Source organism: Pseudopipra pipra, chromosome 2, assembly GCF_036250125.1.
Source record: "Pseudopipra pipra isolate bDixPip1 chromosome 2, bDixPip1.hap1, whole genome shotgun sequence".
NCBI lineage: Eukaryota > Metazoa > Chordata > Aves > Passeriformes > Pipridae > Pseudopipra > Pseudopipra pipra.
In genome coordinates this window covers 74,205,891-74,350,069 of record NC_087550.1, presented here as the reverse complement: position 1 = coordinate 74,350,069, position 144,179 = coordinate 74,205,891, and positions in this window count along the sequence as shown.

Below are 144,179 nucleotides of genomic sequence, written 5' to 3'. Positions count from 1 at the left end.
AGCTTCGTGAACCAGGAATGAAACTCATTCCCATGATTAAATAGAAAAGGTTCTCCAAATCACCTTACAGGCTGAGAAGAGTTACTTCCTAGTGGGTATGGGACACATTATAAGACATGGGGGGAGTGCATTTTGGGATTGTATAGGACATGTAGGACATTTAGAAGAATCAAAGAAATGGAAAAGGAATCATCGAGGTTGTTTGGGAGGGATCAATCATGAGAAAATTGATGGAGAAAGAGTATGGTTGTATGTTAAGTAGGTCAATGGTCAGTACATGTTTGACCATGTTCTGCACCTGATGAACAGTTTTGTCATACTGAACTCCAGTTCTAATTATTTCCTCGGGTGAGATGTTCTTTCATATATTCTGTGTACCCATGTGTATGTGTCTGGAAATTTATATGCCAGGAAATGGACTGGGATCATGGGTCAGAGAGGACAATGTTTTCTCCGGTACCAACAACTGGAGCAAGGGGTACATTGGTGTGTGATCACTCACAAATAACAAGCCAGACTAGTCAACAAGCTGAATAAATGGCTTGGGAACCCTAACCCTAAATTTGGGACAGACCAGATAATGGAGAGAGGAGAGGGTCTGCAAATTGGCTACTGGAAGGACCAGTATATCCAAGTCAGCTGCTGGAGAGGCTGTTGGATCAACTGAGAAACACATTTGCATGTGTGTGTGCACGTGTGACGCAACTGGAGACACAAAGATCCAAAGGCAGATGTGTGTGTAGGTGTGTGTGTATGTGTACACTCAGGCACGTTGACCTGTAGGCCTCAGGGACTCCCATGCCAAAATGCCAGCAACTGAGGAGAAAGAGAATACAGGGATGGTCTGGGGATCCACTAGCAGACCTTCACCCTGAGCTGCCATAGATGAGAATGGAACAAGGCCACTGCTGCTGTTTGTGTTCGCATGAGTAGTATGTATCCTGACTGTGTTAATCTGTGTATGTGGCCGTACATGTGTATGTGGCTACACAAGTAGATGTGTATTGCACACATGTGATTTTGTATGTCTGGGGAGAACATATGCTTATCATCTCTGCTGGTGGGACTTGGGATTAGGGAGCTGAAAAAACCCTCCCTTTTCCCAGCTACCAGACTCAGCAACGCCTAACTAGTCTACTCCTTGTTTCTTCCCAAATGTCTGATTAATTATCTCATTATGATATTTTTAATTTCACCATAACTGCCTCATATTCTATGTCTCATGGAAGACAAAAATAGTTAGAAAAAACAACTTTAAAGTTGTATTAACTTAAAATACAAGAACTGATTTCTGATTTTTTATATATATATACACAGAAAAAAATCCCCACAACTTCTCCTTAAAAATTTTCCTTAAACTCAACTTTAAGTAGAATTCTATATAATAATTGTAGAAACAGTACAGAAACAGAAACATGTACAAAACTTCGAGGAAGACAAAGACATTGTGCCTTTTATAGTAGGATGTGTACTTTTAAGTATGCTTTAGCAAAGGAAAAATAAATAAATATCCAGGTGTTCAGTAAATAAATGGTCCCAAATTAAAATGAGGGCAGGAGTTTAAAAATACAGACAGCAAAAAATAATGAATAATTAACACAGATTAAACACAGGTACTTGAAATGGTTTGTTATGCAAATTACCTTGCCATTGCAAGCATTTCTCATTAGGAATGTGTTAAATGGATCCGTGAAGGTGTTGCTAATTTGAACAGTTAGAGCTATCTGAACCAAATCTGAAAAATTTCAAATGTTTCTTAAATGGAAAGGATTTCAGCACTTTTTAGAGTCTTGTCAGCAATGTGGACAGTAGGATTGAGTGCAGCCTTAGCAAGTTTGTTGACAAAATCAAGCTGTGTCGTGCAGTCAACATGCTAGAGGGAAGGGATGCCATCCAGAGGGACCTTGACAGGTTTAAGAGGTGAGCCTGTGTGATCCTCATGAAGTTCAACAAGGCCAATTGCAAGGTCCTGCACTTGGCACAGGGGAGTCCCAAGCACAAATACGGTCTGGGTGGAAGATGAATTGAGAAGAGCCCCGAGGAGAAGGACTTGGGAGTGTTTGTGGATGAAAAGCTCAGCATGAACCAGCAAGGCATGCCTGCAGCCCAGAGGGCTAACTGCATCCTGGTCTGCATCAAAGATGACCAGCAGGTCAAGAATTGAGGTGATTCTCCTCTTCTAGTCTGCTTTTGTGAGACCTCATGCAGAGTACTGTTTCCAGCTCTAGGGCCCCCAATACAAGAAAGATGTGAACCTCTTGGAACAAGTCCAGAGGAGAGCTGCTAAGCGGATCACAGTGCTGAGACACCACTGCTATGAAGACAGACTGAGAGATTTGGGGCTGTTCAGATTGGAAAAAAGATGACTGATGAGGATTTTATCCAGGGTATTGCTCAACACACTAAAACATTGAGATTGATCTACACAGAGCAGGAGCTGCGAGATTGATCTACACAGAGCAGGAGCTGCCTGCACGACAGTCCAAAACTCATATTGGAAGAGTTCTTACACGAATAACAGTATATGTACATTTTTGCCTGTCAATTAACATACATCTTCTCATTTTAGTGTGTTACTGGGATTAATGGGCTTGCTCTGATATTACTTAAATAATAGAACTATGAATAAAAAGTTTTTAGCAGAAGTTTACAATTATTTTCTGGGATCAATTTTCTGTTGCAACACAAATTATTTATTTATTGTATTTTACAAAGCAGTGGTAGGTAAAGTTTAAATATATTCATAGATTGCAATTTTACTTTAGTTCATTGTAGACAATAGGCTTAGTCCTTGGTGTTAATTTAGACAAAAGAAAAAAAAAAAAAAAAAGAAGCAAAAGAAGAAAAAAAGAAAAAGAGAAAATAATCTAAGTTGCAAATTTGCTACAAAACAAACTTACGAATATTTTCATGAAGAAAATCACTGATCAAAGCATGACAATTAACTACTTTGGTTACCAACCAGCACTTACACTGGCACAAACTAGAATAGAAGTGAGATTACTTTGTACACTGGCATAGAATCCATGCAAACTGAAGTTGTACAGAATATCATGGGCACACCTTCATGTTGAGGAAGACGTGTTTTTACTACTAAACACAGAAAAACCATTGCAGGGCAGAGTAAAAGTGGTTAAAATAGCTGAATTTTTTAAAAGAAATGCTATATTCATTAAATCATTGTTAATTTAATAATTAATTTTAGACTCAGACTTAGAAATTATGTTGCATTTTAAGTTCAGAGAGTATGCATGGAGTTTCTCACTTCTTTACTTTTTTAATACAAAAAGTCCATGCATAGCAAATTCTGAAAGGCTGTGAGACTCAGGTTTGGACACACTTTCTTTCTGTTTTCTTGATAACATTAGAAGTAAAAGAGTTGTTGGACGATTTGTTGTATGGTGAAAGAAATGGAGAAAACTAGAATGAAACCCCCATTTTTTCTACCCAGGACTATTCTCCAGACATCAGTTACTGTGGTTGTTATTAGTAACTATTTCCAATATCTTCAACAATATTATCTTAGATATCTCGTTAAATATCTGTGTTGTTTATTAATATAACTTAGAATACACAGTAAGTACAACCCATTATTATGATCATAAACACCATTTCATTCTGCTTTTATTAAATCTCTAGCTATCCAGCTCAATCTGCATTTCTTTATATCCTGCAGCTTTTAGCTGTCTGTTGATTTCAATTTTATTCTCTGAAATTATATTCCTTCACTGGAAACAAAATTGTATTTTATCCAAGGCATTTCTACAGTCTTGTTTGATGACCTCTATCATTTTATTCCACTTTTCCCATCTGTACTATAAGGATAATAATTTTAATATTTCCTTGTCTATTGACGTTATACATGAAGGATGACATGGGGGAGAAAGAGGGTTGGACAGCTGAACTAATTAAAGTGCTTCAAATTCTAGCTGAGTGAAGTACTACAAATACATGTATCACCATCTGCTTGCTTATTGATCTTACTAGTAACACTAATATAGTCTTTTCAAAATAATTTGTTTACAAAAGTAGTATTTATTTGACTTATTTGAACACATATTTGCCCCTACCATGATATATTTAACAAAGTGTTGCCTGTTATCTTAGATAGCATTTCACCAACTCTAGTGTACTGTCTTAGAAAAAACCTCTGTCATTCCTCCAAGCTTCACATTCAATATAACCAATATATTTGAAGCATCTATGGAGCTTCCTATTTTCCTTACCTTACAGTATGTTATTTTAGTCTACTGTATCTTCTTAGTTGGCCTTTTTTTAACTAGTGCTTGCTTGGTTGGTAGCTTTCCCCTCTGGCAAGGGTTTGATGAGCTTACAAATGGGCACAATGCCATCCAAACAGACGTGATAGAAAATAATCAGCCAACAGTCCCTCTGTATGTATTAAATGTGTTTGATTCTAATTGTTCCAGATTCTGATCTGGAAATGTTCAAATAACTGCTTACACTATGTAGTATTTGGATAAAGGATTTACTATTGTTGATGTAGTTCTGAATTTTACTTAAGCACTTTGCTTTGGAAAATAAGAAAACAGTTTTTGAAATCACACAGTGAACTATTTTATACTGTTAAAACCAAAAATCAACTTGCTAGTAGAGCAAAGAGATTCCTCTTCTCTTTTTCTGGGAAAGAAATTTTATGCAATGTGCCAAATCTGATTTCTAAACTTTATTTTCCAGTAGTATTGAGTTACATAACAGTTTAAGCATTAACATTGACTCTTATCTCACTTAAGTTCAGGCGTTCGAAAAGTGAATAATTTTTTACATCAGTTATATAAAATCCTTTTATATTTAAAAGGAAAAATATATTTCTTCAGGTTACCTCTCAACCTTACTATCATAGATATCTAATATGGAAGAGAATACCTTACCTTCTAGAACATCCTGTCATAAAGTTGAGCCTGGAAAGAAGGAATGGACATGGAAGATGTTTTAAGATTCAGTTTTCATTTTTCATTATCCTATTCTGATTTGATTGGTAATAAATTAAATTAATTTCCCCATCTTGAGTCTGTTTTGCCCATGTCAGTAATTTCTGAGTGATGTCTCCTTGTCCTTATCTCAACTCATAAGTCTTTCTTTGTCTTTTGTCTTCCCTGTCCAGTTGAGGAGATGGATGATAAAGTGTCTTTGGTTAGCACCTGACATTCAGCCAGTGTCAACCAACACAAGACTTTACAAGTGAGGTAAAGTTTAGACCACTAGAATGTTCATTTAATAAATAATTAAATAAATAACATGGATTAGTGTGGTGACTTGACTTTCCCTCATAGTGCTATCCTCTCAACACATCTGTATTTGTGTGCATAGACTCAGGATGGTCCTCCTTCAGTCCTGACTGTGGTTTCTTTTTATTATTTTCAAGATTATCTCTCATACTTCATCCTTTGCTTGCCAACCTGGAACACTGCTTTCTCATCTGACTGTGAGTCATCTTCTCCCTCTTTTGATATACCTTGTTTAAAACTCTCATCTCCAGGTTGACTAGGTTGATAATTTCCCCCCACACACACACACTTGTAGACACACAACTGAATTGAATAATAAGGGTGGACTCATCATATAGACCATAAGCATTTAAATTTAGACTCCTAGACTTTAAAATCCAATGTCTTAGTAAGTATTAACTTTAGAGTAGATTCTAGTGTTCCTGCTTCAGCTTAAGCTAACTATATTATCACTGTTAATTATAATGAGATTTGAGAGACTTGGATGTCATGTAGATTCCTATATTCAGTGCTCTCCTCAGGTGTTCCCTAAGCATGTAACACCATCTGGAGTGTCCTAAATTATCCATCTTGACCTCCAGCTACTAACACGAAAGCATGTTGATATATTCTGTATATTCTCTCAAATATTCTGTCAAATCCATTCTATTTTCTCAGATATCCTAAGAACCTTAGTAGATAGTAAAGTGCCTCAAGATCACTTGTTTGAACTGTCAGAGACCTAAATCTCATTCTAAATGTTTTCAAGGGCCTAAGAACTAAAGTGAGCTTGGAGCTATTATTATTCTTGCATTGAGGAAGAAATTAGGAGAAATAACTCCTCAATTTTGTTTTATACATGTGTTTGTCAGGCAGGCAGAAGCACAGTTCCAAAGCAGACAACAGATATGCAATTTCTTGCTCAACCAGCTTAGAATCCAGAAGCTACATGCATCTGTAACATAGACTGAGGCACATGGAAAAAAAACCATTTTAGGTATAAAAACTTATCGTAGGCATTCAGTCTCAGCAGAGTATGAAGAAATTAATGAATATAAAGTGAAGAGAAAATGGGCTTTTTAAGTCCTATGGCACAGAGAGCAACTTGTTTGCTTTTTTTTTTTTTTAATAGCGAATCTTATAGTTTTGCAAAATATTACTAAACAATATAATAATAGAAACACATAAATAAATTTTATTTTTGCTTTATCAATTAAAAAAATTATAATCTATTTTTTACTATATAGTTTAGCACCTATCTGGCATTTTAAAGCTTTAAATCTGTTTGCAGCCCTATTTCAGTATTTGACATTGTCATTAGCTAATAAATCAGTAAGAGAACAGCTGTGATTGTTCCTACTATTGATATAATCTTAGGACCAGCAGACATTTACTTTTCCCAGTTTGCATTTTGCATGAAAAACCAATAATGAAAAAATACACTTTCACTGACTCACAGATACTTCTGTCTGTTATTAGATGAGTAATGAAATTACAATGAAAATTAATGAAAAACAAACTGACTAATTTTTCTCACAAAGTAAATATTTTTCTATTTCTTGCTCACTAAGTGAATAGCAGTGTAGACGTTCTGTTGACATGTTGTCAGTAAAAGTTCTTTTCCGCTGCACAAATAAAATTTAGATAAACGTTTTAGATCAAAGCTTTTAAATCACGTTTTATTTTTTAAAACTTCTTATTTCATTAAACCAAATGATAGAATCTTTTTTTACTTCTCCCCTCAGTTCCCCTGCCTCAAAATAATTTGTCAAGAGTTGGACACTCAGATTGGATGTCACTAAAAAGAAGGAAGTGAGTAAACTCAATGAAAATATCCTAAACATGGTATTTCAAGGTAGTTCTCTCTTAAGAACAAAATCTCCAATATATGTAGATCAAATTTGAAATCTTGGATATTGCTATGAAGATAAAGTGTCATTCTTAAGCCAAATACAATAAGCAGTGATGCCTTCATCAAAAGCATTTCTTGTAAAACATATGTACAATAACATTTATGAAAAGTACCCGGTCAAAAGAAAACTGTTGTTCAGTCTCATACACATATTTTTCAGTCTATTTGGCCAAAGAATTAGGAATTTAGTGAAATTTTATTTAGAAAAGGAATTATATAATTTATGACAAATATAAATCATAATAATGTTTTAATAATCATAATGTTTCATTTGTTGTCATTTATTAGCCCCTCTCATACTTTTAATGTTCAAGCTTATCTCACAGTTGTTTTAATCTTTAACTGTTTAAGTACTTATTGCACTTAATTTCAAAGCTTTCCCATTTCAAAGGTTTCATCTTCTTGGCAGACCTTCTAGATACCTTCTGCATTGAACAAAAACACCCACCAAGACCATTCAGTTATTATATTTCTTATTATAGATTTTAATACCAGACAAGAAGGTAATCCTCTTTCAACAAGAGATTCCATGCCTTCTTAGACATAGAATCTTAGAGTTAGTATAGACAGTTATATCTGCTCTTCCTCTTGTGTTACAACATGAAATCTATATTACATCTCACAGAGAGCTGCTAAAATCGCTTTTTGTGAATTTTCAGCCTACAGGGTGATGTGTTGTAATAGTAAATCATTCTGGTCAGATTCACTGAAGGGTCCTTCCTTTGTAGCTCTGGTATGATTACAGTGGTTAAATGAAATATAGCTCTGGTCTGAACTGAATAGAGCTATCGAAAAAGGAAAGGTAGAGGGGAAAATATTGCAGTAATACCAGTCTCTCCTTTCTCTCCTCATTGGCACTGAGATTGAGTGAATCATTATAGTAGGCATGGGAGAAGCTACCCAGCATTTCACAAATTTTTCATTATTCCCTTCCCTCGTTACCACTCTGCCCAAGTAAGGGTTGTTTTCCAAGGATCCTTAGAAATGTGGCGTGGTGCACTACTGGCAGTTATATATGAGAACAGCAGACCCCAAGATGTCCCTTGCATCATCTTTCATCGACAATAGAGTGACAATTTGCAGGGACAGGAATCAAGGATCTTTTACTTTTTCATTATGTACATCAATCATAGGCTTTACCAGATTAAGTTGTACCTCAGCAGAAGAAACTGGGGGCTTAAAAAGGAAGAACAAGGTGTGGTGGACCAAAAGGTTCAAAGCAGAGAACCTTTTTTTATTATCTGCAAGGACTGACAGTATATCTTTTTTATGCACTGTTCCTTCCGGTTTCCACTAATACTGTAGACTTCTTTCTTACCTCAGTTTTAGTCTCTCTTTGCTCCATGTCACTCCAGAAACTCTAGTTACATTTCTTATTTACAAAAGATTCTGTCTGATCTAGACTGCACCAGCCAGCATCTTGGAAAAAGGAAACCTTTTTACCACCCACCCACATCCTTTTAGCAAACATCCAGTAAATATTTAATAAATAATTATAATTTCTTACTGCATTGGGTTTGTGTGGCAAGGCTTTACTAAGAGGGTGGAGGCTTAAGGCATGGCTTTTGTGAGAAGACACCAGGAGCTGCCCCTATGTCCAGCGGAGCCAGTTCCAAGATGAACACTTCACAGGTTAAGGCTGAGCCCACCAGTAGTGCTGGTGGAGCCTCTGTGATAACATATTTCAGAAAGGGTAAAATCTGCTGTGCAGTTCCTATGTGAGAAAAGAGTGAGAAAATGTGAGATAAGCAACTCTGCAGACACCAAGATCAGAAAAGAAGGAGAGGGAAGAGGTGCTCCAGGTGCCATAGCAGAGATTCCCCTTCAGTCCATGGTGCAGACCAGTCAGACTGTCCCCTTGCAGCCCATGGAGGTTCACAGTGGAGCACAGATCCACCTGCAGCCCGTGAACCAGGTGGACATGTCGTGAAGAGCAGGGCACACCAGAGCAGGTGGATGTGCCCTGAAGAAAGCTGCACACCTTGAAAAGCCTGTGCTGGAGCAGAGGCCTCTGAAGAGTACACACAGGATCAAGTTTTCTGGTAAAACCCATTGCCTGTGGGAAACCCAGAACTGGAGCAGTGCTTGAAGAATTGCAGCCTGTGGGAAGGACCAACATTGGAGAAGCTCATGAAAGACTGTGTCTTATGGTAGGGGCTCCACACTAGAGCAGGAGAAAAGAGTTAAAAGGAAGAAGCAGCAGAGACAAGATGTTATGAGCTGACTAGAACCCATATTCCCTATCCCTCCTGCACCACTTAAGGTGGAGGAGGTAGAAAACTTAACAGTATAACTGAGACAAGGAAGAAGGAGGGGGTTGAGGAAGTTGTTTGTTAGGGTTTTTTTTATCCTACACTGTTATTTATCGGCAACAAATTAAATTAATTTCCTTTAAGTCAGGTCTGTTTTGCCTACGATGGTAACTGATTTTGATGCACTAGTTTTTTTATCATATTTCCTTCCCTTGTCCTGCTGAGAAGGAAGTGACAGAGCAGCTTAGTGGGCACTTGAAGACAAGCCAAGGTCAATCCTCTATGATTAATGTAGATATTTCTTTAAAAAAAAAAAATATTTTTTCAACAAAAATAAAGGCGCAAGTTGTATTACAGCCATGACAGTATGAAAGGGCATGAATGTAGATGTACATCAAAACTGCAGAGTATGTTCTTAAAGATGGGATTAATATGAATGCTACAACAGTAAAAGTCAGTAACAGACCAAAGAGGCCCAGAGAAATAAAAAAATCTGACTCATTTTCAAGGATTCAGGATGTTTTTGGTTTTGGCCTTTTTAAAAAGCAATTGCATTTTTAGTGAAAGAAAAAGGTGAGGAAAGAAAAGGTAAAGTGTAAAATATCTTTTTCTAGTGATGTAAAACATGTTGTTCTGACATGAAATAGCCTGTTTTTTACATACACAGAGGGTTTATGATGGAGCCCTAGGTAGTGTTTGGAGATAGGGGCCATCTCAGAACTGTAGAGGAACCTTAACCTTCAGGTCTCACAATTATAACCTTTTGTCCAATGCTGGCAATCAGTACAGAGAGGAGACAATTGATGACTGACTTTGTAGAAATCATCTGATTCTGCTAAAATACTGCAAATATGATCATCATGGTTAGGCTTTGCAAACGAAGATTTAGGAAGGCTCTATCCACATTTGTTGCAAGCATGCTGGTGGCTAAAGAGGCCAATATGAGATAGACATATCTGATTGCATACAAATATGATACTAATTGGCCAAATGCCAATAGTAGCAGAGAAGTAAGAAAAATAAAAACAATTTTAATGTCTTCTTTTCCTTGTGAAGTCTTTTCAATACCACTATCTCTCCAGTCCTTTTTTGGATAGTTTCCAGAATAAATGGAGATTTACAAGGAAGCAATATTGAATATATAATAGGTTTACCAGAGGATTAATATATTAAATACATTAAATAATATATTATTATTAATAATATATTAAATGAATATATTAAATAACTTTTGCATCATAGGAAGTGTAAAAATTCTATTTCTTTTAACTCTGTAGAAGTTTGCATTGTGTTCTTGAGGGTTAAACTCTTTTTAAACCTGTTATTTCCTTTTCATCTTCATGGCACGACTTCCTTTGTCAAATTTTGTTGAGTTCATTAATTTAGAAGTGCTTAAAAGTATAATGAACGTGCATTCAAACAAGCTTGCACTAACCATACAGGAAGTTAAGATTTTTTTATCTAAACAATTTAAAATGTAAAAAGTTAAAGAAAACTTTGTCCTTGCAGTTTTGCTGTTGCTATGATTGAATGGAAAGTTTCTTTGTGTAGTAAATACTGAAAGCTTAAAGGAATTTTCTTCCTCTTTAGGAAACTTGTTCAATTCACACTTGTCTTGGTTTTATTGATGTTCAATTTCAAAGCAAAATGAAAGAGGGCCTCTTCTTCCTGGGTACTTCAACACATCTGGCTTTCAGGATTGGTTCAACTCTTTTTAATTAAGTTCTTAATCTCAAGTAGTTTCTTCAAGGCATCAATGAGTCTCTCTTGTCATTCTCTGCAAAGACTTGTTGAATAGGACCATGTTTCTATAGTCATTTGTACATCTAAGGTTTCCCCTTTGGTTGTCTCATTGACTTCTCACATACAATGAATTTTCCGATTTGGGTTTCCAGTACAAAAGCTTTTTCTACTTTTAATCACTAAAATGAACACATCTGGTAGCATCTTTGATTGTCTTGTCTGTTGGCCTGTAATGATCTGGTCAGTTTCTCATCGGCTCTTATTGTTGTCACCAATTCTCTGAAGACATTTTGTGTCAACAAGTTTACCCGCTTGAAAATACCACTCATTCTTGTTTGGCATTCTATATTCTATGATTTGAAATGTAACCTAAAGTCTTTTTGAGTCCTGTGGAGTTATTGTAGTGTGTTACATAACAGATGATATTTTCCAGAATCTGTATTATCACAAGAATCTATTATTCACTCTTCTGGAAAAGGCACTGACAGATACTTTGTCATTCACGTCTCTACCATCCTTTTAAATGCCAGTAGAACAAATAAGTTAATGCTCAATATATCTTCCACTTGTTCTTCTCACCCTTCTTGTAGATGGGTTTTCTCATTCCTCATGCTTGCTCTTTTCTGTAATTGATGTTAAATTTATCTTCTGGATGTTGTAATTCTTGTATTTCTCATATTTTCTTGCATGACTGTGGAAGTCTCACATTTTTTAGTCCGCATTATTTCCGCTTCCTGGATTCATACTTGTCAAGATTTGTACTGATATTTGTAATTTTTCTTGCAAGAATTCTGAGACTTGCTTTTCCTCACTTCCTTGAGGTATATCTCTCCTGAAAGAAAGTTCTCTAGGCTTTTTAAGCTCCTGCAATTGCATGCTGTACAGCTCTTCAAAATCTTTTCTCCATCACTTATTCATTTCATATCCTTAGTAATCTGTCAACACTTGTCTCTCACTGCCAACATCTTCAGTTCTGGTCTTCCAGTCGTCTCCCTTATCTCATCACACAAAGCCTGAGGCCCATTTCTGCTCCCATATTCTTTTGCTGTTTTGCATTCTTTACTTATTGTTTGTTCCTGTATTCAATTTCTGTTTTGTCAATTTACTATATTCTACTTTAAGTCTTAACTCTTAGATTTTATTCTTGTTCAGACTTAACTCCCAGATTTTATTCTTGTTCAATGTCTTTTAATTGTTCATCTTTTTATGCCTCATCTATTACCTTCTATTTAGCCTAGAATATTTTTCTCTGGCTGCTCCTCTAACATTTCAGCTGTCCAGTTGCCTCCTCTTCTTTCTCCATAAGTATTCATCTTTATAAGTGATTTCATGAAACAAATCAAGCTACTTTCTTTTTACTCAAATTGGACAGCTTGATCGGTGCCATTTTTTCTCTTCACAAAAATATTGATCCCTTTTTTCACCTGGGATAAGCCCATTTCCGTTATAATTTTCTGCAAATTACAGTTAACTTCCACTTAGCTTATGCATAGACATGTCAGTCTTGATATCTCTCACATTAGCAGTGAAATGGAGATTACACAGTGATACTTGAAAGCAGTTTTGCAGAAATGGAGATGAGAGTCCTGACGGAAACCAAATTGAATGAGACTCAGCAGCGCACCTTTTTGTTGGGGAAGACCGGCTCTACAGTGGGCTACATGAGTGAGAGCACAGCCCCCCCGTTAGAAGCAGCCAGTGGGTGCAAGGAAGTAATTATTCTTCACTATTCACCACCTGTAAGACTTCATTTGCAGAAATGCCCGGTACTGACACACTCTGAAGCACACAAATATGAGGAAAACAAATGGCCACAAAGATGGCTGAAGACTTGGATGGGGAGATCAAGAACTCTGTGTTTACTCATCCCGAAGAAGAGATCTAATTCCTATGCCCTGCCCACAGAATGGGCAAGTGCTTGTCTTTAGCTGCCTAATGAGCAGTAATAGAGAAAAAAAATATCAAACTCTTCTTAGAGATGGGTAATAGTCAACAGGCACAAGTGGCAGGAACAACAATTTCAAATAGATATAAAAACAAACAAGCAAATAAACAGAAATCATAATGACAGTTGGCAAAAAGTGAAACAGGCTGTCCAGAGAGGTTGTGTAGTCTCCATCGCTTGAAAGATGGACACAGTCCTAAGCAATCTAATGTAATCTGACATTACTCTGGCCAGGGAGTTGTACCTCCAGATGTCCCTCTCAATCTAAATTATTCCATATTTACGCAAATTACAGCTCTGGAATGCAATTATTAATTAAAATTTGTACAACTTTCTGTAATGTGTTTTTAAAGAGAGAATAATAAGCACTAATCAGAATACAATCAACACCAAACAGAGACAAGCAAGTTGAGCAACCAGTTCCAATCTGTTTTCCTTCAAGTTTTACAAGACTGTTGTATACTCTCTGACTGCTACACAGCACCACAGTTTTTCCTGTTAAGAGGAACCAAGTCAATAGCTAATCTGTATGGGAGCATAAATAGATGAAAAAAGTTAATGATATTGTACTGAAATGTATGAATTATCAAGTTTGGGGTGATGGGTGGAGGTTAGAAAATCGGGATGTGACTTATACAGTTTTGAATATATTTCTCTTATAAATCTACACTCTTTAAAGATCACTTCCAAAAATAAAGCCTATCAGCACAGAAGAAAGGCTTTTTGTAGGATCCCAAAATCAAATATCTGTAGAAAGGAGTCTGAGCAGTCTCAGCAAAAGTCCTTGGGCTACGAAAGCTGGGGAAAAAAACCTCGGCTTGAGGATCAGACAAGATATCAGCCTTTTGGAATGTCTTGCCCAGACCCAGAGAGACTGTACTCTGATTTTATCAAGCCTCTGTATAAAATCCATTGTTTTTTTCTCCCTCCCTGTGTATCCTGTGTATTCTGTAAACACTGGATATTTCTCCCCCACGTAAATCCCCAAAAATGTAATCCTAAAATAAGTGGGTTTTCCCCATGCTCTAAGTGCTAAACCCAAAAGGTGTAACTTGAGTTTTTCCCTTACCCCATCCTTGTAAAACCCCCTGTTTGTAATAGCTCAATCCCCCTATGAGTATGTAGACCTCAGACCCTTAAAATATCAGCCTGTATGTCCAATAAAGCATTCTAGATTCTGCCTCCAACTGGGATGATGTTAGTTTCTTAGACTCCCACATCTTTTTAAGTTAAATTATTCTTCTTAAAATGCGTACATAAACCATGCACAGGTATAATATACTGTGGCCTTGGAAACAATGAACAACCTCTGTTCTATACTTCTTTCTGTTCTACATTATGAAGGATACTGATAATCTCGAAGTTGTGAAATTAATTATTCACACATTTTTGACCTTCCTTAGAAAGTTATATAATTTTACATTCAAATTTTTACAGATTCCTCTTGGGAATCCTCTTGGGAACATAGGATAACTTTCAGTTTTTCTTTGAATTAGCAGCAAAACTTGCTATAAATGTCTAAAGAGTTGGGATTTCTCCCATTGATGCTAGCTAACCTTCATAGTCAATAACAGCATATGTTCTCTTGATAGATGCCATTTGTTCTGTGAGATCCCTAAGCATCCTATAAACTCAAATGTTTCTAAATGATGAAGGTTATCTCTTAATGCTCAGACTGCTCCCTCCTCATCATTGTCAGACATCATGACAACAGACCTGTGTATAGGAAAAGACTTTCATCAGGAAAAAATGTGGTGGAAAAGTATTTTTTTTAATTAAAAGTGGATGATGCTTCAAAGTCATTAGCTGGAAAACTTCTCAAAGTTTCACAGTTACTTAAAATTCCATTTTTTCAAATCATATGTTATACCATTTATTTATAAAAATCCCATCCTTTATTGAAATGTGGGGGTAAAAAGTGCTTATACAATACTATGTGCTAAAATATCAATATTCATTATTCAATACTGCTAAGAATTTGTAAGATGTACTTCACATTTCATTAAAAGTTCTTTAAGAGTCTCTCTAGAACCTAATGAGAAATACCGGAAAAATCTAATTTTGCTTCCACTACCATATCCAAAAAAATTCCAGATTCATAATAACTATAGGGTGTGATATGAAGTTTAAACAAGGCAAAACTTTCTTTGATGCAATCTTTAAGCCATAGAATCAGTGACAGATCCTTCAGCAGCCAGGGATGAAGCCCTTTGGGTCCTGTTGGTTTCTATAGGTCAAGATTGCTAAAGTAACACCTGACTTCATCCTCATCCATTACTGACCATTCTCCTAAAACCCTTCAATTAAGTGTAAAGGCCTGCAAGAATTTCTTGATGACTGAGGCAAAGAAAATGTGGAACACCTCAATCTTACATGTGCCTACTGTCACTAATCCACTCACCTCATTCAGCATTGAACATATTTTTTCAGTTTTAATCAGATACTCCTGTCTTTTGTTCATGTATAAAATGTACTTTCAGGGGCCCATTCTGTATTTTGTTAGCCACATCATATCATATTAAAGAACTTCTATATTAATTAAGAAATAAGCATGTAAAAGCAGTTACATTAAATTTTTCTGAGGTTCTTTTTTTTTTACCTTTAGTTTTTCAATGGTCTGTTTTTTTCCCAAGTGGTGTTTCTTGATGCTATAGACAATAGCATCATGTATTTGTTCTGGGTTTTGTTTTGGTATGTTTTTTATTTTTATTGTCTTCTTGTTTTTGTTGTTGCTATTATTGTTATTTTAGTTCAGTGATACAGTGCTTCTAATGTGAAAGACATCAAAAAAGTCAACAGAACATGTTAATTGGAAATCAGTCTTTAACAAATAAACACAGGCAATGGAATTTTTTCAGGTTGTTTAGAAAACTATATAATATTGTGGTGAAAATGTTATCTTTTGACCTAAATTAACATTTGCACATTTTACAGAGTGATCATTTTAGAAAGCATTTAAAAGAAAATAAGTTAATTTACTTGCAGTATGAGATGACTGAGTAGTTCCAGGTAGCATAGAAATAGGAAGAGAAAGACAGTAGCAGAGATGGCGGTTTTGAGGCGAGACATGGAAGTGAACACAAAGGAATCAAGAAAAGAGTCATAAGAAATGGCAGAGAAGTGTGAGCAAGAATTAGGCTGTACTTTTCAGAATATGAAGTGTTACTTGTGCAATAGTTATTGTTATGTATTTTTACATTAAACTTAAATTTGTATAAGCCATCTATATGGTCGATAAATAAGAAAAGACAAAAAACACTCAGAGATTTGACTGAAGTATCTGTTTGCCCCAAATAGTTAATTCCTTGCTGATTTGGGTAAATACCATCATTCCAAGAGCTTATCCAATCTTTTAAAGTAGTAATTCAGAGGAATGTACCAGTAGATCTTTGACTTAATCCTCCAGTGACAGGTATTACCAAAGTGGGTGCACGCACACCTACTTTTTCTACATGAGAACTATATTTTTATTGTGTGCACATTTAACAAGAAAGCATAACTATGATCAGTGCAATAATCGACTTTTAGTATCTCGGAAATATTTGCGTTATTGCATAACTAACATATTTAAAGGATGATTTTTATTATGCTTTACGTGCTTTAGAAACAGCAACCAAGTTATGCTATCTCAAGATTGCAAAAATTTTATTGGCCTCAGGTGGAAAAAGATTTTTTACAAAGCCTTGTATTTTTCCTTTACCTTCACATATATGTCTGTGATTACATTTAGGATATAGTGGCTTTATAGACAGATGAAATAACAAATTTTTTTCTGAGCTACAGGTATATTAATAGATAATCAATATATAGTTTATATATAATTGTATAGCATTATCTGATAAAATATTTTCACTTGGATTAAAAACATTAACAATCATTTTTAAAACCAAAAATTTTGTATGTTAAATGTAAAAGAATAACTGTAGAAGTAAGATGTAACTCAAAGCTCTTAAGCAGGGAGAACAAAAAGAGCACGCTTTTTGCATTGTGCAGCAACTGTACTTGGTTATCTTGATATTCTTACTGTCTGCAGGTCTGCTAGACACTGTGTTTAGTTAACATATGAAAAAAATATTTTTTTCATAGAGAGAGTAGACTCTCCCAAATTGTTATATCTCAGATTTGATAATGTTTTGTGCTTCCTAAAGCAGAAATTTTAATTGAATCCTTATGACCTTTCCTGTGGAAATGTGGCAATTAACTTAGACTGACCCATTACAGGACCCTCTGTGTGTTATATTACAGGCATTTCCCCATACGAACAGGGAACTAACAATAAGTCTTGCGGCAAGACAACCAAAGATTTTATTTCCTTTCTCCCCTCTTTGTCTATCTCACATGCAATCCCATTATTTTTTTTATTTAAACCTTAGCGAATCATTGATTTTGTCAAGTGTAAAGCATATTTAAAGGATATCACACATGCCTTATGTTAAGTAGATTTCAGGCTTCTGACAAATTTCTCTTGTATGCATCCAAAAATAAGTGCCTCGTAGGCATCATAATTCTCCTTGGCATATGTGGAAACTTACTTCACAATTATTATAGTCAAAGCTGAAAAGAATTAAGGATTTCCTTGCATATGAGATGTAAGTTCAAATGGCAAAGGGACAAATGTGATCGACCTCCATATATTTTTGAAATCATTGTGCAAAGAATGCTTAGCTCATTTGGTTTGTCAAAGAATTCCCTTTATTATATGCGTATTTTTCCCTCTTGTATAAATTCATTTTACAGTGTTCCCAAAGGGCATACAATTGTACATAACACATCACAGGTGTTGGAGCTCCATATTTGCATACTATTTACTTTCTGTATTGGGTTAAGGGTAGGGCAAGACTGCATTTTGCAATGCAGTGCTTGAAACATCTAATGATGTACTAAACATTTCCTCAGAGACTGACATTTTCCATATATTCAGTATTCAAGGCTACCTCCTCCAAGCTCAGGAGCAATGCATTCCAACAAGGAGGAAGTCAGGCCAAAACGGCAGGAGGCCTGCATGGATGAACAAGGAGTTCCTGGACAAACTCAAACACAGAAAGGAACCTACAGGAATGGAAGCATGGACAGGTAGTCTGTGAGGACTACAGAGACAGATCTTACCTGAGTAAGATCAGGTTAGGAAAACTAAAGCCCTGATAGAATTCGATCTGTTTAGGGACATCTAGGTCAACATAAAAAGTTTCTATGGGTCTGTCAGTGACAAAAGAAAGACGGAAAATGCAGGTCCTCTCCACCAGGACACTGGAGACCAAGTTATCTGCTATATGGAGAAGTCTGGGGTACTCAATTACTCTTTTTCCTTGGTCTTCACCGACATGTGCTCCAGCCACACCACCAAGTCATAGAAGGTAAAGATGGGGACTGGTAGAATGAAGAATGACCCACTGTAGAAGACCAGGTTTGAGAACATCTATGGAACCTGAAGGTCCACAAATCCATAGGAACTGATGAGACACATCCACAGGTCATGAGGGAACTGGTGGAGGAAGTGGTTAGGGCACCCGTCGTATTTGAGAAGTTGTGACAGTCCAGTGATGTTCTGACTGGAAAAATAGGAAGCACAACCCCCATTTTTAAAAAGGGAAATAAAGAAGGTCTGGGCAACTACATGCCAGTCAGTCTCACCTCTGTGCCTCCCAAGATCATGGAGCAGATCTTCCTGGAAACTCTGCTAAGGCGCATGGAAAATAAGGAGGTGATTGGTGACAACCAACATGGCTTCACTAAAGGCAAATCATGCCTGACAAATTTGGTGGTATTCTATGATGGGTTTACAGGACTGGTGGTTGAGGGAAGAGCAACTGTCATACCTGGATGCCTGCAAAGCATTTGATACTGGTCACATGACATCCTTGTGTCTAAACTGGAGAGACACAGATTTTGTGGATGAACCTTTCAAAGGAATTGGCACTCAAAGAGTTCTGGTCAATGGCTCAATGTGTAAGTGAAGAGCAGTGACAAGTGATGTTCCTCAGAGGTGAATATTGCATAACAGCTAGTTAAGGTACTTAATCTTTAAGCCTACATAGAGTCTGTTAAACTGGTGCTCTTATAAATGACAGAAATTAACTGTCAATGAGACTCAGCCACCTTATGTAAAGAGCAACTCCTTGCATATTTTGTCTCTCTCCATTTTACTATAGATTGTAATTAACTCCAAAGAAAAAAATTTTTATTGAGAAAATCTTTATATTGCATGCAGTTTTGGGGGATTTTTCTACAGAAATATCCTTATGGAAGTTTTCTCATATTTTTACTTTGATTTTTCCCATGCAGTGAATAGATAAACCTTTGCATTTCACTACTATGGCTCGTTGCATCTGCTTTAGAAATTCTGTTCCAACACGTATAGTATTTTGCTGCATTTAATTAATTTTGTTTCTGTATACATACTACTACTCCCAAGAACTACAATATCCAGGAACAGCTGGAAGGACATTAATCACTTATCTAAACATGCAAATAAGTACAAAGTGAAGCATGAAATTGCTTCCTGTACACTATATACTATATTTGTCATTGATATGCTGCTTTAAGTGTGACAATGCTATTTATTTGGATCTGTAATGATACAACTTTGACTCTTGTTTAATGTATTTTAGCAAACATTACTTGAAGGTAAAGCCATTAGTATATTGCACATATATTAATTAGGCTGTCTCGTTTATTGTGGTTGACAAAAACCTTTTTCCACCATCTCATTTTAGATGAGCGAAACTCAGCACAAAATGAGTAAACCTCCTTTTTTCTTTTTTACTTCCTTTCCAACCTAAGTCATAATAACAAAAAAACCTCCTTGTTTTCCTTAAAATGTTCCCTTAAAATATTATCTTTGTATTTCAAAGTGAATGTATCCATTTTTACTCTAACTAAAATATTCAGAGAACCACTGCATATTTAGCTGTGTAACTGTGAAAATCTCAGCATGCACTGGTGAGGTTACACGTGGAATCTTGCGTCCAATTTTGGGCCCCTCAGTCTAAGTATGACATTGAGATGCTGAAGCATGTCCAGAGGAAGGCAATGAAGCTGGTGAAAGGTCTAGAGAGTAAGTTCTATGAGGAGTGGTGTGTTCTGTGGGTGTTTAGTTTGGAGAAAAGGAGGCTCAGGGGAGCTCTTATCACTCTTTACAACTGCCTGGAAGGAGGTTGTAGCCAAGTGGAGGTCAGCCTCTTCTCTCAGGCAACCAGTGACAGGATGAGAGAACATAGACTCAAGTTGTGCCAGGGGAGGTTCAGGTTGGACATCAGGAAGAATTTCTTCAAGGAAAGGGTTTTTAAGCATTGGAGCAAACCTCCCAGGCAGGTGGTGGAGTCACCATCCCTGGAGGCGTTCAAGAAACTACTGGACATGGCACTTAGTGCTATGGTCTAATTGACAAAGTTGTGATCAGTCAAAAGTGTGAATTGATAATCTTGGAGGTCTTTTTCAACCTTAATGATTCTGTGATTCTGTATGAAACAAAACACTCAAATAAGTAGAAAAATATTGTATGTTTGTATATTTGCGTATACAATACATCACTATACATCTTGAACTAAAATGAGGTCTGAGACAGAAATAATTATAGTTATACCGTCTCAGCAGCTGGAAATATGACCCTCAGGGTGTGAGGAAGATGCTTAAAAATGGAAATCCAGAATTTTTTCAGAAGCTGTTGCTCTCATTCTTGAACTCTTGCTTCTGCTATGTGGGTCCAGTAAGTCCTATTCTCCTGTTCCAGAGTTGTATATACAACTATATGATTCATATAATGGATCTAGATACCTATATTTAGACAACAGAATTGTTCTCCTGTCTTCACAGAACCTCAAAGTGTCTTTCTAAGGAATTCCAATGCCTCTGCAAAATAATAGCCTTTATTTTCCTTTCTTTTGAATCTTCATCAAAAGAACAAGACGGGATAAAAAAAAACCAAACCAGTTTTTGTTATGTTTGTCTACCTACATTCTTATAATTAATATTATGTGTTTTCCCCTAAACACAGTAAAAAAAAATGATGAACTTAATTGAATCCTATGATCTATAGTAGATTTTTATTCTCAAGAGAATAAGTGGGAACCTACTTCTTATTTATTTTCAGTCTTTTTTTACTTTGATATCTTTTTCTATAGCATATGTTCACATATCAATTGATTTTCATAGTATTGATAAAATGTCAAAGAACTTTGGGATTAATCAATTTATTGTTTTTATTGAGAACATCTGGTATACATTGTGTATGCTGACAGTATTATGTCTCTGTTACTAAATTTCTTCTGGCAGTTTTAGAGTTTTGTCAAGATGACTTCATTTGTAAGAAAATGGATATTCAAAAAACTTTTATAAAGTCTTTCTGAAAATTCTGGATGGAGGGGAAGAAAAATAACATCTCATGACAGAAATCATATTCAAGCCTGCTTCTATTTTTCCTAGCCTTTTAACTTCTCAAGGAAAATATTCTGGAAATGCAACAGTGGAGATATCAGTAGAGTGACTAACAGTAGACAATAAAAGATAAGCTTTTGCACAGGGTTTAAACAAGTTCCAAAAGTTACAGTTGATTCATTGCTTTGATCATCAAACAGAATTAGTAACTGAAAATGCAATGAAAGACATTACTGGGCTTTGATCAATTTAACAGTTTTAAAATAAATTGTGTTAAATGTCTGCAGTCAATCAGTAGCAAAATGGAAGAGAACTGCATGAATGTATATGTGAGGCATTACAAGAGCTACTTTCACATCAGTACAACTTTCATTGTGTGATGAGCAGCCAGCAGTGCTTAGAGGGCTGAATAATCCTTTTTGAGGACAAGAAGTTCTGAGCAGTACAGTTCATGTCTGCTTCATCTCTCTCTTACAATATAGATAAATCAGTTCTGATGTGATCACAGTTGTAAAGAATCATGTGTTATTTTTAAAATGATGATTCTTGATTTATGTCAACTTGTCTTTATCAAAAATCATCCATGGAAAGCTGAGGTTTGGTTTGGTCTCTTCTTCAAGAAATCTTGCAAAATAATCTTTTCAACAAACTGAGGGAAAATCTCTTCATCAAAGAGCCAGGTTTGCTTCAGTGTTGTTGTTTTTTTTTTTTTTAATTTATTTTACTAAAATCCACGTGATAATGGCTGTTGCATGATACTCTTGAGACTTCATGTCGCGTTTACACATATACACTATTAGATGCAGCAATTCAGAAATCTGAAATTCTTCTGCAGTTACAGAAGGAATTTTATTCAAAGGATGTAGTCATGTCTGGTTTAGCCAGAACCAAGCAGGAAGATGAAATAGAGCACCGTGAACTTTGGGGGAAATAAGCAACCCTGATGATTTATCATCTTTCCTGTTTTTAATACATATCCATGCAAAGTCTGAGTCAAACATTACTCTGGACGGTTTTTTAAATTCACACTTTGTATAGAAATAGTAGATAGGACATGGTAAGACCTGCTTTAAAGCAGGTTTGATGTTCAATTACTTCATCTAGCCTTCAAGACGTGAGTAGTGTTTAAATACAAGAGTGAATGTATAGACAATTTTTGCATTGATACATTGCTTTCACTTAGACAAAATCACCCAAATAAAAGATGGGGTTTTGTTTGTCTCCTTCATTTTGTTGAGTAAGGGTCTAATTACTTCACACTTTAGCTTCCCTTAATTTAGTTTCACATAGTGAAATTTCCACTTTTCAAAGATTAATCATCTTCCATACTGTTGAATTTGGTTGCTAGTCATATGTATTCTCCCTCTGAAGTATGAGGTATCCTCATATTCTGAGACTTCTCCAATTAAAAAAAAAATCAGAAATTAGTAAGGTGAAATCCATTTGCCTTAAAATTGGACATCTGTGGGTAAAGTTGTCATGTCATATCGTTTTATAGTCAAGGAAGGAAATAGATACTTTTCTGGCTGTAATCCATAGATATTATTTTGATATGTGCATGAAGCTAGTCAAATTCCACTTATGAAAAAAGGAAGAAAAGCATGAGAACTATTACTAACAAATACTAAATAAAACTTGACCAACAAAATCAATTTGGTTAAAATAAAAATAATATTTGCTTTCAGTAAATGCTGAATGCTGCCTATGAAAAACATCAATGTATTTTAAAGTGTTTCAATGTTGTAACAAATATATTGCCGATAATTTATTGACGATTAAATACCATGTATACTTGAAAGTTGAAATATCACCTTAGCAAACACTTAATAAAATAAATTTTTAAATCTTATCTATAGGATGCTACTGTTTTGAAACTGTGTGGGGTTTGGTTAAGAAATTGATTAAAATTTAAATATAAAAGGAACATCACAAAGGTTTACTTTTTACAGGTTATGTACACTGAAAATTCATTGGCTTGTTGAATATTTTGAGAAAGTTATAGTTTTGACATTATCTTATATAACAATCTTTATTTTTCAATAATATTGTATACCCTTTTTTGTTGTTTATTCTGAGTTAAATACTTATGTATGTCTTTAAACTATAATGTATTGCTGAATTTAAAAACACACTTTAGGGATTTGCTGGAGATTCACCTAAATCTACAAACAGATTTGTGGAAAAGTATAGTTAAAAAATGGATAATTAAGAGTGTTAATTTTGTTATGTATTCCTGTTGAGCAATCCCTTTTTCATGCTACTCTTACTATTATATTTTCTTAATAAAAAGTATGCTTTCATTTAATAAAATTAAAAACCCTGTTTTGCAGAATTTTTCCATAGCACAGAAGTAGACAATTTTTTCTAGATGAAGATATGTATACATTTGTCATGGCTAGGCTTCGCGAATGAAGATTTGGGAAGGGCTCTACCCATGTTTGTTGCAAGCGCGTTGGTGGCTAAAAAGGCCAATACGAGATAGGCACGTCCGGTTGCAAAAGGTACAGCAGAAAGACTCCTTAGATGGTATATTCTGCAAGGCACAATTCTTTCTGTGTTGTCTTTTCTCCTCAAGGGTGATCCTGCATGCTTTCTCAAAAGCATCTGCAGCATTATAGATGGTGTGTCTCCAGGCCTCCCGATTGGAGATCAGAGTAGACCAGTTATGGTGATCAATATGGCCAAGGCTGAGATGTTGTTTCAGGGAGTCCTTGTATCTTTTCTTTGGGGCTCCTCTCTTGCGGCAGCCGGTGGCAAGTTCTCCATAAAGCAAGATCTTAGGGAGGCGGTGGTCCTTCATCCTGGAGACGTGCCCTGCCCATCGCAGCTGTGTTCTCAGTAACATGGCCTCAATACTTGTGACTGCTGCTTGTTCTAGAACAGATGTATTGGTCACATCATCTGACCAGTGGATGTTTAGGATTGAACGGAGGCAGCGTTGATGGAAACATTCTAGGAGATGCAGGTGGTGGTAGTAGATTACCCATGATTTGTAATAGCGTGAAAAACACATCAAACTGTTTTTCTTGACTATAAGTTTGCTTAAACTGAAAGTGTGTATCCAGACTTGAAGAAGAAGTCATCTTTTTACCTCTTATAGTCATCTCCCCATTTTCCCTTCCTTCTATAAGGAAGTAATTTTTAAATAAACATTTTTAGTGTTCAGACTTTATACATTTAATGATTTTGGCAGAGGGAGGTTAAACATGTTAGTGTTCTGACCTGGAAGATAAAGGATTACCTGGATGTTTTTATTCACAATAAAAATTTCTTACTTGAAAATTCTAAGGTTTAAAATGAAGGATGAAAATGTTTGTTTTAAATCTAATACATAAAATCTCAAAATCAACCTGCCATATTAAAATTAATGTTTTTGATAGTTTGTCTCTTGGTTAGGAGAGGTTTTTTCCTTTCTTCAGGTATCTGGCCATCTACTACATCACTAGCCATGCATGTCCTCTCATGAGTACTAAAGATAAATATTTCTGAGATTAATACATAGTAGAATGGGAATGTTACAGAGGAGAGTTGCCACCCAAAAGGCCCCTATTGTTCTTTAATCTGCATGTTTCTATATAACTAACAGCACAGTTCAAGTTTTCGTGGCAGGAGTAATAGTTCCCTGTTTACTTACTCTGCTCAAAAAGAAAAATAAATTGTCCAATTTATTATTATAGTCAAAGTCAGTCTTTCAGAAGAAATTGAGAGAATTGCTTGTAAAAGGGAGTAGAATGTGATTTTCTTGATTCAAAAACATATACAAACTGGATATCAATCCTAAAGTGGGTTTATGTGTCTTTTTTTCCTTTTTTTTTTTTGAGTAACAGTGCACTAGCGGCACTCTGTGCCACATGTCTGATGCTTGTAAAAAACCCAAAGCTTGATCTTAACTAACCCGTAAAAGGTTTATTTTGTGTATTTGCATGTATTGTGACATTTATGTATGACATTTAGATGTATTTATGGACATAATTTATTTTTTCTCTAGGGATCATTTCATGAATAGGAAAACAATCAGACTGCAAATCAAAAGCCTCAGAGTGAAGGAGGACAGAATTATACATCCTTTAAGTGAGATATCACAAAATTCAAAGTATATTTTATTTCCAACACTCTTGGTTAGATGATCAGATGATTCTTGATTGCAATCAAATGCAACCAGCCAGGATTTGGAGTGTACATGATTTTTAACTCTGATTGGTTTACCTCTGCTTAATAGCTTGCAGATTGAACATTCATTGAACACAATGTAAGTGAAGTTGGAATATCAACCTTTCGACACATTTAATGCTAGTGCAAAATTTTGACTTAATGAAAACACATTTAAACTGCAGAAGAATTAATGATCTAATATCAGTGTTCAGAACCAAATACGCTGATTAGTGGTTTCTTCAACTTGTATATCATACCTCCACAGTAATCCAAGTAAATATCTGAAAATGTAAGTCAAGTCTGAGTTATGTGCCAACTCCACATAAACTGAATGTATTACAGTATGCTCCAATTTTTTGTTTTCACACTATCCAACACATTACAGAATTGCAGAATTCTGTCTGAATTATTTGATACAATACTTTTGTTCATAATTTCTATTTACAGAGTAATAAACAAAATTAAATATTTAGTAGAAATTTAGACATTTTCCTGTCCCATTTCTTTTTTAGAGACAAGATTTTATTTCACTTATCACTGTTAAACCAAATCTTTTAAGATCTTATAAGATCTTATAAAAGAGTTTATTAGAAGAAAAAGAAAACAAAGGGATTAGGTTATTCATTTGAATATAGCCTGTGTTTGTTGCTTGTAAAAGTTATTGTTTTCAAATATCTTTTCCAGTCTTCTATGAAATGAACTCAAAATCCTTGAACAAGTCTTATTGGGCATTATAGTAAAACCGTTAGCTACCATTACCAAAATTAGTTTCTTTCTTGATTGTAAAGATTTGGGTCTCTAGTAAAAAATTCTGATGTTACATGCCCATAACTGAATCTCTGCCTTGATAGTTCAAATGGCAAATTTCATTGCTAGGATGCTTTTACTCCTACATATTTCTACAGAAACTAATATATGAGGCTACAATATAAACAGAGAATTTCAGTATTTCCACTGAAGTATAAACATCACATGCCAAGATGAATAATATGTTTTGAGGGGCTTTTGGAGAAGGGGCAGGAGGAGTCTCCAAATTACAGAAAGTCTTATAAATGTCTCAATTGTTTCTCTGATGTTCTAGTTTATAATTCAATATAAATGTTTTAGTGAGATTGAGAATCTAAAATTAATGCATAAAAAAGTCTTCAGGTTAAAGAGATAAAAAAATTCCAATTGCTGTGGAAACCAGGAAATCTATTTTGAAATAACACTGAAACTACCAGCTTAGGCAAAAAAATATCCATGTTGGCATTCAAAATTGAGTTTTTAACTTACCCTCTCATGAGATCCTATAAAACTTTTTTTATAAGCCTGCAGCTATTTCTTCTTTTTTTTCAGAAGGTAATAGAAAAGATGCTTCAGTTGCAAAAGAAAACCCCAACAAACAAACAAACAAACAAAAACACAAAACAAAACAAACAAAAAAACCCAAACCCAGAAATAGTATTTTAATTAATATTTAAATTGATAATTAATCTTAAATATTTGTAATTAATAACACTTAATAGTAATAAATTTGCAGATTCCCTAGTTTTTATTTTAAGTTTCATAAAATTTAAGCATCATGGCTTCAGACTGTAAAAGAAATAAATACTCTGAGTCCAAAAATTAAAGGTAGCAAGTAACACCTTCTGCCTTAACATGTTGTATCGACACCATATCATTAGAAATAGAGATTTTATTCAGCATGAAAGAACATAAAACAAAATTCAAAAACCTCAGCTTGCATTTGAAAGGGGTGTCCTCTGACTTTATGTTAGTAAAATTTTACTAGCCATGGTCACAGTAGCCAAAAACCCTCTTTAACAAAGATTCTTCAATGTATTTGTACAAAATTATGCCTCAAGAGATTTGATACTACATAAAATTGGGACTGGTATCAACCTGTCATTCTATGGGTGTCCCATAAATCCTTTGTTATATTTGCTTCTGTTGTGTGGATATATTTTGATTTCTAAATCTTATCAAATATTACTAGACACCTGTACACATGCAGATTTAGCTCAGATTTCAATTAAACTCAGTGTGAGCTTAGATAGTCTATTTCACATGTAAACATCTATAGTCAGACAAATAAACTGAGGTGTCTAAAAGCTGGAGCTATATCCCAGATGGAAATTCTGGCTTAATCTAGAAGAGATTAGAGACTGCGGAGAAATATCTTAAATGTGGTGAGAGAACGAGGCCAGAGGCATTAAACTAAAGCATTTATTATGCTAGTTGAGTGAAGACCTTAGCAACAACTTACTAAGAAAGTCTAATTTCATCTTTTTTAGTGATGAGAAACCAGTTTCTCACTTTTTCCTCACTTAGGATGTTGCAGTAGAAATGCAGTGACACTGAGCGAGACACAGCAAAGGTATATGTGCAAGGAATTTGATGGCACACTTACTTTTGGATATGCTGTTATTGAAAATGTGTTAACCCTAGACCCACTGAAAAATACTGAAATGCTTACAGTCAGAAAGCCAACTTCCATAGTTTTTATTATCAAATATAACTTGTCATATCATCTCTCTTTGTAGTATTATTTTTGATTCTTTTATTGGAGGAATTAGATTACTGCTTATAAATTTTATAGATTTCATAAAGGAATGTTAGAGTACACTTAAAACCCCATAAGTAGTAAATTATTTTCCTTTTGATTGAGAGAATATAATAAGCATAAGTATTAAAAATACTTTTTTTTTTCCTTAGTTTAATATCTAGACAAATAATAGGAGAAAACCCACATACTTTAAAAATTTCTGGTTCTGCTTTGTCATACATTTGTATTGGGTCTCTGTCAGCCATGACTCACTTCACTGATAATATGTGATTCTCCTGTGATTTCCGTCTTGCATAAAGTTACACATATTTACCGTGGGTGTTTCAAGAACACTAATGTCCTTTCCAGTTTTCTGCTGTTACCTACACGCTGTTCCTGAAGTTTTTACATGCCACAGCTTGTTTACTGAGGAGGGACTGCATTTTTCCACTTAAAAATGTTTTAAAGAACAGTGATAGATTATCTTAATTTTCAGTGCCCTTCAAAGGTGTGTCCTACTTAAGACCAGCAGTTTTAACAGCTCTTAAGCTTCATAAATGCTTTTGAGGACAAAATATTGACCACATATAGTTTTATATCTGATATAATAAAAACTATATTAACGTTCCTAGAGGAGATAAAGATATGAGATTAATATTATTCATTCAAAGTAAATTTGTTTATTGTAGTTTAATCTGTTTTGTACTCAGTTCCTTATGAGTTTCAAACCTATTGCTACACAGTCTACACATATCAGAAACTGTGTTATAATGAAACAATATTTCATTATCGGTGTTTTTTTCTTTATTAATATTACTTTACCTGCAGAATGCACATCAGTTTTTACAAATGTGTTTTCTCTGTCTCTCTTGTTGTTTTCTGGATCGTTTGTTTTGGGTTTTTCTGTTTCCTTGTTTGTTTGCTTGTTTAAACTTTGCTGGTTCTCTTCATGTTTGAAAATGTTTGGAAATCCCAAGAATGTCTTTGGATGCGTCTACACATCCATAATGCATGAATGTACCATTCTATCCATCCCTACACTGCAGCAAAGGTCTAGGTTATGTTGCAGGTCAGTGGCCTTTTCCATGTACATAGTCTCTTCTGTACAGTCTCTACAGTGCTCAGAATGCCTTTAACTTAACACATCTAAAACGAAAATGTGGAACATATTCCTTCAACTCAGGAAAAAAATCCCAAAAAGCCCAATACCAAAAATAAACAAACAAGAAAACCCTACAACAAAAAAACCCTACAAACCTTCCCCCTCAAGAACCTTTACAAAATCAGAGAATTTATTTTCTTTATCACTTTTTTTTTCATGTTTCGTATACATTTAAATCAGAATTGTAAGTGCAAAACTTCAAGGGAAACAAATAGAAATACTAAAACTATTTGTTTCTTTAGGTCTTTGTAAAAAGACATGATCACCCTTCAGTGATGCTCCAACAAAACAAAAAGATAGTTTGAGAACAGACAGACATGAAATTCAAATAAGTTCATCTCTGAAAAAAAAAAAATAAGCAAGGAGCAGCAGTTCCTTGAACACCATTTCTTTTTAAATAACTGGACACAAAAATTAATGTGGATGTAATTGTATGAAAGTTATTAGAAACTCATAGCATGCAGTAAAATAGGAAGGATTTGGTGTGAGCTGTAAGGCCTTTTAAGAGAAAAAAAAAAAAAGAAATGGCCGGGAATTGTGTATAATGTCTTTAACATAAAACAGCATAACATTCCTGGTTTCACATCTTAAATGTCTTGTCTCCTACATGCAAAATGACCACTCCATTTTGAAAAGACTTCAGATATAATTGTAAAATTAGAAACAGATGGCTGATATTAGTCCTCTGTGATGGGAATCCTAGCCACAGTAGTTGCAAGGAGTTTCCTTTTAAAAGTTAATTGAAAACACAGCTTGATGCTATTTGCAGTTTAAATACTGAAACTCAGTGCATTAAAATACAGAATTAATATGTTCACACACACTTTTTTTTTTTTAAATCATCAAAGAAAGGACAAGTGGAGTACATCTCTAAATAGATAACTACACAAACAAAACTTTTCATCCCTTTGAGGAAACAAAAGAATAATATATTGTCATTTCTTATTCAATTTAAATAGATGTAAGTAATCTTTTCCACCAGTATGTTGAAACCTGCTGATGTGTTTAAATATCTGTCATACAAAAAAGGGAGACAAGGCCCACAAGATTCCCTATTTTTACAAGATTTCAATGTCACCTTTGTGTACTTGGCTTGCTTGTAACTACAATTATTATCAGGGTCTCCTTGGGAGGGTTTATATTGTTCTGCAAACTATAAAGCCTTAAAGAAACTGGCACTATTGTAGCCCATTTCGTAGAGAGTGTTGTCTACACAGAAAAACAGCCTTAGATATTGAAATGTTAGTAAGTTCTTGCCTTTCAATTCTGTTAAACTAACCTGCAGAAATTCTATTTAACTGGAACTTCTGCTATGTGACTGCCTTCTTGTCAAGAAAGGAACTCTAGGGAGCCTACTAAACTAATGTTATATTTTGGATCTAGGACTGGTGTTCTTGGTGATGTGAAATTAGCCATAAACCATTATGGGTTTTTTTTCTGAAAATTATTCAGTTGCCATTTTTGGTAAGTAAGAGGGGATTATTTGTGGGTAAGAATATTTGTTCCTTTGCAAGTGAACTGCTAACAAAGCAAATAAATAAAAAATAACATTACCTTGATTCCTCTAGCTTTATGATTTGAAAGGTTGTCTCAGAAGCATAGACTTTGAACTTCTTTTAATAAAGCTCTAGCTGAAATATCTGTTAATATCACATATTATCAGCGGAATATTATGCTGATGAATCAATTAAAAATTTTCATAGTATTAAAATATGTCCATTTGTGCAGAGAAAATCCACAATGTGTGCACATATGTCCTGACCTAATAAACATATATGAAGTAAAGTTTAAGTATAAATTGGTCACAACAAGTGTTTTGTGGCTTTCATTATGTGCCTTGATTAAGGTAAGCAAAATGCTTTGCTGGATCAAGGGCTTCAGGAAACATTTCCTAAATATATAATCATATAATCAACTGAGCAGATTAAATTATTTGAATGCATGGAATGTGAGTAGAACTGGAGTACAGTTTTGGTCCACCTAATAAAAGTCACTTATACAATGATCCCAGCTACAACTTTTAGGAATATTGTTTTCTGGCTTGTTTGATCATTTTAATGACAATGCACTTTATTCTTTTATGAGCTGAACCCAGCTGTGATTAGCAATTTAACTTCCTAAGTAATGGAGAAGAAACAATAGAAGTCAGTAGATCCTGCACCAGGTGGCAAATAAATAAATTCAGTCTTAGCACCAGTTGACATGAGCATCAAAAACAATAGCACAAGAATTATAATTGTCACAGTGGAAAGAACACCTGGAAACATGTATTAAAGGAAAAAATCCATCCTGCTATTCTGTTTTGGTGATTTTCTGCAACTTTGTTGCAGAAAACCTCTGCCTTCTCACTCCAGTGAAACAATCTGGTATGCGGAATATTATGCTGATGAATCAACAGCAGAGATGCTATTGGTTGCCCATGATAACCCAGGGATTTGGCAACAACAACAGCAAATAATGCTCTCCACCCTCTAAGGGTCTTACTGACCCTCTAGAGCCTAAATGTTATTCCCAAATAATTTCTCTCTCTGCTCTTTAGTATGCTTCTGCTTTCTCTGGGTGGCTGTATTGCCATGTACACTTAACTCCATTTTCTCTTTTTTGTACTTCCTGATATGAAAGTAACAATATCATGATTAAATATGACCTATTTTGAATTCTCCTTACTATCACATTGTTGTAACAGGAAAACTATTATGTATTTATGACAGTTGAGAAAAAAAATCTAAAATACACAGATTTCTTACAAATACCATAGATTATGACATGATATAACATGACATGGCCCAATAACACCCTTGAAGAAAGAAGTTTAAAATAATAAATTTTTCTTCAGAGACGTTTCACAGAAAAATGAAATAAATTATTTTGCAAGTCTTATTGATGCCTAATTAATAATTAATTAATCTAGCTCATGTAGATATAAGCATCTTCCTGTAGACACAAAAGCTTTTGACCTTCAGCTGACTCCCAACCATGATGTCTTTATTTCCTTCAGACTAGGAGAATAAATCTTCAAATTCAAATGTGATAGATGGTTCATGGCTATGCATTACAGTTGCATATGACATCGCAAAAATCCATGGAGATTTTATTTAGGTATCCTTGACACCTAAATAACAGATGAGAAGTAGAACAAGCACTTGTTCTCTTTGTAAAAGAAATACATATTAGCAGGGATCTGTATGATAAGATAGAGCATGACAAGTTTTTAGAGAATTTCCATCCATATGGACAAAATAACTGGTTGCAAGAAGATAATTCTGATGGCTGAGGCACTTTAAGGGTTTACTTTTTTTAATAACTTTTCTGTGTAGCTTGCATATAGCTGTAATAGGATGCATGGTTTAAAAAAAAATGTGTATATATATATATGTATGTATATATATAGACACACAGAATGTCCTGATAATGAGCTTCATAATAATCCTCTGAGATCTGTGGCACCATGTAGGCAATAGGAAACATCTGGGGATTAAGCAAAATTTTGAAGACCTCCCTAGTTTCTCTCTCATACTATTCCCTGCCCTGTATCAGAGGTTACTGAAGAATGTTCCTTGGTTTTCCTTTATGGTTTCCTTGTGTTCCTGTTATTTCAGGATATTATAGCAATAATGCCTGGCTGTGGCTATTAGCAGTGAGTAGAATTTTCTGAGTTTCATTTATATAGAGCAGACTTTCCAATAATTATGTGTAGGATTATTTCTCCAATTCAGACCTTATTGTGGGGTACTTGGCCAGAAGTGATGACTGTAACTCCTTATAGTGGGCATTAAGGATGCAGTTCCCTCAAGATATGACCTTTGGAGAAAAAAGGAGGAAAATGGACAAAGTTGGTGAAGTTTTCCATTCTGGAAGCACAGAATAATTTTCAGGAAAAGGCTATTAATTCTGAAAAAAAATCAGTGATTAAAGTGATACTAATAAGCAAAAAAAGATATAGTATTTTAACAGTCTTTTTTCCAAAACTGTAGAAATGTAAGTCCTTTGAGTGAAAAAGAAACATGTTCCTCAGGTCAAAATGAAACACAGTAAAGAATGTTTAGTAAGTTTCATTCTGGGTAGGACATAACACATCGTGAAAACATGACAGTGTAGTCTAGATGCATTTTATTAAAAACTAAAGAAAGGAAAAGAGAAAAGGCCATGAGACTGATTCACACATTCACAAACAGATTGCAATTTTACCAGCAATGATTCTCATGACAGTTTTCAGTCTGAGACACAGACATCCCCATTCCAAGGGGGACACTTCCAAAGGTCCTGTTGCCATGGAGTTGTTGATTTTTTAATATTTATAGTCTTTAGAAGTAGTTATGTAGTGAATGTAGATTTTAAATGTAGCTGTAGAATCTTTCTCACAGTATTATATCTCTCATCAGTATTTCCAGTAGAAGTAACAGTAGTTTAAGAGTTGCACATACCAAAAATCCTTTCCCAAAACAATTCTGTTAAGTCCATTAGCTGTTTAGTCTTCTTTTAACATAGAATTGTAGGAAAGCACCTTAACGCCTGCACCAAAATATGTAAACATAAGCCTAACAGCCTTCAGGCCCAGAACCTTGGAAGGCCTCCAAGGTCTGCACGTGCTGAAGAATATGAAGATGAGGAAAAAGGGGTCCCAAAACACCCCCAGACTCAATTCCCGAGGGAGTGTGTCAAGGGGAGGAATGGGGCAGAGCCGGAGGGTGGACGAATGCGGATTGGATGGACATTATTATAAAATTGTAACACCTGAGCCAAAAGGTGCGTGCGACGTTTGTATTCCCCGGAACCTGATGGCTCATTAAAGCTTTCTGCTTTCTTATCTTATCTTATACCCTAATTTGGGCCAGAGTCTCTTTTTCAGCAGTCTCTTAGGGCAACAGTCCCCTAGAGTATAGCTTCTGTCTTAGTACTACAAATCATGAAAAAATGAAACCACCAATGTGGTTGAGTGTACCTTGAGTGCATAGCAAATACACAGCAAGGGAAATTAGCACCAAAAAGACTTCCTCCATGTTACAGCATTGCATAGATACACTCTGTGAGGAACTGGGGAGGGCCAGTTATGTAAGAAAAGCTGTGGTCCACATGCCAGAAAATGCCATGGACCGCATCTGGAAAAGAATACTGCCATTTAATGGATTAGTTGAGAAAGGGGAAATGACCAGCTATCAGCCGAAACTTCTCCCTGTTAGAAATTCTTCTATAATTCTGTCCATTTTTATTTGAAATGTGAACTTAAACAGCTTCTGTTAAATTTTTGCTATTCAGTATCCTTTTTTTCCTTTGCTTTATTTTGTTTAGATATGTGGAGGTTTTTCATACAACTGTCTCCTTTTCCCAGCTTTAAAACTACATCTTTTTAATAGGGCTTCTCATTTCAGCTATTTTATGTCTGCACTACAGAGATCTATTCACCAGTTCAGCTGGAGAAATGTTAAAATTATCATCAGAATCTATTTTCTTCAGGAGCCTCCTGGGAACACTAAGATTGACAAAAGGCCTCAGAAAAACAGCAATCTATTCTGGAGCTATTTATTCCCTTTGCTTCATTCTTGCTGGGAACTGTTCATCTGAGCTCTCCCCTGGGCAGAACATCTTGAAGGACCTCTTATGTCAACTAGAAAGCAAAAGAGTGTCAAAATAAGACACTTGTAGAAGTTTTGCTAATAGTATAATTCCAACAAAATTTGGTTATGTTTGATCCATTTTAATTCTGTATGGTTTTGTTTTCCAAAGTCTCTAGTCAAGAAGGTTTAAATACATTAGCACATATCATCACCTTGGTTTGTACTGGGATTTAGTCAGAGTTTCTATTTGAATTGATTGAATTTATAACTAAGACAAACCCTCTGATTTTACTGAGGCACATTATGTTCTCTGCTGCATGTATTATGATCTCATGCCATCCATTTATCATAATCAACTGCAACACTTCGATGAAAACTGATATCAAACTCCCAGCAATGGCATTAAGGCAGTTTGAGATAAAAGACAACACACTTTAACTTCTTTTCAGCGCTAAAATATAATAAATGCTAGTCTCTTCACTTAAAGTTGTTTCTCATTATAAGAATACATTATTTTTCATGTGCAGTCAACGTTCATCACCTCTTTTGTCCATAACAGACATTGTTTGCTCTGCTAGTGAAGCACTTAAATTTTCTGTCTGTTTCTAAAACAACAGACATATTGTTATGGCTTCTAGAACAAAACAAGGACATATCTGTATTGCCACTTTTCTTCTTTTTGCCTGTAGTGTAATAGTGCATTTGTAAAATGGTCCCTTTTCATTGTCCAAGAAATGTTTTCCAGTCTTCTAAATAACATTGTAAACCAATTTTCTATGAAAGCTTTTAAAGATGTTTATATTCAACATGATTATATATTCAACGCTATACTTCTACCTCTCCACAAGCTTCATAAATACAGGGCTGTCAGTATTTATTTATTACTTGAGATTATTTTTTCTAGGACTTTTCAGTATAAACTACAAACATTTAATTAAGTTTTGTTTTGGTATGAGCTTAACTCATTCCCTGCTGCACAGTTAAGTCATACCTTTGCATTATTGATAACAGAGCATGTATGAGACAGTATTTCACATCTATAATAATTAACTTATTAAAGGTGATGAAGCGGCTCATAACTTTGAAAAAAGTTGCCAAGTGCCCCCCAATTGTTTTTTAAGATTTTATTTTACTAAATCTCATCAGTAGTTGTATCTGTATATCATCTTAAGAAGTTATGTCTGTATTCTTTATAATGGATCTGGAGACAATTCTAACTGTGCAATATTTCTGTTTGGAGATTACTTCAATTAATAAATGCATAAGTGTTATATCCATGAGACATTGTAGTGGTTTAGGAATGGTACTCCCCAATTTAGTGCTCCCAGTGAAACCACACTGCTGCTCGCTCCCCCTCTCTCCCCTCCTCCTGTGGAGGTCTGGAGAGGAGAATTGGAGTCACAAAGGCAAAGATCACAGATTGAGATAAGAAGAGTTTACTGGAAACAGCAATGAGATACAAAAATGAACAGTAACAGCAACAATACTAATGACAGAGGGTACCATAAACAAACAATTAACACAGAACCTCCCCCAGAGGGGACAGCACCCTCCACTACGCTACACCGACTGGGAAGAGAGCCCATCTCCTCCAAAGAGACTCCCTTCCCCTGCTCCCCAGAAATGTCTGAAGGTGGTATAGAATAACTTCTAGGTCCTAGCCATTTCTCTTCCTAGCTACAGCAAAAATTAGCCCTGATGGGAACCAGGACAGATATATAAAACTGCTGGAACAGTCATGATCAATTTGCAAACTTTATTGATAAAATGGCCTCAAACATCATAAACTGCTTTCAAATTTTACACAGTTAGCAATTTGAAAATGCTTATCATGGACCTTTGTTTTAGGCCATTTACACAATCCGTAGTTAGGTTTTTTTGACTGAGAACATAGTTCAGGCTTAACTTTATTAAAAATAAATGTGCTTGACATCTTCAATTAATGTCTTCTGAGATCACAACATTTCATTTCACCTCTTTCAAAATATTATAAATGTATGCAAACACTGTACATTACAAACTAGTGTAATTTGTTTGCTTTAATGAGATATTCTGTATTTTAAAATTAACTACTACTATCACTATACGTGTTATTTCACCCGTTTTATTTCCTAATTTGTATCATATTTTGATGTGAGTAGCCTAAACAGCTTTCAGAGAGACATCTTCCCATGTATTGTACTTCTCCTCGTCTTGGGATAGGAGATGGGTAGGAATCAATCAAAAAATGTTACTCAAATTAAACAGATACGCTTTAAGAGAATCTATTAAGTGTGCAAAATATACGTCAAAAACCAAAACAGTTTATTTTGATTGGGTTACAAACTGTCTTTCACATACTGAGATGTTTTGTTATCTAATACTTAGCCATTTAGTAATGACTGTGGGGTCTGTCTTTTCACGCAACATTAAAAATTGAGTTGGAAGAGCAGAATCAATTCTTTTATATCTGTTGAAAAGAACTGATCTTATCTTTCATTTTTCAAAATGGAAGATAACTTTTTTGAAATGAGAATATGAAAATGAAAATAAGAATTTCACTGTAATTGTTTAAAGAAATGTATTTTTAATTATTAGTATAAGCCTTTTTAATGAAAAGTATGTATATATGTGTATATATATATATATACATATAAAATCATTATAAGTCTTTAAAGTCTCTTTTCATTATTTATTTCAGGTTATATCCTTATATCCCATTTAATTTAAGGCAGATTCTTTAAGAATGTCTTTAAATATTAGACTTGACTGTACAGACCCTTGACTACAAATTTCTTTTTTCACAACTTTAAGCATTTAAAAAAAAAATCACTCCTTTGCATTGTACATTGTTATTTTATAAGAGTTAATACAAGCACAAACTTCTTTGCCTTGAACATGATTGAGTGATTTTTTTTTCTTTCTCCTGTCTCTTATTTATTTCTAGTAAGAAATTTTGGGAACTCTTCTAAGGCCTATAAAATTCTCTCTAGTGTAGTCTACTTGAATAAAGAGGTTGGATCTTTCAGATATTTCAACTGTAAACTTCATGTTTAAAGAAGGAATCTGCAAGTTGCATTGATATGGATCCTTGTAGCAGCTGCTATTAGAAAATTATGTTCTAGTGATGTATTATTTAAAAAAAAAAGTATAATTAGAAATGAAAAATATGTTTTGTAGAAAGTTTAAGATTATTCTTGTAACAAATTCCAGAAAATATTTAGAAATATGGGAAGTAGACAGTCTTAGCCTTATTTCACCTAAGTTTATCATCTGTATCATTGTTGCTCGGAAAGTGCTGTGAACTGCAAGATATATTAGCTTTATGCCCGAAGATATATGACATAAAATACAGCTTTAATTTTTGGATCCTGAACTTTCACTAATGTAATGTTTTATATTTACTTTCCAGTCTTTCAAAGAATTGATTGATACATGAATCTTCATTAATTTCTTCCTTCTCCTAAACACACATATTGATCTTACTTGCCAGACAAGCATATTAAATGCCTCTGTCTTTTAGAACCATAAGACATTTGATCAGTAAATGAAAACACTGGCACGTAGTTGGCATTGTTCTTTCTGCTTTAGATGGCTTTTGTACAACATTCACATTAGCTCAGTGCCCACAACCTCAAACTGAATAACATTGGAAGTGCAATGTATGGAGGAAGCTTGAAGGCAAAGTGCCAAATGAATATTGGCCTTTCATGTACTTCTGTGGTAAGTACATGTGTAAGTTGGATTCATGATGGAGAACAGAAAGATGATTATTAGATATTCTCAATGCACACTGTAATGACTTTAAAATTAATTTCCTTAGGACAAATCCAACATGTTGATCCAACCCAATATTTTTTAAAAAAATCTTGGTCTGAATAAGATATCATTTACTGTAATAGGCAGCCATTTCCAAAAGTAATGAGAAATGTAAAGAATAATTTTTGGGCATAAATAGAAAACAAGTCAGAAATTAAATCCCCAGAAGCATGGACATGATTTATATACAATTCCATTTCTCACATCTCAAACATGGACCATTACACATTGTTTTACTCAGCCTTATAAACACAGAAATTTTTATTTGTTTTAAATGATCACAATCACATTAAGATCTAATCTTTGACCATTAATTTCTGATGGGGAGTTTAGATGCTGTGCAAGAGTTTTTGTACAGTTAGTAGCAGTTAATTTATTTCTTAAAGGCAATTGACTCCTACTCTTTTTTAAACTAATGTTTAAAAATTTATACTTTGGCTGATTCAGTCTCTGACCTGAGTCTCTGGCAGGTATATATCAATATATTACTTGAAACATGTACGTTTTCCTTTTCTTCTGGTGATGTAGATTGCCACCCTGCAGCCTGGGAGGAACCCTGTGAAGAAGGTAGCCACTACAGCCCATGGAAGGGATCACGTCAGGGCAGACAACCACACTGCAGCCCATGGAGGACCCCACATTGCAACAGGCAGACATGCCACCCCACTGCATTCCATGGAGAACCCACACTGGAGCAGTATTTCCTTGAAGGACTTTATCCCATTGCAGGAACCACATGTTGGAGCAAGGGAGTAGTACAAAGAGCAAGAAGAGGCAGACGCGAAGTGTTATGGACTGATCAGAAACCCCTTTCCCCATCCCACTCTGCACCACTTGGTGATGTAGAGCTACAGGAGCTGAGAATGACAAAAGTAAGCTGAGCCTAGGAGGAAGGCAGGGATGGGGGGAAGATGCTTTAGTTTTTGTCTTTGTTTCTCACCATCCTACTCTTTTTTTAAATTGGCAGTAATGCTGAAAAATCAGTTTAATAACAATGGAATATGTATCAGGACTAGCACTCTATAATCATATGAACAGTTCAACAACATTTAATCTCGACTTCTTTTTGTTTAGCAGGCAGATAATAATTTTATGGATGCAAGAACAATTAATTGATGTCCCAAGTTTCAGAAAAACATATGTAGACAAATATGATAGTAAAAATACCATTGATTAAATTCTCAATTACTATATGTATATGTTGTGGTTTAAGAACGGTATTCTTCAATATTCCCACTGAAACTACTCCAAACCATGTGCCACTTGGCCCCCTCTCCCCTCTAGTCCTCTTCCCTGCGGAAGGCTGGAGAGGTAAATTGGAGGCACAAAGGTAAAATTCGTGAGTTAAGAAAAATTTACTGGAAACAGCAATGAGATAAGAAAAAAACGCAGTAACAACAACAATATTAATGACAGAGGGTACAAGAAAAGAAACATTATTGCTCACCTTCCAGGGAAAACCCCTTATAATACCCTACCACTCCATCCACCACACTGCATGGACCTAGAAGCAAGACCTTCCCCTGCTCCTGGAAAATTATTTGAGGTGTTATAGAGTAACCTCCAGGTCCTAGCCATGCACCCTCCTGGTTAATACAAAAATTAACCCTATCCTGGCTGGAACCAGGAAAGTATAAAATGTTTTGCTGTGGCTGTTCACGTCCTAAAGAATATTAACAGGAGTGTAAACTTTCCACAAGGGCTTTAAAATATCTCAGAAAGATATATTAGCATAAATTACACATTTAAGAGACTGGAGATGTTTTGAATGGATGCAGGTCACAGGACAATTTTAACTTCTACCTTCTTGTACATTTTTTTCAGCTTCTTGGCAACTAAGATTAACCAATTCCTTTATAGGAATTGTAAGCAGCTCTAAGGAGCATTTCTCTCTCTCCCTCATTCCCTATCTCTATATTTCTTCCCCCCTCTCTTTGTCCCTCAGGTCACCATCTGAGTTAACGGCTCACATTTTTTTGAATTTATCCTGCTATATAGATACCTATTTTCATCTAACAACAGCAACATTTTCCTGAATTTTTAAAGTGTCATATATTTAAACGAGTTTTTAGCCACATGATTCTCCGTTTCAAAACTCATCTAAAAATACTTTTCTCTTGTCTTCTCAAATTTTGTCTCTTTTTTCAGTATTTCATTATCGCTATAAAGGAGATTTTTGTTATATTTTGAGTATGCAAAAAATTTTTTTTTTACTTTGTCCTACCTAATATTATTATTAGGGTTTGAATTTCTGATTTAACTTTCTCACTCCCACCCCCCACCTCCAGGTATTATTGTACAAATTGCTGTCAAATTTTCAGTACCCTCTGTTATCAATTGTTCTATATTGGGTTTTAGTTAATTTTTTAAAATTATTTCTGGTTCTACTCTTGTTATTCCTTACATATAAATAAGACAGAATTCTTCATATTCAGGAACTTACACAGGATCAAGACTTTCTCATGCATGCCCTTTTCTGTTTTATTTAATTTTAAAATTATTTACTAACAGAATCTAGTATTGCTTTTTTGGTCTTAATGTGTCAGAAGTCCTATTGACTGTCGTAAGCACTTTGCCAGAGTACCTATAGTTAGCTGTAGCTTTTAACAGACTGACATTGGAAGGGATATTCTGCCTTATGGATTTCTGTATTTTTAATACGTATTTAAAGTAGTTTTTGATGCAAGGATATTCATCTTCAGGTAAATAGTCAGAAAAATGTTGCCAATATCTTTATGACTGTAGACATGTATTTCTGAATTCCCCTACTGGAGGTTCAACTTTGATGGGCTCCACAGGGTTTATGAGATCTGCAGATGCTCCGGGATAGAACAGCTACACTGATGTCCAGAGGTAGTCATGTGCAGAGAGAAAACTCAAGATCTCTTGTACAGTCATTCAGATAATATAACCCTAGTCTTAGTCAGAATAAATGAGAAAATTATGATTCATCCAACAGAGTTTAATTCCCACAGGGATTAGATTCTAAATGAGGTTACGTACCAATGCCCAAAGGCCAGATTAGCAACTGCATGAGGCAAAACAGGTGTCCATTCAGGTAGGCAATATATATGAGCAGACTCTATGTATAGAGTCAACCCTGTAAATGATAATTCCTACATCTATTTTTGTCACGATTGTGGACTCAACTCCAGAATCGAATTTTGCATGAATTTTTCATATCCTTCATTGACTGCCTGGTATGTAGAAAGTTTAGGGGTGGACATGGCAGTGTTAGCTTAATGGTTGGACTCTATGATCTTCAAGGTCTTTTCCAACCCAAACAATTCTATAATGCTATAATTCATAGATTATCAGGCTGACATCTGAAGCTGATTAGTACTACTAACGTCCATGGCAGATTTGTCTTGGAAAGAGGCAACAGGGGTGGTACAAAGCAGAGCCAGGAAAAGAGCTAGTACTGCAGTGTTCCCTGGATACATAGTTCAAGCCTTTCCATTAATAAAATAGTTTAATAAATTAATATAATAAACCTGTTTCTAAAGGAACAATTACAGCTCAAGTTACATTACAACATGAATCATAGATAAGCTTTGACACTGCCATCCTTCTTCTGTAGGCCATCAATATCCTCATGCAACAGTTACAGATCTGTAAAATTGACGATAACTATATATTCACATGAATACTCAATTGTCATATGCAAATTTAGAATACAGGTTGTGGCACTATAAGAGCTTAATCCTTTAATCATAATCACCACAGGAGTAATTTGTTTGAGCAGTACCTACCTATTGGCACTGAGGGAATCGCTCAGTTAATTTATAAACTGGGAAATTTAAAACAGTGTGGCAGAATTAATCATATTCTTGGATTCTAAAGACAAAAGGATATCGAGAAGAAGTATTTAACTTAAAAAGTTGTAAATAAACTTCACTGATGTTTGGTGCTTTTATTTTCATACATTTACTGTATGATAAAGGAAAACTTGAAGTGGAATTCATTAGGTATCTATTTTGTGATGAAAATTGGTCCTAAAATGCCCTTACTAATAGCTACATAAGGAGAGGTACTTTAGAATAACAAACATTAAACAAATAAAAAAATAAATGTTTTTTCTAATCCCACCTCCCATCATTACATATCTAGGAAAAAATAACAGAACAAGAAGCTTTCAAAAATAGGCAATTCAAAAACTGAAAACCTGGATATCCATTAGTGTAACTAGACATAAATGAGAGAAAAAGGTACATCATAGGACTCAAATTATATCATCATAGTCAAAAAGAAAAATCTGAATACATTATTGTTACTATCATTATTGCTATTACTTTTAGCATTAGCACTGACATTAGTTGCACAAAATGAATTTTTAAAATACTTAAGTAATGCAAAAATTAGATCAGATATTTTAACATATAAGCATTTTCCGTTCTATATTTAGAACAAATCTTCAAAAAATTCATGTTTACCATAACTTCAAGTACTTTTTCCAAAACATACTTAAATGAGAACTAAGGTAAGGTAATAAAACTACCCTAATATGTTTTACAAAACTAATTCTGAATAATAATAATCCATTAACTCTTAATATTGTAATATAAAATTGATTAATCAAAATTAATCAAAAAAGTGTTATTTTTATTTTTTGTGTTTTACATGTACTTCTAAAATATATTGACTGAAATATTCTTTGACTTTTTTTTAAAATTATGTCAGAAGAGAAACTTTCTGGAAAATGAATGATTTTTTGAGATTTCCTGTAATAGATATGCTGCCCTTACTACAGTAAATACTGTATTAAAAAACAGTGTTTAAAATTTGGGCCTGTTTTTTATGAAGATTTTTTTTTTTCCAAATCAATCTTCTTGATACCAATTAACATTTTAAATGATGGTTTGGAACTCTCTCATTGATATATTAGAGTTTTTATTAAGGTTTACTTGTTTAAAATAGATCAGTACGTACAATCATACGCGTGTTTTCTCTAAATTAACTTTGAAGATACTGTTGTCAAAACATTTCTATTAGGGATATGTTATACATTAGAGCAGTAGATTAATCAAGCTCTATATTCATCTCACTCACAGATATGTTTCTTTACATTCAATAAGAGATTACAAATCTTAACTTTTCATGATTTCACACATGACCAAGGAGGCCAAAGTTTTGAGGTGAATCTGACTAAAGATTTTGTAGTCTGTCTAGTTCCCAGTTGTCATTCCTAAAGAGATATACAAATCTGAAAAAGTACCTTCAAGACAGTTAAAATACCTGAGGACATTAAAACTGACTTGTGGATATCCAATTGCCAGCAGCTGAATCAAGCTCCAGAAGGAAAGCAAAGGTCCCAAAAGTCCTCTCTTGTACCTGCCAGCCTCCTTTTGACTTTCGAATATCATAGACTTCTCAAGTGGAACTAGAGATGGAAATGGAAATGCACATTTCAAGTGGGCAATAGAAGAAGGTGCTTCTGAAGTTAAGCTTCTGAATCTCGAGTATCACCATTAATGACTGAACTCCTTCAAATAGCTTTCTTACATCCACTACAAAATACTAATCTAAAAATTAGTACTGATCTAAAAGGTCTATTTAATTGAAATCAACAGTGAATGTCATCAACAAAACCACATTAAAAGCAAATTATCTATAGTTAGCAGAAACTGAACTTACCAACAAGAAAAGATTGGTTTCAGGGGGTGGAAAACCAACTTCCATCAAACTGGTATATTTATAGAGCAATCATCTGACAAGATGTCAAAACATCAGAGGAATTCCTGGAAATGAACACAATTGCAGTGTAAAAGAGGTTTAAATGAACTTTCAAAATGTATAAAGAGCAATCTCTAGACTTTTCCTTTTTTTTAGGGTAAATATTGAAAATAAAGTTGTCCATATTGATCTTAGCCATACTATGTAACTGAACATTATACTTAAAATAAGTAAATATTGAAGTGGAAATGCTGAGTAAAATTTCAAATTGAAACATAAAAAGCAGCCTCTTAGTAATACATGTACATGGTATAAAAGAAACATTTTCACTTCAATGCCTACCTGAATAAAATCTGAGATTCATACATATGGTGGATTATCAAGCTATACTTCAAGAAACACAAATCTATCTGACTTCCCAGACCTCAAAAGACTGACTTCTATTTTAGATGAGGCACTTATGATGTCTGTGCTTGCACAGTAGTTCATGCATCTCTATTCACAAACCTACTACAAAAAATTATTGTTGAAACATACGAAACACTGTTTTCCTCAGTTATTGTGGTTCAAAACCCTGCTATGTAAACTTCTTCTCTACTTTCTTATTGTCTGATGTGTAATGTTTTGCCATAAGTCAACATATGAAACGGGGAGGATAAAAATTGGCTGATTTAGTAACTTTTATTGCCCTGGTTCTGTATAACTTCTTAAACTCAGTTTGGACATTTTCATATTTTTTCTTGAAGAATTTGCAATCTACATTCATTTTATGAGATATAAGAAGAGGGGTTTTTAACCTTCTATTGTAAACACTGAATCAAAAAAAGTATATTCTAAATACCACTATCCACACTGTAAGCAGAATTAGTAAACTTATAAGTACTTTAAAATCTTTTAAAGATGTTAAAGGCAGCAGAAAACAGCATGTGGTTATGTCTATAATGTCAATTTCTGTTGTTCAGGCTCTTACCTGGTCTGATATACATTAACATATTGATTTTAGACTCTTTAATGTAGTTAGTGAGAATCTAAGACTACTGGTCTGTATAGACCAAACAGACTACATTAAGTCTTCTTACTATATAATATATACTCGTAGCTATGATTCTAAAAATAAACATACAGCACACTAAATAAGATTGTTGATGCATATAAATAAAATCTAAATTATGTGGATAACAGAACATATACAATATAACACTATTAAATTAGTTAGATTTTCATGTAATAATAATAATGTTAAAATAATCTGTTGGAGCTTCTATAAGCTAGTGAAGGACATGAAACCCTTTCTTGCTGTGAAAAATAACTTTGTGGCTTCTGTAGTTCTTTTGTACTAAATTCAAAGATCTTTGGTTTAATTTCAAAAGGAATAAAAAGAAATTTTCAAAAGAAATAAAAATACCACAACAGTAGGGGGATGAGTTTTATTTCTCTGCTCGTCTACATCATACATTTAAAATTCAGTGTGGGGTCTTATCAAGGGATTACAAGCCCTGGTATCAATATAGGCTGGGGGAGGAAAGATTAAGAGCAGCTCTGTGGTGAAGGACTTGAAGGTACTGGTGGATGAGAAGCTGGACATCAGCAGGCAATGTGCACTTGCAGCCCAGAAATCCAATTATGTCACTGGTTGCATCAAATGCAGCTTGGTCAACAGGTCAAGGGAGTTGATTCTGCCCCACTATTCTGCCCTCGTAAGAACCCACCTGGAGTACTGTGCCTATCTCTGGGGTCCTCAGTAAAATAAAGACATGAACCTGTTGGAGCAGGTTCAAAGGAGAGCCAAGTAAGTGATTAGAGGGCTGGAGCACCTCTCCTATGAAGATAGGTTGAGAGAGAGTTGTGGTTGTTCAGCCTGCAGAAGAGAAGGCTCCAGGGAGACCTTATTGTGACCTTTCAATACTTAAAGGGGGCTTTTACAAAAGATAGGAATGAACATTTTAGTAAGGCCACTTGCAATAGGACAATGAGTAATGATTTTAAAGTAAAAGAAGGTAGGTTCAGAATAGATATAAGGAAGAATTATTTTTTTTTAATTGAGAGTTGTAAAACACTCAAACAGGTTACCCAGATTGGTGGCAGATGCCCCATGCCTGGAAACATTTCAGATCAGGCTGGATAGGCCTCTGAGAAACCTAATCTAGTTGAAGATGCCCCTACTTATTGCAGGGAAGTTGAACTAGATGATTTTTTTGAGTTTTCTTCCAACCTAAACTATTCAATGATTCTATGCCATTTAAAGGTATATGTTCCTATCTTTGATCAAAGTCAGGAATTTTTACCTGGTCTTGAGCAATGGTTCTCAAGAAAGTTAATGTTTAAGAATGATTTTGAGAGTTTACTGAGCCTATTTAAAGATCTAAAATACTTCCTCAAAATTCTGTATTCAGAATAGATCTTTTCACATGTAACCAGATTTTCCAGTTTGCAAAACTTTGTTGAATATTTCAGACTTGACAGGAAATATTCAAGTAAGAACAATGCAAGCTAATGTATTCAAGAAACATAAGATATAGATCTCCTTTTTTTTTAACAGATTTTTTTTTATATTATGAAGGGCTTTTTTTCTTTATATTCGGCAAATTAATATGTGATTATATACTTTTTTTTTTATTTGAGGATGCTTATGATTCCTTATGATAATGTAAAATTCACAATTACCTATCTTATAAAATGTAAATATTAATTCTATATTAATGCATAGTATCTCAAAATAATAATCTAAATATCAGACTATAATTAACAAGATGTTATGGTGAACATTCTAACAGTGACCTGAGCTCTGCATAAAAAACAACAGTATTATTTCATGCTTAACACACACTGGTCACTGTTATAAAAGAAATGTATGCCATCAACCAGGGTTTAAACCAATTTCTGCTTTAAAATAACTAAATTAGTATTTCAGAATAAAATCTCAAGTAATTTATCTACACAACTTTTACAATATCGTCACTTCAATTAGGCTATGAAACTGTTATGAGTCCTCTTGGTTGTAATGTGTTGCACCATCAAAAGATCCATTTCTTTATCTTCTTTTAGTAATTGCAAAAAAAAAAAAAAAATCAACCAAACTTGTTCAGAGGGTAAGAAAATTGTCATGAAACTTGATCTTTTTCTTGTTGTTGTTCCAAATTAGTTACAATAACTTCACAACTCTAGAACATGTATTATCTTTATCACCATCCTAATGCCTTCCAAGTGCTCATTTCTGCACCTTGATGACAGCAAACTTCTCTAGGATAATCAGCTCTGCCCACTTTTTCAGAAACTTTTCTCCCTTATAATAGATAGCTACTTGATTAATTTTTAGTAGTACCCACCCAGCAATTTTACTGAGATCCACTGCTTTTTATTTAAGCCTGTTATATATTTTTATGATAATAATTTCAAGAAAATGCCTAGGATTAGCTGTGCTGAGCTATTTGTCTGTGGAGCAGGAATCTGCAGATGGTGGAAATGCAACTGGATTTTGATTATACCAAAAAAATCAAGGAGTAGTCAGATACACAAGTATGAACATCTCTATAACTCCAGGGGAAAAAAATAAATATTCTTGTGATCTGAATGAAGAGCAAAAATCAAATTTTGTGTGGTTCCCCTCCATCAATCAGATGTGAAGGTAGAAGATCATTTTCTTCAGTCTCTGTAATACACTCTACAACAAATCCAGTGACTTGTTTAATATGTCTAGATTTGTTTCCCATGTATTCTGGAAGGACTGCTTTATGCCTATTTTTAGGACACAAAATAAATAGATAAATAAATAAATGTAGATAAAAGATGCATAGTTGAGCTGTCGATTCTGGCTCTGAAGAGGCAATATTCTTGTTTTACCTAAAAGACTCCTACTTTCTTCCTGCTCTATAAATCAAAGGCTTGTCATAATCTAATAAGGGTAATAATAGAAAGATTTTGGACCAGGTATCTATCCAGATGTCTTTGGAAGAACCTTTTAGGTTAATGATTGCTGACTCTGAAATTGCTAAATCTGTTACCAACCTAAGTCTTTGAATACAAGGCACGTTGGTGAATCAATCTCATCTTGTGAGGAGTGCAGCAGGACTATACAGTTCATGAAATATCCTTCAGACATCCTCGTATTTTTGCTTAGATTTATCTGACATGTAAAGAATCAATCATCTCCAACACAGTTAGGGTTAGGTTGTGGGTTGGTTTTGTTTTTTTTAGTGGATTTCCAAATGATTTCTGTGTGAACAGCTATTTAGTACTGGTTGTTTACAGCATGGATTCTGAGTTAGATTTTCATACCTGATAATATTCAGTTATTTAAGGAACTTATAAGTTATTCTTCCCTGTTGTGGCACTTTATTTGACTATTTTCTTTTGATCTCTCTGACTAAGTAGAAATTTAAATCTGTTTCTGAAGTGTGGTCAAAACAAACCTTTTTACTTAAAGTAATCTTAAATACAATTTATACAGGTGCAACTTCCTGATCTAGTATGACCCCCTGACTATTGTCTTCTCTTAGTTGTCCAGGTTGGTAGTGATGAAATTGAAGGAAGAAGTCCTATAGCAAACAAAAGGGACTTCAGGGCACTGGGATCTTTGGTCAAAGGAGTAGGTGCAGTCCTCAATGCCTTCAATACCGAGGTTAATACCGAAAGAAACAGGAAAGCTAGCCTGAATGATACATGACATAGAGGCTAGTGCTAGTAGGTAAATTTTGGGGCAGTTTAAATGGCCCTAGGCCTGCTCGTGACAGATGGGGTCTACATGTCTCAGAAGGGGAAAATGATTATGGCTCATGCATTGGTGGGACTGATTGAGAGGACTTAAACTACATTTGAAATGGGAAGGAGATGCAGCCACTCTTACTAGAGATGAGCCTGCGGATGGCATGCCAGTGCTGGAGGTGAAATCAATGCCCAGCTGAAGTGCAGCAATGCGTGCAGTACAGGTAACAGACAGGAGGAGCTGGAAGATGTGTAGCAGGAAAGCTATGAAGCTATGATGTAGTCACTATAATGGAAATGTGGTGGCATGACTCTCATAGCTGGAATGATGCAACGGATAGCTCTGAGCTCTTCAGAAGGCGTAGGCAAAGGAGGAGAGATGGTGGGGTAATACTCTATGTAAAAATTTTTTATTGTAGGGGTGATAATGGTGGCGTTAGGTTGACAGTTGGACTAGATGGTCTTGAAGGTCTCTTTCGGCCTTGATAATTCTGTGATTCTGTGAACTACCTGTAGAGGAACAGATATAAGCATGTTTTGTTTCAAGCATTCTGAGAATTGCTACAGGAAAAGCGATCAGAGGAGAGGGTTCTGTGGAGGTCAGGCAGTGCTGTTCTGAGTCAACATCCTGCTCCATCTTGAGACTCATACTCAGTCCCCCCGCTCCCTCAACTCACTTCCTGCAGAAGGGCTGGTTGTACAGGTGAACAAAATGCGCAAAAATTCTAATTTACACAAGAGGCGTCCACCAGAAAGGTTATAGATTAAAATTATAAAATTATAAAATGGATCAGATAAGGCCTCCTTGCTCTCTTTTCCCTCTTTTTTCTCTGCCTGTCTTTCTTCTCTCTCTTTCTTCTGTCTTTCTCTTTCATTTTCTTTGTTTGCTCCAGCTCCAGACCATCCCAGTGGCAGGACAAATGCGGGATCTCAGGATAGGTGCTATTTTTTGTTTTCTTCTTTTGCTTTGCCTGAGGAAAGCACGGCTATCATATTCTACTTCATACTCCATACTGAACTTTGTTGTGGGAGTAGAGAGCTTGTATAAGAGTGTATTGTGGCTTGTGAGACATCACCTTTGAGGAGTGTTGTGGGAATTGAGAACTTATTGAAGTGTACTGTACAAAATAAAGGGCCTGTTCGCCTCCACTTTTGTGGAAGTCCATTATATTAATTTAAAGGCTCATTAGCCAGCACCTTTTCAGACTAAATAGTGAGCTGGTTTCTGGAGTTATTGTGACTACATAAAAAAAACATAAGATTCCCTCACGCATGGTCCAGTGTCTTTGCTCAGCCTGACAAGAATTTGTAACAAACTTCACAGCCCCTACCACTGGGTTGTGGTAAGAAGTGCCACAGAAAAAAATTACCTGCAGAGTGGAGTTTTAAATCATATGCCTACATACTCAATTTTTCCCCTGAAATAAAAACGGTTTGTCTTGATTGATACAAGTACTACTTTCTTTTTTGTAAGCTATAAAGTGATTTTTTTTTCCCAATAACTAAAATTTTAAAACATTTATGAATATTCAGAGACTCACAGGGTATAGAGAAAGGAGTGAGTAACAGGATGCTTCTCAACATCTCTCAGAATGGATCTTACTTTTCAGATCTTATTCATGGTATTTTTGATTGTACGTGTAACTGGTAGTCTGAAAACACTGCATAAGCCATTCATTTAAGATTTAAATATTTTCTATTAGAGTTTATTTTTTTTTTCCTTTACTGGTAACTGGTTCCTCTCCTTTGATATCTACATTTCTTCTGTTAATTTAAAATTAAAGGGGGTATCAAGACTTACTGAGAGTGACAGTGTCATCTAAGAAGAAAGGAAGAGAAGAAATAGAAAGGTTCCCATCAAAGTAGGTACTTTGAGAAACGCTTCTGACAAGACCCAGACTGAAGCTGACAGCAGCTGGATTATGCAATCAATTTATGTAACTATGTAAAGAACTCTTCAAGAGTATGTAAAGGTGGATTTGAATTTTTTTGATTCTGTAACATCTGTGAATACGATTTCGCTGCTATGCACAGGAAAAGCTTTCACGTTGCAACACATGAAACTGAAGATGCGTCTGCAAAATACAAACCATTTTTCAGTAAAATTAATTCTTTTTTTTTGTTACTAAGTGTATATTAAAAAGTAAAAGCAATCAGTGAATATGCCAACTGATATTTTTCATGGATAACAGATCTGTGCTGCATGGACCCTTCAGGTCAAAATCAATAAGGGGAAAATACTTTCTCTCCAGGTTTTCTTTTGCTGTTGCTATCCTTCTGAAGTGATTATAGTAAACCTATTCAAACAGTGTCCTGGCATCAATTTGACATTTTAAAAGATCGAAAAGTACCATGTTAGATAGCTAGGGAGCCCCCAGACTGTAATAACACCAAAAAGGAAACTAATAAAGTAAGGAGCAAGCATATGGCATGCAGTTGCATTTCTTGCTATTGATTCTGAAACTGCTGAAGTGGAACTTCTTTATCAGCAGCTACATAATCAGCAAGTCAAAGCAATGCATCTCTGTCTGAAAATACAGTAAAACCACTCTGTCAATTTAATCAAAAGGTATCAGTTAGAGAAAACTGGAAAATTATATGATATTACATACTGATATGTGTAAGATTGTCAAGTCTGATGACTGACAAGCTGGTAAACTCAAACTGTGAAGAAATGCCTGGAAACACACTGATCTTTTAATTATTAGACCAACATGGCATCTGTTGAATCTTCCTAGTACGCAGAGGAAACACTTCTATTGCTATATTCTTTAAAAAAGAATGATTTCTACACTCAGAAGTGAACCAGTTCTATTGACTGCATTCCAGCTGGTGTGGCGATGTCTTTGACTCCAACTTCTTGCTTTTGAGTTGATCACCATAATCTATGGCACTTCATTATATTCACAAAAAAATTTGATACTATTAATAAACCTAAAAAGCCTTTCTATTATAAACGTTGCTTACTCCAAACCTGTAAGCAAGACCAGATGAAACGTGAGATGCCCTCTTTAATTTTTCAGATCCAAGGAGATTTGACTTCCAGGAAAAATATTTTAACAGATTATAACAGCAAAAAAATTAGTCCAAGGACTAAGAATAGGGGAAAAAAAAGATTGAACAGTATACTTAACTATGCCAATATACCTCATTATTCAGTGTCCATAACAACCCAAACTGTAATCCATCAACATTCCACTATAAAAGCCAGCTCCCTGATTAAGATTTGGAGAGGAGGAAGAATGATGTCCTTCTACATATGAAATAAAGTTCCTGTGGCTGTATTCTGCAGCACGTGGCTATGCAGTACACAGATGAGGTCCTGAGGCTGAAAAGTCATTTGACTTCATTGCCATTCCATACAGAATCACAGAGAGAAGACTAACACATCTATAATACCATAACTAATATTTTTTAAAAAGATGCATTAGTTTAGACCTTAAAAAACATTTCTGTGTAAGAAACACTTTGTATCTGCATTATGTGTAGAAGTAATAGAAATTAGTGTTCTGCACAAGAATGTTTTCATTTACTCATTTTTCAAGTAAATTCATTATAAGATTTTTTTTTTTAGTCTGCTGGCACTATTCATGTTGGCTTTTGATCTATCATTTTAACAGGATTCTTTTAAATGTCAGTAATTCCTTAGATGTATTGAGTATAAAACCATATCCCAAGATTTTTTTGGATATTTTTGGAATTTTTAGAACTAATTAGAATTCATATTTGAAGGATCAAATTTGCAGAAACAGGGAAAAAAATCATTCATTCATCTTCATAAAAATTCTAGCTTAAACTATTAGAAAAACAAGACAACTTTCAAAGTTAGTTTATGTTCTGGATTTGAGGAAAATGCTCCATCTTCTGTGTATAAAATCATATATAGGACCAGATCATTAGTTGGTGTTAGACATTATTGAACTTTACCTACTGCAATATATTAACTCATTTACTAGTTTTATGACTTTAAAATCCATCTATATATATAAACACGACTGATCTTCCATAAAAACTACTATGACTTTACAGAGGAACTTACTTGGTCTTTATAGACCACACCTGCAGTAGCAGGTAAAACAGATTGGTAGAAGTAGAGATAGAGCGTAATATGTTGCCTTGAGAAGTCTACACTAGATACCTTTCTTATATAACTTATACATGTGTGTATGTATTAATGTATTTATATCAGAAATAGCTTTGGATTATTCTACAGACTCAATGCTCACTTGTGTCGAGCTCCTAGATATCTTTCAACTCAATTACATCCAGAAGAAATCCAGCTCGTGAGCACAGCATTCATTTCATGAAGCAAGCACAGTAAGTGGTATGATAAAGAGATTTTTTTCAAAACCACACTGCTATGACTTACCAAAACACTATGATAGGCAGTTGTAGCTGCTCATCAATGGAGCTCTGACATGATGTGAAATTTGTCATTAGAGAATAATTGAAAAAATAAGAAGCTACTTTTTGCCGTAAAGGAAACAAAGCCAGATGAAATGGTGGTGTCCGTGCCTGTTTAAATCTCATTGCCCATATTTAATACTTGTTTGGGCTTCTTCTACTCCCAATAGTCCTTTAAGAATGGGTATTCCCGATGCGTTTTGTATTTAGAGTTCATTTGAACTTTGATTTTTTTGTTGAGATGTATTCTAGAGCTAACAAAAACAGCCTTGATGCTTTTCTCTTCAAACAGCATCTAGAGTGTTTGCATCTGACTTTGGATACAGATTTCTAGCACTTTAATAGCTCTTGCATATTCTCATGTTCTCTTTACTGCTTATGCTTATGGGGTTTGTTTGTTTACTTGTTTTTTTCTTCCTGAAAGTAGTTGTCAAAATAAGTTACCTTGTTGAACAGCTTAAGTCTAGCTTGCTATTAATTGGCATCTCTGTATAACGACCACATGTGCATATATTTTCTTATACATGCACACAGATACATTTAATAGTGACCATATAGACATAACATAATTTGTGCCTAATAGACATGTATATACTATATATATGATAATTCAGATTTTGTATATGGAAACATGAAAATGACTGTCTCACTCCAGTGTAAGACCTGTGAAGGAATCTCTATCTTCAGTGGCCTCTGTTCTTAATGTTGTTTGGTGTTATGTTTGGAATGCTGTGATTACTTTGAAGCTGTACATGTTGCTGTCTTTATAAGAAAAGTCCTATTGCTGTTCGAGACCATGAAGTTAGGCAAAAACCTCAGCTTTACTGGTTCCTTTCTTTTCAGCCACAAATACATATACATCAGCCTAACTGTCTTGTTACATCTTTTCATAATCATGAGTTCTATGAGGTAAGGAAAGTTCTGGATCAGTACTGTGACAGTATGAGGAGATTCTAACTTTCAATTATTCTAAGTATTCTAAGTATCATTTAAGTATCATAAGTATTCTTAGTATTCTAAGTATCAATAATAATAGGCCTTGGTATTATTTATTCCCTTTAGAATTTCAAGCTTGGAGACCAATAACTCAGTCACAAAACTCTCATAGATATAAGGGAGATCCAAGCTGTAGAGTGCATGCCCTTGAAAAAAAAATCTGTATTTTCTGAGTCACAGCACTATTGCAAAGAGTTTTGCACTGAGTATACTGACATAATGATTGCAGCAGCAGATTATAAATAGCTGTATTTATACATAGCTCTAAACTAAAAGAGCAGCAGCTATCTTGAGACATTTTTAGTAAGATTTTTTCCCTCACTCTTTAATTTATTCCTTTCTCCGTTATGCCTCAAAGAATCCTGGGCTTGAAGCTTTAAAACTTATGACTCCTCAACATGAAAACAGACAGTTCTTAATCACAGTTTAGGTGTTGTGGTTTTCAGAGAGAGGAGCAGCAGCTGTACACTCTTCCTGTTCCTTAGCAACAGAGCAAGGGGAGATCAGGAGACTCCACTGGAGGGAGCCTGAGGTGCTCACTTGTTGCTTTCAATATCTTTCTCCACCTGCCACAGACTATGAGTGGACCAAAACCAAAAACAGACTGCCAAGGAAAGGTACTGTATAAATGATTTAATACTGCTCCATACCAAGTGTATAATAACAAAACACTAAATTTGCTCAGTTAAGCATTCAATGATAAGGAGGGGGTAGAAAAAAAAAGTGAAATACATACATGCTAAGCTCTCAGCTATGCGAATTAAATTTCCTTATAAATTTTACTCCCAAATCTTCATTCGCGAAGTCTAGCCATGATGATGAAATTTTACAGTGTTTCTTTAAAATACTTGCTCACCGTAAAGAAACTGAATAAAATAGAAGGAACATAAAGCAGACTTATCTTTGCTTGCTTATCAGGCTAAGACAATAAAGTAGGGACAAGAATGGTACAGAACAGGCTATTATTTGCAAAATCTGGAGTTTATGAGTGTTTAGAAATAAATTCAAGACAATATGTAATTTAAACATTAAGGTATTCTTAAGTGGTTGAAATTATATTACTTAAACGTAAATATATCAATTTTTGAAAAAAATCCTATGCAAGACTAATTAATCTGTGGACTCACATGAGTCCAGGCTGCAGATTGTAATTTTCAAAGGTGATCTTCTGTCAAAATAAATCACTACATGCTACATTTCCATGGATACATTTTTTTAATTCTTTATTATATTTAGGCTTTTAAAGTAGTTTAGTTGTTTTGCACATTCATGGTGTTGTGTTCCATATGTTTCTTTATTTCACAAATTAGGATATGGAATGCTCTTATGATGTCTTGAAAATCTCTACTTTTACTACAGCTGTTGTAACTGATTCACTGTCTAAAATAAAGGAATGTTTGACTTCTCCCTAAGTGAACAGTTGTGTTGTTTTTTTTTCTTTATATCAGAGATTAATTTAAACATAAAATCATTCTGCAATATGATAGATAAAATAACTATAGATAGATAGCATTAATACAAAACTGAAGAAAGCCTTTTTATAATGGAATTAACTTTCCGTAGAATGTTTAAAAAATAAAGACTAGAAAGAATAATTTTTTCATTACTATTACCTTATAATAGTCAGATATGCTAATTATAATGTATCTTAATAAATATTATCAATAAGAAGTGTTAGAAATTCAGGTGGATTTCCTTCCACAGATTGGTTGTCTACCCAGAGGCAGGAGGAACAAATAAAAGAATAAATGCTTTACATAAAATTTTATAACCCCTTTTTAGTGCTTTGGTTAAATCGCAATATAAGTAAGCGGGTTTCATGTAAATACATTAATTCAGTAGTTTAAGTTAAATATTAATCACTTCTTGTCTTAATCTACTGCCTAATGATGCTATGAAGTCTTAAAGAGCTGGCACATATCCCCACAAAGGTGTTTGCATTTAAGTTGCATGTAAAATGACTCCTCTGTTCCATTCCTTCCACATGAGACCAATGTGGATTTAATTAATTTGAGTTTATAAAGCATTCTCATATTCTTGGATGAATTGCACAATAGAAATGCCAAGTGGTAGTGTTAAATAGCAGAATTCAAAAGAAAAATAATTGAAAGAAAAGAAAAATTACGTAAGTTATTTACTATGAATAGAATAGGAAAGGGTTATATCAATAATTTTAAAAGTTTGTATGTTTTAGAAGTTTGAATGTATGGCTTGGTTTGGAAGGCAACTGAAAGATCATACAGTTTCAACCCTACCATCATGAGCAGGGATGACATCCACTAGACTAAGTTACTCAAAGCCCCTTCCAACCTGGCCATGAATAGTTCCAGAGATGGGTAATCCACAACTTCTCCGGACAACCTGTTCCTGTGCCTCACTGCCCTCTAGGTAAAGAATTTCTTCCCAACACCTAATCTAAATCTCTCCTTGTCCTATCTGTCCATGTAAAAACCACTCTCTCTCTTTTTTTATAATCCCCCTGCAAGTACTGAAAGGCCACAAAAACATCTCCCTGGAGACCTCATCTCCAGGCTGACCAAACACCGCTTTCTTAACCTTTCTTTGCAAGAGAGGTGTTCAGCCCTATGATCATTATGACCCTCCTCTAAGACTCTCTCTAACAGGTCCACATCCTTCTTTTGTTGAGGAATCCAGACCTAGATGCAGTACTCCAGGTTACAAATAAAATGCACTTTAAAAATAAATGTATTTGTTATAGTTTCAGCGGAGATTTTAAAGTTTCAGAGTACTAAATTTCACTATACCAGACAGTCTGATACTGAATCATTCAGAAAAAAATTCTGCAGATACCAGGTACTGCTTCAAAACTGAAATTGTTCCAGGCTTAATCATGTAGTGAGCTGAATAATATAGAGATAATGCTAGCAGCTTCAGACAAATAGTTTTATTTAGAAGAGTGGAATTTTCTTATGGTTTTAATAGCATTTTAATTAGGAATGTTTTATGAGTCTTCATAAGTTTTTGCTTGTGAAATTCCAAGACTGTAGAATGTTCTTAATCCCATTAAAAATGAAAAAATATTAAAATAAATTAAAAAAATAAAAGAAGAATTAAAAAAATAATAAATACTCTACAGTAATTTAATGCTACAAAACTGAATAGCACTGAGACTCATTAACTGCCATAGACATTGGTGAGAAATGAAAATGCTTAGATCCTTACAGTAATTCTCAAAATTTTGATAGAATTTCAAGTATCTAAAGAGAAAAAAGCTGTGACAGTCTGTCTTTTACCACAAGAGGCTTGCTAAATGAGAAGTGTGATGATTTTTGCGGCCATTCAATATGCTTATGTATGTTGTATGTTGAAGATCATTTTGTGTGCCCATGAATCACTGACTAACTTTCCATTTTCTCAGGTGAGTTATTTTGCCATGCAAATACCATAACTCCAGTTCATTACAATGCCTTCTAAGCAGCTTTCCTGGGCAGCATACCCTATTTTGTACAGTTTGTTTATTACCTTCTCTCTGGTGATGTCCATGCTTCTCGACAAGGTATTTTTCAACACCTGAATTGTCTTCCTGACTCCAGGTCTAAAAGGGAACACACCATTTGTGTGATACTTTACATTGCTATTATAATTTTAGTTGCAGGGACTATCTGATGACTGGATGGTCATTACTCGACTTCTTACTACTTGCTTGAAAAGTATTATATTTTTGCTAAGATTTCCCAGTTTATAAATGAAATGTCATTGTCAGATCAGAACACTTCCCAGCTGTAGAAATATTTTCTATGCTACCTCTTATACACTGACTCTTCTGCATTTTCTTATGATTTTCTGATGTCTAAGAGGAAGAAATCCTACAATATATTACTTAATAAGCATGCAACAGGTCATCTGTCCTTTGTATAACTGACATAGTTATCTATTTTATCTTTTCTTTGATATGTTAAGACGATTGACTCAGTGAAATAGCTTAAACAGACACTTCATCTTTGAATTGTCTTGAACATACTTAATTTTACTATAACGTATTTCTACTAAGAGTATTCTTACTAATATTAAGAATGTGTGGGTGTTCTCAGGAATGTGAACTAACTCTCCCTCAATGCTTGGAGAGTAGGAGGAAAAAATATCTTCAGCCTACAGCTGTTTCAGATTAAATGTTGGAGTTCTCCTGCATTCCAAAACAAAACCATTTCTAAGTGTGTTTTTTGACAAATGATCCTACAGATTTCCCACCCACAGATGCTTAAACATACAGAGGCAGCTACTGTGCAACTTCCAAAATGAAAGCTTGGAAAAATACTGTGAAATAAAGGCAAAACAAAAAGCATTACCTGGATTTGAGTGAGAAAATTCTTCCATTTGATAAAGAGATCAAGACATTACTTGATTTAAAATCTGTACAGAGGCTATGCTTCATGCCTTCTGAAGTCTTACATTTGAACTAGTCTTTGTGAACAAGTCCAACAGGACTTTGGTATTATGTCCTCTTGGGAATCTCTACATTGGAAACTTCCTTGCCTTTTTTAATTTCTTCCTCTATTTCCATTTACAGGTTGGCTTAGAAAAGGTACAGAATCACAGAATCACAGAACATGTCAAGCTGGAAGGGATTCAAGGATCATGGAGCCCAACACCTGGCCCTACACAAGACCATTCCCAAAAGTCACACCATGGGCCTGAGACTATTGTCCAGATCCTTTTTGAACTCTATCAGGCTTGGCGCTGTGACCACTTCCCTGGGGAGCCTGTACCAGTCCCCAACCACCCTCTGGGTGAAGAACCTCTTTCTCATATCCAACCTAAACCTCCCCTGACACAACTTCAGGCCATTCCCTCGGGTTCTGTTGCTGGTCACTACAGAGACCAGTGCCTGCCCCTCCTCTTCCCCTCACAAGGAAGTTGTAGACTGCAATGAGGTCTCCCCTCAGTCTTCTTCTCTCTGGGCTGAACAGATCAAGGGACCTCAGACACTCCTCATACGGCTTCCCCTTAAGGCCCTTCACCATTTTTGTTGCCCTCTCTTGGACACTCTCTAAGATCTCTTTCTTATGAAACGAGAAAGGGTCGCCTTTCTAAGTGACTTAGGAAATCAGAAGTTTTAGCTTAGATAAAATTGTGTCCTAACAAACTAAATGATTTGCTTTCTTGGCATAGTAGTTGTCTTTTCTTTTAGGACTACAATTCGTTTCAGGATGTAGAATGCAGATGAAACAAAAGAACAAATAGAGAGTGTACTGTAGGCCCACCTGCAGGAAATTAGCTTACAGGCCTCAGAAAACTCAATCAGTAAGAGATTGTTCTGTTAAGAAGTAAATTCAGTTAAAGATTGTTTAAACTAATGGGAAATTCTAGTTATCTTTAGCCAATCATGACTATATATGTCTCTTAGTTGGTTCTAGAACAATTTGTTTAGGGGTTAAAGGTCAACTGAATCAATTATAGATGTTAGGAGGCCTGCCAAGCTAGTAAAACACTGAGAAAACAACTGCCCTCCACCAGAAGAAATGAATGCGAGATGGCAGTCTTGCTCCATGAATGAACTCCATGGTGATATTTATCCCCGAAATTATGACATAATTCAAGGCTGGACTTGTGGGAACGAGGTTTCAATGAATACTGTATTTATACCTGAAATTTGTACTGATTCTTTGATTCATGCATGGCAGAGTACCCCCATGAATCCCCAGCTGGCATATTGAAGAGATGCCCAATCCAATGATTTCTGGTTCTTGGGTTTAATTCCTTTTTTTCACTTATATTGCAGTGCTCAAAATTGTACACAATATTCAAAGTGAGGCCACACCAGTGCAGAGCAGAGCAATCACCTCCCTCCTGTGGCACTGCTTTCCAGCATCTCATTCCTCAGAGTGTACAAACATCTAGGGTTGCCCAATTCCAGGTACAGAATCCAATGCTTCCCCTTGTTGAACTTCATATGGTTGGTTATTGCCCAGTCTTCTAATTTGTCATGGTCTCTGTGCAGGGCCTCCCTGTCTTTGAGGGAGCCAAGATGTTGCTAATGAAAAATACTGTACAATTGATATAAAAAACTGAAATTATTTTATCACAGAAATATACAGAGAAGAAAAGCTAGAGATTTGACATTAAATGCAACTATTGTTCCAAAGTAGGCTTTTGAAAATAATGCATATCTGAAAATTTTGTTTTCTCTCTCTTCCTTTTTTCCATTATTTTTCTTACATCTTTTTTTTTTTCATTTTCCAGCATAAAAATGTCCAGGGGCAGTGTGAGGCTGGGAAGTTGATGGGTTATAGTCTGGACGAGCTTATGTTAGGATAGGAACAGCTTCAAGATGGCTTCTAGAAAAATAATGATATTAACAAACCTTTCTGGAACTGTATCTGATCCCTCTCAGCATAGTCCTCATTTTCTCTGCCAAAAGACATACGATGCAAAAACCAGTTTCTGCATCCCTCTTCTACTTCTCCAGTGAAAAGAAACAAAGGAAGCAGGAAAAGCTTAAAAAAATGAGATGCAGCAGAGTGAGTGTTGATGTAATCCTTCCAATGTAGTCCTAACTAGATATTGTCAATCAATCTGGATTATTTTTTTTTTATTTTGATATTGGGTCAAAAAGCTTTAGGAAAGTACAAAGTGCCATGAAAGAGTTCTGCTTTTCAGAATTAGTTTTGATTCTTACACAGAACCAATTAAAGCAAGATAGAACAAATGGAAAACTAAAAATGAAGATCTAGTTACCATGAGCACCTCAAATTACACAATTCAACAAAAGCTTGAAATAATCTATATATTTTCCAGAGAATCAAAACTGAGAGCAGATATCAAACAAATATGTTAAAGACTCTACTTTCATGCTAAGCATAGTAAAGAGAATCGTTTTCAAAATAATTTCCTCTAGACATAACCACTGTGTTCAAGAAAAGTAAAAATACTTACAGAAAAGTTTTTACCTGAAAGTCTTTTTAACATCTGATAGGGACAAATCACATCAGAAAATATCTGAAATATGTCATCACAGTTTCTCTATTCTCACTGTCCCCTGAAGCTCGAAGTCTGAACTGCATTTCTTGACTTCTATGGATAGATTTTGAGGGTTACATTTACATTGCAATTTTGTGAGGAAATACATCACAGAAATAAAGGCTGGGATCACGTGATGTTTCCATTTGTACTCTCTAATTTCATCTATAGTTCAGCTTGAGTAGATACATCTTTGTCGAAGCAAAATCTCAACAATTGTGTGCTCATCATCATCATCATGGCTAGGCTTTGTGAACGAAGATCTGGGGAGGGCTCTACCCACGTTTGTTACAAGCGCGCTGGTGGTTAAAAAGGCCAATATGAGATAGACACTTCCTGTTGCAATGCTGCATACAATAGCAATGACAATGTGACTACACCCTCCAGCCTTGAACTTATGAGCTACAAAAATCTAAACTACCCTGCACTACCCTAATAAATTGTACTTGCTTTCAGCTTTATCCAGTAGTTACGGTCTTTTATTTCCCTTCTTTTTCATGAGGAAAACAGTATAGAAACATGCTGTGATAGGAATATAATTGATGAGGATTTGATCTTCAGTTTTCAAAGCAGCATAGGCCTTCTTGAACTGCTAAACAAATTACTTTTGTTGCATTTAGTATACTGAAGGTGTGTTGCATCAAGCACAACATATAATGTTTTTGTTGGAGTCTAGGTAATTTCTAAATCTGTCTATCTAATGTCTGTTTTTATAGGTTATATCTGAGCAGTTTTATTAACTTTAATTGATTTGATTTACCAAAATTAATCTACTCATGCAATCCAGACAGTATACTGAAAATCATCCTGATTACAGATTGATAACAAGCAAGGGCCATCTATTCTGCACAATTTCCCCCTGCCATCTCCCCAACTGTAATCTCACAGTGGCACCATGTCTCATTATCTTCAATCACATCTGTTGACACTTGCATTCCAAAAATACAAAAATACTTCAACAGTAAAGGAAAAGAAGGTTTAGATTATGGATATTACAGCAGGTGCTGGGAAGCCCACTGAGAGAAAACAGTGTCAAACTTATACAACATGAACACACAGCTTGCTGTTGCTTTGACTAAAGGCAATTTTATGGCAAAGCAAGGACACAGGGGAACACATTCGAGAACAAATAAGTAGAAGGGAAATGGAACACAAAATAACACAGGCAATGCAAATGTAGAAAAATGGCCAAAAACGCATTTTTACCATCTGGCCAAGAGCAAGGTGCCTGATGCCTTTACACATGGGATATTGGCAAAATGAAAAATGCACGTGGTGTTTCTTGCAGTAAGTCGAAAACATAGTTCCATTGTTCAGGGCTCTAACGTCACAGTAAAACCAAAAAAGATAAAGTGATTCTTATTTCTGTCTGCAATCAGTTAGATAAAGGGCAACTGATTTAGTCAAGAAATTCTCTAAACTTCTTAAAATGCACAAATATGTTGCTGTTTTGTTTCTTTATAGACAGCATTAAAAGTACATTGCAAATATAGAAAAAGGGCTGCACAACTTATGGTGTAAGAGAGCTTGAATGATATTCGAAGCAACTGGGATCAAGGGATAAATTTGGTGCTTGTGTACAGAAAACTCAAAAAGGAAAATACGAAAAAGAACAGTCAGTCTCATTTCAGAGGCTGGAAGAGCAGCTATTACCACAGTAGCTATTACCAGGCACATGAAGGAGTATCGAAAAAGGCAACAAGTATTTACCAAGGGGAGTCTGGCTTGACTAACTTGATTGCTTTGTATAATGAAACAACTTAGTAAGCAGATGAAGGGAAGAATGAGGGACTTTTGACATGGTCTCCCAACAACAGCATTTTTGTAAAATGGACTGGATGGAAGGACCTTAAGTTGTATGAAAAACTGGTTAAACAGACAAGTTCAAAGGATGGTGGTTAATGGCAGTAACCAAGAGTGGAGTCCCTCCAGAGCTGATATTGGGCTCAATATTATTCAATATCCCCATAAATTACTTTCATGACAGAAATTAATTAAACTCTTACATCTAGGTCAGACTAATCACTAGTAGTTCATGGGAGGTCTAATCATAGTCTCCTGGGACCTGCACTCTTCATAACATGCACAGTGACAGGACAAGAAGCAATAGAAAAGCTTGAGGGCAAATCCCTGAAGTGACTGACTCTATATATATCAAAACAAACAAACAACAACAACAAAAAAACCCCCACCAAAAATTTGAGGACAATTAAATGTTGGAATAAAATGCCTGGAGGAGTGGTGGAATCTCCCTCACTGGAAATACTTAAGAATTCGCTTGATGGAGTCATGGATAACCTTACCATAGTCCCTCTTTTTTAACAGAAGGCTAGGTCAGTTGAACTGCAGAGACCCCTTTCAAACCTCCCTTTTGTGTAATTCTGTAATTTCTGTGCTTCTGTTGAGGCAACAACTTAAATGACAGGTACTGAGATAAGCCATACAACTCTTCCTTCTCACATCTCTAAATCTGGCACTAAGAACCCCCCACAAACCTTCTGTACCATGCACTATCAATCTAACACTGAGATGATTCCTTTTTCTCCTCATTCTATAAAACATCAACTCCTGAAATTGTGAAACTTTAAGTCATAGTCCTTTTTTAACCTAGAAAATCTCAAGTCGTTTGTCTTTGCAGAATTTTATCAAACATGTATTACCTACCATGTGGTAGATGTCTCTCATTGTGATTATCATTATACATCATGAGCAGGGAGGAAACTCAGGGCATTTAATGTTGAACATGTGATTTTTATTTATTTTTTTTACTTAAGATTTCTTTACTTAAATTTTAGCAGCATCTTCAAATTATTTTCTCAAGAAATTTGAATCCTATCTAGGGCAGTTTCTAGCTAAAGATGTTTTGTTACATTCACTGAGCAGCATATCATGTTCAAACTTTACAAAAAAATGTATTGCTTATTCTATTCTAAAATAGTTTTTCCAGTATGAAGTATATAGCGTTTACTGATTCTTTTTTTTAAGTTTTTTTTTTTTTTTTACATTTTTATTTTGTTTTTCAGAGATAGTTCACATTTCAAAGTACACATTTCAGATTTCAGGCAAACTGATTTTGTATAATGCTTCTGGGTACCAATATGTTTCATCCTTATATACAATTGCAGTTTCATAGCAACTAATATAACTCAGAGGAGAAATAGTGTAAGAATACTAAAACCAGATTAAAATGAAGAGGAAAACTAATGACATAAATGAAATAAACAGTACTATAAGGTACTCCAAAGGCTTTATTGTCTTTCCTGGATATGTCAATGTTACTATGGGAACTTCAGTTTTTGCATTTGACATGATTCAACTGTGGCAAGTGCTGACTGAAAGAAATGAAAAGAGCAACCACCAAAAAGATACTGTGATTCTTTTTTCTTTAAAATGTAAAAATTTTTTTCCATTTTACATGATCCAACGGATTGAAAAAGAATGTGAAGAAAGCAGAGAAAAAATGAGAAATTCTCTCTCATATCACATAGAATTCATTATCAAAGAAAACAAGTCATAGGGTTTATATAAACTTAATTTTAATGGTTAAAAGACTTTAAATTATCCAGTGAGTGTATTTTCAACAAGGGTCCATGAACCATATAAAATAAAGTCTGCAGAATCTGCACGCAAATCTTGAAAGTCTTTGTCTTTTTTTTTCAAAATTTTGAATGCTACCTTGCAGCAGCGGCACACAGGATATTATGCTTCCTAACCCAGCTCCTGGATACTTTATCTGTGTAAAGACACAGTTGTATTTACAGCATTATACACTATATCTGAGAATCCTTGAAGATAGGATCTAAGTTGTGTACCACCCAAGCTGCAATTACCGCTCCTCACAGTAACAGCTCTTTACACTCTTATTCCCCTTATGGATAGCCCTTTCTCTCCAGTCTGTGCAGTGACAGGAACCAAATATCTCTGCCTACTATGGATAGACTTTTCACTGATTCTGATAAGATTTGTCAGACTGTCTGCAATGGCTGCTAGAAGAAAAGGCTATTTCCTCAACAGTAAGTGACTACTGCATCTACACATCAACACAGCAGCAGAAAGCTTGTGTTCTGATCAGAGTAAGATGACTTAGTTTATTGCTTGTACAGCTTTTCTTAAGGAAAGATAAGGTGGAAAATTCAGAGGACCATCAGAAAGTCAGCACTATGTTGATATCTAAATGAGAGGAAGTTTTATTTGAGAAATGGTGGATTTGCCTGTGCAAATGTAGATACAAACCCACAAAAAATCTAGGACCTGCTTCTTTCAGCTGTGCCTGAGTTCTGATTTATGTCACCAAATCTAAAATTTTCACTACCCACAGATTTACTTCAGTAGTTACTATCCCTCATCCCATTCTTTCATTAAGAAAATGAACAGTGAAAGCACAGAAGTGTATATTTGAAGATAGACGATCAAAATCTCCATAATATTGTGGTGGAATTTATACAATGTTGACATCCAGGCGAATCTTCCTTTTTATTTAATTGAAAAGATTGATCTAATGTTTACTTCCTGTATGTTGTGTTAGACAGCAAAAATTATGAGGAAACTTAATTGAGGCAAACTGACAAAACACTTCACTGAATTAATAACTTAATTTCCTTTAGTACTGCCCCCAATATTTCTCAGCTTGATCTAGATCTGAAATGTACAAGAGATTCTGAATCTGTCCACAAGAGTGTCAAGCAATTAAACTGTACTTTATTACTTATAGAGTGGTTTCTCAGTATTTCTTAAGCAACTCCCTTGAAAATTACTTTTTATGAGTCTCATTTCTCTAAAACTACTGCCAATGCCATCTGCTGTGGCCAGATCAGAGGATGAAACACTAACGTCAGTGCCTGTTTTGTCATTTCTCAAGAGCCCAAGATTCTCTTCTCATTCAGATTTCACAGCCCATATCCCTCTAGATTTTATCTATTATCTGACCCTTTCATGTCAGTAGCATAGTTTTCCACATCACTGGACTGACATACACCCTGTAATGAATTGACTATGATTCTGAGCTTGGCTAAACAGTAGAAACCACACAAACCTTTAGTAAGCAATTACTGCTGCAGAGTAACATGCTGTACTTACTGCCAGAAACAGACCAACATTTTTCTGACTGGAAAAGCTATGAAAGAAAAATCTGAAGGCCTGTCACATCTGCACATTTTCTACCTTAATTGTTCGTGTACAGTTTAACATCCACATGTATCTTCTAGTGCCTCAATGAGCAGAGCCAAATTGTTTAACTCAGTTCCTTTTTAAGTAGAATGGCACACTAGAGATTTTTGCGAAAGGAAGTGGTGCAGTTTATGTGAGACTTCTTATCTTAGCAAACTAAATATATTCTCTAAATGCTTTCTTCTTTCATACAATAAAATTGCTGCCTGTGTGATTGTCCCTTTGTGCAAAATTGAATTTCACATTTGCTGCTGTAGGAATCTTGCTGATAAGGTGGTGGCTGTACTTAAAAACTTTCTGTGCTGTGTTTATGTTATACAACTACCTTTTCATGATATTTATAGAAATTTAGAATTCCAAACTCAAATCGTTAAAAAAGCACCTTTTCCTGTCAAAAAGTTTGGTCTAGGGCATATTTCACAGACTACAATTCCTTATCACTCTCTGAGCTCACAGAAAATGCTAAGGAGTTTCTCATGTATAGGCAATTGTGAAGTAAAAATGGAATATTTGCTCAGGGAGTGTCTAGAAAAAGGTCCTGGTAGCTAAAACATGGCTTTTGAAGAGGTTTCATATGGCAAAATGGAAGCTGTCAATCTTTTGTTGCAAATATTCTCTAAAAATGAATAATAAAATTTACAGGATGGCAACTACAGGATTCCATTAAATCCACTAATTCATTACAAAATCATGTTTTTAATTGATTTTTTTCCTTGAGGTTTATTCAGTACTGCATCTTCTTCTATTTCCTTTCTTTCAATAAACTTAGATGACATTTGTATTTTTCTTTCTCAAGTTTATTTCATCCCATTCATAAATCCTGCACAGCAGTGCTCTACAATAGGTATACAGCATCTACTGATACCAGTCCCCATTTGGGACTCCTACAGTGTGTCACTGGCATGTCCCTTATGGTGAGTTTCAAATGGATATGGCAGGATATAGTTGTATAAAGACACAGATTTTATATAGACATTATATCACCTGGACACTACCCTGCATTTAAAGAATCTCCATGGACTCAATTAAGTCAACTTTATGAGATGGAAAGGGAAAATCTAAGGAAGAATATATGATACATAGTCATCCTGAGTGTTGGTATGTCTTGACTGCAGAAGTAAAATTCCACAGATTTGTCATGTCTGTCCATGTAGAGGGCTGATGCTGTTAAGAAGCTACTAGGAAAGTATTCCTTATGTTTTGTCATAGTCAAAAAGAATAATCTTCTTGTCCAGGGTACTTGAGATAAATAATAACAAGAGCAACTGCAGTTTGAATGAAATTTTGGCATTCCAATTACAGATAATCATGAAACAGGGAGCCAGACAGCTAGCTATATAAATAACCTTCACTAGCTCTAGTGTTAGTCACATTTTTCTTTTTCTTTTTTTCCCCTCGTGCAAGAAGCTGCTTTAATTCCTACAAATACACAAGACTGGGGGCATTCTCAGTGAGGAGGATTGAAGTACATTTCCTTGCTTTTATAGATCATACTTAGACTATGTATTTGAAGTTCTTTAATGAAGGTAGTTAATAAGGTTAATAGAAAAAGAGGAAATTACAGCCTTTTCCTATGAATCATAAAGAGACAGAGGCTAATACAGGTGCTCTTAATTTCTCTTTGGAAAAAATTGTTTTTCTCCATTGAATAGGTAAGAAAGCAAGGAGTGCCCTCTAGAAGGCACCCTGTGCCACTACTACTGACTAGAGTTGGGCATTGTAATTGCGGACCAAAAGATTTTTTAAAAAGTCACACTCTTTGTCATGGGATAAAGATGATTTGAATGGAAAATATAATAATACATTTCATTAAGGTATTCTGATTGGAATAGGACTAAGTAGATCATGGTTATATACACAAAACACTTACTGCATTCTGACAAACCAAAGTAGAGGTTTTGGCAGTTTCAATATAAATATATCAAAAGGCAGAGAGAGAGGAAGAGGCAGTATTGTTCTTCTGCAGAGCACAAGGAAGGCTAGGAGTAAAAATATGTGAAAAACAAAGACAGTAGGCAATATAGACAGGGACCCACTGAAAGAATTGACTCTGGTACTGAAACATTAAAAAAAAAACTAAAAGAAAATTCAATTATAAAAATGCTGTATAATAAACTGTGTATTTTGTAAAGAAAATAATTTACATGGATGTGAGGCTAGCCTGTGTAGATTTGGTCCTGATCCTTCATTCGTGTTATGTGCATGACTGAAAATAAATGGTGCAAAAAACTGTAGTCTGCTGTTACAAAAAGGAAGCATCTTTTGATGTTGCTTTTGTTGAAGGTTTCAGTCAAAAGTTTTCTGTAGGAATAATGCATATGTAAGTCATCTAATAATTTTAGTGTTCATGACAGAAAGTTGTCATACAAGTAGCATTTTCAGCGTACACTTTCTTTGAAACTACTTAGCTATCATGATGTAAAAAATATTTAGTACTCAAAAAATAGGATGTGCATATAGCCGGAATTTTGTATTTGGGTCAACATTTTATTTTTATTGGCTTAGAAGATCCAAAATTAACTATAGATTCATTTCTCACTTTTCTCTTTTTGAAGTGAACTCTGATGTTAGCCTCAAGTGCTATTGTTAGGAAGCAGCGGTACAGTCTGAAGTCATTGTGTTAATATTCAGAAGGCAGTTATAAGTTCATGTCAAGGTATTTCACAATTATCTTATTGTTTGATGATATACTGAATGAATTTCAAGTATAAAATACCAAGGACCAATTGTCTAGTTTTGAAATTTCCGGCTTTTGATTAAAAAAAAAAAAAAAAAGACCTGTGCAACAAATATTTTTCTCCTTTATTTGCCTGAGGAAAAAAAATATAAAAGACAAACAATTTAGAATCAGTGAATTTTAACATCTGTAAGTTGTAGCTTGTCATTTAAGTCCTTCTCTCCAATATGCGAATGAAGCCCTCCTAATTTTAATGGGATTAAAATGGTGAAGGTGATGTCATGGAAGGGATGAAGAAGAACGGTGAAGCAGTGAAGGAATGGGAGTTCCACTCACCGACATCTACCATGATATGTGGTTATAAGCACTGTAAGGTACTGTTTAGAGTTACTGAATAATGTCATCCCTTCCAGGGATTTTACGAAAATCACATAATAAAAACATATTTTTGTCAAATTTCTGTAAATCCATTGATAATATTGAAAGTCTGGGCTAGTAAGTTCCAGAGACAGGAGTAATCTGAGCAGACATCTTAAATCTATGTGTATTTGTGTCATTCTACGTTCTCTGTGCTGCCAATGAAAAGATCATGTCTGCAATATTCTCAACTTAAAATAGATTTTTTTTTTTAACAAAAAATCCACAAAATTGAATACAAAATATATATATTTGTTTTTCTGTATGGACTACGAAGTCAAAGGAAGTTAGCTTAGACATAAAATCACTATAGAAGTTTAAAAGATGGAATCCTACTGCAACTACCTTCAATATGTGTGAATCCACTTCTGAGGTTGTATTATTCAGACTATGCATGTGTATATCTTAATTTTTTATGCCAAAATCACTGACAAAATTTTATAGTTCAAACTGCGTATCTGGTTTACATTAGAAATTTTGTTTCAAATTGTTTTTAAAAGTTTCTACTAATTAATTATAATCCCTCATGTCTTCCTCTCTTGCCTCTTTCAACCCAAATGATGAAACTCCTATTTTCTTAATTTTGGGGGCTTTTCTTTTTTAAGGAAAAGTGAGAATTTTAGACCGATTTTGTCTTTCAGTGATGTTGATGTATGGAGTTAAATATGATAGTAACTCTCGTTGCTTTGAGTTCAGAACTTAGAAGTTGCTGTAGGCACTTGCATTTCTGTAATAAAAAGTTATCCCCACTGAGACTGACAGACAAAAGCAGAGGGATAAAAGGGAAGTGGTATAAAATAATTTTTTTTTTTTGTTTGGTAGGGCATGGCTTAAAGTCTTTTAAACTTTCTTTTGCAACAAAACAGCAAAAAAAACCCTAAAACATGGCAACATATATATCTATATATCTATATATACAAATGTATAAAAAGGAATGTAATGGTGGTTTGCTTCTAGAAATAAAACACAGATGAGAACAGAGTTTACTGTCACCATTTGCACTTAACACAGTTTGTCTTCTGGAATTTTTTTTAAAGAAAACAAGTCATTAACTCCATTAATATTCTGTACTGCTCTATCACAGGGCAGATGTTTATCTGCATGCTTCATTGCATTGTGAACAATGTGACCAATGCAATTGCCTTTCATGGTGTGGAAATACTTGCTATGCAGAAATGTAAATACATAACATTTCCCAATATTGTGCAATAACAGTCTGCTTCATAATTAGTAACATTTTTTGACTTATTTTTCCTACATTCCCTCTCTGTTCCATTTTCAACACACGACTACATCTATGTCACTAAGTTCAGCCTAGGATCCTCTGTTTGGGCTTTAAATTATTCCTACATCTCTGCTTACTCAAAAATGAAAAAGTTCTGACTTGTTCTATATTTATCCTTCATTAGGACAGGTTAATTTTTTTTCTTAGTAATCATAGAGAACCATGATAATCTCACTGTAAAGTAGAGTTACAAAATATGTCAGATGAATACTTATAGCCTAAAAGTGTCTTTTTTTTTTATCCTTTACTTGGAAAGGATTCAACAATTATGCACAAAGTAGATGTGTAGATGCATGTTAATGTGAATATGCAATCTCCTCTATTACTAGACATGAAGAAGAAGCAAGCAAGATAAAAAAAAAAAAAGAAATACATAATGGGATATCTGGAAAGCCTGCAGTCCCTCCTCATTCATCTGAAATGAAGAATGAGCTCAAAAGCATGAACAGGATCATTATGTTCCGAGAACACACAAACGACAGAAGTAAGGTTTATTCCCTCACAGGTAAGATTTACCTTTACAACAAAATTTTCATCCTATAATACTCAATCAAAATGGAAACTCCCTTGCAAGGCAAGAGCTAGGTACTAATCTGCTAAATCAACACAGCATGAACTGTACTTCAAGTACAACAGTGCCACTTATTTTCCTGCAGAATATCAAAAACACTCACAACTCACAAAGCCATCTCTGCAGGGAACTGTTATTTCATTTTTCTGCAAGCTGACAAGGTGTATCCAGACAAGATACTCTTTTATAAGTAATGTGGGAATTTGGTAGATACAAAAGGAGTAACAGGATGATTTGCACATGCTCAACTAAGTTATAAAAATGAACTTAATACATGAACAATACATACTATGTGAATAATATTTGATTTGTATAGAAGACGATGCATTTCTGAATTAGGGTGGAGTACAGATAAGGATTTTGTAAAGGGTGATCTGTACATTTCTAAAGTACAAAGGCTGAATTCTTGCACAATATTTCCATCTTGTAAAAATGCAAGTACTAAAGATGTTAATTAGGACATGAGGCAGAACGCTGAATAAAGAATTGGATTTCAATTCCAGAGAGAAAATGAAGTTAAAATACATACACAGACTTCAGAAATAAGAAGTTATTTTTTATTTTTTTTTATAACATGGATGATAATAAGAAAATAGAAACACTTTCAAAAATTATCAACTTTCTGAGCTTGCTCTGATAAATCTAGGAGTTTCTAGCTGCTGACCCCTGTAGAAAATGTGATCTTTACTTATAATCAGTTTTCAATATTATTCAATCCAGTTACTCAATGCCTGTTACAAAAGAATATTTATAAAGGAGGGTTTAAAAGGTCTTTGTGTATATTTTTAATTTCCAGTGCAAAACAAATCAATGGATGGAGTAGGTTCTCAAAGGACATTTTGATCTTTTGTGTAGTATAGCCTCCTAACACTTTACATAGAACACTTGTACAGGTAGTAGAGTTAAAAAATGCTGAACCTGAATCCATTTGATAGAATTTTTAATTGATACAGTGAAAAAAGCAAATGAAATCAAATCAATGAAAAGACAGGTTCAAAGTCCTAGACACCTCATGCTGAAATGTTCTGAAAACAGCGTTGGAAAAGGACGGTGTAGATCCCTGAGGAAGGACATGAAATCAAGGCAGATGCTTTTATAAAAGTGTCAACACTCTTCCAGAGCACACAGTTAACAAGCTTGATTTTGCAGCGGAGAAGATCAATAAATAAATGGGGTTGGAAAAACAGTTCAGAGCACAGAACAATGAATTTTTAGTCTACAAAAGGGGTAGCAAAAATGAAAAAAGCAAGTCATTTCACTAGACATAGATTTTAAAGCTATCACTAATGATATAATATGAATGATCTGCAGTTTAATGTTATGAAGTGCTAGGCTTTAGTCATTTAGAAATCCTTTTCCCAGTATTCTGTATCAGTACTCAATCATTATTTCTTGGGGAACATACCGACCGTAAATAGAACAAGAATCCTTTAACAATTACCTCCTTATTCAGAATCCACACAGTGTGTTTTAACAGCGTCTAGTTATATATTTGGCCACCTTTTCCTACCATGACTGGCAATTTAGGTTAAGGATTACAAAAACACTTATGTGTCAGGAATGTCAGTCCCAAACCACTTGCAATTGCATGACCTGGATCCTTTTAAAAATTCAAACAATAGTGTTATAATGTGTATTCAATAACAGGACTTTTTTTACAGTGGGTAAGATTCTAATTCTCATCTGAATCTTTTCACACTTTTTTACTCCATGATTTCAATAGAAATATGAATCTAGCGTAATTTGGAGAAAAACTACATTTCCTGCATCAGAACATTATGTCATAATGAGTAAGTCTACTTACACAAGTAATATCAGAGAAAATGCAACGTCAAATCACATAGTAAAATTAGAGAAGACCTTAAATGAGTGGCACTTGATAATCTAAAAAGAAAAGAAAAATAATTACCTTTGAAAAATCCAGAGTCAGATATTCTGTTGGTTATTTGGCATGACATTAAGTGATGTGACTGGAATTGGTCGTAGATGGAATCCAATTACCAGGTGGCAAAGTTTTCATGTTACACTCCTAATACTGACCACTGTCTTCTGATATCGTGGCATAAAGAATAAAGTTGTGACCATGGCATAAGTGACCCTTTCAGTTGTGTCTGCTACTGTCATTTTATTGAGCCATTGCAGTTATATTATAGTACCTTCACAGTAACATTGTAGCAATGGTATAATAATTTCACACACAGTTCTAAATAAAATCAGTTCTTACACCAGACTGGCCTTAATCAAACAAGTAGAAGTGTTAAACCACTCTGAATTCTATCAGGCAGCAGAACTTTAAAGGAAGATTCAAAACTATGAATAGGGTTAGAATCTAAATCTTCAGTAATTTAAAATGGGTCCATTATAAATGAAAAAAAAGTCAGACCTTAAAATAGTGGCGTAATTTAAACTGTGGAATTGAACTGAGACATACCTAAATAAGGGATTAAATCATACTTATGAGTTATTTTAAAATGTTTTATAAAGCAACCACAGTACTGTGTGCTGACACATTTAGAAAGAAATCAAATAGAAAATTAATATGCAGATTTATGCAATTTTTTTTTACAGCAGGTTCTCATTAATTTTAGAAGGATGTAATACTTTGCATGTTGCAGTTGTCTGAACTTCAGGACTGTTGAATTTCCTTTGCTATCCTTCACTTTTCCCTTGTTTGTCATATTGTTATGAAATTTATAATATGATATGGATTTTTGGCTTTCAGTTTGTAACGAAAGATTAATTCTTGTCTAGTTAGATGTTGAGACCTGTGTGGTTTGGCAGTGGCATCTGGTTTGAATAGATTTAATCAAATTTAACCAATAGTTTTGTTTCGTTAACAAGAAAAAGACAGAGAATCAACCTGTGAAAACAAAGAAAGACATAAATTTTAAATAGAGTATACTAGAAGCAGTAACTTTAACATAATCACCATAAAAATTAAAATTGCTTGTATGAAAGTGCTCTTAGTTCTGCTCAAAACTACTGAAAAATCATGCAGAAACCTGTCTTGCAGACCTATTTTCTTACAGTACCTTGTGCTGCTTTCTAGCGTTTTGAAGGTTAATCTCATAGACGGATCTCAGTTTTCTAATGCAGATATCTTTCTGTCATGTAGAACGGTACCTGCTAATTAAAGGCCAGTTTCAGTAAAATAAGAAATGTTAGTCAAGCTTTTAAAGGTTTTCATTATGGATTGTGTCCTATTGTATGCACATTATATACACTGCTGGACAGTGGTGCATAGTAATACTGTAAGAAAGCATCATTGGTACGTATATATTTCTGGTGATGATAAGTGTTATCCTCATGACAATGAATTCTGTATGCAGATGTTCCTTCTTTGTTACTGTTATGAGAAAAAAAAGAGAAAAAGAAAAAGAAAAAAAAAAGAAAGCAGAAGCAGGTTAAGATGTCTGTTAAGAGTTAAACAAGCCGATGGTTAGAAATTCTTAGGAAAAGCATTCATCATCCTCTAAGTCAGTCTGGGGATTTGATTTGCATATCATGTGTTATTTGCACTTCAAGAAATACAGGTTCTATTCTGAAGAAACTTTTAGGAAAGACTGTAGTTCTGAGGAAGTTGTTAGATATTTTTTTCTCTTCCATGGAAAAATCAGTAATATACCACATGGTGACTTAATCATTACTAGTAGAATGATTGAGAAGTCTGAATTCCAAATGCAACCTTTCCTTAAGGTTACTTGCATCTCACATAAAAACTTATTTACACAATCAGATTTTTTAAAAAATGTTTGTATTAATATAAAGCTTCTCAAGGAACCTTTAGATGTGGATCCTGATTCATTCTTCTTGTTTGTAAAGTTGAAAGAACTTCTTCTCATGGGGAATCCTGGTCTTTAACATAGTAAATGACCTATTGCTGTATACAGCATGGGTCAGACTGATGAAAATAAATTTAAAATAAGAGTTTGAAAATTAGATCTTAAACACGTTACTCAAAGTACTAAAAATATTAAAAATTGTTTTCAAATGGAAATTATTTAGTAGAGCATATTATTCTGTATATTCACAATATTAACATGTACTTCACAGAGCTGCATAAATCAGTGTGTGGCTCAGAAATAAAGTCTTACTTGCAGTGACAGATACATAAAAAAGCTGGACTTGTGGGAGGTGGCAAGTTGAGTTGACTAGTTTTAGTTCTATTTAGATAAGTTTGACAGATTGAGACCATATTTTTTAAACTCCGGTTATAAAGGTCTCTTTTACCACAAGGCTTTTGACTCTGTCCTTACCAGCACAGGGAGTTCTGAAAACAAAGAAAACCAGAGCCAATATGTTCACAATCTCCATTATGGTATTTTAATGACTGAATTTTTTTTAGAATCAGTGAGGTCAATGGTGCATCAGACAGTATGTTGTTATGATGGAATTTACTGCAATGGAGAAACAACTGAGTAACCTCTGAAAAAAAGGAGTAATGGGTAACAAGAATAGTATAACCAAGTTAGTTATACTGCTCTTTCCTTATTTAACTTGATATCAGCAGTTGGTGCTCATGGTCCTCATATGCACTATGTGCAGTTCAGGGCATTTATTTCAGAGTCATTTTAGTCTGCTGCTCTGACCTGACTTTCCTTACCGTGAATGTTGGTCAAAGCTGTTCAGTTCCTTTTCCACTGGGCACTGGACTTGGTGAATACTTAGCGTGGACCTTCTGGCTTAGTTTTCTCTAAATGGAGTCTAATTCACACAGCTAAAATGTGCTCTGTGGACTAGACTGAAGTGATAACCAAGGATGGCAGGATTCATGTCAAAATCACAATACTGTTTCAAACAAAAAGATACAGACCCACAGATCATGGAATAAATTATACAACACTACAACATTCTTTTTTTATGCACATATGTGATCCCTCAAGAAAATTCCAAAAGTGTAAACCTAGATGCAAAAAGTATTGTCAATATTTATGAGCGCTCTATCAATAAAATTATTTCAGGTTTATGATTCTTTTTGTTTGTTTCTTCGTTTTTCCCCTAATGATTAACAAGATTCCATATTCTTAATTTTAGTCTTATTTGCAAAATGTTCCCTCAACAGAGGTAATGTATTAGATTTTTCTTACAAAGTTTTTTTCATAATTAGAGAAAAGAGTTTAATTTTAATTTAGGAAATTACCAGATACTAGTGAGTGAAAGAAACAGACAACTGCTTTCACCCAGAGAAATACAGTAATATCAGTTAAATACAGCAAGACATATAGCAATTTTGTGATTACATTTACTATCAAACATGGTACTGGCAAGCGTCTAGTGTTTCCTTTGTATTGCTATTATTGTCTTTATCTGGTGTTTGTTGACTTTTCAAAAACAAGTCCTATTAGATAATTTTTTGTGTTACGTATTAATTCATTAATTGGTTTATAGATGCCACTTAGTATGTATTAGTCTCCTGAACAGAGTAGGATTGTAAAATACGGTGGGCAAAATCCTGTGACATTAGTTCAATTCTGCAGTAATTGCATTTATTAAAAAGATATAAAATTAGATTATAATTGAAAGCTGCCAAAAATTGTTTTCCTCTTCCTGTATTAGAAACATGAAGAACCCTTGGTGAGTGCTTCCAGGGTTCTGACTGAGAATTCCTCTATGTCAATGTACAAGTGACCTAGCAGAGACTAAAGTCATGCTTCTTCTACAGTTTTTTAAGTCTTATGATCTAACAGGTTTGACTCTTTAATTAGAGGGTTGCAAAGGAGAATGTCAAAAGTGCTTCCTGCTGTAGTACCTTGCTTGTTCTGTAACCATACAATTCAAGCGTCCTTTGTAGAAATACACATGGATTAATGTGGTCCTCGGTTTAATATATCTCTGAGCAAATTCCAAGTCCTTAACTTAATGAAAACTTTGCATTTACATCACTGAAAGCCATTTCTGTTCTTCCAAAACAAAATAGGGCATTAGTTCTTCAAACTGATTACTGTTGTTGTTTTAAAAGTAATCTCAGCATAGTAAGGTTTACCTGAAATTAAGCCTGATAAAAAGCAAGCTAACCACATTCAATTCATTTTGGTTTGTTGCTTAGCACACAACATTTTTAGCAATTTTCTACCCACACTTTCTAATTTTTTATGGTAAAACTTTAAAAAATAAAAAATACATAAATAAATAAAATCTCATAGTCTTTAGAGAAAAATTGCACATTCAGGAAGAAAATCAAAAGTTGTTTTCCCATACTAAACAGTTTATACTTTTGTTCTCTGCAGGTTTGAATGTCTGAAGCCATTTAAAATTAGTCAAGAGTCATATATTTTTCTTAATTTTAATACCAAAAGCTGTTTTACACAACTACTACAACAAAGAGTAATCCGTTCTAAAATAATCTGTATAGAAATTGTTACACCAAAGTACTGATAGAACTTTTGTCCAATATCTTTTACAATTTTCTATTATTTATCATCAAGTCCTTTCCTTGTATTTAGTCAACTGTTTAGTACATCTGACTAAATCTAGTCTTCATTCTCTGATTCTCCCCTGTGAACTCCTTTCTTCTCCCACTTATTCTCCTATCTGTATATTTTTCTTAGGTATGGAAATTAACTGCAAAGTTGTTGATTCTATTTGTTCCTTTGTTGCCACTAGAATTCTGAAAAATTGTTGTAGCCTCCTTATTAACGGTTCAAAGAGTTTACCTTGAAGTATTTTTATTAACTCAATTAATTAGCATTTTAAAGGTACTTGAAATATCTGATTTGAAGGTTCTTTTAAAAGTGAAGTTAAAATGAGCAAAAGTTTCACAAATATATTTTCTGAGTAAATGAACAGCTATACCCAAATTTTCAATTATCTCTAGAAAAATGATAATTTTATGTTTTGTTAAGAGGTTTTCACAGAATCACAGATTATTATGAGTTGAAAGGGATCCACAAGGATCTTTGAGTCCAACTCCTGGCCCTGCACAGGACTATCCCCAAGAGTCTTGCTATGTGCCGAAAAGTATTGTCAAGATGCTTCTTGAATTCTGTCATGCTTGGTGCTGGGACCACTTCCCTGGGGAGTCTGTTCCAGTGCCCAACCACCCTCCGGGTGAAGAACCTCTTTCTCATATCCAACCTAAACCTTCTCTTACCCAACTTCAGGCCATTCCCTTGGGTCCTGCCACTGGTCACTGCAGACAAGAGATCAGTGCCTGCCTCCCCTCTTCCCCTCACAACGAAGTTGTAACTGCAATGAAGTCTCCCTTCAATCTCCTCTTCAGGCTGAACAGCCCAAGTGCCCTCAGCCGCTCCTCACATGGCTTCCCCTCAAGACTCTTTCCCATCTTTGTTGCCCTCCCTTGGACACTATCTAAGAGTTTAATATCTTTCTTATATTGTGGCGCCCAAAACTGCACACAATATTCAAAGAGAGGCTGCATCAACACAGGACAATCCCCTCCCTCGATCAGCTGGTGATGCTTTGCCTGATGCCCCCAGGACACAGTTGGCCCTCCTGGCTACCAGGGCACACTTAGTTTCTCCAGTTTCCCTCCATTATACTTTTTTATACTTCAGTGTTGACTGTGGAAAACATGAAAAAACCCACTAACACAACCCCCCCTCCCCCAAAAAATAAACCAACAACCAGAAAGAAGAATAGGAATATTAAACAATAATTTAGCAAAATAGTATTATACTTCTTTTTTTACTTTGAAGTTTCACTGTCAAATATAAATACTCATGGAACATAAAGTTGGTATTCTTTTAGCAGCTTTGTTCTGTATTTCATGTGGAACCACTTTTTACATGCCCTTTTCCATTTATAGCCAAAGTTATGAAATCATAAAAGGGAGCTATATAATTTTAAACAAGTCTTTTAGTAGAAGAGTTATGGTTTATTATTACTTTGCTGGGTATTATAAGAAAGATGCTTGAAGAAAAACAGTGGACATCACAGTAGGACCTGTAACACCATACAAGAACAATGCACAAGGAAAGAATGGAATAAGCAGAAGTTTTCAATCTTCTCAAGATGAGAATGGGAGTGTGACTGGCCATACTGCAGGAAGACAGGAAAAGCATCCAAATGAGAATGACAGCAATCTCTCAGATGGAACTGCTAACAAGATGTCTTAGAGTGATACAGCATGACTGCAGCACTTTAATTATCTAACTGTACTGCCTAAAATAAAACAGGAAGCTAAAGGGACTGTTTCTTCCCCATGAGTGACCCTCAAAACCTGCCTGTTGAGCAGCTCATTTTCAAAACAAGATTACTAGCTTGGCAGTTTCAGAAATCTGGTTTTGCAAGAGAGGCTTTGTAACAAGTCTATGTTATCCTAAAAGGCTCATTCTTAAAGAACAGGATTGAAGACCTATTTTGCTGTTCTGCCTTATTATTAACTGGAAACTTTAGTAACTGTGATTTCAGGATGCTTTTTCAAATCTTTTTCAAGGACTTTGGGTCTGCCTTCTCCTAGGAATCTAAAAATCTCCTGGACTTTTTCATCAAGCTTTCAGATGGGGAAATTTTCATTTTGGAAGAAATAAATTCTTTTGAACTTTTCAGTGTGGCAGGTTTTTTACCAAAAATCTTCCTTATCATAAGCTGTTATCAAACCCATTAACCTCTGGCAAACTTTTGAATGGCTTGCATGACTCAGTAACGATTTAGGAAATGTTGAAACAGGATAGTGAAGTAACTGCATATCATGATCAAAATAATAATACAGAAAAATTAGTAATATTTGAATCTTTATCTGTTTTAGATGTAAGTTAACACTTAAATAGTTTTCCTAAACTACAACTGAAGATAAGTAAGCAGCATGTAAAATAGTGTATGAAATTAAATATATTTAAATAGAAGCCAGGGAAATGTTTCAAATCTACTCTAAATTATTATAAACCTCATGATAGCGTTGCTGGATTAAAAAAATAATATTGATCCAACATTGTATTTCTAAAGAGAATTTTATTTAAAATATGACAGTTTATTTATTTTTAATTTTTTTCCCAACATATTCTGTTACTTTAAGATTGTTAGTTTTTTAGTGTCTCTGTTTATGTCTTAGTTTGGGTTGTGGGCGGTGGGGCGGGGGAGTGGGAAGTCAGAATAAATTAACTTTTTGAGAAAGGTGAAAAATTCTTGAAAGAAACAGTAGTTATTAGTAAGTAAGTAAGAATACAGGCTTGAAACTTTAGAAAATCCTGAAAATGTTCCATAGAGAAAAAAAATGAGTGCATGTAGTACAGCCATCTCCAGCTGCCTGAAAAGTTCCCTTTTATAACTTAGAATAATTATTTTTGTTCTGTTTAAAACAGACCTAATTTATGTAGATGCAAAAAGATAATGATAGTAGGAAATATTTTTATTTATATTTATCCATACTGTATTGGTTGTAACAAGCATCTAACACTTATCTGGCAGGTTTTACTTCAGACTGATAGTACTTTGATAACAGTATTATGTTGACCAAGAGAAATAAATTTTTAGTCATTTCATAGAGTTTCTTTTAATCATTATTATTTATTATTGCTATTGTTATTTCAACAAAACTCCAACTTGTTTGGATATGATAAAAAATACTGAAGACCACTTCAGAGGTAAACAGTTTTAGAACAGAAATTTATTAAAAGACATAAACTGTTACATAGAAAAAAAATCAGAATTTCTGTGTCAAACACATTATTCTGGAAATGTTTGAAAATATATTTCTACCATGTTTTCTTTCTGTGTTTTTTTCATAGTAGAACTCTAGTCATGTTTCTTAGTACAGTCGCTTGTATTCTCTGTATAATTTCTTCCAAGTCCCTAGTAAAACATTTTTTCTCTATTTTTTAAATTTGGTTATATATCTACTCACTGCTGCAAGTAGATTCCCTTAACGTCTCAGGACTGTCTCACTTTTTTTTCTACGTTGTAACAATCTTTTATTTTTGGTCATACATTTAAACAAGGAAATGTACAAAATAAAAATAACCCGTAGGATAAAATTTAGTATTACACGAAATAAAGGAGAAGAATGGATTTGGAAATTCTACTTTCTTTTCAGCAACACTCTCAAACACAAGACAAAATTTTCACAAGTGCAAAAAAAGTAGTGAACAGTACCAATAAGTATTTTTTCATAAAGTCGAAAATCTCAGTTGGTCCCACAATGTTGTTTTTCAAAATGTTTTTTCAACCTTTATTCTGTTTCAGAGGTAGAAGGAGAGAGGAAGTTCTCTTTCTTTTAACAAAGAGCAAGAAAGTAACCCCTGGCTCCAACATGTGATTTAGCATCATTTTTGACAGCTCGTTACCTCCATATTCTGAGTCAACTTCCTTGTGCCTTCCTATCATCAGCATGAGAAGTATTCACTGTGCTGAAAATGCCGCATGTAATTAGAGACAAAAAGTATTTACTTAAAAGAAAAGACAATGAAATAAGGTGAAATTGAGTTATACTATGTAAAGAGTTCACTTTGAAACAGAATGAGACAATGATCCCTTCCCTACCTACCTTTTTCCCGTTTTGCAAACTTTGAAAAAAATATGCAGATAGCTGGCTTTGCTTATAGGTAAATTTGTAAAACTGTGTTCAGTTCCACTGATTTCTTTTGTTAGCAAAAAATAGTTTTCTCTTGAGGTAAAAATTCTTTTTTTTTCTCCAGCATCTGTTGAGCTATGTCCAGGGGCTTCTTTTATAATTTTCTTGTATTATTCATGCATGAGTCCAAAGCTGAATATTAATGTTTATACACTATATGAAGAACTTGTGTCTCAGTCTGCTAAAGATGAAGTACAGAACACAATATGAAAAAAGGGTCAACAATAAAAGCAAAGAACATGATACTGCAGGAAACTAATTGCTATGGAATTAATTCCTTTGCTGTAAAAATTGCCTGGATACTTTATTATGTTACTCATACACAAACATTTCTACTGAAATCAGTAGAAAAAATTCTGAGGAGAGAGGTAAATTTTATTTGAGTCAGAATTTTGGTGTCTGAGTTTCTTTCCCCACTTTATCTAACCTTAACCTTAAAATTCCATCTTTCTGCTGAGGCTTAAGGTTCCTTAAACATATAATGCTAAGCTTATGACCATGTTCGGAAGTATCTAGTTTGGGAGGGCGGGAGAAATGTGGTAACATATATATCCCTCCTAAACTGCAAGACATACTTAGTTAAACAGATACACTGCTAAGTTCTCAGAGGGGCATAGTAATGCTCAGAGTGAGACCAACTAAATTCAGATAAAATTAGATCATTACTAATGCCTAATTGTGCTTTTCTTTAGCACATTGCTTTAACCATGAGGATATTCTGATTTTTCCATAAAAACACAAAATTTTTCAATGGTTCAGTACAAAACCAACATTAAACTATTGAAAAATTTTCCTTGCAAAGTAGATTTTTTTTTAATTATTTGCCCTAGCCAACCCTAAATCGGCATCTGATTGTAGAGGAACATCATAAATTTTTCCAGAAACAAAACAGATAAATACTCAGTAAGCTAACTGTGAAAATATAAATTTGGGAATAAAATGAGGAAATCGAGTTTTGAAAAACCACTGAATCTTCTCCATTTTGCATTATTGAACCAATAGAGATTAGATCCATTCACAGTTCTTTTTTTTTCTTTTACAAAAACATCTGAAATTATTTTTTAATGGCTTTGCAATTTGTCTTCAGGCTGAAATACAGACATAACATTTAGATTGAATGAGAACTCCAGCTTGCAAAATATTATGAAATTGTTCAAAAAATTCTATGCAAAACTATCAAGTTTCTGTGATGTATTATCAACACAATGGACTTTTAAAACCACAGGCAAATAATTTATGATTTTTGTAGATATTATGATGACAGCTCTGCACTAAGACATGATCAAAGTTTTGAAAACATAATGTAAGAAATGGAATAGTACTGATGCTTCTAGAGACAAATGTCTCATAATATTAGAGAATTAGATGTATCTTCCATAGCTGATAGACCAGACTAGCAAAAAATATTGTGCCTTTGATTTGTGGCTGAACATATTTATCTTGACATAAATTGCAATGGATTATTGGTAGATATTACAGTTTATACTGGTTTGATGTAGTTTGTCCTTTTTCCATTAACTCTAAGAATACATGGATGAAGAACATGCATACACCAAGAAAAATAGTTTTCATATTTTTATTGCCTTTTTTTTTACTTGCCCCCTTTTCACAATTTGATAAGATTTATAACTCTGAATTTAAATTTTATTTCCTGTACATCAACTGAAAAAAATTGTTAGGAAAATTGGAATTATTGAAAGGATATGAAAGAATGTTGTGGAAGCATTTGAGCTGCATATTCCAATAGTTGGTGAAATGCTACTGAGGGGGGGCAGGTTTTTTGTTGGTTGCTGGGGATTTGGTTTGTTTGTTTTGTTCTGCAAATATGAAAGATAGTAAGTAAGAGAATATTCTGTGGAAATGGAAAAAGTCTGTCTCTGGAATGCTACTTAAGGAGGGTTTGGAGAGCACTAAAAACAGTTTGGAGAATCTGCCTAAATGAAAACCTAAAGTCAGATAAAAATATTGCTACTCATTCAGTTCAGTCTCAGAAGTATTTTGCCAAGTGGTAATCGGCTCACTTCTCTAAATAGTCAACAGTCATGCACATTCAATGCCCAGAGCTGTAATAATCTATGTGTAGGCAAATCCCCATAACTTCACTGTAATGTTTTGAAGACCATGTAGTCTATAAGCTATGGGACAACACTTGTTTTCTGCTTTTGATTATCAAGAAATCCATAGGAAAGCAACATTAGATAATTTACATGATAGTATGGATATTTGCATTTTTTATTTATTATATGAGCAAGTGTACGGAACTTAATTATTTGTTCCCCAGGATCTGAAAATATCTTTATTTTATGCACTAATAGCTGATATGAAACAACATTCTCTGCCAGAAAATGTGAAAATAGGGTAATAACATAATGTCAATTGAGCAATTGTTCTTTGATGGTTGGACGAACAATTTAAAAACTACTAACAGAGTCTTGTTTATAAAGTCTGGTCTAATTCCTTTGGAACAATATTATATTGTTTTTAACATTCAGAATTTTGTCCAGGTTTAACAACATTCTCATCAGAAAACAATATTTTTGTAGTAGTGAATTTGGAACTTATTCTTCCTCCTCCCACACCTAGTATTAACAAGACACAAAGGGGAGTTGAAGGGACAATGTGATGAGCAGCAAGTTTACCACTGTCTTTAAATGTCATCATGTAGTGAAACTTTTCAATATTATTCCTGCTGTCTGATTTGCAATACTGGGAGTCACAAGTAATTCTTTCTGTCTTTCTGAAATGATACCCTTATGGTAGACAGTGCAAACAGCTTAGTGTATTTTGTCAAGGTCAGTGGAAAAAGTAACTGCCATAGTGTTAGTGTGGATTTCTTTCTGAGATGCCTTTTGGCACTGGTGGCTGCTGGGACGGCTTCGTGCCTGCCTGTACTTCATTTCATCTGCTAATACTGATCTGACAGTTCTTGACCTGTGGGTAATATGTGGTCCATCATCTCCCTACTTTTCTTAGTCAATTTCTACTCTATTTTCCTCCTTTTTTTTTTTTTTTGTCAGTGTAACCTTCTATCACATATCTTGTTTCAGTGGAAACAGAATATTACTGTAAGTGTGGCAGATATCTTTTCACATATTTTTTGTCTATTCTGTTTGAAATCCTTCTAGCTTGTCCACAAGATAAAACTGAATCTTTATTTAAATGAGATTTTGTTGAAACATCCTGATTAGAGAAAAACTTGATATTAGTTTTCAAACTAACTACACATAAAGGATTAAAACAAGGAATAAATGTAGGAATAGAATATTTAGTTTTTTTCATATCAAAAATTGGGGTTTATTTAGAACTCAATTTGGGAAAATTATAAGGAATCCAAAACACTGGAAATGCCATTTCTCTAATTAGGCATACAGATATTCAGCTCTTACAGAAGTGCATATTTCAAGGCAGCATGAATACCCTTCCAGCAGTACTAAACTCACACTGGGCAGAAGAAGCCTAAGGTTAGGGGAGCTGATAGATTCATCTCACCAACTTTGTATATTTGCATTTAAGCCATGCATACCTACATTTTTGTGACACACTCTCAGACAAGGTCAAATGAAAAATAGTCACTGTAGGAGCTCAAACTTCTAATTTCTTTTAATTATACTCTTTGATCATTATCAGATTTGGTCATTGACTTATTGACTAGGTCTCTATTTGCTACAGGGCTGAAAAGTTGTGTTTAAGCATCCAGGACGTATGTAGTCTCCTATTCTGTAATGCCTAGCCTTGATGTACAAATTATAGGATGATTAGGGTTGAAAATAACCTTTAAAATGTGAGAGAACACACAAATTATCAATCATGGAAAGAACACCTTTAGGAACAGAACCATCACTGCAGCAGCTCTCCAGAATTAGGCGAACTAAAAACACTTATAGTTACTTGTGGTTTTATTGTACGGTATCCCCTTAAAGCTCTGTTATTCCCTCACCCACAAGGTCTCCCTGTACAGTGCCATGATTGCCTTCTTTACTGAGCCAGCCCCCACCCCTGTCTTAACCCTATTGGTCTTCTCACCCTTCTCTTCCCACTCCCTGGGTTTCTATTGGAGTTCGATCCTCCTGTTTCCCCCGTTGGCTAGCCGACTCCCCAAACCACTCCCTTCCCCCTGAGCCTGTACCCAGTCACAGTCCCCTTCCTAAGCCCTCTCCCGAAATCCATAAAAACCCTTTGCTGCTTTGAATAAACTGCTTTTTCACCACTGGACCTCACAGTGTGCACAGCATGATCTCTGTCACCAGCCTGGGGCTTGCACAACTCTGACCCGATTCTGAGAGGATACGAGTGAGGGAGCGGTGATCCCCTCTCAACCTCTGTCATTAAAGATCATCTAGTCCAACCTCCCTGCCATGGGCAGGGTCATCTTTCACTAGATCAGATTGTTGGAGACCTGTCCAACTGACTTTGACCTGAGCCCTGACTTTGGATACTTCCAGTGATGGGGCATCCACAACTTCTCTGGGAAACCTGTTCAAGTGTCTCACTGTGGTGGGCACAAGAGAAGACTGGGAGAAGTTTCAGAGACGGTGAGAAGTGTACGAAAGATGACAGAGACACGTGGACATTTGCTGATGCCTTGAAACCTTGTTATTCCAGACAGGATAAACTAACTTTACTAAAGAACAGTAATAGAATTGTTAATTGTTAAAGTTCAAAAAGCTTTGTACCCCAGTTTTACTGAGTTTTAACATGTTTGTTCCCTCATGTTTCGTTCTCCTTTTCTGATTGGCTAGAATTTGCTGCATTGCAGTGTCCCCTTATTTGGTATTGTTCCTCCCCTAAATGCCCTTATTTGAGCATCTCTTCTCCCCTTTACCCTAATAAGGCTTGAGTTCCTCCTACCTTTTCCATATATGGTGTGTCTCCACCCCCAGTTCTGGAACCTTCCTCATCCTACCCTATATAAATGAGTCCCTGACAAGAATAAAGTGTGATAGCTTGGAGCAGCCTTCTACTTTGCTCGAATCCCTTTGTGCTGTCACGTGATCCTTTCCCCATTTCGGACCGTGGCATCTCACCACCTCTTTCAGTTTAAAACCATTCTTCCTACATGCCCCAGGAAAAGGTCTGTCCCCATATTTCCTATAAGCCCTCTTTAAGTACTGAAAGGCCACAATAAATTCTCCTTGGAACCTTATCTTCTTCCGACTGAACGATCCCAATTCTCTCAGCCCGCCCTCACAGGAAAAGTGTTCCAATCCTCTGATATTTTTTGTGGCTTTCCTCTGAACCCTCTTTGACAGATCTTTCTTGTGCTGGGGACCCTAGAGCTAAATGCAGAGCTCTTGGTGGGGTCTCCCAAGGGTAGAGAGGGTAGAGTAGCCTGGATGAATCCTGTCCTTTGACCTGGTGGCCACTCTGCTTTTGATGCAAAATGGAACATAATTGGTTTTCTGGGCTGCAAGGACACTTTATCAGCATATGATCAATTTTCATCCACCAGTATACTCAGGTCCTGGCAAAACTGCTTTCAGTTCACTCATCCTCTCAGGCTGTTTTGATACTAGGGATTTCTCCAACCCAGATGCAGAGCCTTGCACTTGGCCTGGTTGAACCTCATCGATGTTCACACAGGCATATTTCTCAAACTTGTCAAGGTTCTTCTGGGTGCCTCCCCTCCCCTCAAGCAAATAAGCAGCACCAGTCAGTTTGGTGTCATCTGCAAACTTGCAGTTCATCCCACTAAGTTATTGATAAAGATACCAGGGTACAAATCCCTAAGGGACACCACTTGTTACTGATCTTCATTTGAACATTGAGTAACTTTGATGCAGTAAACCAGTCATTTTCTTACCCACCAAACACTGCATGCATCAAATCCTTATTTCTCCAATTTAGCAGAAAGAATACTATGTATCAAAGGCCTTACAGAAGTCCAGGTAGATGACATCCACAGTCCTTCCCTTGTCCACTGATGCAGTCACTCCCTCACAGAAGCCCGCGAGATTAGCTATGCAAATCTAGAACCATCTTTCATTTTTTGTTTTGTTTTGGTTTCTTTAAGAAGCATACACCCCATGAGAAAAATATTTAACATAAAATTATTGGATTTATTATTCTGATGAAAATATGGAAAAATATATTACTTTCCCAGAAACACAGATAGAACTTTGTTTCCAAAATAAAGCTGTTACTATTTTTTTATGTGCATAAAGGTTTTTGATTTTAAAACATTTAAGACACAATCTTTGTATAAATGTGAAAGAGAATGTAGGGGTTATAAACCCATACTACTTACAGGCAGTATAAATAGACAAGAAGAAAACTTGCTTGATTTCCTTTTCCTCTGAAAATGTATTGCATAAACCAAGAAGTAATTGAATTATAATTAATGAAAACTCATTTCTTACAAGCAATACAATTTTATATCCATCATGTTGTGAGATATATATAATAAAAAACCACAGAACTTAGCATTGAGAAACTTCATTCCCAGCATACTTATCATTTACACTTACATACTTATTTAACAGTTCTATGAACCACTTACTGGTCAATTAATGGACAGTTATAAGTTAAATGAGTCAAATGTTATTTTGTTTGCATGAAGAAGTCTCTAATAATGATTAATAAAGTTTTAATCAAGTACAAGCTGAGACTCAAATATGCCATGATAGAATCTGATTGATTTAAATGTTCCTCCAAAAATGCAAAACAGGAGTTTTCTCTTTCTAAAATAATAATAATAAAAAAGTCATGTTTTATATTATAAGTAAACACTGTGAAAGAGTAACTTACAATTTTGAATATATTTTGTGCTTGATATCTGGCAGCTAGCATTTCTATTAAATGAACAGAGTGAAAATTGGGGGTTTTGTTATATGTGGATTGGTGGAAGAATAGGACTTCATGACCTAGTCTTTGGTCTAGTGTACCCTTTATAAAAAGTCAATTATAAAAGTGTTACTAAATGTAATTTACATCTCGAAAATGTAGCAGAAAATTATGAGAATTTTTAAAATTATAATAAAAGATAATAATTAAAGATCATAAAAATTATCATTTTTGGGTCATTGATAAGACTAAGTACAGTCAGATGAGAATATTGAAGACTGTCTTTTTATCACTTGTCCATTTAACAATTTGGTGTAACTGTAGGTTGTAGATGTGAGGGTAAGTAAGATGATTTAGATTGCTAAAAAACTTTCATATTTCTTGAGAAACTACAGTTGAGATTTATGTCACCTTATTTAAATGCTGAAAAATTAAACATCTATGTCTTAATTAGCCATCCTACATTTCTTTTATATTCAGCGGAGAGAAACAGGAATCCCCACAGAATAACTTCTGTGTCCCAATTTAAACACACTTCTCAGAATAAGAGGAAACACAAGAAGCCACACAAGAAGTCACCCTCTATCCAACTCCTTACTCTTTTTCATAGTTTACAGCACTGATCAGCCCTTGCAAAAGGATGAACAGGTTAATAAAGGTGGTATCTATTTTTTTGTGTGTCAAAAGAGGTAAACAATAAGAGTATAGATCAAATTATGAAAAATAGTTCTTATATGCTAGACATAGCATGATATTTGTCCTTTTGAAAAAAAATAGTTTAGAAGTAATTTCTTAGGTGTCCTGATTTCTCTTACTTTTAAAAACTATCAGCCAATCTCCTACATAAACATGATGAAAAATGTATGAGGATAATAAGGGATAATCAACTAAGGTAATAAGATGAAAATATTTTTCACTTCAAAAATTCATCAAAAACATAAAAGGCTACAGCTCATACTGTAGTATTTGTTACATGTACAAGAGTTTCTTAGTTTACATAAATGCATGCAAATATGTGTTCCCCCACATGCATCCATGAGCACACTCAAATTTGTCTACTCACTCAAATTTGGTCTAATACTGGTATATAAGAAGGTTTCTTATGATTTCCATTTTTTCCCGAAAAAGGAAAGGAAGAAAGAACTACCAGATTATATATTTTTTTTAAAAATGGAAATATAAGGATATCCCCTCAAGAACAGGCAACAATTAACAGTCAATGATACAAAAAGCTTAAGTTTCTCTGTTTAACAAGGCACATCCATACTATTAAACATAGTGAGTGAGCTCACAAAAAGACTGCTGTGTGCCTCTACTACTGAATTGCTTTCTCCATTCCTCACTTTGTTTTGGATAACACTACCTAGCTCTCTTCAGGACAAAGGAATAGGGTATTTAGGAAGCCCTGTAAAACAATTATCCCATCCATTTAGTGACAGCTGGTCTTGGGGCATGAATCAATCCTTGAATTCCCTATTTAATAGTTTAACTGTAGTCCAGGAGACAGTAGATTACATTTTTGTTCTGCCTGATACTGAGAGGTTTTAAATATTATATCATAACTGAAAGGCTTGACCTTCAAACTACTGTCTTTATAGAGATCTTATAGAGACTCTGATGCTCTTCCTCTTAAATAAAATATTAACTGGATCTCAGTGGTTAGGGTAGATGCAAGATATCTTCTACATCTCTGTTGAAAGTAGTCATCCATTTGTTTATTGGAGTCAGTCAGTCCCTGTCTCTTGCCAAAGAATTTATTTGATGGAAAAATAATATTGATAAAATTTTGTGTAATATATGTATTTCCATTAATAGTTTCTGCTTCAGAACATCAGTGTAATAGTATGACAGAAACGGGCATTGAGAAATTCCCAAGAGACTCTAATGTTCAAAAAAGTTCTGACTGGCCACTATATTCCTAAAATCCATTATGTATTCATAATTTGTCAGACTTAGTACCATATATTCACTTTTTTCATGATGGACATTAATCTTTAAAAAGAAAAATAAACTACTGTCTTTTTCAATTATATTAATTTATCTCCATGAGAATAAAGAGATCTTTCTTTATAGTTCATTCTGATAGTTAGTTATTCAGCTTTCTTTTCTAAAGAGGAAATGTGAGTAAACAACAAAACTAATTATGGCCCATAGGCAATTTCCTATGGTCATTTTTCTATTCATCAACAAGAAGAATGCTGCTTTGTTTCTACTAGAAAGTGGTTAGGAAGATACCAGTGCCATTAGACCTGGAGCAGGCATGGAGATGATTATATGGTATCAGAATGCTCAACTGATCCATCTGTCAGTGTTCTACTCTTAGCCAGAGAAAGCACTTTTGCATCTTTCCCACCTCAGTCCTCCTGACTGATGAAGCAGATCATCTGATCTGTGGCATTGACAGAAAATAAAGGAGAGTTTATTGACCTAATTTAAGGTGATATTGTCACGTTCAAGGCTACTTAACAAACATCCCTGATAGGACTGACCACAACTTGTATTTTTGGTTTTCTCTTTCCTCATTTCTTGATTCTATTTTCCCTATCCTCACAAGTCTTATCCCAGATAAACAACTGACCTGTAATTACTGTTTGTTTTTTGGGTCTAGTTTTCCTACATGCATAATGAGAAATTCTGATACCATTATTGCTATCATCTTAGTTTTATACGGTATCACTGGTGGGATTAATGAGTTGGCTTTGGGAGATTCCACTCCCCAGCAGGCCCACGGTGCTCCCCTTAAAGCTCGCTGTCTCTCATATACCTTCTCCTGGACCATCTGTACAATCCACTCATCTGTCATAGGGTTATCTGTAATTTCTTTTGGCTTCTTATTCTGCTATTTATCATTTCATTTGCCATGTCTGGCAGCTGTACACACACTGGTCAGTTAGCTTAAACTCAGGTCAGAGCTTCAGCAGCAGCCTAATTTTCCGCTTGCAGGACAAATAATGCCATTACATTGATCATACCTGTAGAAATAAAATGCCAAAGGGAAGTTGGTCAGTCTAATGGTCAGAATGTAAGTTTTTTAAACTATTTTGGTTTGGAAGAAACATCTTCAGTGGTAGGTGTATCTGCAGCTCTTCTTTTAAGATCTCTGCCTCCTAATTTAAGACCTTCAATGAGACCAATATAAAACCACTCCTACCCAAAACATAAACACATATTACTACTCAAAACTAATCTCCTAGTTGAAGAAGAATTGTTTAAAGGGTTCATTTTAACAGAGGCAGAGGAATACAAAACTGTATCTTTAGTGAGTTTAAATGTAAAGGAGTCAGTAGCAAATCATAGAAAAAAAATCTCATGGAAGCATATAAAATTTTTCTGAACAAAATAAAATTATCAGATCAAGAGCATTTTTGACTGAAATATTGAGTGAGAAGGCTTGAGTCTCTGAGAAACAAAGATCTTTCTTGTTTGATTCTTCCTGTATTCAGGATTAGTACATTATTTGGAAGTATCGGAGGATTCTGAAGTCTTCATCAACTTTGTGGAAACAGCTATAGTACCACAATTATTGTCAATGGCTTTGATGCCTCAGATATTACCAGTAAAATATGTGCAGTTCACAACAGATGCTGAAATTCTCATATAGCTTAGCTGTGTTGAAATGCGCATTTTAATAAAAGGTTAGCTGAATATTATGTTAACTGCACCTAGAATGCTTTTAGATCTATCTGAATAGACTTAAAATATTGTCCTTCATTCAACCCACAGCAGAGGAGTGTAGCAAAAAAACTACATGGAAATGAATTGATGTTTCCAGTACCGACAGAGTGACTAGTAGTACCTGATCTACATGAAAAAGGCTAAAATTTGAAGGCCCTCCAAGTGACTGCTCATAATAACTCAGTAGCATTTGAAGAACTACTGTGGCAGGTCACAGGTAAAAGTGAAAGAATTTGCTGATACGAAAATAATCCTACTAGGCTTTAGCCTATTTCAAGTCTATCTAGCAAATCTATTTTAAATGGTAAGCAATCAAATTACAGCAGGAAATATAACTGCATTACTTTTTCTGAGTAGTTTTCTATCCCATGAATTGGCAGGAGGCATAGATATGGGTGCCTTCAGTATATTGTCACCTATGGATATTCCTTGCCAGTATTCGCATAGGAAACTCAATATAAACTGAAGACCCCTTTCAGTTTGAACTTGATTTGAACTAGCGTTATATTATTAATTCTTTTCATTACATTTTCATTACATTAATGGAAATATGTATGAACACTGAAGTAGCTCAATAATGTCTATGTTCTTGTGGCTGTCATTATCTAAAGATCATGTAACCTGTCGGACACAATGCTTACGTTGTAATTCAAAAGATATCAAATTGCAGTCTTAATAAAGTTATACTTCTATTAAAATTTCTATTAACTTTTCTCACATCAGTATAATTGTGACTGTATTAGTTCTTAGTAATGAAAACAACTCAAAAGTAGACAACTTGAATAAGATATTTCAGCTGCAGACCAGACTAATGAAAAAAATATCATTGCAATAGCTAACTCCTTTTTTGGTTCATGTGGCACATGATTAGGTAAAAAATACATAGATGATTAGGGCTAAAGCCCTAAAAGAAAACCTCCAAACCTTTTAGTTTACAGTGAACTCACCAGTAATACCCCAGAAAAAGAACTAAAAAAAAAAAAAATAAATTACTGTATTGTGAACTTTACATTTTTATACTCTAAGAAACATAATAAGTTTTGACTGATTGGTTGATCAAGTAAATAAGACACTGATAACTTAGCGATTTGACTACTTGCAATCATCAGCATTAGCCTTAGCAAGTGAGAGAAACAACACAAATTTTACATAACCTATTCACATGTAGTTGCTTTATTATAAGCAACAATTCTTTCTTCCTAAACAGACTATGCTAATTTTGGACATGCATAAAGTTCATCAGTGAGCTGAAATGTCAACATCTATCCTGAAAGATTCATAAATTATTTGATTGGTAAGGATTCAGTTATTTTGTATAATCAAACACATTCATAAAGCTTCAATACTATGTTCACTGATACAAGAAATCAGTTGCCATTAGGTGAAAATATTTGTCACTGGTTGAATCACGATTTAAACTGTGAGTTGGATTCCACTATGGATTACAGTGCATTAAATTTATTTAGAGGAACATCCTTGTCCTGATACAACAGAGGCAAGGCTGCCATAGCTTCAGGCTCCTACGTCCAACCTGTAACTAGGCTGATCACATACTCTTAGCAGGCACACACGTGCAGAGCACAGCTGTAAAACACATACATACACCTGTACGTATCTGGACACACAGGTCACTAAAAAACACACAGGGCAGTCACACAAATGCAGGCAGCACCAAGGGTCTCATCCTGCTCCCCTCTTTATGAAGTAGAGCAGCTGGGCTCAGACCTTCAGTCTACCCAGTGTCTGCCCCAGGATCTCAGTCCCTTCAGTTGCTGGGACCTGAACATACAAGCCTATGAGGCCACAACTATACTCTGGTTGCTCATACGCTACATATCACTCCCACCATGACACAGACACAGACACACACACACACACAGAGTTCCACACAGAATCACGAAACCAAAGAATCACAGAATATGCTGAGCTGGAAGGGACCCACAAGGATCATCGAGTCCAACTCCTGGCCCTGCAGAGAACCATCCTCAAGAATCACACCATGTGCCCAACCACCCTCTGAGTGAAGAACCTCTTCCTAATATCCAACCTAAACTTCCCCTGACACAAATTCAGGACATTCCCTTTGATCCTGTCACTGGTCACCACAGAGAAGAGATCAGTATCTGCCCTTCCTCTTCCCCTCATGATGAAGTTGTAGACTGAAATGAGGTCTCCCCTCAGTCTCCTCTTCTCCAGGCTGAACAGACCAAATGCCCTCAGCAGCTCCTCATACAGCTTCCCCTCAAGGCCCTTAACCATCTTCTCTGAGCTCCCCTTGTTTGTTCCTTATGCTGTGTGCATTGGTGTAGAAACATTTTGGGTGTGGTACATTAGGTCATAGTTACACTTTTAAACATTCCTTGAATACAAACTACTTATTTTTTGTATCTGATCTTTGATAAAAAAAAATCACCTGCCTTGCTGTTAAAGATGAGTGTATCAGATTATTAATACAGATAAGCAGATATTTATTATAATGTAAGAATTTCTAGGGAAGTTTTTTGCATTCTTTACCTATAGCATGCTAAATTCTACAACTACAGAAGTGTCAACAATACATAGATTGTCAGAATGGACTCTTTTCCAGCTATTGCATTATTTCTTATTACTTTCTTATTTTATTTTGGAAATTGAAGAATATGATCTTGCATCTTCAGGTTCACTCCTTAGTGAAAACTTGTTGTTAATGCAAAAAATGTAGCAGAAACTTTATATATGTTTAAGGAAATGATAAACTGGGAAAAAAAAGAGACATCATCTTACCTGATTTGATTTTTTTTCATTGCCATATGATAGAAAGTGTGAAAAATTTAAATAATATTCTGCTTCCAGTCTGGAGTGTGATTGTTACATTGGAGTTTCACACCGATAAAAATAGTAAAATAGTAATTCTCCTTTAAAATAGTAATTTTCCTCTAAAATAGTAATTTTTCTTTAAAATCAAGATATCACATTTATATTACATAGTCTCAATGAAATATTAATAGACAAATTATATAATATCTATTTAAGCGTACATGTGTCTTATTCAACTATTGCAACTTTCATAAATATGGTTCTACTTACATTTGTAGTGCAGTGAGATGTGCTAAATTGTTAGAAAAAAAAAAGCTTTCCATTCAAGCAGGTGGAACAAAACAGTTCCAAATGTCTCATTGAAACTAACGAACCAAAAAAAGTAATTTACTAGGTCCAAACAGAGACTAGCCTTTGAAGAAGGAAAAAAAGTAAAGCCTTATGTACAGTGTTGGCTTTAATATATACTGCAGTCCATTGTTTCCCAAAGCAAAAAGACATAAGGGCAGACTGAACATACACAGCATATGGGCTACTGGCAATCTTATGCCTCTGATAATAAAAGGGGTTAAACATCATGATATTCTTCAAAATACTGTGCATACGTGCTTCATTTCTATCTCAACAAAACAAGTTCGTTTTACTGGAATGACATCATTAAAGCTGAAAACCATTGCCTTCACTACAGATACATAAAGGCAGAAAAATATCACACACTAGAGTTGATTGCCCCTCTTATGCCCTGGCGGAAGATGAGCATGACTGCACCTATAAACATGTAAACATTATTCCTATACCTCCACATATACACCATGAAAAGAGTAGTAGTACTTGGATTAAAAGTATTGGAACCTGGTCTTCTTTGAGGGGAGCAAGAAGGTGATTGTGACAGAGTAGGTTTTACAGATCACTGGAATAATCTTAAATATCAACTCCACAGGAAAGATATGTTATTCATACTTGTGTGATGAATGCAAAACCCTTTGTATAAACTAAAGATATGTGCAAAATAGGTGATTCTGGAATAAATTCTGGTGATCTGAGATATGAGAATAGGGTTAGCAACAAAGTTTAAGAAAAGTCTTGTAACCTGACATTGAGGAGGACAATATTGATGGACAGCAGGAAAACTAAGAATAAAATAAAACATTAGGAAACAGTAGAAAAAGAAAGAAGAAAAATTAAAGGTGAGAATACCAGATACCTTCAGGGCTCAAACAAAGCAAAACAAAAGTCCTGACAGCAGAGAAAATAACATCCCATCTTGGTAGCTTTTTGTTGACCTAATGTTAGTATCAAGCTTTATATACAGAGTGGAAAATAAATGTTATCTAGCTGGCATCACAGGAATGTAGAGTACTTTAAATAGAAACTGTGAACTGCAGTTATTGCACTAGAAATATGGGATGCTGAAAATAAATGCGAGATTATTTATTCCTGCGGGAAAATAAACTCTTCAGATCACATTTATAAGGGTGATTCTGAAGAGAGCAAACATCTGGAAGCAGAAGTCATGCCAAGGTATTGGTAGATATTCCAGGTCACAAAGCATTTCTTGAAAATCACTTTGAATGAAAGGTTGTGCTTAGTGGCTTCTTTATCACCAATAACACTTTAATGTCAAGAGTCAGAAGAAGCAACAGTCAGAGTTCTGAAAGGGCAGGAGCAAAGTAACATTTCATCCAATTATCCTCTTTGTCAAGCAACCAAAGTCTTATCAACTGAGTTGTCTCAGACTCTCTCAATTATTAAATTAATTATAAATTTATTAAATTACTGAGTATATTTCTACATATGTTCCAAAAGTGATGATAACCATGTGGATTAAAGGCTGCAAGAGACATACAGACCTTAATAACTGTAGCAAGCCAGTTCTGAACTTACATTAATTACTCAAGGCATTTTCCTACAGAAGAAAGGATGATGGAAACATTATAACTGGTAGTAATTAAGCTGTGTGTTTGTGTTTAATAAAACCTTGTGAATTGTTTTCTGTTTCACATCTTCCTTCACTACTTGCAGTTACTGAAAGAAATTCTAACTAAACAGCATGAGTTCATCTGGAATCCATATTAATTTGATGGCAAATTCCAAAATGAAAAGATTTTTCAAATGTATAGCTAGTACCAGCATAAATTATCAATTCTATCAGTTTTATTAGTAATGCAGTTAGAAAATAATTCCTGGACTGATTATTCTTAGGATGATTTTTTTCCCTTGAAGAATGCATAGCTCCATAATTCTTTTCTGGAAGTTTCATTAGATACTACTGAATTAAGTTTTCTATCACTTTTCATCTGTGATAGAAAATACAAATGAGATTGTTAAAAGGTAGTACAAACTGCTTGATTCCAAACACTGGGAGTGGAATATGAAGGAGAACTGTCTAACTGAAGTGTATTTTTCAATGACATGTAGAATTTTCCTGTTATGGTTTATTCACACTTAACCAGTTGGTTAAATCTATTGGAGCAAATGATATATTATTATAATAACTTGAAATGTAAAAATTTTATTTTTTCCATTAAACTCAGTAAGTCTTAGTCAACACATTGCACAAGAATACGTAATTAAAAAATGTTCTTAATTGTGTTATACAATTATACAATTATACAACAAGACCAAGGACAAATCTCTCAGTTCAGTTTTGTTTCCTTGTTTTTCTTTTGACCTTTAACAGTCTTTGGTAATTATGGCAATAAAATTCACTGAAAATAATTTTCAAGACATTTTCTGAAAGCATATGTGTAATATCATCATATTGTGACTGCCAGCACTGAACTTTTTGCTATAGTCCTGTAAGTTCAGTGAATAACATCTTTTGGTTCATAACCCTAAACTAATTCATCTAATGCTACCTATAAAATAATTATGCTTTTTTTTGGAGCATTTTCAGTCAGATTCCAGTTGTTTCCATCTCTATGCTTTTATTCCTCCTATGCGTCACTGATAACCCCTCAATATTATGTAAGTACCATTCAAGCCAAAAGAATGTCAGAGCTAAACAAAAAAGGCCATGTCCTCATCCAAATCCTGATTTTTTTTCATACATTCCAAAATGTCAGGATCAAGTTAAATTACTATAATGAAATCTGCAAGGGACCAACCTTTCTAACCTTTAGGAGTTCAGGTCCTGTTTATTAATGTTATTACAAATTTCAAGGTCTTTGCAATGCTTGGTCGTAAAATTGCATATATTTTTTTTTGTTTTGAAAAAAATCCTTTCACATTATTTCTTCTAATACTTGGTTTAAAGACCAACTTACATTAGATTACTCAGTGCATTGTGCAGTCAAATTCTCCACACACAGTTTCATAACTGTCAAGAAACATTACTACATCCCTTTATCTACTGTATACATTCCTGTTGACCTAGCTCACTAAGCATATAACTTTTGTTTCCAGGAAAAATGCTGACTGATAGTAAAGTTGTATACTGGGACCCCTTGATTTTATTTTTTCATAGCAGCTATATAGACCATAATTCCTCAGATATTTTTATACATGAATTTTAAATGCACACACAGAACTCTGTTGAACTTCAGCAGGTTCCTGCAGGTCCATCATTCCAGTTTACTGTGATTCCTCTGAATGTCATCCCTATCCTCCAGAATATCAGCAACATTCCCCGTCTCAATGTAGTGTCAGTCACAAACTTGCTAAAGATGCAGTTCATCTCATTGTTAAGCTTATCAATGAGGATGTTACACGTTTCTGAGAACAATTCTGACAAATCATATCCTAACCTTTTCAGAACAACAGTGTAGTAGGTCATCCATTCAGACTACATCCCCTTAGTCTCCTACAGATGACTGCATCTACAGCAGTCTTGAACTCAAAATAAATGACATTTAATGCTCTCCCATCATCATTGAACAAGTGATGCTAGAGGTGTCAGAGTAGACACCTGGTGAGACACTGGTAAGGCAAACAAAAACATAGCCTCTTTTGTCAAAAGACTGGCTTTTTTGTTCCCTTACATCACCTGCTCCATCCAACAAGGAGTTAACAACTTTGTTTTCTTTCTGCTGTCAGTCTACATAGAAGTCATTCTTATTGCTTATCACACCCCTTCTGAGTTTCATCTGCTTACCTAATTCCATCTTTGCATTTCTAGAGATGCTAATTTACTGTTTGATATTTTCCAACTCCTATTCACTTCCATTTCACATTCAAGCTTGGTCCTTATTTGGTTAGACTGCCTCCTGCAATCTTTGCCTTTTTCATTGTACATCAGCATTAACAGCTTTTGTTCAGTATGGATGCTGATGATCTTGAAGACCAAATAGCTATACTGAGCAACCGTGGCCTTCAAAATAGCCTTTTAAAGGACTCTGCCTAACATGTCCCTGAACGAGCTGAAATCTGACTTACTGAATGTCAGAGTTTATTCTGCTACTTGTTTTCCTCACTTTCCTAAAGATTCTACTCTCTTGAGATGACTACAGATGCAGTAAAAAAAAATACATTGACCAATTTTCCTACACTGATGAGTAGCAGGCCCAGAGGACGACTACTTCTTGCTAAGATATGCCAGCACTTCCTGACAGAAAATTGTCATCAGAGATCTCCTGGACTGTTTGCATCCTAACATGTTGCCCTTTTAGCAGGTGTCAAAGTGGTTCGAGTCTCCCACGAGAACAACCATTTTCAGTTGGGGGACTTCCCCCAGTTGTTTCAACAAGACTTGTCGACCTCCTTTTTTAAATTGGGCTGCCTGTATCTGTATCCCAGCTCAAAAGCTCTCAAGACAGTTCCATTTCATAAAAAAAATCCTTGCATGCGAGATGCTCCTTTGAGTAGAGCACAACTTGCCTTGTCTTCCATAAAGAGTTTAGAAGGACTTCATGGCTGTTTACCTCATTCCAGAAGTGCAAGTATTTGTCCCACTATGTTGCTGTAGTTCCTATGACATCACAATTCCATAACTGAACACAGACTTATGGTTGCCAAAAGTTCTACTCCTTTTATTTGTCCACTTTGTCTTTTTCAGTTCTCCCTCCAGTCTTCAGGTTTCCAACACTAGTTTCCTTTAAGTCCTATTTGTTGTTTGTCTCCCTACTTGACTATTCCCTGATGAGAGCTGGTTTGTCATCTCAGGTTCCTGTTTATTTTATAGATTCTGCATCTTTATGTGTGGACACTTCAAATTGACCCTCAATTATCCTATTTTCTCAAAAGGAGTGAGACAGCTTCCCCACTATACCCTGGGTGCATCCCATTATGTGCAAGTTTTGTTCCCTTCTCTCTGTCAAAATTAGCTTCTAGAGCCTAGCACAGGAGACAATTGATTTAAAGATACAATGAGAAGACCATACAAGGCAGCTGTTCTTTCCATTATTAGAACAGAAGGAAAAGTACTCATGGCAAGCAAACGGAGTATATGAGATTTCTTGAGGACATTTTTTTTTGTGCACTCCTAGCCTGCAATGATAAAATGCTTTAAACCTTTACTGGTACCTTTCCCAGATTCTAAAACATATAGGACTTCTGAGTAGGTTAAGAAAATATATCTGATTATTATTGACTTGTTAACAGAAGTAATATAAAAATCTTGACCTGCACTTAGATATTTACTTTTTTCCTTAGAATTGTTAATGCTGAGTTTTTTTCCCCACGCTTCCTTCCTTGCATCTTTCAGATGTACAGAGGTATCTTCTTCAGAGATGACAGTTCCAAAGTTTAATTAGAAGCACCCATTGGATTTTTTATTCCATCCTTTATTGAAGATCAACTAATTGCCATCCACCTCTTTATGAAAGCAGAGTATGAAACCTGCTACTTCTAACTGTAATAAATAAGCAATCCTTCCTTCTAACTACATGAACTATCCTTTAAATTTAGACACCAAAGAATTAGTTTTAGAGTACAGCAATCCTAAGCTGCCTAAACAGTAAATAAGGAAAGACACATTCATGGAAACAATTACTACAGTCCCAAATTTTGAATGTCCAGGGAGATAACACTCTTAAGGTGCTTAAAGTTAAGTGTAATGAAGCTAGAACTCAATATTAAATGATTAGCAAATCACAATTTTGTGTTTATTATAACAGAGTTTAAGAAAAAATAAATTAGACAGTTGAAATTATATAATGAAAAAATCTTAAATAGTTAAAAAGCAAACTCACTATATGAAAAATAGTTTAGAAATGCAAATTCTCACATAATAGAATAAAAGCTATTTGGCTAATTTTTCTATGCACAATGAAGATAATTTCTACTGTTGTGATGTAATGGAGTGTTACAGAGAAAGTAAATTGCATTTTACTCTTATTTTAAGACATCTTAAGGTGTACACATTAAGGCTAAATGATTCCACTAAACTGCTAATATTTACAGAAGAGTATGAAGAAATCAGAATCTCAAAGAAAGGCAAAATGTTAGAGTTATTTTCAGTGAGTAATGCTCTATCATTAGTTGGATAGTTCTTCAGTTTAAGTGTTATATTATTCCAGCTTTTTGCCAGTAAGCTCAAACTAAATTGCTAGTATAACTGCAGTAAGTTCTGAATAAAGGTTAGGTTTCATATATTTTTATAGGTTTTCTCATTTCCATACAAGTGTTACTGATCTGTTTCAAGTTTATTAGTGTACAAAAACACAAACTGTACTCTCTTATGAGTTTTATCTGATAGATTATGTTTTCCAATCATACGTTGCATTAAAAAACACATATGTATAAACTTTATGCACTATTCATTTTATTTCAACATGTAATATTAATTGTATTCATTATATTTGTTATATTCAGTTATAAATTTATCTTAATATTAAAAAATTCTGAGTAAGTCACAGCATTCAAGTGAATTTAACTTCGTTATATTTTATGTTGCTGAAAAAAAATATTAGTTTAAATTTTTGATGGTTTGATAGTAAGACCAGCTCATTGACCTACCAAATGTCTCCAATAAAATTATCACTTTATCATTGAATCATTGGGATTTTGGTAGTAAGAAGCAAAAATTTCAGAGGAAGAGATATCATAGTACTTGTCTATGCTGCTTTCAGGGAATAGACCACATCTTTCACAGTATTTTTAACGTTCATTATTTTCATATAGAAAATCACAAACTTTCTGAAGGAAAGCATTTTAATCATTCAGTGAAAACATTGTCCAGGAGTTTTTTTCTCTGCTAGTCAGCACTTATCAAATAAGCAAACCGATTGAAAAATTACTAATAATAAGACTTAAAATTACATAACCTTTCTGAACCTTAGAGCATTTTAAAATCAAACAATTCTCACTACAACACCATTGCTTGGTTTATTTAGGTATCACTTTTACAGTTAAAGCCAGAAGCAGAGTCTAACTTTAAATCATATAAGCAGTCAACAACAAATCCTATCTTAAAAAAAATACTTTTAATTATATGCTTTTCTACAACAGAATGTCCGAAATCTAGACTTTATTTGTTACATTTTCATTATCATTGAGGTAGTCCAGAAAACAACTATTTTCAAGGTGAAAATAAAAAAAAAATTAACTTATAATTTTTTTTATTTTCCTTATTTGTAGACTGCAACTTTAACCTTCTTGCAATTTCACAAAGGCCAGAAGAAATACTATAATCCTAAAGCAGTCTATTCAGTAGATTTGTTTGACAATAAAAATGCTTGACTGATCAGGGTCTTTCTAGGTCACAGTAGCTGCTTATAGCAAGGTTTCCCTTGTCTTATCCCATCTCTCTCTAATAGTGCCTCTCCTTCTGAAATCCATATCAAGAAGAACAGCAACAAATGGTAGATCCATTCAAAACATCTGTCTGTCAAAAAGTGGAAGTTTTTTGGTCATGGTGATTTTTATTTTTTTGTTTGTTTGGTTTTTTTGCTATCTTCAGTATTTATTACATAGAATTCTGTGTAGTGTATGGGTATGTGGAAGGCAAGAGAAGCTCCCTTGCATTAATCTGATCAAGGACCTTGTCAAATGGGATGGTATGAAAGAGGAAACAAAGCACAGAGAGGCCCAAACCTGACCAGCAAGCAGGAAAAAAACTGGTCAGTTACAGCAATTGATAAAGATGGAGTGTGAGAATGTTTAGCTTGGTAAGATCACCTGACAAAGGACCTTGACCAAAATGGGATGACAGAGAAGGGGAAGGCAGTAAGAAAAATGTACAGAGACATAGACCTTCGCGACCTGTCTGGTAACTAGGAAGATACTGAGAAGAAATACACCTCATCAGTCATAATAATTAATTGGCCATCAAGAAACTGCAGGAATCACTTAAAAGCAAACCAACTTGGATTTTGCGACTGATAAGGATGCAAAGCTGAAGGTTTAGGATGTTGGAAAGAGTGTCTAGGAATGTATCAAATCATGAGGAAATCTGCAGAGAAAGGGGGGCCGGGTTGAAACAGAGAAGGGGTTAGACAGAAAGGGGTATAAAAGGGGTCAATTGTGTGTAAAAAAATCCCATACTTGTCTGGCTGAGCACAGCACTTGGTCACTTCAGTCTTTCCTGTCTTCTCATACCATTTTAGTAATCTTTTCTTATCTCTCTGTGTAATCTCACTCTCCTGTGTATATTCTTGCTGTAAGAATTGAAACTGTGAGTGTGGGTGGCCATAGCCTGAGGTGTCAGTAACTGAAGTCAGTGGGGTTTCATCGTCAGCTACTGAAGCCAGTGGGGTTCTTTAACCTCCAGCCACTGAGATGGGAACAGTGTGTGTCCTCAAAACCAGCTACTGGAGATACTGGGTGAATGAGAAAAGTGAGGGGCTCAGGGCTGGCAGATGGAGCTGGACCACAGGTTACAGCCCATGTGCTTGGTATCAGTTGCTGGGGGTGAGTATTTGTAGCTTTACCAAATTGAATGCACTTGGGGGGGGGGGGGGTGTCTGCTAGCAAATGTTGAGCTGGATCACCTGACAAATACAGTTTCTCAGATCTGGGATGAGGTATCAGGCCAGCAGAGTGTCTGCACTTGTGTCTGGGGAGAGCCATGAGTGTGGGGTGCCTGTGGGATGAGTATGCATGCATTGCTTTGTGTGTGTGTGTGCGTGTGTGTGTGTGTGTGTCCCTGTGTGCTTGTCTCTGGGATATATGTTCAGCAAACGGGAAAGCAGAAGCCAAGTATCTCAGTCTGGGCAGACACCCTTGGTTCTCAGACACTGAACTGAGCTCCAGGTCCTGGACTAAAGCTGCTCAAGGACATCCCTCAACACTACATGTCTGAATTACGATGAAAGAAGGAGAGCAAACTCTGCAGGTCATGACTGTAAACACGAGATGGAGCTTTAAAAAACAGAAACGTGATGCAGACTAGTACTGGAGATTTACAGTTTCCCCACAGTACTCATACTATAAATTTTACCCTTAATAAAACCTTTTTCAAACATACTATCTAAGCTAAAATTGTGTATGAGAAGACATATCAAGAGTTTTCAAGGATCCGTAAGTAGTGATTACCCCTGCACTGCTTCTTTAAATGCAATAATGGTCTTTTCCAAAGAAAAGAAATGTTTCTATCATGGCTAAAGCACTACAGCTGTCTTATTCATTGTAATGAACTCTTTTAAATGAAGAGACTCATTTGTAGAACAGAGAAGTGTGTTTCAAGTGGCTCAGTAATTTGTAGGTTTTCACTCTGGAATTAAATATTTCCTTCCTGCTATACATAATTTTTGTCCCTTGAGAACTCTTGTTTTCTCACAGTAGATTATACTCCTGAGAATATTAAATCCCTTGAGATACACTAACGATAGTCTTGTCATTAAATGTGTTAAAGAAATACCAAAGAGTAATGTGATAGAACAGGAAAGAATAGTAATAATTACTGTACTGTAACCAAAGGTAAAAGCTGACATATCAGTAATGACCATTCTAAATTTGAGAGCTTGTGTGTTTTTGTTGCAGTTACTAAATAAAGGCTTAAGTAAACTTTTATAAGTCTGAGAGAAAAAATATTTTAAATGTAAGAACAAGGGTATAACAAGGATGTGCATTTTACTCTTCTTCTGCTCTTTTTTTTTAAATATTATTTTAATTTTGCTAATGTTGTATGCTGCTTTTGATCAAAGGGTGGAATCAGATTTCTTCCAGTATCTTTTCTGTGTAGTTTCTATACCATGTTAAAACTAAACCAATAAATAAACAAACCACTTAACCCCTCAAAGCCCTCATATTCTGCTAAAGACAAATGCCCCATTCTTTTTTCCCAGTGAAAAGGACAGTTTATGGTGGTATTGAAAACTGAAGTAATGATTAATGTAGCAAATCCACCTCTCATCTGCAGTGCTTCAAGAACAAACAAACCAACAGATGTATGTCTAAAATGCCACAAAAGTGCAAAGCTGTAGCTGTAATTTTCAGTTTAGTATGGCAAGAATTAATTGTGTGTTATCTTAAAATCTACTTCACCCTTGCCAGATACGGGTGGATCTCTGGCTGAAAACAGAGCCCAAGGCTCTCAGTGCACAGACAGCACTGCACTCAGTGATTATGCAAACTGTAGGGATCATGCTGGTAAAAATGTATATTGTTGAATTGAATAGTATCAGAAGCAGTCTGTGGAAATGTAAAAACAAACAAGCAATCAAAAAACCCACAACATAACATCAAACCCCAGAAAAAATGTATTCACTGATTTTCATTGACAGACTAAGGAATAGTATCTGGACTTTCACTTGTTTATTGTTCTCTTGTTTATTGACTATTTTCATTTATCTGTTCAAATTTAATCATAGTCCAATTATAGTATTATGTCTCTGTAAAGAAGATTGGAAAGTAAGAAAAAGATGGAATCTGAGGGGGAAAGGAACCAGAGAGGATGTGACATTGCTACTTGAAGGCAGATGAAGTTGATTTTCTTCCTTATTTTTAATGAGCAGATGTTTGACCCCCTAAAAACACCAATGCAGCTGGCACTGTTTTGTACGCCTGTTGGAAAGCTCAGGAAAGAGACCAGGGCACACTGAGCATGGAGAGTGAACTACCTTTTACATCCTGGCTGTAATCAGTCTGATTAAGATGGGAATGAAAACTGGAGAAATCTACTACTTTTCAGCGATTTATGCCATGTGAATAAAAGACTTCAGTCCTAAGCTTCACAAAAATGTCAGAGATGAAGTAAAATAAACCCTAACTGGCTTTCATTTTGTGTATAAAATATGTAATCCTAACATAACTAATGGGTAGCAGTGAACTTTACTTTTTTTCTTTTTTTCCTTTTTTTCTTGCAGTGGAAAGAAATAGCTTCTACCTAAGGTAAAATATATGTATTTGTTATATTTCTATGTCTTTATATACTCACAAAATAAATGGATATGGCTGACGCAATTTTTATAGACCTTATGGGAAATAGCTATTCTGTCAGCAAATCATGTACCTTCCATTAAGAGCATCCTATTTGCAATTATTTTCAGTGTTATAGGAATAAAATTAACTTTGTTCTTGTTGGTAAACTACCTACTATGATCTTTTTCAGGAAATTAGTCTGAAGGTACCTTTATAACTTGGATAAATTTGATGACTTGATCAGTTAATATGTTTCCAAAGCTGTAATGAGTTTTCTAAGTAATTCTATAGCAATAATATATTTTATGTTCTTTTCAGTGCATTTGTCAACATTTTATATTGTCTTTACATGCTAAACATCTTTAGGGACCCAATCCATTCATGAAACATCTAGCTCTAAAGAGTAGTGTGAAAAGTGTTAAGATGGAACACAGCTATTACATAATTAAATTCTGCTGCTGTATTGGATGAGATTTTGTTTTCTGCAATTTATAAAATTGTTCTGAAGTTGATAACACTGGGTAAAGAAAGAAACAAGGAAAAGTTTGGTAATTATGACTAAAATACTAAAAAGTGTCTAATACCTGTATGGAAACATAAGAAAGGCTTTTTAAAAAAATATAATATGATGTAGATTTAAATTTACAAAGAGGTATGCTTCTTTCTGAGGATGAAATCTGTAAACTCATTTTTGTCACGCGCATATGAATTATGATTGCAGTTGCAGTACTCCTTAATTTAATTATAAAATTTGTCAAAGTGTTTTTCTATGTCTCAGAAAATATACATAAGTAACAAAGGCTTATGAACTCTGAACTGTATTACCCCTAGTATCAGGAAAACCAGTTATGTTTTACCATCAGAATGTAACTTCAATTACTTTCTCACTTCATTCTTATTCTTTGTCACATACTACACATAAGCTTTTGTGGTCTGCATAAAAATTGTTGCAAAAAGATTAAAACAAAAGTTTAAAATATAAATTAAGATGGTGCATTAAAAATATTTTTACATTTATTACAAAAATTTTAAAGCCCAGGTTAACCTTTTTTGTCTTTCCTGAAACACCTCTTAGGTTATAGAATAGAGAAAGTTCCATTATTGCACACTAGCATTTTGTTTTATTTACTGTTAAATTTGTACACCCTTGTCTGCACAGATAGAACCACTGTTTGGAGGTAGAAATAGGAATTAGCTCCTGAGCTTTTGTATCACATTCTGCTATATTAATTAAGCAAGACAAGGAATTTACATCCAAAGTGGCAATGATGATAAATATAACAGACAAATAATAAAAATATTAAGAAAGAGTGTGAGAGAGACAGAAATAAATCTGTGCTATTTGTTTCCTAGCCTAATTTGTCTTGAGTCTCTACTTGAAACTAGAATGTTTTCAAGTTTCAGAAACTTAAACTTTTTTGCAAAGAAAAAAAGAATTAGACATAAATACATAAAAACACAGAATAAGAGAATCACAGAATGGTTGAGATTCAAAGTGAGCTGTGGAGGTAACCTGGTCCAACCTCTCTGTTTGAGCACAGCCACCTAGAGCAGGTTGCCAAGGGCCATGTCCAGACAGCTTTTGAATATCTCAGAAGAGAAAGATTCCACAGACCCCTTGAGCAATCTTTACCTGTACTCAGACAAAAGTATTTTCTGATGATCAGAGGGAGCCTCCTGTTTTTCCTTTTGTGCCCCATTGCCTCTGATCCTGTCACCGGGCACCACTGAGAAGAGCCTAGCTCTGTCCTCCTTAGACCCTCCCTTTCGGTATCTAAAAACAATGATGAGAGCCCCCTGAACCTTCTCTTCTTCAGGCTTAACAGTTCTAGATCTCTCAGTCTTTCCTTATGTGTGACATTCTCCTTAATCTTAATCTCGTAACCTTTCACAGGGGTATCTGTGTATCCCTTGTACTGGAGAGCCCTAAACTGGACATAGGACTCCAGGTGTGGCCTCAGTAGTTCTGAGTAGGGGGCAGGAAGCAAGTCCCTCAGTGTATTGGCAACACACTTTTCTTCAAAGCTGCTTTCTAGCAGATCATCCCCAACATATAGTAGTGCCTGGTATTATTCTTCTCCAAGCTCAGAACTTTACACTGCCCCTGGTTGAACTGCTCGGGGCTCCTTTCAACCTTTTTCTCCAGATTATCAGAAGTTCCTGGTGGCAGCACCAGTCTCTGGCTTAGTAGTCACTCCTCTAGGTTTGTTGTCATCTACAAACTCTGACCTACCACCAAAATAATTAACAATGACGTTAAACAGGACTGGACTCACTATTGACCCCTGGGGTACACTGCTACCCTCAACTAGACTTCTACACCAAATAGACCAAATATTTTCAATATTTAATATTATTGTTGCATCTCTTTCACATATACCCACTGTAATAAAGGCTTTCAATCATGATATTAAATTGTTGGCTACCTGTTTTCAAAATGGCTTTTTTTCTTCCAACCATTTTCTGTAACTCAAGATATTACATTGAGATATGTACTTGTGTGCAGCTCAGAAGTAGCAATGTGTCCCCCTGTGTAGAATAAAGATTCCATCCAGTTGATACATCTGCATGTTTGAGTTATTCCAATCAATATTTGTTCTTTAATGCTATTGCTTTACAGAGTAATGCTGAAATCTTTTTCTTTTTTCTTTTTTTTTTTTTTTAACCTGTGAAGACTTTTTTTGAGTAGACTCCCCTTTTCGGCTGTTTTTCGCAAACTAGCTCTGTTTCCTCTAAATACAGATATCCATAGGTAAGATATTGATAATATATAGAATTGCTTCTGTTATTTGGCATTTGCAAGCTTCTCTTCAAAATTTTCAGGTTTATTTTTTATTCAAATTCTTCCTATTAATCTAATGATGCTAACCCAATTCACTAGGACATCAACTACTTTTGCCTTTACTTATTTTACCTTGAAACATGCTTTTGTCTTTCAGTCTGGCAAATCCAATTTTCTCTTTTTTATTTTCAAAACCTTTAGAAGTCTTAGTGCTTATTTTAATTGGATTTTTTCTATAGCCTTGTTTTGGTACACCCTCTACAGAATTTTATGTTTGACTTACTTTCCTCAGATTCTGCTAAAAAATTTTCTTCCTTTCAAATTCTTGATTTTTAAAGTGACAGTTTTCAGATTTTGCATCATTCTTACTATCAACTTTAAAATTCTTCAGGACAGGGTTGTAAATGGTTAGTCCTTTTTCACTTTGGTTTGAGTTGTTAAATCTTTGATCTATAAGTACAGATTTTTTTTAAAAACTGCTCTTTTGGTCATTGCTCTTTTTAGCATCTCTGCTTGAAAGACAAAAACTTATCCTGGAAATTGCAGTGACATTTCCAGAAGTCTATGTGCATGGTTTTATCTCCTGGTTTTCACTTACTACCATTTCTTATCTATTCTTGTGTTTCTAGATGTTGTCTTCAGTTTCTTTCTGCCCTCCTAATGGCATCTGACATATACAAGACAATTTTTGAGAATCTGAACTAGAAGACTACCACTGAACTAAAAAGATAAGTGACAAACAAATAGTATTTCTGTAAGAGAAGTGGCAATTACTAATTACTACTTCTGTGTAAAAAGACTCTGGGCCCTATTTCAAGAATATGACATTGTTAACATCAATTTAGTAATAAAAATTGTTGCGCAAGATAAGAAGTTTCATATTTCAGAGAATATTAAGATATCACAACAAAATCCACTGACTTAGTATATATGATGGCTTGTTCTTCTTTGCCAAGATTTTCCCCTCCACCTGGATCAGAATCAACACCTGTGTGCAGAAAAAAAGCAGCCACTTCTCACAGTTTTTGTTCCTTCTTTCTCTCTCTGTCCAGCATTTTATGTTCTTTATTAAATATCTTTTCCCTATGGCTATCTCACTTCTATTTCTTACTCTCTACCCCACTCTCAAATGAAAATACGAAAATGTGAAAATATTCTTCAGAAGTGCAGATTTTTACATATATTTTTCCAAGTAATATAATGAGTTAAATATCAAGACTTGTCACATCTGATTTTTTTACAAAGGAACATATATTTTAAATACCTTTTTAATTATTTTCCCATGGTAAATACTACGAAAAAGAGGTTATCTGACAACAGCCAGTAAAATGGAATTTTTAATTCACACACTACTAATGGAACTGCAACAGTTCCTGAGAGAGCAAGGAAACCAAGAGGTATGCATATTGCTAGTCAAAGTAAACAATGCTTAGCTTTTTCCTTTCTATGTCACAGTTTGAGAAGCACAGAAAATAGCAGTGTTATTTTCCTCTGAATTTGTTATAAACTATCAGCTGCAACTATCAGTCTTTATAAATCACATAAGAATGGCACATCAATGTTGTAGAACAACTCTATTTTCAAAATAAAGAATACCGGGGAGGAAAAAAATTTTGAGTGACTGCCCCCTTAAAAGTTAATCAACAGCTGAAAACTCAAGTTCTCGTTTGTTCACCTTTGCATGACAGTTGTGTATATTAGAAATGTATGACAGGCCTTGTCATTTTCAAATTAAAACAAGGCTGGAAAATATGATGCCTGGAGTTTGACTAGCCAGAGCAGAACGCTGGGAGAAATAACCTGCATCTTGGTTGAAATGGAAGAAGAAAGTAGAATGGCTCTTTAAAGAGAAGACAAACAAGGGTATATTCTAGTGAAGTACATGGGAAAATAAGAGTCTGATGAGAGGGCTATGGGTTTGAAAGTCCTATGAACAGAGAAGAAAGAAGTAGTATATAATAAAAGTAAAATAACAGATTTAGGAAAAGAGTTATATTTTTATGGAGATGGACAGTATGTGGCTTGCTATTCCTAGATTACAATCTTTAACAACACTTGCAATTGTTTGTGATTGTCATAATCAGAAGCATATGCCATCTTGAAATACAATACCACACAAAAAAGCTTGAAAAAAACAAATATTTTAAAACCCAAGAGTACCATATAGGAGCATCAACTAACTTGTCATGCATGTAGGTGTTTCCTAAATTCTTTGGGAATCAAGTACGTGTAATTTGCCTTAAGATTAAAATAAATCATGTGGTTGAATTCTGTAACTGTGCATCTTGAGGTAAGAATAAAACAGATTATTTTAGTATCTTTTTTTTTCCCCCAAGGGCTTAGAAAGAAAGGCAAACATCTGTTGTTACTGCTTTGGAGGCTAGAACACTTACTGTTACAAGGGACTGCAGTATAGGAAAGGGAATTCCATCAAGCAGTTTTGCTTTTTTATTATGAAATCTATCCATTTCTAATCACTAGTTTTTCTGTTAGGATATGCTATACCAAATGTTCTCTGTATATAAACATATTTTTTCTTGTCAGAAAAAATGAACTTTTTTCTACAGAGGTTTCTAAGAAAAATTGTGGATCAGGAAAAGTTTCATCTTCCTTCCAACTTCAAAGTTCAGTTAACAAATAATCCTCTTTTTCACTGAGAGTTACTCATTATTCAACAGTTTTCAATGTCAAACTCTTCTTTTCAGAAGCCAAATTGCAGACTTAGAGTCCCAGGAGTTTTTTGGTAAATTTTTTATCATAATTGGTGTACTTGCATATATTTTCACAAGTAAAGTGATGACTTTATGTACTGTTTTGTACTGAACATATTAAGAAGGTTTGCACTGTAAAATGTTTCATAATGACTAGTTTTATCACTTTTTTTTTAAACTTTGGAAAAGAAAGATTTTGTGACCAAAACTCAAGACATACGGAATACAAATATGATACACTACTTAACACTGCAGATTGCTGTAGTATGCTTATCAATTGAAGCATCATCTCAAAATAGTATTACTATTCATTTAGAAATTCTTCGGTTCTTGGAAAGGAAGATGTTTTCCAAGTGTACTTGTAACAACTTCTCTGCTTCACACAGAGATAATATAAATTGTAATTGTATCCTTTGTAGATATTATCAGGTCATTGTTTGCTCTTAATTAACTGAACATCTGATAATATCTTTGCTAAGAGAAAATTAAAATATGGGTAAAGTTCTTGATATTATCTTTGATTTTAATACATAAAAGAGCAAATAGATTACAAAAAGAAAAAAAAAAGAAGATGAAATGTTATATTTACAGAAGAAGTGTATCTAAAAATCAATACATTTCTTCATCTTGCTACAGTCAAAACTGCATTTCACAGCATCTACTTGACCTTAGAAATTGAAATAATCTTAGATTATAGCTAATTCATTTGTTTTGTCCAGTATATTGACAAACTTAACAAATGAGATAGCCTGATAATTACTGCTGGAGCTGGGATTTGTATTTGACTTCTTAGTCATTGATCACGACTTCAAAGAATGATTCATGGGCTCTGCCTCTAGAATGTAATTTCTCAAGGGAAAGTTCTAGACTGGACCAGAGTTTGCTGAACAATCTAAAGTAGCTTCAATTGTTTCTTAAGCAAAAGGAACTTTAGCTTTCCAGGCCCTTGGTCTTCAGAACCTTGACACTGTCAAAGCTAGTAACATATTCCTGTTAGAGTTAATGTTGTTAATAGGAAGGTTTTCTTTAGCTTTCTTTTTCTGTTTTGGTGTGAGGAGAAAAGGAGGAAATTTCTAATTCCATTTTCCCTGTTTGTTATCACACTTTCGAAATTTATGAATTGTTGAATAACTTTTAAGTATTCACTCTTTTTATTCAGGAAGTATATCTGGCATTAAAAGATCATCCTAGCACCAAAGAAACCCCAAAAAAGAGACACAAGCAGATGTCCCTTGACTGAAGTGATATTGAGAAAGTAGCTCATTTTGGCATAAACAATGTCCTCATCATTATCAAGACACTGATAGCATGATTGAGTTACTTTCCATACTAGTACTGCATAGGAATATTATTTGTAGGTAAAGATAATACTTTACTTCAGTTATCAGATGTATGATAAATGAGAATGCTGGCATGATTATATTGTGAACGTATGATAAGGACAAGCATAGAGCCAATAAATGATAGATTTTATGACACAACCAAAAGTTAACAAGTTGTGTTGCAGCATAGGTAAAACTAATACTTCCAAAAGTAACTAAGATTCAGAATCTGCATGCTGATGAATACTGAAGTATTCTGTCTTTAGAAAATAAATAGTCCAACGATAAGAAAAAACAGCATAATGAGAAGGTAATTAGCACTGGTAACATTTCAAGTAAAAGAGGGATAAGTGCTGATCCCTTCTCTGTGGTGACCAGTGACGGAACTTGAGGGAATGGCCCAAAGTTGTGTCGGGAGATTTAGGTTGGATATTAGAAAGAGGTTCTCCACCCAGAGGGTGGTTGGGCACTGGAACAGGCTCCCCAGAGAAGTAGTCACAGCACCAAGCCTAACAGAGTTCAAGAAGCATTTGGATAATATTCTCAGGTCCATGGTGTGACTCTTGGGGATGGTCCTGTGCAGGGCCAAGAAGCGGATTTCTATGATCCTTGTGGATCCCCACAACTCAAGATATTCTGTGATTCTATATTTGTGTCTAGTGAAGGGCAACAAGGTTTATGAAGATTCTGGAAAACACGTCTTATGAGGAATGGGTTTTTATGGTCTAGAGAGCAGGAGGATTGGGGGGACCTCACTGCTCACTAAAACTACCTGAAAGGAGTTTGTAGTGAGGTGGGAGCTGGTCTTTTCAGTCATGCCTATAGTAAGAAGACCAGAGGAAATGACCTTAAGCTAAGACAGGGAAGATTATATATTAGAAAAAAAATTTCACTGTTAGGGTGGTCAGGCATTGGAATTGCCCAGGGAGATGGCACCATCATCCCTCGAGGTGTTCAAGAGACATCTCGACCTGGTGCTGGGTGATGTGGTTTAGTGGTTTAAGAGTGATAACAGTGATAATGCTTGGTGAACAGTCAGATTAGAGGACCTTGAATGTCTCTTCCAATCTTGATGATTCTATGATTCTATGCTTCTATGATTCCATGATTCTATGATTCCAGATATGAGGAGACTTGACCACTAGCTTAGACTAGTCAACTAGGTTTTGAGCAGTAGAAATTAGTAAAGGATATTCTCACCATTAATTTAGAATATTATTTTGGCTCAGTAAGTGATATAAATTGTAAATCTACAAATTACCTGAATACCAGTTACTTTATTGTATTAACAAGCTACTTAGTGAAATAATGGATTTTTTAAAAAATTAATAGCTTAGATATTCTGCTTGCTGTTCAGAATGTGTATTACAATCCCTTGATGACAGCTAAGTAAGATATTCAAAATATAAGACTGATCACATGTTAATACATATGCCCTTGTTATACAAAATTAGTACAAAATGAAAACCGAAGAAAAAAATCACATTACTTCAAAACACATGAAATAGTGCACCTTATAGCTGAATTGCAAGTCTTACATTAACTGAAAGGTGTTGGCTACTTCCCTGACCTTGTACATTTGGTACTTTTGGCTATCTAGATGTTCAATATTAATCAAAGTGTAGAGAACATAAGTTGAGGTCATAGCTATTTTTGGAGCACTCATTTTGAAATCAGAAAAGGATGATCAAAAAGGACAATCAAAATCTCTGAAGATTAATAGGATTTCAAGGGGTTTTTTCTTCAAAATAAGCTGCAAAATGACAATCTCCATCACCTGGAGTGAAAATAATGATGCTAAATTTCAGGGATTCTGAAAAGAAAATATTTCTTCTGATCAGAACAATGAAAATTTTGTTAATAGTTTCTGAAAAGATGAGATTTCATTTTTTTTAAGAATTGTAGTGATGACTTACCACATTGCTGGGAATCCTATAAGTTGTAGTAAATCATATGAAGTTGTAAAACCTGAAATCGTACCTTCAACTCTCTTATAGGTCTTTCTTTTGAACTCAGTCTGGTAAATCTGTGGTGAAATGCAATAGTGTTCTTGAGACTACCATACTGATTTACTTGGAAGGTTGTTTAATTGCAAATTCCACTGGGTAAGAAACAATAATTTTTAGTACTACTTGTCTTTCAAGAAGATACAATTTTATTTTAACCTATATCTTTTTCAAGTTTTCTTATTTCATTACCAATAGTTTGCATTTCAGTCATAAAAGTAAAGCTGAAATGTTAGCTAGTCTTCAAGTAACCACATGCAACTATTTGTTTCTATTTTCTTGTCCTGTAAAAATATGTAAAAAGTGACTAAAGAAAATGAGACATTTCACGTGCAGATCCTTCATATATTATAATCCTCACCAGCGGAAGAAATATCACAAAAAATTATAGAGCGATTAGCATAAGCACATGAATTATTTTAATGATCCACAGTATTGGTGGAGCTATATCTAGAATGTAGCCAAGACATTTTCTGTGGTAAATATAACTAAGTGAAACCTGTTGCTTCCTTTGTGATCAGTGGATCACCTGAAAATACCGTTTTCATCGCCAGAAATATTAATGTGCATTTATCAGTGCCAGTACTGTAACATGCATCTCTATTTATGAATCTATCTATCTCTCTGTCTATCTATTTATCTCTAACCATTGTTGGTTATCTGATAAAGACAAAGAGGGGAGGGAAATTCTAAGAGGTAGACTTTGGTAAGTTGTTATTTTTCGGTCTGTCTGTCTGAATTTTAGGTACAATAGCTAGGGATTCAATAAAAGTAAAACAAGAATACTGGTATTTCATTAGACCTTAACTACTACAGTCACTAGGAAGATGTGTCAGAGTAAGAGGAGAAATTTGTATTGTATGTATTTATGATAATAGAATAAAGAGGAAGAAAAAAACCACAACAACTCAAACCAAACTGCCAACCTTGAGATATTTTACAAACATAGAACAAAAATATTATTTGCTCAGAGCAGCTAAAATTTTCAAACCTAGATAAAGTCCACGGTAATGGATTTTGGAATGGAACCAAATTCTTAGATTCTGGGTTAAAGGTCTGAGGGCTTGTCAGTGACTTCTTTATGGAAATATGAGGGATTAAAATTCAAACAATTTCTTTGATCTGCAAAGTTTTTGCTCAAAGTAACACTATTTGAATTATAATTTCCAGACCCCGAGTTGCTATAATTTACAGCAGGAGGCTGAGTATTTGCAATCATAGGTATATAAAAATTATTAAAATACACACAGAAACTAGAAGAAATATTCTAAGAAATTGGCAGCATTTACATTAACGGAGAAATGTTGAGTTCTTACACCTTTTTTAAGCAAAATTCAAATTCATTCGCCAGTGTTTTTAATATTTTTTTTTCTGAAAGCATCAATTGCATTGCATATTTTTGTCCTTTGATAGTGATAATAAATTGTTTGATAACTGTCCTCAAAGGACAGTATGGCCAGGTTTTTTACACAGAAAATTTAGCAATGATCTAATGTCCCATATATTATTTCCATTATTGTAAATGCAGATAAAAACTGTATTTTACCTCTAAGTCGTACTATTTGCCTTCTAGCTTACAGTAGGAAACAGACTGTGCAGTAATGCTTTCAGATTGAGTTCTGTTATAATGACTTTTAGATCCATTAAGTTAGGATAAGAAGGATTCCCTTTGAGCTAAGTGTTTAAGTCACTACAAAATGCTCTATAGAGAACAGACCTACAGAGATATGAACAGGTCAAGCTATTAACTTGTCTTTCCATTATGTTCACTGAAACTATACAGCATTTATTTAACTGTTTATTACAGTATTACTTGTCCTTACACTGATACTGCTGGAGTACAATTTGCATGTCCATGAACACATATGCACACAAATGTATATACATATATATATATATATATATATATTTTCATATAACACATATATTTGGAAACACACAACTCCTTGAATTCTAGGGAAAAAAATTACTATCAAATTCACACAGGTTGCATTATTATAGCACACTGGCCACATTCAATAGCTAATCATAATTTTCATGTTCTTTTCTTCCTATAGTAGCCTAATCTTCAAGTTTTTAGAGAAAATCAGTTTACATTCCAAGCCTTCAAAACAACAAATTCTAAAATTCCATTAAAAAAAATTGTGATGATATTAACTTAATTTTTTTATTGAAATCATTTTCCTAGCTTTTGAATGGCACAATAATTCTGCTATTTATATATATATATAGTTATTGCTACTGATTTTCATACTTGTAAAGAAAAAACAACAAACAAAAGCAATCAACAAAAAAAATGAAGTTTATATTTTCTTTAACTGAGAAACCACTGGAAACATTTCAGTTTAATAATTAGAAATTCTTTTTATGCTTATCAACTCAGCTTTTCCTTTGAAATCTTCATTAAGATGATAAAACTAGTGATATTGGTTTGTAGTTTTCTTTTAACACCCTCTCAGAGCCACTGAAATCAATGGTAAAGCTCTCAGTAACGTTAATGGTGCTTTAATGGGTTTTTCAGTTTTAAGCTTTTGCCCTGTCTTTTCCCTTAACACAAAGACTTTTGCAACGATACAAAAATTCTGTCTTTATTCCTTTTGTTTAATCTGATCACACAAAAACATCCGTAGTCTGGACCTGTGTATGTCTAGAGGTGAAGTATAATCTTGACTGGAGTTCCAGAATATTATACCTAATTAATAAAGAGTGGGGAAAAAACAGTAGCAATAAATCTTTGAACTTTCTGAAGTTTTTTTAATTTTCTCATATATCAACAAGATATCATTGTATTAGTGTATTTTTATGTTAGCTCTAGCCCAACACTTTCTAAACGTTTCACTTATTCTGCAGATTACAGAATGTAATATATGCAGAATATATTTTCAGTTAGACAGTTAGTATCGGTCTTCTTTAAGTTTTCAGATCAAAAGTGCACTTGCTTCCAGATTTATTATTTTTTCTTTCCTTTCTGACAAAATTACCAAAAAAATACTGTCCTAAAATGTAAAACCTGTAGACAGATCACGGTAAGAGAGATGTCCTATAGGAAGGTAGGACTTCTGTCATATGTGAAGACCAGAGTTTGATCAGTTCTGCCTGACGCTTAACTTCAATTTGCACCTACAGTTTTTGCTTACTATATTGGCCTTCCTAACTTTTCCTAGTGGAAAGAGATTAGTTGAATGTGGTTAGAGCTTTTGAGGATCCCTTGAGGTACTGACTATCTAGTCTCAAGCAGAGACTAGAAGGCAGAGAAGATAATAGAATCACAGAATCATTTTTGTTGGAAAATGCTTCTAAGATCATCAAGTCCAACCCCTAACCTAGCACCGCTGCGATCACCACTAAACCATACCCCTAAGGGCCACATTCCACCATCCTGGTCAGCCTTGTCCAATGCCTGACCACAATTTCAGTGAAGAAACTTTTCCTAATACAACTTAAATCTCCCCCTGGAACAATCTGAGGCCATTTCCTCTTGTCCTATCACTTGTTACCCGGAAGAGGAGACCAACCCAACCCCATTAAAATCTCCTTTCAGGTAGTTGTAGAGAGCAATAATGTCCCTCCTGAACCTCCTTTTCTGCAATCTAAACAACCACAGCTCCTTCAGCTGCCCCTTATAAGACTCCAGAACATTCTCCAGCTTTGTTACCCTTCTGAGGACACACTCCAACACCTCAATGTCTTTTGTACTGAGGGGCCCAAAACTGATCACATTACTGAAGATGTCATCTCACCGGTGCCAAGTACAGGAGGGAAATCACTGCCCTGGTCCTGCTGACCATACTATTTCTGGTACAGGCCAGGATGTTATTGACCTTTGTGGCAGTTTGAGCCACATTAGAAATCCAAAATCCAATTTGCAGGCTTCCCCACCCCTTCCCACACTTTATCCCAACACCAGAGAGAAACTTTCAGACCAGAGGCTTCTATAGGGGAAGGGGGAAGTATATACATTTATTTACACAAATAAATACTATACAAACTGAAGACAATTATATGTATATTACATTACACTTCTATCAGTCCTTTAAGCCCCTCCCTTTAACTTTAGTCCAGGAGAAGCCTTTTCAGGCTGGGAAGTAACCAGTCTCTTGAACCAGTGTTCGGGGCCCAAACGCTCCCCCCTCACCAAGCTCCAGCTGTTTGTTGTAGTTTTTTCCTCCTCATGGAGTCCAAAAAGATAGCTTTGAGTCCTTTCTCCTTGGTCTGTGTCATTTCTACTGTATGATCTCTGCCTCTCAGTCTCATACTGCTGCTGCAGTGTAGCTTATCAATGTACGCATCCTGGAATGTTGATTCCTCCTCCGGGTTTTCGGCTGTCCTGCGTTTAGATCATGCTAGAGACACCCTCTGGGCCTCTCTCCAGTCCATCTCCAATTTCGCCTGGGATTCTTCTCCTGAGCACCGAGCTGTTTTATTATCAACCTGTCCACTTGGTTCTGCTTAAATGTTGAGCCTTGCATACAATCCCGCTAAACAGCGAGAGGGAAAAAGAGCCCCCTTCTGCAGCCTGGCTGCAAAGGGGGGAGGGGGAGAAGAGGGCCTAGCTGCAAGGCCTTCCTCTCTCTCTCTCTCCCACTTACCAGTTGTCTGTGAGTCACGTCCCTCACAAACACTCACTTCAATGCTGCCTCCAACTCTGGCCTAGGTAGAGTTGGTGGGGCCGCAGGGCTCCACTCTTTCCCCCGGAGGGGGGATGAAGGAGCCCAGCCACCCCCTGGCCTCCTACACCTACACGCAGCAGACACCAACAGCAAAACTGCCAACAGCTTCAGGTGTTGTGACATATGATTTTTCAGCAGAAGCGAACAACATGAGTGGTGATTGGCTCTCCAGGGAACACTGCCTTGGCACCCAATCACCTCTGAGCCCCCAAACTCTCAAGGGGCGGCCAATTTCAAACTATGACACTTTCTTGATCACATGCTAAAACTCTGTGTTACAGGTTGCAGCTATTATTTAATCCTGATGATATGAACAGTTAACAGAGAACACTCACAAATGGCTATTTTTAAAGTGGCTAGAACTTGAGAAGATTAAGTGGTTCCTTCATAAGTGTACAGTGGTCATTTCCTTTGAAGGATTAAAGACAGAGAGCTTGAAGAGATTTCATCTCACTTTAGAAGTCCCTGATGCAGGCATCTGCTTCTTAGCTGGTTGCCCTACCTATCAAATATAATAGAAGAAAAAAAGTAGTCAATCACACTTAAAATATGATTCACTTTATGTCTCCTTCTACTTCCTGATAAAATTAATTATACTATAAAACTTCCTTTCCCTCCTCCCAGAGGCTGAGCTGTCAGTGATCCAAGGCCAAGTTTTGATAGAGAAAGTCTGCTGAATAGAGTCATGTAAGAAATATAATATTGCAGACAGAAGTAAGATGGCTAGTGGAGGGAGAGTCTGTAGTTCAATGACTTCAGAAAAAAAAACCAAAAAACGACACCCCCACCAAAATAAAGCCCCAACCAAACCAAAAAAACCAGATTGAAACAATAATAAAGCAAAATCAAGAAATTCCCCAATGCGTACATAAAGAGATAGACAGGAAGCCTCATGATGACATTCTAAAAAAGAAGCTGATGCAGGGTAAACAAAAGTTGAACCTTACATCACTTGCTGACAGCTGCCCAGCCAACAAAGACTTTTGGATGCAGAGTCAAACATCCTTCAACCTAGTAGTTTATTTGTTCTAACAATGTAATGGCTTTATCTTTTAAAACTGTGTCATTTGGAGTCCCTTCAAATACACAAAAGTTGCTCAACACACTGACGGAGAAAGTAGTGAGATTCCAAGGTGCTTATTATAGACTCCTATCCACCTTGTCCAGGAATATTTCCATGAAAGCTATGAAGACAAAGAAAACAATAAAGCTACCCAAATGTATAAAACAGAAAATAAGGAGTAAGCAGTCCACTGCTATTTAGGAAGGATTCAAGTGGAATCCCTTCTAAGTAGGAAAAAATACTTGAATTCCTTTAAAAAAATCCCTTCAGCATTGGTGATATGTAGGATAGCTTATGCAAATGTGGTGAGAAAACATTCAGTGAGGAGTTTAACTTCAATGATCTCAATTGCTTATGTGAGAGAGAATCACAAATCATAGAATCATGAATCACAAAATTATTTGGGTTGGAAGGGACCTTAAAGATCATCTAGCTGCAACACCCCTGCCTTGTGCACTGATGCTACGCACTGAATCTCTTTGTCCAGGGCCTTATCCATCCTGGCCTAACCTAGAGACCAGATATTTCTTCATTACAGAATTCTGAGAAAATTGCTGCATGTGAGCTCATGGGATGAGTGTGTTCAGTAATGCAGTAAAATCAAACATGATTCATTTTTATAGATAAACAAAAAATATAGCAGCTGTTCTATACAAAGATCAAAACATGAGGGAAGATGCGAATGAAATGGCTAAATTTGGAAAGAAAAGTTACTTCATTAAATAGAAGTCAATGAATTAAATAGCAGATAAAAGGTAGAGGGGTTATATCAAAGTGACAGATTAACCTCCTATGTTTCTTTTTTAAGAAAACTTCTGATTTTTTTTTCTTTAGACAAAGGCAATGCTTTATCTAAACTACTTTATCTGGACTTCAGTAGAGCAGCTGATATATTGCCAGGGGAGGTGTTATTAATTAAGATGAAGAAGATGGAGATTAATGTAAGAATAGATGAACCATTCAGTCTGTACTGAAAACGAAATGACTGGCAAGGAAGTATGCTACTAGTAGGGTTTCACAAGTCTTACATGTGGTTTTGTTTTTGTTTTATATCTTGCTCACATTTTGTTTAGTGTCCTGGGCACAAAAGACTTGATAATATTTTTATGACAGAAAACTGGGATGCACCAATACAAAGGAAACATAAACAGGGTCAAATAAAAGACAGGAATAATACAGCTGAGTTCAAAGCAATATAATACAGTAAAAATCAGATATTTGGAAGCTAACAGTAAAACATTTCATAGCAAGGGGGCAGATCCTCAGAATATGGAAGGTGGGGGAGAATCTGGATATTAGTAGATCACATAATGTTGCAATCTTTGGTCTCATATTCTTACAGACACAAGAAAATATTTACTTTTTCTTCCCTTAGAAACATTATCTTCCAGTCTGATCATCTCTGTTCAGATAAAGTAGCTTCAAAACTGGAAAGTACAGATAAATTCCATTTCTGATGAATTGAGGAATTAAACTGGTTTATATTGAAAGACTAAAACAACTTGACCTAGCAAATTGAATACTGTGTTTATATGTTTATATAGCACAAATAGAAAGTTCTTTATATTCTCAGTATTCTATTTTTCTATTGCACATTGCCTCATCAGCTGGGACAGTCCCACACACCCCAACATACTAAATCCCCAGGACTGCATCTTCATCTGTTGCAAAGTGCTGATTTGCTTGCAGTTTCTTGATAGCTCATTAATTAGCATCTAGGTTAGTTTCTGGTTATGGTTCGTTAGTGTTAATAGGTCAGGTTTTACACCTCTGTGTGTTTGTTTCCCTTTTCTTATCTTCCCAACTTAAAATATAAACTTTTTCACACCCCAATTTGTGTCACTGACCAGTTTTGTTCTTAACATTACCTCCTTTATTATGTGTTGGCCAGGTCTTTATGTCTCCTTTGACCAGATACCCTTAAAGAAGCAAACACTCTCCTACCACATACCCTTACTTAAGCCTAAATCAGATTTAGCATTTCTTGGATTGGATTTATTCTCATCTAGCTATAGTGACTACAGTGTGAATAACTACATTTGAGCAAGGCTTACCTTTGCACTTAACATGGAGAAATCAATATATACCTATTGCAGTTCTTCTGTCACATTACCAACATCTACTTCAAGCTGAACTGAGTTTTGCTCATACATACATACACCTCAGATACAGATGGTGACGGTGGGATGCATCAACCTTTCACACCAGATCAATAATATTATTTTTGATATCGTGCAAAGGTGTCCTGCACAGGGTCAGGAGTTGGACTTGATCATCCTGATGGGTCCTTTCCAGCTCAGCATGTTCTATGATTCTATGATAACTCACCAGTTTCTACATTTGCTAAAAAATGAGGGCAGAACCTTGAGTCAGTACATTTTAAGCAGGGCTTGCACCATTTTCCCATAGTTAGCTTAAAGTCGATATACAAGAAACATTTTGACATAAACTCTATATGATTGAGTAAACTCAATATTGGTTGAATTAATAAGAGCATTATTATGTGTTTATGCTTAGTCTGGATCACACCAGTACTGATTGCTAGCAGGTAGATACTAGGGAATTTACAAGTTCATATTAATGATAATGGTACTATCATACCGACAGAAACAGTATTTCACTCACCAGTTTTGATTGCTGTAATGTATCTTCCCCTCCTAGTTAAAAATCAGCTCCATAGGGTGGCACAAGTTCCTCGTTCTTTTTACACTTCTGTGTCAGTTCTCCTCCTCTGCAAATTATGAAATTCAAGGTTAATATTAAACTGAATCGTATTTGCAGGTATTTTTCTTAGAATCATTCCATTCAAATTATTTTAGTAGCTCAATTTATAATGTGGCTGCAGAAAACCTTGGATCCAAACACATCAAAAGGAACTGCTGTATGCTAATGAAAAGAAGGCACCCAGATGGAAATTTCTTCAGGTGGCTTTGCGACAAAGTGTTTTGTTAACTGAGTCTCAGCTGCCACCTCTGTAAAAAAAGATATTCAGGCTCCTTTCCTCCTCTGCATGAACTATCAACTTTCAAGCTAGTTTAAGACTTCAGAAATTAAGTAAAATCTTTTGAGTAATTTCTGGTTATGGCCTGATATAGTTGTAGAAGTTGTTCACTCCAGATGGGTGAGGGACTAATTACTTTTCTATTAGAAATCAAATTTTTTTTCTGCAATTATTTTGCAGTGCATCAATATTATATATATTTAAATATTATATATAATTAATATTTTTATTACATACATATATATGGCATTTCATTGTACTGTATTGTATTGCATTTTATATACCTATTTTTAAAAAGTAGGATAAAATATCACTCTTCACATTATACTGAATAATCCATGATTATACCTCTCAGACTGAATTTTTTTCTCCTTAGCATCCTTAGCATCTAAGTTAGAGGAATTTCCCCTTCCTTTTCTTTCATTTTCTTTACTTCCTCTGTAATTTTTTAAAGCCAATTTGATACTTACTCAAGAAAAAATGTGTAACAGTTTTGGCAGCCCTCTATTACTCCATTTCTTCCTCCAGCTGTTTCTATATACTTACCCTATTTAGCATGCATGCTCACATGTTGCTCAAGGAAAAGTCAAGGTGAAAACTACCAACACATTTCATAGTAGAATTTCTGTTCCATCTGTCATTTGGGCTTTTCTTTTTATTATTTGTTTGATGAACTACAGGCACTCAAATGTGGCAGTGGCTGTTTTGGTTTTTTTGACAGAGCAACTTCTGGTATTCTTAAGATGAAAATACAATCTAATACTATTTTATTAGAAGATCTTTTAGAATTATATATAAAAGGTATTCTAAATTTTCTCCCCAAAGAAACATTTCTGTTCATACTGTGCCTGTCAGTGAAAACCTCCTGTGGATTCAGTCTTACTGAAAGAAGTTAAAATGTCCGCATAATAAAGGCCATATTGTAATTTTACAGCAGCTCCAAAGGACGATTAAGCTTAACTACACACAGGTTTCAAAAGCAGACCAATGATTTTATTTTGTCTCTGTTGTTCTGGATGGTTTACTGTGTGAGAGAGAAGCTAAAAGCAATGCTCATTCTCTCTTTCATTTCTCACCTACTTGAAAACAGCAAAAAGTAAAAGTTTCACATACTTCTACTACAGATCATAGTGATACTCAGTGATGAAAACTATTGTATGAATAAAAGACACAGTTCCACAGTTCTTTGCAAAATGAACTCTAAAATGGTAAGAAAACTGGAGGGATGAGGAATGATTGATTTACTTCTGGTTTACAGTAAATCCAATATATGTTAAGAATGAATAGCTGAAAGTTTGCTGGTTATGATGTTCAAGTAGTCTGGAATGTACCAATAGAAAAATAAATTAATGCATTAGTTACATTGTTCAGCTTGATGGCTTTATACTTACAAAGTTGTATGGTTATATATTTGCATAATTATTTTGGCACCTAGGTTTCCTCAGATTTACACAGAATTTCACTCATTTTGCCAATGTTTGCCAATGGTGGGTGTCATTCTAACATAAAAATTCACCAAAAGTCTGTATAGCTTTTACTCCCTAGCTACCTACATTTTTGTGATGCAAACTTAAGTAACAACCAGAAAATTTGATGTTGTCACCACCATAACTACACTAACCACATGACCACAAGATTTATTTTCTTTAATCATTGTGGCTTTCACAAGCTAAATATTTTCTGTGTATGAGTTTTCTGTGAGGTCTTGGATGAAAGGCATTCTATGAACACTCTTAATACATGTAGTAATAATTGAACTCACTATAAAACAGAATAGCCATGATTAAATCTAATAAATTATATACGCAAAGCAAAGCTTGAATCTTTCATGTAACAGTACAGTGGTTAAAGTAATCAACCAGATTATGAACTATTTTTAGCTTTGTTTTTCCTTCTCAATTGTTTTATGACTGCTCTTGGTATTGTTCACATATTTTATTTGATGACTTTTTAATTAAAAATGTGGAATAAGTACCTCAATAAAAAGCTGTGTTCTAGGATTTCTTTTCCCTTTCCCTGCATGCAGGGGTTACTTAAGTCTAAGTTTCATAGTCAGTACCTTTCTAGGTTGATTTTTTTTTTCTGTTGCTCCCTTGAGTTGTTCTTATTTTCTGGCACAATGATTGAGGTAAAAAAGGAAGGGTAGGAAATGACTCAAGTCCATAATTTTTTGTTAGGGCTCTCTGCTTGGAAACTCTTTTGGTGTCAGGAAAAGCCATTATATCTTTCACCCTTACTAAACTTTCAAAATACAAAGATAATCACAAGTGTACTTTAAGTTTGTTTAAGGTGTTCTCAGTAAGCAGTAAACTCAAGAAAGATGAGTATCCAAAGAAAGAAAAGTGAGGAATCTATATCAAGCCTTTTTCTTTCAGTACATAGTTCAGCTAATATTTACACTTCTTACCTTGAGGTAAGTGGTGCCTGAAGTGTAATTTAATGTGTTAGAAAAACAGTATCTCTGCCCTGCACCTAAATTACAGATGAGTACACAATTTCAGGTGTCAAATCTTGTGCAATACTCCCATTTCAATACTAACCTCAATTCTGGCCAGGTAGCACTGTTACACAGTGACAGGGAATTCTTTAGGACTTAATAGAATCTGTTTGTCTCTGGTTTTGCACGATGAGAATTCCTTGTATTATTGTACTTAATGAGACATTAATTCCTGATTTCAATGTGTAAAGGACTAGGGTTTTGTTTCTGCATCAACAACAATAACATGGGGAGGGGGTAATTTTCTATATCAGCTTAAACAGAGTTTCTTGTATTTTTTTGTGGTGGTGTTTGGTTAGTTTTGTTTGGGGTTCTTTTGTTTGTTCATTTTTCTTCTATATGTGTTGGGGGTATGTTTTGTTTGTCTTAATTAAGTTCATGGCACTGGAAAAAAATGATGGTGTTCACCACATCGAAATATAGGTTTACATTTATAGCTGAACTAACTTATTTGGACTTTCATTGCATTTTATGACAGGAAATGGAATGTGACTTAACTAAAACAAAAATTGGTTTCAACCAAGAATTGTCTGTGTTTCTGTTATTTAAAGACATAGCTTCAGGTGCTGGTGTCAGCATTGTAGATATCCACATTTATTCAAATCAACCTTGCACACAGTACATTTCCTGAATTTATGAAGAATGAATGTAACTAAAAGCCAAAGATCCATTTTTCCCTCTGAAGTGAGAAGTGATTCTCAGCTACCTGATATACCTTTCCTGATTCACACTTTTCTGCTTAAATGTAGGTAACACTGATGTTCAATTTTTAATGTGATTTTTTTTTTGGATTTTCATGATTACAGCACTGATGAAAAACAATGAGCTGAGGAAATGACATAAAAGATCATAACCACACTGAACTTAAACCTCTGCCATTTGTTTAACAATGAAATTTGAAAATAAGTTCACTCTGATATTGTAATTTTTTTTAGGTCCAATCTTATGGTGATAAAAGTGAGTTCTGTAATAAAAATTAAATAATCAAACCCGTAGATATTCTTATGTGTCTAATATGAAAGGGAGAGTGTGAGCATGGTTTGGTGTCTGCTCCCTCATTTATTTGGGGGTTTGACTGGAGTTTTTGTGGGTTTGGGTTTATCTATTTATTTATATTCTTTGCCAAAGCTAACTCTACATTGCACAGGTAACATTTATGTTATCTGTCTGTCTATCTATCTATCTGTCTACCTATATATTACACATATTTTTAAAGTCTCTGAACATGAAATTTCTTGCTATCTCTTTTTTGCCAGTTTCAGGCATACACATTGAGTCCTGGCTATAACTTCATAATTAGATGATGTTGTGTCTTGTTCTGTCTAGTACTGAATTCTCTCTTTCATAAATTTTCTCTTTTCATAAACATTGTTCCTTTTTTTTTCCTCACATATGTACATTATCCAAAGAAGGGCTAGAACATGGCACAGGAGGTTTTTGACTTGAACAACTAGAGATCCAAACTGTCCTGTAACACATATCGGTGAGTAAATCCAGATATGTACTAACATTATATCTTCACTGTCATTTTGAATCACATCCTATTTTCCTTCTATTTATTATCCAGATGGTATATTTTCTAGGTTGCTTACAGGAGCCACTGTAGGGAAAAACAGGTAGGTCTCTTCAATGGTATAGCTATAAATGAGGTTATTTGTCAGTCAGTTCTCTTACAAAAGACAAGTAAATTTTGACACATTCAGAGCAGTCAGACATATAATTTATTCATCTTTCAGTTGCAGGAGTGTTCCCCAACCACACAGAGACCTGGCAAGGTTGTTTGATGCAGTTGCATTTAAATAACCTCAGCATCACTGTTTCAAATAAAAAAAAAAAAAGAGTTTCCATAAAGATGAAAGAATTGAGTCAAAGAGGCTAAGACTGGAGTGAATCGAGAATGAATGAGAATCTCTGGATGTGGAGGCACCAGCAGGAACACACAGCAGGGAAAGGGCTTTCAGTGCCTCTGTTAGTGGTATCCAGATTAGCAGGTCATTAGCACCCCTGCACGTCTATTTGCAGTTTCATAAAACACACAGATTTGGAGACAGAGATGGTATTTGCTCACAGATATGTATCAGAATAGATACACTGACAGCTCTAAAAGGGTTAAAAAAGGTATATCTGAAATCTACATGGGGTCACTAACCCCAGACGTAATGAAGAGATAATTGTCTTCCCCTGTCTTCCAGGTCATTGCACAGGATGTATCCTAACATCTGGACACGAGCCCTGAGGTGGCCAGCTGCTGACCAGACAGCCTAAGCACTCCTGCCTTGGTCTCTGACAACTAGGCCAACCTCTCAGGCATCAAATACAGCCTAGTGCTTGATTCATGAGGGGATAAGAGTAAAACAAGTTTCGTTTCCATTTTTCTTTTAAATAAAATTGCTTTTCTGGCTTATAATATCTTCCATGTATATTTGCTGCATTGTGGATACAGTGCAACAGTATTTCCTACAAAGGGTGTGATGAGTATCCACAAAACTATGCAGAGCAGGTTAAAGGTATGTGTATTGGGAATAAGGTACTGCAGACACGCAGGCACATAGTGAAGTAAACCTGTAGCATAATGCTGAACCAGACTTCACTTCATACACTATTCACCGTGGAACAGGCCAATCTACATCAATAAACTTTGTAAATGTAAAGCATTTTGCTCCAGGTGCCCAGGAACAAAGTATTGCTGCCTGAATGTTTTCCAGGACCTGTAAAAAGAGGTTTTTTTAGGGCACAGTAATAATAATAATCAGGTTAATATTGTTAGGAGGTAAGTATGTGAAGTACAGGGACTCAAGTGGTAGCTTACTGGCTGATTTCACAAAAGAAAGGCTTTGGGTTATATATATGTAAATGAATAGAAAGCATTTTTAAGGCAGAGGGCCTGTTCTTGTCGCTTCTAATCTGCAATAAAAATTCATCATGTGAGAAATATGCATGTGAATTTGAATGGGCATGCCTCCAGTGTATTATCATAACACAGGCAGTGGAAACCATCTTTCTTAAGTAAGGAAAGACTATCTGCAAATAGCTGACATACAAAATGTCTCCATATTGGCGTTTGAACACAGAAGCCCTTTCAGAAAAATGAAAACGGAGATGAATGGGGACTGACGTGCTATCTGATCAACTACTTCTAGCCTGTCACATCTATACTCAGCTCTCTTTGGCACTGTAGGCACCTTCATGCTCCAGGCTGCTTCTAAATTGCTCAAAAAAAGTTAGTACCAGAAAGAGAAAAATGGAAGGCTTCCATATGTAATATTTTTTCCAACATTACAGCAACTGTGGTTTCCTTATTTACAAACTTACTTTAGAAAAATAGCTCAAAGTTTGCTTCTTTCGCCATTCCAATCAGAATTTATTTTACTCATTTTTCATGACCAAAAAACCTGTGACAGTAGAGCTTATTAATATTGATTATACAAATGTAGAATGGGGTTTGTTTGTTTGTTTGTTTGTTTCTAATTGCAACGAAGTTTTCACATTTCTTTAATAATTGAGTTAACTTACGCATTATTTCCACTAGGAAACCTGGAAATGCTCACTGTCTGAGTTGTATACTGCTGCTGAAACCCAAAGCTATCTCAAGAGCAGGACTTGAGCGTGCTCCGCTTTCTGCTGAAAAGAACTACAGGTGCTTATCCCAGATGAGAAATGGTGCACTAAATGGTATGTCCTATCTGAACAACAAAGAGTGTTCTGTGCTATACACTGGAATATAAACACAGCCTTACAATGCAGTTTTTGCAATTTTCCTGGCAGATATGGGCCATTGACAGAAAAATAGTAACACTGATCGTATCAGTGTATATAAGCATCTGAAGGGAAGGTGCCAAGAGGATGGAGTCAGGCTATTCTTGGTGGTGCCAAGTGATAGAACGAGAGACAATGGGCAGAAACTGATGCACAGGGAATTCCACCTGAATATGAAGAAGAACTTTGCTGTGTGGGTGACCACACACTGGAACAGATTGCCCAGAGAGGTTGTGGAGTCTCCCTGCCTGGGAGACTGTCTGGACGCAAACCTGTGAAATGTTCTGTACAACAAGGAGGTTTGGGCAAGGAGGTTTGACCAGATGACCTCACCTCTTGTCCCTTTCCAACCTCAACCATTTTGTGATTCTGTGATTCTGCGATACCAGTAAAATTATTTGAGCAGCATTCTACTCCAAATTGTAGACATCAATATTGAGTGGCATTTTTGCCAGTTGCATTTGGAGTTAGAGGTCATAATTTCCTACCCTTCTATATATCTCATTACAATCAATGAAAGTTTAATTTCTGTATTGCTACCTTCCATAATGCAAACAACTGTAAATACAGTTCTCTCAATGGCAAATCAATATCCATCTTACAGCACAGAGACAATTTTCCTCTTTCAGTGGCTTTTTTAACAGAGTTCCATCTGTTGTCTATCAAAAAAAAAAAAGTTAATAATGACAATATAATAAAATGAAAGAGAAAAGGAGAAAATCCTTTGAGGAAGGTACACAAGGAACACATGTAAAATCAGAAAATCTTTCCAAATATTTTGCTTTAATGATTAAAAAAAGGTATTGCACTTCTCAGAAATTTGTCTTTTTATGAAATACCATATCAACAGAGAGATTGTCATACATATTGAAATCAATGAAGAATGAACATCAGCAAACATAATTTGTATAAAGCGGAAACATAAATAAACAAAAAAAAATCTCATTAAATGGCACATTAACAATTCTGCTTGGCAAAACAGTGTTCTGAAGACTGAAGAAAAGTATTGGACTTAATCTAAAAGAAATATTGCAAAATGCATATAGAAAATTAATTTTGGAATAGATTTTTTTTTAAAGCACAGTTCAAGAGCGTCTGGGTAAGAATCAAGGGGCAAACAAATAATGCAGATGTTATCATGGCCAGGATGATGACACTGACAAATTATTCTTTGAAGAATTAGGGACACTTCCAAGTCAACTGCCCTTGTCCTTATGGGGGACTTTGACTTGCCAGAAATTAACTAGGAACATCACAGCTGGTACAATCTGGGCCAGAAAATTCCTAAAAAACCTGGATGACAGCTTTAAGCAACAGGTCCTAAGGGAGCTGACTTGGAAAGATGCCTACCTTGATCTTCTGCTTGTCAACAGAGTAGATCTTGTGAGTGGATATTGGTGGTCATCTTGGCCACAGCAACCATGAAGTGATCGAGTTTAAAGTCCCTGTTGACAGGAGGAAAAGTGCCAACAAAAGCTCAGCTCTGGACATGAGGAGGACAGACTTTAGGCTGCTCAGGAAATTAGTAAGTAAGGTCCCCTGGGAAAAAGTTTTTCCAGCTGTTGGGATCCATCGGTGCTGCTCACTTTTTAAACTACACGTCCTAAGGGCACAGGTGCAAGAAATTCCCAAATGTCAGAATTCAAGTAGGCGAGGCAAACAGCCGGCTTGGCTGAGCAGGGATTTTCTCTTGGAAATAAGGCAAAAAAAGAAGGTGTATGCCCAGTGGAAGCAAGGTCAAGTAACATGGGAAGAATTCAGGGATGCTGCTTGCCACTATAGGAAAAAATTTCTGACGGCCAAAGTCATCCAGAATTCAAGCTGCCAGAAATGTGGGGGACAATAAGAAGAGATTTTTTCAAATATATTATTGTCAATAGGCAGTATAGAAAGATGTTATAGGATGTTATAGGCCTGTTGCAGGATGAAGATTGTCACCTCACAAACTGGGACAGAGACAAGGTAGAGGTGTTTAATGTTTTCTTTCCCTCTGTCTTCATCACGGATGATGGACCAAGAGGGTCTCAGCATCCTGAGCTGGAGGACCATGACAGGGAGCATGATCAGCTCCCAGTTGACCGTGAAATTCTGTGGAATCTTCTGCTCCAGACAGATCTCTACAAATCTGTGGGGCCTGAAGGTATTCATCCCAGAATTCCCAAAGAGCTGGCTGATGTAATTGTAAAAGCTCTGACAATGACTTCTGAGCAGTGTTGGGAACCCAGAGAGGTCCCAGCTCACTGAAAGCTGGAGAACATTGTTCTGATTTTCAAGAAGGGCAAGAAGGAAGACTGGAAACTACAGGCCTGTCAGTCTCACTTCAGTGCCTGGCAAAGTTGTGGAGAAGATTATTCTGGATTTGTCTGAAATCCAGAAGATTATGTCTGAAAGGCAACGTAGTCATTGGTCACAGCCAGCAGGGCTTCATGAGAGGAAAGTCCTGCTTATCAAACCTGATTTCCTTTTATGACAAGGTAACCCACCTACTTTATCAAGGGAAGACAATTGATATAATCTTTCTGAATTTCAGTAAAGCTTTTGATACTGTCTCTCATAGGATCCTCTGGACAAAACATGTCATGCAGTGGGTGAGCAATTGGCTCATGGGTCAAGCACAGAGGGTAATAGTGAATGGGGGAACATCAGCCTGGGGACATGTCACTAGTGGGGTTCCACAGGGCTCCATCTTAGGTACTCTGCTCTTCACCATCTTCAAAAATGACTTGGATGCAGGACTGGAAGGGATACTAAGCCGGTTTGCAGATGACACAAAAGTGGGAGGGAGCTGTTGTCTCCCTTGAAGGCAGGGACGCTCAAACCGCAGAGACCTACAAAAATTATAGGACTGGGTAATCACTAACCATATGAAGTTCAACAAGGGAAAGTGGATTCTGCACCTGGGATCGGGCAACCCTGAATGTTCTTACAGACGGGGAATGAGATGCTGGAAAGCAGTGCCACAGAAAGGCACCTGGGGGTCCTGGTTGATGGCAAGTTGAATCTGAGTCAGCAGTGCCCTGGCAGCCAGGAGAGCCAACCATGTCCTGGGGGCTATCAGGCAAAGTATCATCAGACAGTTAAGGGAAGAGATTGTCTTGCTCTGCTCTGCACTGGTGTGGCCTCACCTTAAATATTGTGTGCAGTTTCGGGCACTGCAATATAAGAAAAATATTAAGCTATTAGAGAGTGTGCAAAGGAGGGCAATGAAAATGGTGAAGGGCCCTGAGGGGAAGCCGTATGAGGGGTGGCTGAAGTCACTTGGCTTGTTCAGCCAAAGGAGAGACTGAGGGGAGACCTCACTGCAGTCTGCAATTTCCTTATGAGGGGAATGGAGAGGTAGATACTGATCTCTTCTCTGCAGTGACCAGTGACAGAAGCCAAGGGAATGGCCCAGAGTTGTGTCAGTAGAGATTTAGGTTGGATATTAGAAAAATGTTCTTCACTCAGAGGGTGTTTGGGCACTGGAACAGGCTCCCCAGGGAAGTGGTCACAGCACCAAGACCAACAGAGTTGAGGAAGTGTTCGGACAATACTCTCAGGCCCATGGTGTGACTCATGGGGATGGTCCTGTGCAGGGCCAGGAGTTCGACTTGAGGATCCCTGTGGGTCCTTTCCAACTCAGCATATTCTGTAATTCTGTGATACTTTAGCAAACACTGTGAGATTATAAGAATGCACACAGAATAAGTATTGGGAAAGAAATATGCATATGAATTGGAGTTAATTGATTTTGTCCATAAGTGAATTAAAAGTTTGAGCTTTCATTTTAGACTTGGATCATATAAGCTAGATGGAAAATTTCATAAATTTACTCAAATATTGTGAATAATGTTCTCAAATTTTAGTATCACTACTGTCTCAACTTATTATGTCTTACTAAATTTCAGTCTTCTGTGACCTTATAGTCAGAATGGATGAATTTTAAACCAATAGCGTGTTAATCACAATGAAACACTGTGATTCTGTTATTTCTTTCTTTTACTGCTCCTTTGTTCATAAGTCAAATAAATGTTTTACCTCTGCATATATTCAATTGAGACAACAGTTACTGATTCATAGCCTTTCTGCTGAAGCTAGAATATAGTAATCTTCTGTCATTGTGTGAAGAAAGTATCTCAATGCATAGCGTGAATAAAATTACACTTAGTGACAAGGTTAATGTACCAAAATCAGGTACATTCTTGGCTGAGTACTGTCAAATATTCTTGAGCTGCTATAACCCTTTGAGACTCCAGATGGAATGAAATGGAAAACAATTTAATTAAATGTGCTGGGAATGTAATTTGGGACATTATGTATTTATTTATGAAATCCAGTTTGGAAGAACTGTATTACATTGGGAAATTATGTTTACTAGTAAACAGAATATGTGTCGGCACATCTTAACAGGGTGGTATAAAGGCAATACATAGATATTTAATACAGTCACAAATTAAAGATCTGGTACTAAATCAACGTTTTTAAACAAAATATATTCATTGGACTTTCATAGCATATGAAAGCAGGTTTCATTAACATGTTATAGATCCATGGCATTGTAGTGCCTTCTTGTAAGTGTAGCTATGATTAATTTCAAACACCTATTAGTCCAGGGTTATAATCAGGTTAGTCTGATAATGTACAATATGTCAAGAAAGATTTAGAGCAGAAACCCTCTGGGTGCACAAGTTTCTGTTTAAAATTCCTTAAATCACACAGAGACTAAAAATTATATTTCAGATTCTGTACTGAGAAAAGATTGGGGTTTTTCTCTACTCACCACTTTTAATTTTCACAAGATCAAGATTAAAAAAAATAGCAACAAACCTGTTATTTTCACCTGGATATTTGAATACAATAACAAATAAATATCATGTTCTGCTTTTATATATTCAGGCTTTTCACTATTGTTACCTCACACGGTTGACTCTGGTTTTGTTAGAATCACACCATTAGCACCGTAGCAGCAAAACAGATAGAGAAACAGATTATCTGTTAAATCCTGTATATCCTTCACTTCATGAGTTATTTCTTAGCTCATTCCATAACTTATTCAACTGAACTGTTCTCTGACAGTTCTGAGGCTTAACTAGTGAAGGGAATTTCTTTTCCAGAGGGAATTATTTCCTTCCCAGACACTGTGCTCTGTGTTGGGCTTGGTGAATATACAAAAATCCAGAAAATAATAAAACAAAAATTGTATCCCGAATTAACTCTGCATAAAAAAATCAAGCTGTTCGGCTATTCACGTTGAAGAGATAAATGGATACTGATCGTAGAAAACTGTTTCACAGGTCTCCACTTAGGGTATTTGACTAGTTTCAAGTCATATAAACTTCATTTGAACCAGGTTTTTGATCCCAGCTTTTTCTCTACCCAGTATTAAAAAATACTGTAGTTCAATACTTTTAAAATTACACTATTGCAATGCAGTAAAAAAACAGACACTCAAACACAAAAATTATTCAGGAGAATAGGGAAAAGAACACGTAAAAGTATTATCTTTTAGCAGTTTAAAAAAAATTCAGATTTGAAATAAATATATGCACATGGTTTGGTTTTTTGTTTCCAATAAACATTTATGTCATGTTTGTATGATACTCAAAAAGGAGATGGTTTATCCTACTCCAAGATTTTTTGAGGTTAAGGTATGAACAGGAATTCAAACTCAGTACTGGTATATGTAAAATCAGTGATTTAAATAGAAGAAAATAAGAAAAAGACATAATTCTAGTCTCTACATTTTAATTTTGTAGGTGACATAAATTTTCTTTTTGTATCATGGAATAATCAAAAAAAAAAAAAAAATCCAGCCATTCCATCCTTCTTAGATTTCCCTGACCATATACAATATTTCCTTGGCCATTTTCTAGTTTTCTTTCACACCAAAGATATAAGACCAAAAAAAAGTATTTATTGACCTTTTCAGAGTAGAGGGAGAAACAAAATAAAGGTGAAGTCATTATGCAATGTGTGAGATTCACTTTAAAAGGTGGTGTCAAGTGGCTATAGATTTATGAAAAAAAAACTTACAAAAAAACTTATCTATATCTCAATCATAAAAATATTTAGGTTTTATGGCTCAATTAAATGGATATACAAAGATATTTGACTAGACAATCAAGCTTTCTAGTTTATTTTTTGACACATAATGTTATACAGAAAATACAAATACTTCAGTGAAATTGAGGTATATAGTGGTCACACTATGGAAATAATGCCTTCCCAAGACAGTGACAGCTGGTGTTAGAGTAGTGAAGCATTAGTACAAGCAGGATAAAATGATTGACCTGTATCAGCAAAAGGAAAGGAACATAAGGGACAGGAAAACCAATACATAAGTGTTATACCAAAAATAGATATTATTTTAATATATAGTGGATAAGCACCACCTGCCTCAGACACTCATTCTTCCTAATATTCTGTGTTTGTTTACTTTTTTTTCCCTTATGTATCAATCTGGGATAGGCTGCCAGTCTTGCCAGCAATACAAAAATCACTGCAAGAGAAGAAAAACAGGCAAAATGAAGACTTGTTGTAATATTTTTGCTCTCTCCTTGAAAGGAGCAGGTTCTGATCTTTACTTCCTGTTATCTTTATGTATTTTGCACTACACAGTTGCTCTATTGAAGATGACATATACAACTACATAGATATAAGTCCTCTATTTTAAAGGACAAACAGAGATTGGGGTTCCAGAACTACTCCTATACATGTTAAACTTCACCTTGCTGTAAGACTATATGAATTTCTGTGAATATAACAGATGTCTAATTTTTAGGAACTGCAATTCCTTGGTTAGTTACCTAAATAATTCTAAATGTACCTCTGTACTGTAATTCTTTTTTTTTTTCAATACTTTAATAAATGCAGATTGCACTTTTACTACATAAATTGGAACATTTTTGCTATGTTTATATTATAAAAGTTACTAGTATAAAATGACCTTTCATTATGTTTGGTTTTGGTTTTTGTTGTTGTCTCTGATCACTAACCTAATAAGTAGTTTGCCGTTGAGCCATTGCTTGCATTGTTCCATTGAATCTTTTGGCTACTATTAACAAATATTTCCCCTGACAGCAGCAGCTACCATAAGGCAAAAAATGTTTACCTGAAAAAAACATGAAACATACAGATGAAGCTGGAAGCCCTGGCCTTTCCAGATGCTCTGATCTATACCTTTTTTGTGAATGAGTAACTAGGTACTGCTATGCAGTACCTATCAGTGTTTTCAGGCATAGATGACAACCTTTTACTAGCAATGTCTTCATGTAGATTGTAAGACATAAACAACTTAAAAACGTTTATAAAACCATTACCAAACAAATGAAGTGGACTATATCCTTCAAACTTACAGAAATGAAACACAGAAAAGAGGAATCTGCGAGGAAGGGCTCTGTATAATTATTTAAGTAGACTACTTGTGAAATGTTTAAAAAAAAAAAAGAAGAAAGAAAAGAAAAAACAAAATCAAAACATACACACACTCACACACACACACAAACCCCCAAAACTTAAAAATAAGGAAAAAAGCCCATATTAGTTTTACAGAACATAGCTTAACTGAAGCAGAATCTGTCTATCCAAATTTGGATTTGTCCATGCAGACTGGGTTTACATCCAGCAGAGAGTTAGGATAGAATTCTAGGTGAAAGTCAGTGAAAAATTTTAACTCGGAATACAAACCCAGTTTGAAAACAAGGATTGACTCTTGACCTCAGATATCTTATTTTAATATTATCAGCAGTATTTGAGAAATTGATTGCTATTGTAATTAGAGGATAGCTACCTGTAAAATATTTTAAGATCTCAGATAACAGATGTTTACTAAGCAGGTTGAAGTGGAAATTTTTAGGTAGTAGCAATGTCAAAAAAAGCCTTTAGAGATGGAGATCCTTAAGAAAAGAGAAATAAGATTTAGGAAACTAGAAATATTAATATTTTAAAATTACATGGAACGACTTGGTTCTACAAACTCTTCAATACACTGAAACATTTCTACAGATGTGAATAGTGCTACTGGACCTAATATTTGCATGATTCATCTTTTTAATTAAAACCTCATGTTGAAATGGAAAGATTATATTAAGAGAACTAAGAGCAGGTCAATAATCCCCAGGCAAAAAAAAAACACCCTTTGTATTGAATATAGACCTTTGCCTGCTGAATTTATTTTTTATTTAATGACCAAAATACTGGTGTAACTTGGTCCTGTAAGTAGATGTGATCCAAAACCTCTTAATGGAATGGCATGCAGCAGAAAACAAGTCTTGGATATGGAGGTGAACTTTTGTGTTTTTTACTCGGTGACAGAGATATCATCGTGTTCTCTAAAGACAAAACCACCATGCACAATCCTGCTAAACCTACAAAACTTGTGTAGGGTTACTTAGCTAAACTATTTCAAGTTGGAGTAGTGACACATTAAGTGTAAAAGGATCTGGTGCACTTCAGCTGGAAAACTGGGCAATGGACATGGCTGGCTTTGTAACTGTGTTCTCCAAACAATTCGTGCGGCATAAAGGAAAGAGATGTGAATGTAGAAGACAATAAAAGGGATAGAAGCTGTTTTGTTTTTCTTTTTTACAAAGTATTTCTATGATATAGACTAGGAAAAAAGGTTTCCTAGCATATTTTTAATCTGTAATGATCATCCAGCACATTGTGATCAAGCAAAGGTGATGCATATAAACCATAATATTTTCTAGAATCCTCTGAAAATCATGTATCAGTGAAAGAAAGGCTGAATTGTGTACTGGAAGAATGCTAAAACTTGCCACATCCCATTAGGTTACAAACTGTAATTATAGCAAGGCTAAAAATTTTTAGACAAAAACCAGAATATGGACCAAAATTGGTCTATATGATTCCCTTCTGTAAGATCCATTAGAAGCAGATTGACATATGATTATAGATTTCTTCACTGTGGTTCTCACTGCAGTCCTGGACAGAAGACTATCAAACTTACCAGGACAGGAGGAAACAGGAAACACAAGGTGGTACATTACAAAAATCTTTCCCTTTAATTGTGAGAGATCCCTCATAAATGTACTAAAACTAAAATATTTTTCATATCTTCATGGGACATGTTTGACTGAAGAATCTTTGTCCAGCAATCTGTGTTTACAAGAAAGAGAACAACTATAAATGTAGCAACAATATAAGGACTGTAACATTTGTATTTTATCCCAACTTCAGTCTAGTATTTAATTCTTTTAAAATAGTATTCCAGAAATATGAACGAATGAGAGTATTTTTAAGTTTTGACTATAAAATTATATTTACCTGTTTACAATCACAAGGTAAAATCTTGCATCATACACAGCACTAAGGGCTATGTCAAAGTGTTTAAATCAATATTCTTTAATAGGAAGGAAAAATGTGTTTCCTTAACATACTTAAGCAAAACATGGAGCAGAGTTCTTGGAAATTATTTAACATGCTTAGTACTAGACGGCTTGCATTTCATCTCTCTGACTTACATGTTTAAACTTTTCATTGGTTTTACTGTATGGGATTGATGTGCTCCAGCAGAGTTAGCTTATCATTGCAAGCCATACTCTGTTGTGAAGCCTACCTCAAAGAAAAAGCAAAATGCATCCCGAATCTTTTATATTTCAATTCAAATTCCATAATGTGTTTTAAAAAATGTAAAACAAACCACCCCACACTATAATTGGCATTTATCTCAGCTGATAATCTATGCATGCTTACTTGTAAACCTGGAAATACAGGAAAAAAAAGATTACATACTAAAATGAGGAAAATAGATTATCTTACAAAATACAATGTATATAGCTTCTTTTTTTCCCAAATCTATGACAATCATTTAAGGGAACTTCCATTTCTTCGGGAAAAAAGAGTTTCAATTTTGAAAGACTAGAAAATTCCAGTGTGCTTCCAATGTCATTTTTACAGGTAATTATTTGTGTAAAGAAAGAGTATTTATTAATTTTTAATGTATTTGTATGCATTTCATAAGGTACAACATGAAAAAGAATGAAACAAATGCAGACTGAAATGTTCGTACTGCAAATTCTCTATCTGTGAAAACGTGCTGAGGAAGAGACATAACATCTGACAAAGTCGGTGATACTGTGTCAAAGGAGATGAGGAAGAGGAAGAGAAAATGAAGATAGTGGTCTTCTGAGACCTCCAACTCAAATTTGGAAGGTGTGTCAGGGGCATGGTGAGGGTGGTACTAGGGGAGGGATGGTTTTGGAAGCGGGTGTAACAGATGAGGAAATGTCCAAATACTGTAATTAGAATCTGAATATTGTAATTAGGTGATAGTATAAAATGGTAAAGCCTATGCAATTCTGTGTGCACCATTTGGAAAATATTCCTTTGCACCCAGCACTGTAATAAAAGACTGCTACCCACTAAAACTCACAAATTGAATCTTGAGGTTTTTCTTCTAAGAGCTGATTTTAGTCACCAACATGTACATTCTGGATATTCTGGATATGAGAACTTCCATCTCTTATGGACAGCTCATCTTTTTCAAAACTTGGCATTCATTTTTTCAGCCTTCCTTGTTTGAAACACAATTTTGTATTTCCATATAAATTAAAAACCCCAAAGATCTCAAAAAACCCAAGGAAAACCAAACTTGGTTTTCAAAATATTGGGGGTAGGTGTGATGGGTGTGTGAAGCTGATGATACCGTGGAAATATCCTCTTATGTTTCTTTGGGATTATTGACATTCTGTGTGGATCTTATCATAGAAATCTCACTGCAACAGTGGACATGTAAAGATAATTTTGAATATATTTAAAGCTTTTTCCTTCAGCATTTTTTTCAAAGCATCATGGTAATGCTACTCGTTTCCACAGCAACAAATAGCATTTCCCACCTCCTCATTTTCCTCTACCCTCTTGCCTGGCAGCGCTCCCTGTAGGACTGACATCACTTTGTGTAAAAATAAACAAGCATAATTTTGCGTAATACTATCCAAATAATAATGCTGCAGTATCTGGATGAAATATGTATTTTTGCTGCCAAATGATGGGCTTAACTCCAGGTTTTATGCTCCCTGTTTTTTCTTTTTCTTTTTTTGGTTTTTTTCACATATGATTTGGGGAGGAGTATGGAAACCAATCAAAACCAAGCAAGGCACTGGCAAATGCCATTTCTTCCTGTCACAAATGACTCTCAAACATCTCAAAAGACTAATGGTCAGGCTCTCAAAAATAAACCCATGAGTTTTATGAATGATAGATATGTTTCATTCCTGAGTCAATCACAAACTCATCCTGATTTCTCTGACTACCCTTGTTAAAGATCAGTATTCCCAAAATAGCTTTAATCAGTTATTTTCAGCCTAAGGGTTGTCAACAAATTGCTTGTTATGACTGTTTCTCATTCATTATTCATTCAGTGTAACTGGTCATATGAATAACATGATACCACTGCTGTCAATGCTGATGTCCAGAACTTGTTGAACAAGATGATAATGAATAATAAGCTCTTTATATAAATTTTAACATGCATAAATATTTTTATAAAATAAATAAAACATTTAGTTTGTGAAGAATTTACTTAATGTATTAGGAGTCAGCTCATATATTTTAATAATTTTAATGTGAAAAATTCTATGAAGTGAACAAGACAGGTTTTGCAAGTTAATACCCTAAAATTAATAAAAATAAAAATGGAAATTGAGTCTTTATGGGTAGTTAATTTTGCTGTGAAAAAAACTTGTTCAGTCCATCCTTGTAACTTTATTTACATCAATAAATTTTGCCAAGGTAAAACCTGTGTGTTAATAAAATCAAAATATTCTTACAGAAAACCACTATATATTAATCCTTTCAAGAAAAGACATTTAAAATTTTATGTAACATATTATGGATTACTTAATAGATCTTTTTGCGTACCTATCTGTTCAACAGGCATTCTTAATATGCAATATTTAATTCTACTGTCAATATCAAGCATTCTTTAGTAATTAACCATTCAGCAATTCCTGAAATTGAAAAAAAAAGTTTTAAAATCCACCAACCAACAAAAAAATCCAAACCAAAACCCCAAACATATACAACCATTGGTTTTATTTTTTTTCTTCCAAACTTTTGGGTAAATTGTCATCTTATATTGAGCTTTTTTTTTTTTTTTGAAACTATAAAAACAGAAATATAGATAAGATGGAAGGGAAAGAATACTTACACAAAAACATATTCCGAGAAATTGAAGATTTAAGAAAAAAAATAGTTATTATATAACTACCAATTCAGTAAGTTCCAAGAGTCATCAACACTGACTGAAAAGCAGAATTTTGCATTTTTTTATGTATTTTTGCTACCTCTCACATCCTCATTAGTACTCTAAATTGTTTACTGGTACCCTACAATCAAGTAGACCTTATATTTGTACACGAAAAAATTGATTTCACCTTTTCTTCTTTGTAGGTCTGTTATTAATACACATATTCACAAATTTCCGCATTAACACATTTTCAGATTTCCACGTTATTTTGGAAAACGAAAAAAAACCCCACCATTTGCCTTTTTTATTTGTAGCAGTAAATTTTGACTGGTACAAGTGAAGGTATTTTTGTTAGACATAGAATCATTGATTGACTGGGTCCTAGCTTATTGCATGTATGGTATCATGCTCAGTCAAAGATGAGCGTATGTAAGAGTAATTTGGTTTGGCTGTCCTGAATGCTCCAGAGGGGAACAATAGAGACTGCCATTCTTTGGAGACTCGCATTCCATGGAGAAATTAGAGTGTTCAGGCTGAGGCAGTTTCTCAATGAAAGGGGAAGAAAGATGAGAGACACAGCAAGACTGCAAATTTTCAGTATCTTGTGGAATGCGGAGTGCCTGCATGCAACAGGGAGAAAACCTAAACCCGAGCCAAGCCTCAAAGACAAAAGCTTCTTTCTTAGAAATAAAGATGGGACTCCATAGAGTTTTTCAACCTAGGAAGATACTAAAAAATTTTGGATTAGAAAGCAAGATGACATGAGTGGCTCAGAATATGTGGGGAATAGTTAGTGTCTGATAGATTTAGCTTTATTTTAATGTTTCACAGAGAAAATGTGAGTTGCTCTGCTTAAAGAACAGCTTTCCCTAGTTCATTGTTTTCTGCTCTACAAACCATAATGGAACCTTATTCGTGTTTTGGGAAGTGCTTGCTTTAAGGAAAAGGGCAAGAAAGTTCCCCTTTAGTGTACTGCAATTCCATCATAATATCCCGCAGTATAAAACAGACATCAATATAGACTGTCAATGCTATCCATTCCTGAGCTTGTCTAGATCCTAGACTATCTGGAAAGTGAACAGGGAACCCACTCCCTCATGACTAAACATAACTGATTATAAGCAAAGGTGCAGGAAATGCTGAGTGTTTGTAAAAGAATAGTGCATCTTTCAAACTCTGGTCCTACAGCTGTGATGCATCAGGGTTTTTTAAATCTCCTACATTTCTTATTAAATATTTTAGACTAATTTTAGTTTTACAGCTCTTTAAAGCACTGTTGCTTTTCAGATCAGTTTCCTGGCTTTAATCCAGGAAAGCTTTATTCAGATGGAAAAGAAATTTTGAGGTGGCATTAACTACTGTCTCTTGTATCTAATTTATATGAGAGTTAGCTTTTGCCAACACAATAACTATGTACAGGTATATCAATCTGACATTCACATTCATTATAAAGCTAGAATAATGATTCACTCTTTCAAAATGAACTGTTCTATAACTAGTAGTCAAGAATGAGTTGAACTACTTGTAGTTTATTGCTTGAGCATTAGCAAAGAGAGATAATTTTCATTTCTTTGCTTTAACAGCACCTTCTGTGAGTCACTTAACTTTATTCAAATTATTTGTCTAAAGGAATTAACACTTTGTAGTCACAT